At 47.1% G+C, this 144,179-nt stretch overlaps 4 protein-coding genes and 2 pseudogenes across 6 annotated transcripts; 4 read left to right on the forward strand and 2 right to left on the reverse strand.

Annotated features, from left to right (window-relative positions):
• The first annotated feature begins 40,468 nt into the window (after positions 1–40,468).
• LOC136451541 (myb-related protein Hv33-like) lies at positions 40,469–41,571 on the forward strand. Its single transcript, XM_066452229.1, has 2 exons — positions 40,469–40,744; positions 40,844–41,571. Exons 1-2 carry the CDS (start codon positions 40,582–40,584, stop codon positions 41,476–41,478), a joined length of 798 nt encoding a protein of 265 aa, XP_066308326.1. The 5' UTR covers positions 40,469–40,581; the 3' UTR covers positions 41,479–41,571.
• A 5,116-nt stretch (positions 41,572–46,687) lies between these two features.
• On the forward strand, positions 46,688–48,845 carry LOC136451542 (uncharacterized). Its single transcript, XM_066452230.1, has 4 exons — positions 46,688–47,520; positions 48,101–48,190; positions 48,270–48,337; positions 48,429–48,845. The coding sequence occupies exons 1-4, from the start codon at positions 46,840–46,842 to the stop codon at positions 48,574–48,576; spliced, it is 987 nt and encodes a 328-aa protein (XP_066308327.1). The 5' UTR covers positions 46,688–46,839; the 3' UTR covers positions 48,577–48,845.
• A 1,793-nt stretch (positions 48,846–50,638) lies between these two features.
• On the forward strand, positions 50,639–53,877 carry LOC136449523 (uncharacterized). 3 transcript variants are annotated; one of them, XR_010758049.1, is made up of 5 exons: positions 50,639–51,428; positions 51,866–51,939; positions 53,058–53,147; positions 53,285–53,352; positions 53,482–53,550. XR_010758049.1 is itself a non-coding variant. In XM_066449562.1 (5 exons), the coding sequence occupies exons 1-5, from the start codon at positions 50,730–50,732 to the stop codon at positions 53,800–53,802; spliced, it is 1,215 nt and encodes a 404-aa protein (XP_066305659.1). In that variant the 5' UTR covers positions 50,639–50,729; the 3' UTR covers positions 53,803–53,877. The 3 variants fall into 3 exon arrangements, 2 of the variants coding, with proteins under 2 accessions (XP_066305659.1, XP_066305660.1); XM_066449562.1 differs by having other exon boundaries at positions 50,639–51,391; positions 53,482–53,877; XM_066449563.1 differs by lacking the exon at positions 51,866–51,939 and having other exon boundaries at positions 53,482–53,766.
• Positions 53,878–55,945: 2,068 nt separating this feature from the next.
• On the forward strand, positions 55,946–59,369 carry LOC136451543 (uncharacterized; annotated as a pseudogene).
• Positions 59,370–61,718: 2,349 nt separating this feature from the next.
• On the reverse strand, positions 61,719–65,905 carry LOC136449521 (rhamnogalacturonan I rhamnosyltransferase 1-like). The gene is made up of 8 exons (XM_066449561.1): positions 65,224–65,905; positions 64,594–64,661; positions 64,396–64,484; positions 63,560–63,722; positions 63,177–63,466; positions 62,884–63,088; positions 62,647–62,804; positions 61,719–62,454 (listed from the first exon to the last, which is right to left on the reverse strand). Exons 1-8 carry the CDS (start codon positions 65,477–65,479, stop codon positions 62,208–62,210), a joined length of 1,476 nt encoding a protein of 491 aa, XP_066305658.1. The 5' UTR covers positions 65,480–65,905; the 3' UTR covers positions 61,719–62,207.
• A 19,513-nt stretch (positions 65,906–85,418) lies between these two features.
• On the reverse strand, positions 85,419–94,773 carry LOC136449524 (uncharacterized; annotated as a pseudogene).
• Positions 94,774–144,179: the final 49,406 nt, after the last annotated feature.

Below are 144,179 nucleotides of genomic sequence, written 5' to 3' on the forward strand. Positions count from 1 at the left end.
GTCCAAACTTTCTCAAATGGAAAGTTGACCAAAACAACAATTATAGATCTTTTTGAGTTTAACAAACTTGGTATTCAAAACTTTTCAATTAGAAGTAATTTAGAGTTCATAATACTAGAGTCAAAGTGTTGTTTTTTCATTTGACCAAATTTGACTTGGTCAAACTTGCTCAAATGAGACACTAAATGACCTCAGATGAAAAAACTCTGAATACCAAGTTTGATCATCTCAGCAAGATCTACAATTGTTACATATCTCATTTTCCCATTTGAGAAATTTTTATCAAACACTAGTCACAACTTCTTGAATCTCATATAGACTTTCTAAAACTATGTCACTCACTTATGAAATTTGAACTACATTTTGTTCAAGCTTTTTCAAATGAAAAAATGGCCTATATAAGGATTGTAGATATTGATGAGCTTAACAAACTTGGTATTCAAAACTTTTCAATTTGAGACAATCTAGGGTCCCGAAAACTAGTTTGTAGGCGTCGAAATTTAAAAATCACAAATTTGAACCGTCCAAACTTTCTCAAATGGAAAGTTGACCAAAACAACAATTATAGATCTTTTTGAGTTTAATAAACTTGGTATTCAAAACTTTTCAATTTGAAGTCATTTAGAGTTCATAATACTAGAGTCAAAGTGTTGTTTTTTTATTTGACCAAATTTGACTTGGTCAAACTTGCTCAAATGAGACACTAAATGACCTCAGATGAAAAAACTCTGAATACCAAGTTTGATCATCTCAGCAAGATCTACAATTGTTACATAGCTCATTTTCCCATTTGAGAAATTTTTATCAAACACTAGTCACAACTTCTTGAATCTCATATAGACTTTCTAAAACTATGTCACACACTTTTATCTTGGATCTGTGCCATCTATGCGAACACCACTATTTTGATTGGTGCTCCTTTTATCTTGGGCAACTATGTAAAATGTATTCCCATTTATCTCGTACCCTTGGTACGTGAGGATATGCCACGATGGCTGCCTAGCCAACAAATACAGTTGCTCATCAATATTGTCATCGCCTTGATATTCTTTTCGCAACCAACCACTGAAACTTTCCATGTGCTGACGCCTAATCCAAGCTTCAGTCTTCCCTAGAAACTTGGATCGTAAGAACTCCTTATGTATCTCGATGTACGGATGCACCAATGACGAGTTCTGAAGAACTGTGTAGTGTGCTTTATTGAAATAATCGTCTTCCATGCCGATATATGTTTTCTTCCCTAAAGTTCCTTTACCACTGAGTCTCCCCTCGTGTCGTGATTCGGGAACGCCAATCGGGGCAAGGTTAGAAATAAAGTCAACACAGAACTCAATGACCTCCTCTGTTCCATAGCCCTGGGCGATGCTTCCTTCAGGCTTAGAATGGACTTTCACATATTTCTTCAAGACTCCCATAAACCTCTTGAAGGGGAACATGTTATGTAAGAACACAGGTCCAAGAATACTAATCTCCTTCACCAAATGAACTAGGATGTGTGTCATGATATTAAAGAAGGATGGAGGGAACACCAACTCAAAGCTGACAAGACATTGAACCACATCATTCTGTAGAGTAGCTAGTTCCACCGGATTGATTACCTTCTGAGAAATTGCATTGAGGAATGCACATAGCTTCACGGTGGCTAGATGTACATGTGGAGGTAGAATTCCTCTTAAAGCAACTGGAAGCAATTGTGTCATAAGCATGTGGCAGTCGTGGGACTTTAAGTTGAGGAATTTCTTATCTGGCACATTTATTATACCCTTTATATTGGAGGAGAATCCCAATGGGACCTTGATGCTGAGTGTCTCAGCATATTGTCTACCTTACGGTCTTCTTTATACCACCGCAACAACTTTGCATGGTCTTTATTTCTGAACAAACGTTTTAAGCGTGGTATTATAGGAGCATACCACATAACCTTGGCAGTGATTTTCTTTCTAGGACGTTGTTCACCCTTGACGTCACCAGGATCATCGTACCTGATCTTATACCGCGATGCTTTACATACCGAGCATTCATCTAAATTCTCGTATTTATTACCATGGTAGAGGATGCAGTCATTAGGACATGCATGTATCTTCTGGATTTTTAATCCCAAAGGGCAGACAACCTTTTTTGCTTCGTACGTAGTGGTGGGCAATTCATTTGGCTTCAGAAGCATCTTCTTTATGAGGTTCAATAAATTTCCAAATGCCTTGTCGGATACACCATTCTTTGCCTTCCACTGTAGCAATTCCAGTGTTGTACCTAGCTTTTTTTGCCCCTCTTTGGTCGTCGGGTATAGCAACTTCCTATGATCCTCAAGCATGCGCTCGAACTTAACTTTCTCTTTTTCACTTTCCCATTCTTATTGTGCATCACGAATGGCATCGCCAAGAGCATCACCGAGATCATCTTCTACCGCTACCACTTCTTCATCTCCCCCCATTGTAGTATCATCAAAGGCACCATACTGAGCAATAATGTCATCAATGTCTAAATCTTCTCCTTCACCTTCTTCCATCATGACCCCGCTTTCTCCATGCTTAGTCCAACATATATAGTTTGACATAAAACCTGACTTAAGCAAATGTGAATGAAGACTCATTGAGCTTAAATATTCCTTTAAATTCTTACATAGGGCATATGGACAGCACATGAAACCATCCCGCTTATTTGCCTCGGTCCACACCTAAGAAATAAGTGCAAGCCCTCAATAAAGTCTTGGGAGCGGCGATCGGCATTGTATATCCAATGGCGTGACATAATCTGTATTACACGATAAATTATGAAAACCTTGAACATAATTAAGTATTTTATTACACAACATAAATGACACACACACGGTTGATTAATTAACTAAGCCTGGCTACAATGTAAGCAATCCCAACTATCACTAAACAAACTAAAACTACAATGCACTTCAGTAACATAATTATTTCAGTGATCGTACGCAACTAAAACAGACAAATCATTCTTCTGTTGAATATCAATAAGCTTCTCCTGCTGGCTCACTGCCTCATCAGCAGCAGCCGCTACCTCAAGCGCACCCAAATTCTGCACGTATGTAGCATAATCTTCCTCCCAGTACCAACCATCGCATCCATTGCCTTCCCACTGAAATTAAAGCCAAAAAATATTTAGTCAAAAATATTCAAGAAAAGCAGGTCAATTAGCCATAATTATAAAATACGTAAGAAACTCACATCGCGATCCGGGCACTTGTAGAAAACACGACCCTTGTTGGGTCCCTGTCTCTTGACTCGGTACTCCATCACAATCTTCTGCTTACACTTGCCGCATATAATGAGAGGGAGTTCTGGCCTCAGTCGTTTCGCAACCGAACGAAAGGCCGAGGATCTGATACCAGTTGTCATCTACTTTCTATACTTATTTTTGCAAACTAGTGTAAATTTCATATTTTCTAAAATGATATATTTAAACAAAACTAGTACGGATTTCACATGTTTAATAAATAACCATCCGTACTAGTTGACCTTGCTTACGTGATCATCTCGGCCAGCATTTCTCCACCGGACGGCACCGTACTTGGTCAAGGAAGAGCTCCGATTCTACGAGAAAGGGAACACGGTCTTCCACGACCGTTGCCGCTCTCCCTTGTAGAATCAAAGCTCCTCCTTGACGTCCGTTACCGCTCGGCAGAGAACATGTTGGCCGAGCTGAACACGGTCCGCAAGTTCAACTAGTACAGATTTTCTATAATTTTCTAACTATTTACTAAGTTTTTCATTTCATGGAAAATTTAATTCTAAAAAAAAGGCATGATTTCTAAGTAGTTCATTTCATGGAAAAAATAATTCTAAGTGACCTGCTCGATATCGGTGAGCTCACGGACGTTTAGGTTGCCGAGGATAGTAACATTTGTAGATGACATTTATAGGTCTGAAGTTATCAAATATCCATCAAATTATAGCTCAAAAACATGTTTCAATAAATAACCATCCGTACTAGTTGACCTTGCTTACGTGATCAACTCGGCGAGCATTTCTCCACCGGACGGCACCGTACTTGGCCAAGGAAGAGCTCCGATTCTACGAGAAAGGGAACACGATCTTCCACGACCGTTGCCGCTCTCCCTCGTAGAATCAAAGCTCCTCCTTAACGTCCGTTACCGCTCGGCAGAGAACATGCTCGCTGACCTGAACACGGTCCGCAAGTTCAACTAGTATGGATTTTCTACAATTTTCTAACTATTTTCTAAGTTTTTCATTTCATGGAAAATTTAATTCTAAAAAATAAAAGGCATGATTTCTAAGTATTTCATTTCATGGAAAAAATAATTCTAAGTGACCTGCTCGATATCGGTGAGCTCGTGGGCGTTTAGGTTGCCGAGGATAGTAACATTTGTAGATGACATTTGTAGGTCTGAAGTTATCAAATATCCATCAAATTATAGCTCAAAAACATGTTTCAATAAATAACCATCCGTACTAGTTGACCTTGCTTACGTGATCATCTCAGCGAGCATTTCTTCCACCGGACGGCACCGTACTTGGCCAAGGAAGAGCTCCGATTCTACGAGAAAGGGAACACGGTCTTCCACGACCGTTGCCGCTCTCCCTCGTAGAATCAAAGCTCCTCCTTGACGTCCGTTACCGCTCGGCATAGAACATGCTTGCCGAGCTGAACACGGTCTGCAAGTTCAACTAGTACGGATTTTCTACAATTTTCTAACTTTTTCATTTTATGGAAAAATTAATTCTAAGATCACGTAAGCCACCGGGGACGAGGATGGCGCGTGCTCCAGCGAGGACGAGCGAGGCGTGATTTTGATGAACTAATTTAACTTTTGTTTATCCAAACATATATGCAAATCATCATGTCATTTTGAACTAAAAATGACATATAAAATCATAATAAAGTCCAACATATAAAGTTACACATGCATCTACATCACAAAATGAGATAAGCTACTGATAAAACATAAGAGGATTAAGTTTGTTACCTCCAAAATCGAAGAGCAACACCAATGGAGGGGGAGAGAGCAAGAACAACAGCAAGCTAAAGAACAGAGGCAGTGAGTTTGAATGGAATGGCTCGGGCTCGGGGAGGAAGAAATGAGCTGAATTATAGGCCGGGATAATTAGTCCCGGTTAGGGGTCCAAACCGGGACTAAAGATTAATCTTTATTCCCGGGGCATCACCCAAACCGGGACTTAAAGCTTTAGTCCCGATTGGTAATACCAGCCGGGACTAAAGATCCCTGCCCCGCGGACGACCGTTGGGCAGGGACCTTTAGTCACGGTTGGTATTACCAACCGGAACTAAAGGGTCCTTTAGTCCCGGGGGCAAAAAAATGCTGAGACTAATGCTAAATTGGGACATTGTTTTAAAGTTTGTTCTCTAGTAGTGGAGACGAGGGACTGAAATAAACCACTATTAATATCGTCACACGAATGAATAGACTTATTCCGGCATACATTTAGTTTGTGTTCGGTTCTATCTTTAAAACCGGATGTGACATTGTGGACACGGGCGAGAGGGCTGGCAAGGATACTCTCTATCGATACGGGCATGCATGGCATATATGGGAGAAAACTACATTTAATTTTACAAGGCTGCTGCACCACCCCGAAGGAATAGGGTCCTAAGAAAACATCATGAAAATACTAGCAACAAGATCTTAAAAGGCACCGCATCTCTGTAGAGGCGCACAAAATGACTGAAGCAAGGTCCGGTAAATCATCTCTTACGGTAAGTCCATGATATATATAACTAGTGTGAAATGGCGCATGCATGCATAAATATGTCCATTATTAGCTCTATGAGTCAATTGCTAGCTGGGTTGTTAGCTCTTCTTTTTCAGGGGTACTGTACGTATTATAGTTAATTCAAGACGCGCTGCGTCTATATGTGTGCTGGTCTGAGCTAGCTAGGAATTGGTGGAATGTGTCTTGTCTCTTGTGCAAAGCCTTTGGAAGCATATATTTATATTTATATTTATATTAGGGCATGTGTATATAGGTTCGTTATTACCTAACCTCTCCATCATGCACATCACATCTCATAAATCGTGACCTATGAAACCATGCATTGTGCATGCATGTAGACCGATAAGAAACGTCAGTGGCCTTACTGGCCTACACCCTTTTGGTCGTGATCATACCATCCACTTGAATTCCGGGAAAGCTACTCACAGGCGGCTTGATTGATTATATCAGATGTCAAACCTCCATTAGTTGTTCTTGTTGTTACATGACATGCTAGCTAGGACATTATCATGGTCACATATATTTCACCCTTCATAATTGTACTAGCTCGTAGTACATACTAATGAATAGTTAGTATTGATGATTTGTAATCGATATATAGTCGTAGTGCCATTTAATTTGCATGCAGAAATGGTGAATATCTTATGTGAATTAATCATATAAATATGTAACAATTGACTAGTCATGCATGCATGTGATGGTTAGAAATACTTTATACTACTACTAGCTAACAATTACAAAACCTGCTGATCAACTTAATTGACTCAGTTATAACAAGTTCTGAAAGACTTCAGAAGCAGGCAATGACATGGCGGCGGCGGCCGGCGAGATGTAGATGCATGGGCCATCCATCGACCACGTACGAGAGCATGTATTATAAAAAAAAAAACATGCTTTGATTGGTATGCTCTACCACATTTTCGCGTGCCAATGTACCATGTGGGAGTTAAAAAAGAAGGCCTGCTGGGCTGCTGGATGCTCTGTTCCAACAACAGGCATGCTGCATGCGTTTGCATCCATGGCACTTTCTGCTTGGGATTTCTTTAGCAGTCTCGATTATTATTCGACTTAAGCATATATACAGGATAACAGGAACAGCATCTATTGACGTTTAATTTGTATATATGCCTATATATACAATGAGCTCTTACCTAAATAAAAAATATATATACAATGAGCTCAGAGTTTATTACGTGCATATGATGAGCAGCAGGTTGATGCAATGTTGACAAGCAGATCACTGCGTGTAATAACGCGTTTGGCCCAAGCATAACCTAATAATGTTGCTGCCTCTGCTAGATAGCTACGTGAAGAAGATAAGCTTAATTACCTGCAATTCTGCATGCAGGTTCTTAGCACACACATCAATACATCATGCATGTGCCTTGGTTCGCATTGTCATTTTGGCACGTAGCTAGTAGTCAAAACCGCCAATATCAGTCAATGCAAATGCAATATTCATGAAGCAGGCCGGTGAGGCTTGTGATCTCAATTGCCATTTGTAATTTTCTAGTAGTAATCAGTTAGTGACATTCCAGATCAAGTTGATCCGTTAGTTTACCCACTACCATGGATTATTAGATCAAGTTAACTATCATATTCCAACACCGCAAGATCGTATCCATCACATCGACCGATTAATGGAAGAAAAAGCTGCCATCATTGCAAGGAATCTGGCGAGTCTCTTGGTATATATGCGTTGAAGCTTTTCCATGGACGACGGTTTACCCATGGTACGTGTAATAGTGCTAAAAAACAAAATGCCCTCCACCCTAGAATATATATGCAGAAGCTGCGCGTCATATGAGGGAGAAAAAACACAGTTTCTCAGCTGCAATCATTATTTCCTTATCACAAAGCAAACTAATTACTCCCTCCGTCCCAAATTATAAACCATTCCAACTTTCTTGGAAAGTCAAAACATCTCAAGTTTAACCAAATTTATATAATAAGATAATAGTAACATTATGATACCAACTAAGTATCAGTAGATTCTTCATTAATTACATTTTTATAGTATATCTATTTGATGTCATAAATCTTTATAATTTTGGTCAAACTTAAAATGTTTTGACTCCCCGAAATTCTTGGAATGACTTATAATTTGGAATGGAGGGAGTATAATAAAACGTTGCAGCACTAACTTAAATATTGAACAACAGCACTGAGTTACAATAATTTGGAATGGAAGGCTGTCAAAAATGGTTTCTAGGTTTAGTTTAAAAAGCTGACACTACACCATCGACTATAAAGATGTGGATTCTCTATTGTCGGCCTTCCAACCTCCCCTGGAAATGCATTTTCAAGGACAACTGATTAAAGCAATTGTCCATGCAAATTCATTTCGGGGGACAAATTGCTTAAAAGAACCGCTCCTGAAAATACATCTCCAGTGCCATGCTTTGGTTACAATGATCTGCCACTGGAAACACTTTACAACTGATGGAATTTCCCGTCATATTTGAATTTACATTTATGTAGATCTAGATCTATAAAAGCATCACATTCATGGACAATCTCCTATAATCCTATAAAAGCAAGAAATCTTGACAGAATAATTAGAGAATCTTGGGTGGGAGCCTACTCTATACAAGTAAGTTGGGCTAAAAATTTGGCCTAGATTGAAAATAGAAACTTAACAATCATGACCTCTCTATAGATGGAGAAACCCTAATTAAGCAAAAAAAAGTATGAGTGAACTTCAAAAGGACATTAGGATTTAATGACATTATTATCTTTGCATGCACAGTCGTGAACAAGGTCAAGATGTGTACTACTGATATAAAGCTTGACCATTACCTTCTAAAATTATATAGTAACAAAAAAGAAAAATGTTTATTCATATGAAAAAATCACTTATTACTAACTTGCAACATATAGACATGGAGATAAATTCATTACAGTATACATTCTGATGTAGCGAGCGATTATTGGAGATCTAATGATGACTTTAACAAGATAGATTCGGCTTGACTCTTGACAAGCCATCTAATGGTATGAGTCTATGAGACACTATATTAGCAACTTTATATTATATACTATGTGGGATCTGCCAATCAACCTCACTCTCTGATTATATTAAATTAGGACATCATAATCAAACAACATGCTGGCGGCTCTGTCCATATATGCATGGCATTGGAGCCGACCATGCGCACTATTTTTAATTTCCATATGAATGCAAATCTTTGGATAAATTTTCTTAGCTTTGTTTTTAAAATAAAAATGTTTGGTAAGTACTTGTGCGCTATACTGCATTTCACATGATGATGTGCCATGTTGGAGTTAAAATAATTAAACACACTAGTTCAAGCACACTACAAGGACAATAGGGCATGGATATATGTAGTGTGTTTCAAACTGGATCTAATAATGAATCCATAAAAGTTTTGGTTTCATAAGGTTCACAAACTATGTGGTTGAAGTTGACACCACAAAATATTGGAGAGAGCGCTCTTTACTATTTTATTTCTTGAGTCGATAGTGTCTACTTTATTTTTTAATCTCCTCCAATAATTTTACCAAATTACTAATGGTTAATTGGAGCCATACCATTACATCTTTCGCGGAATGGAAAACTACCATTACTATTCATCATATTAGAACAGTGCCATTGCTATTCGTAGTTCATTTGAGATACGCCACTTTGTACATTCTGAACACCGTTGGATCCACGTGCAGGCATTTGTATTTTCATGTGGCCCAAAAAGCCCCTGCTGCTGCCCCTCACTACTACAATAATCTTAATTGAGGCAGGGCGTTTTGTGTTTTCGGATGCGGGTGTCGAAAGGTCTGCGTTAATGCAGACCTACGGAGGCGGGCGCTTTGCCCACTTTGGTTAATCAATCGGAAAATAACAATAAAAAAAGAAAAACCCGTCGATGAGCCCATCGAGCCCATCCACGGGCCTGCTGAGCCCATCCACACGTTGCCGCAGCCGCAGCCGCTTGCCGGATCCGAGCACCTGCCATCTGGATCTGAGCACCTGATCGCCAGGGTCGTTGGTGGAGCCACCGGGACCGCTGCTCCTCGCCATAGCGCCGCCGGAGGTGCTGCTTCTCGGCCAGATCCGCTGCACCGCCACCACGAAGGAGAGGGAGAGAGAGCTCCTCGGCCAGATCCGTCGCCGGAGGAGCTCGAGAGAGAGGGAGGAGCCGCTGGGGAGCTGCCACCGGACGGTGCTGCCGCTCGCGCTCAGGCGCCGCCACCGCCGCAGCAGCTCGGGCTCATGAGCCGCCGCCGCCGCCGCCGTGAGCTGACGAAGGCCCCACTGCGGGCTAACAGGTGGCCGGAGCTAATGGGTGGCTGGAGCTGTCGAATGCAGCGGATGTGGTGGCCGGGGGCAGCAAGTACTTATCATTACAACTTTCGCGGATTGGAAAACTACCACTGCTATTCGTCAAAAAGAAAAACACAACTACTACATATCATTGGCCACATGAAAAGAAACAATGCATATTGGGAAAGTTGTAAGTTCTGCGGCGCATAAATGATGCCCCATTGGTGACTTATTAGTCCGAATCATTGTGTGCCTGCCACAGTATTGTATTGCTAAAACTATAGGCAATTCCATTCCCAAATAACTCAACCCTTGGGGATAAGACATCCCTCGAGGCATTGACGGAAAGGTAGAAGATTTCCTTCCATTAGGGTCGAGAAAAAGCTAGGAGACCACGTATTTCCCTGAAAATAGCCTAGGAAGTGGTCTTTTTTTTTTGGTGAAGAACGGGAGTCGAACTCCTGACCTGTAGGTTGCGCTTCCTGCATCCCTACCACTTCACTACGTGTATGTTCTCTCCATTGCCAATAATTATTTGACCGATTCCCTGGATCAAATTTGTCTCATGCATGCGATGAGCCGATGGCCTCTGACCTGCTACTAAAGATATCTGTACCTTTAAGCCGATGTTACTTGCAGACATGCGATAGATGTTACTTACTTTGGTCTCAGATCTTGTTCGTCACCTGAAACAATGCAAGGAGCAGAGTGCCAAGACTAACAAAGTAACAATACACGTTACAGTTGGACGACCAAGGAAAACCTAATGCATCATGAAGCATATATATTAAACTTTTTGGCGTAGTACTGGTTCATACTCCATAGTGCACGTTCCTCTGATGCAACGAAACCCTCGGCTAGTTATGTGTGTCTCTTAGCCTATCCATGCTTTCCTCAAAGGACGAATATTTTCTAACCAGCTAACAGAATTCATATCGTGCTGATCCGTTATTACCTACTCATGCATCCATCATTAGATTCAACTAACTAATTGTCCATTATCATCTTCCTCCTCTAAGAAAAATGCATTATTATCATATCCCCAAACTGCAACTTGCGTCCTTTAATACAGCTCGCATAATTAATACCCCTCAAAAAAGTGTTGTGACAATAAGATCAACAGGAAAGAAAAAGCTGGTGTATCTGTTGGTACATGACCAACCTTTCCTTGTGAAGTTGTGATAATTCCTAGAAGTGCTCGAATGTACATCTATCCAAGATTCCAAGTAGCTTCAGAGCGAAGCATAAATGCATAATTCATGCAAACCGTATACCTTATAATGTGGGTATGTTTCTAGAGTCGACATTTCATTTCCAACAACAAAAGGAGTGAAAAAGGATGATTTTCTATACAATATATGTTGGAAAAAAGCATTTATTATTAATTCATTTTGAAGGAGAGTGTGAATGCGAGCTCAGTTATAATAATGGCCCAAGGCAACCAATCAACCTAAGAAAAATTATAGAATAACAAACTAAATGATTATATTGACAACACATAGACAACAAGTAAACAAAAAGAGAACAACTTGAATTAAAATCCAGCTACCAGCACAACTTTGCAGCCCCAACAACACCGATACGTACTGACCACTTGTCCGATGATCATCGTCCTCAACTATTTTTGTGCAGGAAATGATCTCATCAGCATTTGGTAGACATTGCAGCCAGGGTTTTCAATTTCGGTATTGCAAAAATTTCGGCCATCACCGAAACTACCGAATTTCGCGAAATTCGGCCGAAATTTCGGCGAAATTTTTTAGAGACTAGCACATGAAGTATGCTTTTTCTAAAAAAAACATTTAAATCTAAACAAATATTAGTATGATTTATGACTACACATCTATTGAATACAAAAATATGCAATATAAATAATAAAAATTGAGTCTAAAGTTATATAACACATGTATTAGTGTATTATAAAATTTCGGATTTTTCTTTCAGCCACCACCGAAATTACCGAATTTCGCGAAATTTCGCCGAAATTTCGCCGAAATTTTGAACCCTGATTGTAGCAGATATTTAATTTAGCAATAATCAAACAACCCCACACAGTAGCACGCAGCAGCATGAGACAAATAAAAGGACGCATATGTCAGTCATTCGCTGTCGAGCTAGTGGCCATGTTGAGCATCTAATACACTTACTAATCTCTGTGTGCCAATAATGGTTTAGTATTGCTGCCGTCAGTGATCAATGGCTAATTTTATATACATAACAAACCATATCATGCACTTCAGCCCAGGCTACAGAATTGCAGATTGTTAATTCATATGCATACGTCACAGCTGCATAATTTGTTCAGGCAAGTTGCATTTTGCATTATTAATAAGCAATTTTGTTTGTTTTCATCATGGTTGCCAGTTATAGGGTATAGCTTCACTCTTGTACATTGGAGTAGTATATATTAGTATACATATCTAACTCATGCACCTAATTGATAAACAAAGGGCTGTACAATAATATAAAGTAGTAGTTGTTATTATATATGTTAGGTTAGTTGTGGATACAAACAGAGGCCGCCATAAGTTTGTCGTATATGCAACCCTATCTCCACACATGCATAAAATTAACAACTTAACAATTGAGGAACAAAGGTCAAGAGAATACAGCTGGCTAGCGACAGAGTGATTATTGGAGTTCCTAATATTGGTAAATCTGGGCATAGTTAATATATCCTTCTTGAATGGGACGTCTAACCTAGAATAATACAATTTGCAACTCTGTCTTGTGCCTAGAATAATACAATTTGCATCTCTTACCCAAGAGTCGAAGCAGGATCACTCAACAATATTTACCTTTGTTGGTCATGCATGCATGCATTGCATATATAATCCCCCCACTTGTGCTAGATTTATGCATATAGATTTTTCTATTCTGTTAAATACTAAGTACTACATCTGATTCCAAACGTAGATCCTTTAGGACATTGACACAATATCCATGACACTTTGACTTGCAATTTAAAAAAAAACATTTTGATTAGTGAAAATGCATATGCTGTTCAAATGTTAAGGCACGGTATTTTAGTTATGTCGTAAGTCAAAATTCACCAGCTTTGATCAAGTTTCTAGAAAAATACACTAACATATGCAGCATTGAATTACTTTCATCAAATCTACCATGTCTTAACGCATTACATATGGTAACTTGTGCATGCCTTTGTTCAATTGACATTGAAAGAACGTACCAAATACACTAACATATGAAGAACGTACCAAATCACTGACATTGAAAGATAAGTTTTGTACATGCTTACTATAATACATTCATAGCTCATGTTGATACTTAGCGGGCTGGAGGAGTGTAACTTCTCGTACCTCATCAAGTTTCAAGGGTGTCTTGTCTTGCTTCCTCTGACTTCTCCTCTTCATAGGCCTTAGCTCGTGGAGAACTGTAGTCGAGGCTAGTCGAAGGAATGGCGTCAGCACCAAAGACCAGAAAGAACGGGTAAAGTCGGTCAATCGGTTAGGGGTCGTCTGAATCTCTAGCTAACCAAAGGCTTCATGTCAAACCTTATGAGATAGGAGAAAGTTTCTGCCAAGTCATCGATGAGCTGGTGTCGGCACAAAATTTCGTCCCGTGCCGAGGACACACGAGCAAGCTGGAAGGGTCCGCTCGATGGAGCTGGAGATCCGCCTAGCTTCAGCGCAGGGATGGTCGATCCTGCGCACTCCTCCCGAGACGTGCCAGTCAATTTGACCCTGCAATTGACAAGGAAAGAAAACTAATCAGTAATTTAAGGCGGAACATATCGGCGTTGCCAGATAGTCCCGAATGTGCGGCTCAGAGAGCTGATATGGAAGGAAATCGACTAAATAGTCGATTCCAGCATACTCATAAAGATAAATCAATTAAAGCTCATGGAATTATGGAAGGTAAATCGGTTATCGCTCAGGATATATCTCATTATCTAAACAAACATTAGTCAATGGCAAGAGGATGTCAACAATGATTAATTTATGCTAAGCCGATGACTACAAGTAACTGAATCCCTTTTGTATGAATGAAACAGCTCATCATCATTTAACCATTTAATAAAGATAAATCTAATGAACATATTAGATCTCGTCTATCGCTATGACCAGTTGAGCATGAGGCAGAATCATATAGGCAGTAGAAACAACAATAGATTCGACGACTCTAACTTATTACTAATATCATTGGGGCATGAGGCAGAATCATGCAGGTCGTAATACAATAATAAGATCATGGGGCTAACGCATCTTTTAACCTATCTTTACTTCAACGATCTCGTGACGTGAACTATTCGTGAAAGCACTCGATATCGGTTAAAACAGCCGATTCAGGCATAGCGCACAGTTAAGGTCATGCCCTATTATGAACAAATCTACCTAGTAACTATCCTCACTCCATGGTGCTAACAGTGGGGTGTGAGGTAGAATCACACAGACTATGATAATGGGCCATGAAATGGTTTTCGTTAGCCAACAGATCTATTCAAGACCAAACATGCCTTAACCGCACAATATGCGCGATCAAGATTGACATAAAATGACTGATAAGACATAACTCATCGTTTAAGATGTAGATTAGATTAACAAACGATGGGTTAAACAGGATATAAGGCCGATCTAGATCAATCCCAATCGGGCGAAGTGATATTGCTGTAATTAAATAAATAATGGAAGCAATAAGCAATATCGGTAACTTAATGAATCTATCCAAAGGAATGCCACCCTTAGATAGAGCCGATAACTTGACCTTAATCTAGTTCGAGCAGTGGAGGTCGACCGGATCGATGCAGCCTTACTTGAACTAGACAAGAGTCGATAACTAGCTTATACCAGAGTCGCAGTGGAGGTCGACCGGATTGATGTAGCCGAACGAACAGAAGTATAAGCCATGACAGTACTTACAGACAAGCAGTGGAGGTCGACCAGATTGATGCAACCATACTTGCTGAAGAACTCATCGAGATCTACTCTACTCCTACTCCTAAGGGGTGGCCGGAGCCAAAAAAGTAAGTAACTTGTATTTGATTGATTGTATGTGTTTTACAATAGCTGGGGTTTTATATTTATACCCAGAGCCTAAACATGAATCCTACTTGAGCATGACTCATTACAATCTTTAGCATAGAAGAAAACATTCCTAATTTAAGATAACTTGGACCTTAATCTTTTCCTTTTTGTAGAGTCCGATATGTACTTTCCTGACGCCAACCGCAGCTCATCATCGCTATCTGCTGACGTCATCCAAAGAGATCCAACTCCAGAGTCGTATCCGAATCAGCTGATATCGATCCTTATGCAATTGATTTTTTGATTGGCACAATTTTGGAAGTTTCGAGTTCCCGTGCTTTTCTCTCCAAATTTTGGTGTAAATAGCTGGTAAACTTTTTTGGACTTTAAAATGACCTCATCCATGTAAGCTTCAACATTGCTCCTGATCTGGGGATGGAGACACCACCACATGCATCTTTGATAGGTGGCACCAATGTTATTTGTCCCAAAGGGCATCGTGACATAGTAGAATGAGCCGAAGGGGGTGACCACTACTACAAAAATGGTTATCCCCAATGATGCTTTCACCACCAGATTTATTAAAATTGGCGGTGATGCTTATCACCGTTGGTTTGAAGTACGAGCTAGCAGTGATGGGCTTATCACCGCCGATTCGTATTACCAACCAGTAGTGAAAAATGGGTCTCATTATCACCATCTGTTTGTGTTACCAATCGGCGGTCCTAGTCCATCATCACTGGCGGTTGGTGTCACCTGCCGCTGGCTTGATGAGAGCTACAACTTTGTAGTTGACAACTTTTTCATTAGAAGTCATCTATGGTCTCAAATGTCTATTCAAAGTCCTAAAATTTTATAAATGACCTTGGATGGAGAGACGATCCAAACCAAAGTTGTAGATTTCTATGAGAACTACAACTTTGTAGTTGATGAATTTTTCATTTGACATCAGTTGTGAACCGAATATTATGTTTCAAGTTCGCATAATTTGAAATAAAAAATTTTCAAACGACCTTGGATAGCAAAATGACAACCACCAAAGCTATAGTACTGATATCTACAACTTTTTAGTTGAAACATTTTTCATTTGAGTTCGTTTTGGATCTCAAAAATTCATTTCAAAATCCTAAAAAGTGAATACAAGGGGGGTTGGATATGCCATTTATACACAAGTGATGTTGGGGTGGAGTGGTTAGAAGAACTACGCATGAGGCCATAGGCCTCAAGTTTGAATCCTGCTAGCACGGGTGTGCCTATTTTCATGCGAAAAATCACATGACTTGCAACCGTGAAGCTGACTAGTTAGGGCTTGTCGGGATTAAATTTTTTTTGCTATTTTTTGCCCGGTTTTAGGATTTCTCAAAACCCCCATCACCGCCGTTGATAACACAATTTCCAACTAGCCACTGGTCATCACCTATTATATCACCGCCGAGGGCCAAAACCAGTGATGGTGATGGTCGTTCTAAACCAGCGGTGATAGCATTTCTATAGTAGTCAATGAAGGAATTCGAGAACAGATCGAACTCTTTCATTTGAATTAGGTGATTGCCAAAGTAGGCATCAAGGAATCATAGAGTTTTGCATCCTGATTGGAACCTATCACTGAGCTATGCGAGGTAAGGGGTAAGGGTCTTTGGGACACACCTAATTACGGCCGTATAATCAACACACATTCTTCATTGCCCATTTTTCTTTTCTACATGGTCTGGGTTTGCAAGGCAGTCCGGATGTAGTGCTTGTTTGATGAAGCCTGTTGGTAGGAGTTTAGCCACCTCCTGTCCTATGAATCTATGATCCTACGCCTTTTCTTCTTGAATTGGCGCTGAAGTTGTTTGATTGGCTTAGAGCCGAGTTTGATCTTTGGAGAGTGCTCGATGACCATCCTCAGGACACCAGGCATGTCAAATGGCTTCCATACGAAGATGTCTTTATTCTAGTAGAGGAAGTCAATGACCATGCTTTCCTATTTATAGGAGAGTGAGGTGCTGATGCACGTGGTCTTTGTTGAGTGCTTGGGGTTGTGCTCGATCATCTTGTGTCTTATGTGGCCTTGAATGTTGTGGGTCCCCTCTGTATCTCCAGGGTTCCTTTGTTGGTTCCCTGTTTGATGAGAGCAAGTTCCTTGAAGGCGACAAGGGCATCGGCAAGTTTGCAACTTTCTTTGTCGCCCAGCCCCCGGCCGTGAGTCCCTACTCATCGCCGGCCCCGACCCACACACGCGCCACTATCCGAGCACTCGTGCCCCCACCTTCAACTTGGTCGCATCTTCATTTATGACAAAGGCAACGACGGTGACGAAGCAGGGGATGGCTTGATATTGAGTCCGCGCCATGTGAACTCTCGCTATTTTCAGTGATGGCATAGTCAATTTCGTCGAAGCACTTGTCATCCGTGTGGTAGATGCCTCCGCCACCACCTTTAGTCGGGGAGGGGCGAGAAGAGCGGGTGGTCGAGGGTGATCTCTGGCTGGCGGCTACGAGTGACGTTCAGTGGTGTGCCATGGCCACCGATGGCGGCCTTGCTAGCCCTTCCTTATCCTCCTCGTCATCGCCACCGAATAGGGAGGGATGCAAGTGGGCTACGGGCTCAATGAGGGGTAGGAGCTCAGTGGGTGCGGTGGAGCAGCTTCCTCATCTTCACCATTGGTGGTGCGGTGGCTGGTGACCACGGCGATGCAGTTTGCTAGCGTTCATTATGCCAGAGGGAGAGCCTAAAGGAGGAAGAAAGAAGATGAGGGATATTTTGGGCAATACGAGAATACATTACTCTACAAATGTGCCCAACGACATCCGGAGCGTACAAAGTGATAAATCTCAATTATGTACAACTAGCAAACATGTTCGTACGTTGCAATGGGAGAACAAGTTGTTGTGTTGACAGTGGCACGAGTGTGGCTGCAAAAGTTAAACCGTATGTGGGAACAACGTCCATGGCAGCGTGCGTGCCCAGTGTCGCCCTGCACGGCCAGGCAACCTAGGATGGCGGTGCGCCAGCCATGAGAAGACATGGGCTAGCACTGCGCAACGCCACGATGGGGTGGTATGGTGCTTGTGTGGGCATGGCTCTAGTGGTGGCTGAGTGCAATCTATAATTGTTACCGAAATAGAATTCACTACTACACAAAATTTAACCGAGGCGGACATTTTTTATTTACCGAGGCGGGCATCACAATCGCGTCGGCCCAAAGGTCACCATTAATCAGTTTTTTACTAAGGCGGTTTACTGCCCGCCTCGGTAAATCAAATAAAAAACAGAAAAAAGAAAACCCGTGGATAAGCCCGCCGAGCCCATCAACGGGCCCGCCGAGCCCATCAACGGGCCCGCCGAGCCCATCCACGTGTCGCCGTCGCCGCATCCGGTCACCGGTGCCTGGACCGCGCTCACCACCGCTGGGATCCGGCCGCATGCCGCCGGATCAGGCCTCCCGCCGTCGGATCGAGCTGCTCGTCGCCGCATCTGCCACATCTGGAGGTGGAGGGGAAGGAGAGCGGCCCACCTGTGGAAATCCGGCCGCCCACCAATGCTGCCCGTAGGTAGAGGACAACCATGCCGCCAGGAGGGGAGGGGAGGGCTGGGCCGCCGCCGCGCCGTGCCCATGAGGCCAGGCCTCCACCGCGACGTGCCTCCGCACCAGCGACGTTGTGCCCGCGATGCCACACGACAGAGGAAGGCCGGCCCTCGACCACCGCCACCGAGAGAAGTGAGGGAGAGAAGAGAGTGAGAGAGGAGAGGGCGCGACTGCGCCGGGAGTGGAGGGAGACGCAACTGCTGGGATGGGGAGAGGGATGGGGCTGGACGAGTGGCCTAGGGTTTCCTTGGTATATATACTCCTAGTTAGAAACCTGGCTCATACGGGCTTCACCAACAGTTAGTGGGCTCGGCCATATTAGTGAGGCGGGCCATGTTAAGAGGCCTGCCTACAAAATGGCCTGATTTTCCTAGGCAGGCCTCGTTAATAGATTTTAGCAGACGGTTATCCGTAAATCGATTTTTGTGAGGCGGTTGATTGTGACCGTCTTGATTAATAAAAATGACCGCCTCAGTTAATCCCAGGCATTAACCGAGGCGGCTCAAATGCCCGCCCACCTCCGAGCCCTTTTGCCAAACGCCTCGGTTAAGTTTTATTATAGTAATGATTCAGACAATTTTTAATTAATGTTGGGCAAGCTAGCCTACCGAGTACGTATGCAGCTCGGGATTACAGAGCGCTGGCGGCAGTTTGCATGATGTGGCTATCAAAAAGAGCAGTTGTAGAATTCCTACCTAGTAATTCTGCATGTACGTATATGCATTGAAACGAAACGGATTTAATTAACGTGGGCAAAGTAGAGGCAGTATCACATTAGCGTGGTTCCAGATTAACTATCTGCCTTGCTCAAGCTAAAAACAGGGTTCTGGGTTTTAAAATTTTTCGTGAGACAAGTGCACACTACCGGAGGAGTTAAACAGTTGTTTTAATCCATTTTCGTGGGCTGTGTTTGCTTTAATCAATTTTCGTGAGCTGAGTTGTGGACTGAATGCGTGGAGCAGCTTTGGTCCGAATTTGTCATAGGAAAGGGAGGCAGAGGCTGTGTCGACGGACAAAATAACGGTTCAATACAATATAGATAGAACCCGGACCGGAACGGGCTGGAACGGAAAAAAATAGAATAGGGATACGGAAGGAAGAGGCAGAAAAAAAATAGACAGGGAACGTAAACTATAACCGAGTCGATATCTTAGCGAAAGATTTTGCGCAAAAAATTTTGCCTTTTTATTATTAGGTATAGATTATAATGGCATATCTCAAAATAGATAAATAGTAATAGTATTTTTTTTTTGATCCGCGGAAGTTGTAATGGCATACGGATCCAAATAACCATTTAAAAAATATACGACTGCGCTCATAGCTCTTTGACAAAGTTCTACATTATTGTGCACTGCGGTGAAGACTCTAAAACACATATTAGTGCTCTTTGCAAGGGGAAAACTGTTTTTACAAAATAAAGAAAATAAATTTGTTATTAAAAAAACAAAAATAGGACTCACTACCGGATACAGGAGATTTGTCGAGTGCCAGGGGCACTCGGCGAAGTCCCAAAAACACTCGGCAAAGGGTTTGCCGAGTGTTACACTCGGCAAATGACACTCGGCAAACTTGTTAACGGCAAACGCTAGTTTGCCAAGTGTTTTCTATCGGGCATTCGGCAAAGAAGTTGCCGAGTGCCCAAAAAACACTCGGCAAACTTTTTTCAAAAAAAATAAAAAAAAGACACGCTGACACCACGCCCGCACCACCAGCACCGCCGCCGCAACCACCATCCACGTCGCCGCCGCAACGCCGCACCACCACCATCCACGCCGCCGCCACCACGCCGGGGAAGAAGGGAGGGCCCCACCACGCCGCACCACCACCACGCCGCGCCACCACACCCAGGCCGCCGCAACAGCCACACCCGCCACCACCACCACGCCCGTCGCCGCCGGATCTGGAGAGGGAGGGCCGGGAGGGGGGCGGCGCCGCCGGATCCGGGAGAGGGAGGAGGGGAGGGCGGGGCGGCGCCGGAGAGGGAGGAGGAGGGGGGCACGCCGGATCCGGGAGAGGGAGGAGGAGGGGGCGCCAAATCCGGGAGAGGGAGGAGAGGAAGGGGGCGTCGGATCTAGGGGAGGGAGGTGGGCAGGGCCGCGCCGGATCCGGGAGAGGGAGGAGGAGGGGGCGTGCCGGAGAGGGAGGAGGGCGGGGCCGCGCCGGATCCAGGAGAGGGAGGAGGAGGGGGCGCGCCAGAGAGGGAGGAGGGGAGGGCGGGGCCGCACCAGCGCTGGAGAGGGAGGAGGGGAGGGAGGGGAGGGGGCGCGCGGGGGGAGGGGGTGTGTAGGAGAGGGGAGCGGGGCAGGGGAAGGCGGGGCAGGGGAAGGAGGGGGTGTGCGGGAGGGGGTGCATGGGGCAGGGGAAGGAGGTGGTGTGCGAGGTGTGGGAGAGGGGAGCGAGGGCCAGGAGAAATTTATTTGCGTCGGGTGGGGGCTTTGCCGAGTGTCAGATCCATGGGGCACTCGGCAAATAATTTGTGTGCCGAGTGTTTTAATAAAAACACTCGGCAAATCACATGTATGCCGAGTGTTTTAATTTTACCGAGTGTTTTTCAAAAAGCAGTCGGCAAATAGCTGTTTATCGAGTGCCCAAGATAATGCACTCGGAAAAAATAAAAACACTCGGTAAACTTAAGGATTCCGGTAGTGACTCATGGAGTCACTAACAAATGAGCTAAAACAAGAGCTACCATGGACAGCTTAAGTTAAGATTTCAACTAAACATACACTTCAAAAACACACATAGGTGTCATGTAATGGATGGATGGATGGATGGATGGAGGCCATTTGTAAACACGGATGGAAATGCATATAGAATAATTGGTAGCGATGTCTATATTTATGACAATATGGGATGAATATTATAGAGTATCCATATAGGCATCACCATACATGCATAGCGCACAAATAAAGGGAAGCAAATTAAATAGAAGCAATTTTAACCTTATGTGTTTCAGATCGATATATCCATGAATTTCTGATTATATTATATCGTGCAGGAGTAGAGTTAAGTTGATCAAGAGCTAGTATCACAAGTAGCATGCTCGCTGTAAATTCGTCCACCCACTACAGCACCTAATAAGCTCCACCAGTACATCTACTGATATACATAGATGATATGAGTACACAAAGTGACATATTCATGCATACGTACATACATAAAAGCACTTGCCCACACTGTAACAATGGATGGTGACCTCCACCAAAAGTAAGTAATCTTTCTCATTAGAGTATACGTAGTAGTATAAGACTGACTCATGAATAGCACAATGTCAGCCACCGTAGTAACACGGCCCAAGAGCAAGATGGAGCACCCGGGAACCGGCCAGAGGAAGAAGGCCCAGGAAGCCCAACCTGCGAGTATTCGGCGTGCAATGGGCTTGAACTCTTTGGCGCTTGCATGCGTGACGAGGCTGAGCCTCTGTAAAGACTATATCAGCCGGCGTGAGGAAGAGAGAATCATCAGACATTTGTAAACACTGAACCGGATTTCCTAAACTAAGAACTCTTCCGCGCTATCTCTTGTTCCTTCTTCTTCTTCCTCCGATTTCTTCTTCCCAATTCTTCCCATCTCCTACTGCTATCGCTCACAAGTGGTATCAGAGACACCGATTCTCAGCACCCAGTCGGTTGTTCGGCGCACTTTCTCCATCGATTGCTCGCACTTCACCGGATTTGGTTGGTCTAACCTTGAATCGGAGCTGTGAGCTGCAGTTTCCTTTGGGGATTCCGTAATTCCAGTCCCGGAGTCGCAATTTGTGGTGTGTTCTGCCGATCTGGATCCTGCCCTCATTCCCACCCACGAGCACTACACCCGTCTTCAACGCCTCCGGGGTGTCATGGGTCCTGACCAGAAGGCCCTGCTGGCCGAGCTCGATAAGCGTTTCGCCGCCCAGGAGAAGCGATTCGATGGTCTGGAGCAGAAGCTCGATTCAACTGCGGCGTCTTCTTCCACCCGTCTAGATGCCTTGGAGTCTACAGCCAAGGTGTTCGACGAATGGCGCCCGGGGGTCGACGGCGTCATCGATGACCTTTGCCTCGAAGTCAACAAGCTCTCAACTCTGAAGCTGGAAGTGGGGAAGATCTCCAAGTACATGGAACGCTCTATGGTGGACGGCCCATCCGCGACTCCCGGGGTGATCGCGACAGCGCCCGCCACCAAGTCTGCCTCGGCTCCTGCGTCGCCCTGCGCCTCGCTCCGCGACGCCAAGCCCGTCGTCACTCTGCACTTCAGATCCGCTGGCTTTAGTGACTTTCTGGCTGCCCCGCGCCCATCTATGGGATCCGTAGCCCCTCGGTCCAGCGGGCACCACGTCGACGTCATGAACCGGGAAGGTGCATTCGGAGTGGTTACCACTCTGATTCCACCTCCCAGGCAAGGGTACGTTTCCTTGCCCTCCTTTTTCACCGCATCCGTTACCAAGTCCTCCTCCCCGCCCATCACCACCACGCCCACCTCAGCCACACCTAGGAGGTTATTACGAGTCCAGCTATCAGGGGGGTTCTGGGGGCGGCCATACCGGCAAGCTTCCCAAGTTTGATTTCCCTAGGTTCGAGGGGGGTCATCCTAAGCTGTGGATCAAGCAAGCTATTCACTACTTTGAACTCTATCATGTTGAGTCTGTGGTTTGGGTGCAGGCTGCCACTATGCACTTTCATGGTGCAGCCAAACATTGGCTATCTTCTGTTGAGGATCAGCTTGCGACAATCACGTGGTCTGAATTCTGTTCCCAATTGCTTTTGCGCTTTGCCAGGGATGAGCACAAGCTCCTGCTACGTCGCTTGTTCTAGATTTAGCAAACCGGCCCTGTCAATGAATACATCGATTAGTTTGTTGCTCTAGTAGATGATCTGATAGCCTATACCAAACACCCAGACCCACTCTACTATACTCAACGTTTTCTTGATGGCTTACGTGATGAAATCAAAGCTGTTCTTATGGTTCAACGTCCATCTACTTTGGATACTACTTGTGTTCTTGCTCAATTACAGGAAGAGGCGCTGGGACTCAACAAGAAGCATATTCAGCGTTTTGATATATCCCCTGCATATAAGCTGGCGTGGCCTAGTGCCGTGGCGCTGCCTCCACCGCCACTGAAGCTTGCTGATGGCGAGAGTAAGCGGCTGCCCCAAGCTCTGCCAACCTCGGTGGAAGACAAGTTCAAAGCCTTATGAGCCTGTCACCAGTGCCCAGGGCCTGTGCGTCCGGTGTGGCACAAAGTGGAGCCGTGAACACAAATGTTCAGACATGGTGCAATTGCATTTGGTGCAAGAATTGATGGATATATTTTTGGAGTCTGATGTAGCTGAGTGCTCTGATGATTCATCACCTGACGATCAGATCATGATGCACCTCTCGGTGGCAGCGGTAGTGGGCTCAGCTTCCCCTAAGACATTTAGCTTGTCTGGACACATCCAAGGTCACCCTTTGTCTATTTTGGTGGATTCCGGTTCATCTCATACCTTCTTGAATTCTACATTGGCTCAGTCGCTCACCAGCATCAAGGAACTTCTGTCCCCAGTTCAAGTGCAAGTAGCTAATGGGGCCATTTTACAATGCACATCCTTTTTGCCCAGTGCTCATTGGTTAGTGCAGGGTTGCTCCTTTTCAACTGATCTTAAGTTGTTGCCTCTTTCATCTTATGATATGATCCTTGGTCTTGATTGACTGGCCACTTTTAGCTCGATGCAAGTACACTGGGCTAAAAAATGGATATCCATTCCTTACGAGGGAGCTACTGCTATATTGATTGGGGACACTGCAGATCTTCCGGTCGGCTCTGTCATTCAACTCTGTTTGGTACATCCTCCTGGGTCTTCACAGTCGGTCTCATTGATGCATCCGGCTGTCTCAGCATTGTTGGATGAATATGCCCATCTATTTGAGCTAGTTTCAGGGTTGCCTCCCAGTCGGCATTGTGACCACTCCATTCCATTGATCTCAGGGGCACACCCAGTCTTTGTGTGGCCTTACCACTGTGCACCTCTTCTAAAAATAGAAATTGAGCGACAAGTTAATGAAATGCTTCAGCAGGGAATCATTTAGAAGAGTACCAGTTCTTTTGCCTCTCTGGTTATCTTAGTGAAGAAAAAGGATCAGTCCTGGAGGTTTTGTGTTGATTACCGTCAACTGAATGCAATTACAGTCAAAGGCAAATATCATGTTCCTATCATCGAAGAATTGCTGGATGAGTCGTCCGGGGTAGCTTATTTCACAACATTGGATTTACAGTCCGGCTTTCACCAAATCCGCATGAAATCGGGTGACGAATTCAAAACCGCCTTCCAAACACACTTTGGTCAATTTGAATTTAGGGTTATGTCCTTCAGACTCACAGGAGCCCCGGGTACCTTCCAAGATGCCATGAATACAACACTTGCTCCCTGTCTCAAGAAGTTCGTCTTGGTCTTCTTTGACGATATCCTGGTCTATAGCAGAACATGGGAGGAGCACCTCATGCATTTACGAACTATGTTTGAGTTGTTGTCTAAGGATCAATGGAAGCTGAAAATGTCCAAATGCTCCTTTGCCCAGACCAAGCTTTCTTATCTCGGCCATGTCATCAGTTAGGCCGGTGTGGGTACTGATCCTTCCAAGCTGGAGTCTATTGCCTCTTGGCCAACTCCCGGTTTAGTCAAAGAACTCCGTTCCTTTCTGGGGCTTGCCGGTTATTACCGGCGCTTTGTTCACCACTTTGGCATCATTTCAAAACCACTGACCAATCTCCTGAAGAAGCATGCATTGTTCATTTGGACTCCTGATCATGACTCTGCCTTTCAGACATTGAAAACTACCCTCTATCACACTCTAGTGCTGGCTCTTCCCAATTTCGCCAAGCCTTTCTCAATTGAAACTGATGCATCAGAGTCTAGTGTTGGTGCGATTCTCATGCAGGACGGTCACCCCCTGGCCTTCCTCAGTAAAGCATTGGGCTCCAAGTCATGTGGCTTATCAACATATGAAAAAGAATTCATGGCGATCTTGCTTGATGTTCAACTATGGCGTCCTTACTTACAGTTTCAGGAGTTTGTGATTCTTACCGATCAGAAAAGCCTGACACAGCTCACTGATCAGAGGTTGCATACTCACTAGCAACAAAGGGTTTTCTCCAAACTGCTGGGCCTGCAATACCGCATTGTCTACCGCTTAGGTTCTGATAACTGGGCAGCTGATGCATTGTCTCGCCACCCCTCCCCTCTAGCTGTGTGTGCGGCAGTCACCTCTTTGGTACCCTCCTAGATCTATGTAGTGCTTGCCAGTTATCGAGAGGACTCTTTCGCTACTACCTTGCTGACCAAGTTGTCGGTTGACTCAGTGGCTACACCACATTATTCCCTTCAGTTTGGCTTGCTCCGGTATAAGGGCCGAGTCTGGATTGGCAATGACCCGGCATTCCAACAGCAGCTTATCTCCCAATTTCACTCTAGCTCCTAGGGCGGCCATTCTGGCATACCAGTCACATATAGGCGGATCAAGCAATGCTTTGCATGGAGAGGTATGGAAACTATAGTCAAGCATTTTATGTAGTCCTGTGACGTCTGTCAGCAGTCCAAGTATGACAGATCCAAATCTCCAGGCCTCTTGCAGCCCTTGCCGGTTCCTGATTCGGCGTGGCAAGTGATATTGATGGATTTCATCGAGGGCCTTCCATTGTCCCAAACCTTCAACTGTGTGCTGGTCATAGTCGATCTCCTAACCAAGTATGGCCATTTCATTCCCCTCCGTCACCCTTTTACGGCTGTCACAGTTGCTAAGTCATTCTTTCAGCATGTTTATCGATTACATGGCCTTCCCAGCTCTATCATTTCGGATCGTGACTGCATATTTACAAGTCACTTCTGGTCTAAGTTGTTTGTTGATGAAATATGGTCGGCAATCTACCTAGGGGTATGCCCAAGGTAGTAGATTATCGGTAGACAGATGTGCAAGCTACAAACAAGATGGTGACGTAAGACAGACATGAGGTTTTATCTAGGTTTGGCTACCGTGAAGGCGTAATACCTACGTCCTGCGTCTGATTGTATTGCTGTATGTCAATGAGAGATGTTTTTTAGAGGGGTCCCTTACCCGCCTTATATAGTCTAGGGAGCAGGGTTACAGATCTGGAAACTAATCCTAACCTGTTACAATTGCCATAGGTGGCCAGATAAGGATTCCTATTCTAACCGACCAGGATCTTGCTTGATCTCTAGGTCTGCCTTGATTCCTTGCGCGGGACTCTGAGCAGATTGGCCAGGGCCACGCGTCGTCTTCTAGTGGGCCAGACCCCCTGGTCCAGGCCAGCCCAAGCCTAGCCGTAAGGGTATAGGGGTTAATACCCCCACAGCTAGTCCCCGAGCACCATGTATTATGTGCGACACGCCGTTTGATCTTCTTCAGCTAATGCGATCTGTCTTCATGTCATCTCCAACTGGCTAAAACATTGACCAAGCAAATGTGCCAGTATTCTGGTCAGCATAGAGAGCAGTAGACCACGATTATAGCCGAAGATTCCGGTTGTCCAAAGAATGCATGGTGCTCTAAAGAAAAAAGAAAAATATTTCTTTCCTGATTAAGTGTGCCCACTTGTATTTCTAAAAAGAAATGTAAGTGACCCTTGTACAATAGTAGTTATGGCCAACAGTCAGAGCGTAGGGGTTGATAAAATAAGCACATTCACCACAAGGTGAAGTGTGCCCACTTAGTCCCCAAGCCTGGTAGTAGGTGACGCAGGCACGTGGTGCCAGGGTCTAAAAAGAATTCCCACTAAAGTTGAGAATCTAATCGTCGTACAAGCGATACGAGAAGCACCGGTAGGTGCATCGTACCGATGTAGTCCCCAAGCTTGCTGGAAGGCGAGGTATCAGCCTTGTAGCAAGGTCTAAGTGAGAAAAAATAAATGCCTCTCAACTGTATGTGAGTACAAATCACATGTAGCCGAGGAGAGCGGTCTCCGAGCAATGTTTGGAGAGTGGTCGGGGCAGTCCCCGAGCACGAGAGTGGTCAGTACAGTCCCCGAGCATGATGGTGGTCTGGACAGTCCCCGAGCATGATGGTGGTCTAGACAGTCCTCGAGCACTAATGGTGGTCTAGATAGTCCCCGTGCACAAGAAGTGTGGCAAAAAACCATATGCCACTTGTACTATTATTTTATGCATTTATTCATTTACTTGCTCTATCAAGTCCAATCTAACATGTCTGGTCAAAAAAGTAGATGGGTATAGCACGTCATACTGTCTTTTTGTCTTGTCAAGCAAACAGTTGCGTGGCACCTATAAGTAGGTGCGTCAGCATGGGCCCTCCCACACTGGTAATGAAGAGGCGCAATATATTGGCGTAGATCTCGAAGATGTGAAAACAACCGTATGTGGCACGTGCGCACGTCTCCCAAGAATCCCATGCAGATGAAATGGCATAACTCTTGGGTTAAATACAGTATAGGATAGGTAAGTTACTTTTTACTGAACCCCATTGCCATTCGCAGCCACAGCTTTCTTCTTCCTCTCGCCAACCCTAATACATCCGAAATCGCCACCAATCAATCCTCCACCATTTCCTCATTCACCAGCAAGGCCAGATTCATGGCGAAAAGTGATGCACAGAAGAAAGCAGGCATCATGGCGAAGGAATGGTGGAAATCGAGAAGCAATGAGCAGACCATTGAAGACCTCATCACCATGGGGGTACTCCATAACAAGGAGCTCGTAGGATGGCATGCGCCGGAGGGCGAGGGGTACCTCGATCCACAACTAGGTGAGATCATGGTGTTCGTAAATGGGGATTTGGGGTTCCGGTACATCCTTTTCTTCAGGGGCTCTATCTTTACTATAAGATTGGGATTTGCAATCTGCATCCCAACTCGATCCTTCTTGTCGCCACTTTCATACATCTTTGCGAAGCATATGGCGGCTTCCAGCCCCATTTCGATTTTTTCCGCCATCTTTTCTGTCTGCAGAAGAAAGGAAGCGGCAGTTCGAAGATAGCTAGCGGTGTGTACCTCAACCTCCATGATGGCATGAAAGCCCAGTACCTACACTTCCCATGGAACACGTCGCTTGACGACTGGTATAAGAAATGGTTCTACATCCACGAAGAGCCAAACACGATCACACTGTGCGACGTGGGGTACATTCCGAAGAAGAGGACAAGCTGGTCAAAGAAGCCCGAGCACCTAGAATAGATTCCAGAAATATTTAGAATGATCCAGTGGAAAAAACTGGATGGTCTGAGCAGTGGTCGGGAGCTTCATCAGTCAATGGATTCCAGCCCTGCCAGAGGAGAGTACATGCTGGCTATGAATATCAAGGTAGCGTGGACCCGACAAGGACGAGGCAGGGGGCGCTTGACAAAATCAAAGTCAAAGTCAGAATTGGAGAGCTATTTAACTTAGCTGATCCAAATTATGCCAAATTGAGCAACATCGAGCAAGCTTTCAAGCTTGCCCGACCTCCCCCAAAGGTAACTCATCTTGCCCTGTACCCGTAGTTTTATATTGTGGTAGGATAAGTGGAAACTTACTATGTTCACCTATTTTTGTTACCCAGGTTAATGGTCGAGATAGACCGATAGTGTTTGTGTCGCCACCCCCTGGAGTGGAGTGGCCACAAGGAGCTGGTCCCACCACCTAGACCAGCATCGAGATCGAAGACGAGGACGTCGATTGGGCAGTGCTTGGAGCTAGAGAGGAGGCAGCGGCCCTAGCCACTGGTAAGCGACCGACTGCCCCCAAACAGTCAAAAAAGAGATCAGCAACCACCTTGCTCACCGGGGGGCGCTAAGTATCAATGAGCCCGAGGGGGCCCGAAGGAGAAACTGGCCAGCAAGCGTCGGTAGGTGATTTTTGCCTGGTCGGATGATGACGTAGAGGAGGGAGAGGATGTAGACACCTTTCAACTTGTCCCTCAAAAGAGGAGGAAGCAACTAGAGTCGAGGAGGGAGAGGATGTAGACACCTATGGGACCCACATTGCTGATGGCAGTGAAGGATGCGGCTGGGTCAACCTCGGGAGTACCTGGGTAAGGAACGCGACCGGCGATAGGAGCGACAACTTGACCGAGCACGCCACCGACCACTACAGTGCAAAGGGCAAGCGGTAGAGGGGTCAAGCACCAAGGCCTAGCGAACAGTGCTGGATGTAGAGGGAGACCAGGCGTCACCCGCACAGCATGTGGAGCAAGTACGGCCGAAGAGACGTGCCTTGTCCACATCATTCCGCGCATCCAACATGTAAGTATTTGTAACCTTGATGTAAGTTAGCAGTTTGCATTGAATATGGTTGCCTTCTGAACTTTTCTTGGATATACTAGTTCGGCGTCCACAGAAAGTCTAGGCCAGCTAGCCGAAAGTACCAGTGGCTCCGCCAATAAGTTTAGAGCAAACTACCCTAGCAGCCAGTCACTAAGGAAGCCATAGCAGAAGATCCATCGGGGCCTCAGCAAGGGAGCAGTCAGACAACAGTCCCCGAGCAGGTGGTCGAGGGACTAACTAAACCGGGCATGAGTGTTCCGAATGCTAGACCTGCTGAGGGCAACACCTCAGCGTCGAGGGTGACTGGAGCAGACCAAGGAGCAACAACCGGAGGTGAGAGCACAACCCACATTCACCAACGCTAAAACCCATGGGAAGGCTTTGGTGATCACAGACGCTGCTGACGCCGGACCAACACCAGGGCCCGAAGAAGAGCCCGAGGAGGACGAGGTGGAGGAGGTCCTGGGCCATCCGCAAGACAAGCGACAACATGTTTATGTGTCGCTGTTGGCTGGAACGACCAATGGGTTGTCCATGAGGAAATCCCAGAGGTCGAAGAAACCAAGAAAGTTGAACAGGTGGTGAAACGGCTTATGATGGAGGTGCAGGTAAGCTTTGCTTCACCACCTGATCTTGCTGTCTAGTCAAGCTGTCTTACTTAGCTATCTGCACATAGGACTTAATGAAGACCGCAAGGTACCACAAGAAATGCTTCGACCAGATCGAGGGGATCACTGCAAGCAACAAGGAGCTGACGGCGGAGGTGGAACGCTTGCGCCACCGACTTGAAGCCGCCAACCATGAAAAGACGGTGCAAGAGTCCCAGAATCAGAACCTGGTCATCCAGCTCAGTAATAAAGAGCGGGAAAGAACAAGTAAGTAGCCATTTTATCATACTGACTACTGACAAGTGCTATTGCATTGTTGGTAGTAACAGCTGTAGTGCAGGCTTAGAAGCTGAAGTGATCCATCTCTGAGAGGAGAATAGTCGTGCGGTCATGGAGTGTGATCGCCTGAACGAGGACAATAGAAAACTGGCGCAAGACCAGTCACAGCTCTAGGACCACATGACTAAGATGACAGAGGAGCTGAAAGGTAAGCTGTTCAAACTCCTTTGCTCACTTTTGTTGCATGCCTTATTTTGTCATGGTATGATGTTTTAATAGCTTGTGTGGTTTGTAGTTTTAAAAGTCAATGCAAAGAAGCATCTGGAGGCCATGATAAAAGACCGTGATGGCTAGGAAGGCGCAATGCCAAGAGATCACCAAGGACTGTGACACCTAGAAAAGCCAGTGCCAGGAGGTGGCAAAGGGCATTTTGCTGGTCCTTAACCTCATCGATCCAGCGCTAGTAGAAGATGTGCCAAGGACGCCATAGCCGGGATTGATCGAGAGATGCCAAAAGGCATGGGGATGGTTCTAGGAGTTCATGAAGGAGGCAGGAGAGTACGCAGGCGCACATGTGATGAGCATGGTACGTGCTCACTACCCCCTAATCGATCTCAAGCGCCTAGAGGCTGGATACCCAAAGGAGGTAGATCCAGACAAGGCCGAGGAGCTACGGATGACCCAGCTAGACTTGTTGGCGAAAATAATTGGCGACATTAACCTGTGTGGAGATGCAACACCATATGTACAAGGAACACCATCAATAAGCCAGTCGAGAGCGCTTTTATTTTCAAGCCAACCGGTGAAGCCTGCGGTCTCGACCAGCCAGGCGTCGGCGGGGCCATCTTCTTCAGCTCGACCAATGCAAGAGTCCCCGAGACTCGAGCATGATGTCAGGCCTAGCGAGCAGTAGGTGTCACATGCCCCGACTAGCCATTAGTGTAGTCTATAGCTGTAGAAGAAGATGTAGTTGTGTTATTGTAAACTTGGACCTTTTCAGGCAAGCTTGTGATAACATAACTATATAACAACATGAGCTTGTTTGTTTTGTAGAAAACATGTTTAAGCTCGGACGTCATACCGATGTAACTAAGTTAGAACATGTTGGCGTTCTATTTAGTTTACCAGTTTAGTTGACACATCATCCTGAAAGGTTTGTATGGCCCTGGTTTGTCTTATGGTCGGAGTGTTTGTGCACACGTAGAAACACACAAGTCAAACCAGAGAGAACCTACCGATCACCCATAGCGTAGAGAGCGGATCCCATGCACGCGTTGGGAGAAACCAGAGATAGGGTCTGCTCCAAAAACCCGAGAAGGAATGGTGGTCGGTTTTAACTGGTAGAGTTAGAATAACAATAGACTTCGAAATGACACATTAGAGTGGTCGGAGAAATCATAATAGCTTTATTGAAATAACTCGAAAGTACAAGAGGGGTACATATCTTGGTAGTTAAGCATAGAAACGCCTAAGCTTATCAATGTGCCATGAATTTGGTATGTCTGTACCAGTCTAGTTGAGTGAACCTATAAGATGTTGGATGTGTAACCTCCTTGATCATGCAAGGGCCCTTCCCATGGGGTTGCGAGTTTGTGGACGCTAGCCTGATTCGTCTTCCATTTCAGGACCAGGTGCCCAACCATGAAGAAATGCTCCTCGATGTTCTTGTAGTACCTGCGCAACACAGCAATGGTATTTGGCTGTACGTATACAAGAATCAAGCTGCTTCTCTTCTACACTATTCACTTCTAGCTCCCATACTTCATTGGCCATGTCTTCATTGAAGTTCTCAACCCGTGCTGATCTGAAGGCTATATCTGCCGGGAGCACTGCCTCAGCGCCATAAATCATAAAGTATGGTGATACACTGGTATTGTAACTAGGCTGGGTTCTGAGACCCCAGACCATGGCTGGTAACTCTTTGAGCCATCTTTCGGGAGCTTTGTCATTTTCTCTGTACATCCTCTTCTTAAGTGCGTCCAGGATCATACCATTTGCCCGATCGACCTGTCCATTAGCTCTAGGGTGTGCCACCGAGACTGTATTTGACTACTATGCTCCTTTCATCGCAAAAGTCCCAAAAAGCGTTCTCGGTGAACTGAGTGCCCAGATCAGTGATGATGCTGTTGGGTATGCCAAAGCGATGGAAGACCTGGTCGAGGAATGCGATAGCCTTTTCTGAAGATGCCTTGACCAGGGGCATGTACTCTATAATCACTTAGAGAATTTGTCAGTCAGCACAAAGACGCATGTAAATTTCCTAGGGGCCGGTTTAAAAGGCCCGATCATATCCAGTCCCTAGCATGCGAAGGACCAGGAGGCTAGTATAGTCTGAATCTCATGTGCTGGTACGTGGATTCTCTTGGCAAAGAACTGACAACCTTCACAATGGCAGACTAGCTTCTCTGCATCAGCTACGGCTGACGGCCAATAGAACCCTGCTCAGAAAGCCTTGCCAACCAGCGTTCTCGAGGCCGCGTGGTTGCCGCAGGAGCCAGAGTGAATTTTGTCTAGGAGATGTTCACCATCCTCCTAGGTTATACACTTCATCAACATTTCCTCCTTCGCGTTCTTGCACCACAATTTGCCATCGATGAGCAGATACTGCTTACTGCGACGCATTAGGCGTTCGTTTTCTGTCCGATCGGTGTAACCGCTACCATCTGTCAGGTACTTGATGAAAGGTACTCTCCAGTCAGTCTCCTTAATGGTTGGAGATGGTGTGGTGGTGTTTGATGCCAGAACCATAGCCACCAATAGCTGGTCTAGAGGCTTGTCGACTGCGGGATCTTCTTCTTTGATGGAGGGCATGAGCAGGTCTTGAACAAATACGCCATGTGGGACTTTAGCTCGGGATGATCCTAACTTTGACAGCACATCTGCTGCTTGATTTTTGTCCTGGACCACATGTGGGTACTCGATGCCATAGAACTTGTCTTCCAGCTTTCTAATCGCTTTGCAGTATGCGTCCATCTTTTCGCTGGTCATATCCCAGACCTTGTTGAGTTGGTTGATGACCAGAGCTGAGTCTCCATAGACATAGAAATGCTTGACATCGAGCTTGACCACAATGCGTAGACCGTGTAGGCATGCTTCATACTCAGCGGCGTTATTAGACGCCGGGAAATAAATCCTGAGGACATATCGGAGCTGCTCCCTGGACAGTGATATGAAAAGGACTCCTACTCCTGCACCGTCGATGTTGAGAGAGCCATTGAAGTAATCATCCAATACTCGACGGGCCCCTGAGAGGCAGGTGTCCTTAAGTCTGTCCACTCGACGATGAAATCGACAAGTGCCTGAGACTTGATTGTAGTATGGCTTGCAAATTCCAAGGAGAAAGGGCATAACTCCATTGCCCATTTGACGATGTGCCCATTTGCATCCTTATTGCGAATGATGTCTCCTAGAGGGTACTCAGTCATGACCACCACACGATATCCATCGAAGTAGTGTTTCAACTTTCGGGATGTGATTAGTATGGCATAGATTAGTTTCTGAATCTATGGGTACCTGGTCTTGGACTCATTGAGCACCTCACTAATGAAATAGATTGGTCGCTGTACCTTGTAGACATGGCCGAGCTCATCGCGCTCGACCACCATGGCGGTGGAGACCACTCGATTAGTTGCCGTGATGTAAAGCAGGAGGGTTTCATCTTCTCTGGGAGCAGTGAGGACCGGAGGTGATGTAAGGAATTGTTTCAGCTATGTAAAGGCAGCATCTGCTTCCTTCGACCATTCAAACTTCTCAGATGCTTTGAGCAGCTGGAAAAACAGTAGTCCTTTCTCGCCTAGTCTTGATATGAAATGACTGAGGGCAGCCATGCATCCGGTAAGCTTCTGAACATCCTTCACCTTTTTAGGCGGCTTCATGTCCAAGACAGCTTTTACTTTCTCTGGGTTAGGGCATATGCCATCGTGACTGACGATGTTGCCAAGCAGTATACCAGATGGAACACCAAAGATGCACTTCTTTGGGTTTAACTTCCATTGGAATGTGTTAAGGGCTGCAAAGGTGCGTTCTAGGTTGTCGACAAGGGTATATGCTTCCTTGGTTTTGACAACTACATCATCAACATAAGCCTCGACGAGGTCGTCTTTTATCTCATCTTTGAGGCAGGCCTGTATGGCGCGTTGGTAGGTAGCCCTGGTGTTCTTGATCTCGAATGACATGGTCGTGTAGTAGTAGGCGCCGAAAGGCGTGATGAAGGATGTCTTGATCTGGTCGTTCTTTTTTAGAGCGATCTGGTGATAACCAGAGTAGCAATCGAGAAAGGAAAGTAGCTCGCAACTGGTAGTTGAATCTATGACCTCGTCTATGCGAGGTAAGCCGAAGGGGTCTTTAGGGCAGTGTTTGTTGAGATTAGTGTAATCAACGCACATTCTCCATTCCTTATTCTTTTTGCGTACAAGAACCGGGTTGGCTAACCACTCCGGATGATACACTTCTTTGATAAATCCGGCTGCTAAAAGCTGTGTAACTTCTACCCTAATAGCCTCCTTTTTGTCGTGAGCGAACCGTCGTAGCTTCTGCTTGATGGGTTTGGCCTTGCCATCGACATTTAAGGAGTGCTTGATCAAGTTCCGAGGTACACCAGGCATGTCAGTGGGTTTCCATGCGAACACACTCACGTTGCTTCTTAGGAACCTGACGAGCATGTCTTCCTATTTAGGATCTAGGTTGGCCCCGATAAGGGCTGTTTTGCTAGGATCGCTGTCGGCCAGCTAGATCTCTTTGTGCTCTTTGGACTTGATGTTCTTGCGTGGGGCCTCAAGCTCTAGGATCTCCAGGTGATCGGCTGGGGTCTTCTTAGCATCGAACGTGGTCTCGGCCATGTGAATAGAGAGGTCGTGAGCCTCTGCTATTTTGAAGCTGTCATCCTCGTAGGTGTAAGCTGCGTACACGTTGCCTCTGAGAGTTAGAACCCCCTTCTCAATAGGCATCTTGAGCACCAAATACCTGTAGTGAGGTATGGCCATGAACTTGGTGAGCGTTGGTCGACTAAGGATAGCATGGTAGGTGCCTTCGAAGTTGGTGACCACGAAGTTGACGTAGTCAGTGTGGAAGTGGTCTAGGGTACCAAATTGCATAGAAAGCATGATCTGCCCGAGAGGTGTAGAGCTCTGTCCAGGGGAGAACACCCCAGAACTGTGCCTCGTATGGCTTGAGATCAGCCTGGGTTATCTTCAGGGCTGTCAAACTATTTTTGAACAGTATATCGATGGAACTGCCACCGTCAACCAGCACTCTATCGAACTGAACCTTGTTGATACAAGGATCAAGAACGAGGGGAAAACGCCCTGGCTCAGGTATAGCAGCTCATTGGTCCTTTCTGCTGAAGGAGATCTCGCGGTGAGACCAAGGAGGGAGCCGCGGATCAGCGATGAGGTTGTCGGCGTTGGCCACGTTCAAGCAAGCGCGGGTGAGCAGCTTGCGTTCTCGTTTGGTCTCGATGGACACTTTGCCCCCAATGATGGTGTGGACACGATCGATTGGCTTGACGTACTTGTGACGGGGATCTGTGTCTTCATCATCGTTGTCCTTGTTACGTTGTTCCCCTGCGTCGTTAGGCTTGTCGGATGTATCCAGAACCTGTTGACGCGTGTAGATAGATTTAAGAACATGGCAATTCTCCATGGTATGGTTTGACTTGGGATAGAGCTGGCAGGGTCCTTTCAATGCTTTGGCGTAGTCTTCTTCGTAGTTGCGACGTCCGCCACCTTTTTTAACGGTGTTTACTTCGCCGTCATCTTCCCGAGCACGCTTGCCCCTGTAATCGTCACGGCGATTACGCCGCTGATTACACTGGTCGCGGTGGTCGTGGGAATCGGTGCGCTGGTTGCGGCGATCAAAATTATCGTTCTGACCACGGTTGCCGCGATAGTCGTCGTGGTGTGGGGGTGGTCGAGGCATGGAACCCTTGCTGCTTCTTCGATGATTATCTTTTTAGCATCATCGACATCCGCATATTTTTTAGCAGTGGCTAGGAGCGCTGTGACCAATTCAGGTCTTTTGTGGAGGAGCTTGTCCCTTAGGGCATCGTGGAAGCGGAGACCAGTGATGAAAGCTTCAATTGCCTCATTGTCGAAGATTGACGGGACCTTGATACGCATCTCTGAGAAGCGTCGGACGTACTCGCACAGTGGCTCATCTTTGCGATCTTGAATCCGCTGCAGATCATATTTGTTGCCGGGTTATTCGCAAGTAGCAATGAAGTTGTCGATGAATGCTTGCTTGAGCTCTTGCCAAGAATCAAAGTAGTTCGCCGGTAAACTGACCAGCCATTGGTGGCCTGCATGGCCGACGGTGAGTGGGAAGTAATTAGACATGACGTGCTCGTCAGCCATGGCTGATCTGCACGTGGTTTCGTAGAGCATGACCCATAACTCAGGGTTCTCCTTGCCGTCGCACTTCTGAAGTTTTTCTAGCTTGAAGTTCATATGATTTGGCGAAGGTGTGGAATAAACTGCTTCAAACCCGGAGGGTAGTGGGTAGTATCATATTCCATATGGCGATAGCTTTCGTAGGATGCACGATCGTTGGCTCTTTGGTTGATGCGATCGCGCAGATCGTGTTCTCTGAGGGAATGGCGGAGATCGTTATTGCCATCACGGTGATCCTGATTGCCATCCTGGTTGACCCTGCGACCATGGTTACCACGGCGATTGTTGTGGTTGTCTCGTCGATTATCGTCCTGGTTGTTGCGGCGGTTGTCATCCCGACCACCATCGTGACCACCGTTTCAGCCTTGATGATTGTCCGATGGGTCGTTATTGCATGAGCCACGTTGGTTGGGTGACTGTGGGAGACTTGAGTACTAGCGACTGCGGGTTGATTCGACTGAGACGGACGAAGCCCGGGCTTGGTTTGCGATCTCTGTGGTCTGGGCCATAGCAGCCGTTAGGTAGGCTTGTACATCATCATGAATTGCCTGAGTTTCTAGGGTATTGGGTAGTCATTGCATTGTTGCCATAGCAACAGCTACGTTGGCGCTTGGAGTCCTAAAGACCTTCTTTTTCCCCTACCCTATCAAAGGCATTGTTGAGGTCATGTGGCTGGAACCTTATGCGTCATGCCTCCTCTTCTGCCTCAGCTTCGGCTTGTCGATGGTTAAACCGGTCAATATTGCGTGCTTCGCATGCTAGTCTTTCTTGTTCTGTTTCGCCAACTGCCGGTGGTTCGTCATTACTGACGACATTGATCAAGTCTCCTCGCCTTGGTGGGAAGGATGGGAATCGTGGAAACCCCGAGGCGTGGTCTGGGATATCCAGATCGTATTCAACGCCTTCATTATCATGATGCTGGAGCTCGGTGTGGACAGAGCCATTAGATGCGATGCCGGACGAGGAGCTTGAGCCGCCCTCTAGAACTGTGTGGACCGATCCTTCTTGATACTCCTCAATCCAGGACCGTGTTGATGAAGTTGCGTAGGCCGTAGGGCTGAGCCTGGTAGTTCTCCATCGAGGCTTCGCACTCGGAGAGCCGGAGACCCATCGCGGGGGCTGGTCGACAACAAATGGAGCGCTCTTTCAGGAGTAGACGTGACCACGAGATCCGTACCGAGTCGTGCAGGATGACTGGCCCGAGCTGGTCGGGTAGATCTGTTGTGGGTAGTGGTTACCTGCTCATTAGGTTGATTTTGAATGAAACTTACCAGAGCTAGGGTTTCAGCAAGCTTGGTGCCGACCCGATCGATGGAGTTGAGCAGGTCGGTGTTGTCGATCTGCCTCCCTTTGTAGCGAGGAAGCGGACGACAGGTTGTCGGCATGGCTGAAGACGATGCTAGTGTGGCCGGAGCCAGATCCACCGTGGTCGGAGCCATAGCCGATGCAGGTGAAGCAGTGGTCGACGCAGATTGAATCCGCTGCCTCCTCCTGCGGTCATGGAGATGAAGTCGTCGGAAGCCAGTGGTCCAGGTGATCTAGCCGATGGTGAACGTGAGGCCGCTTCGGCGTAGCCATGGAAACAGGGATGATGACCATCTTGTTCGTCTGGAGAGCAGTACGCACACCCCCTACCTGGCGCGCCACTGTCGATGAAATATGGTCGGCAATCTACCTAGGGGTATGCCCAAGGTAGTAGATTGTCGGTAGACAGATGTGCAAGCTACAAACAAGATGGTGACGCAAGACAGACACGAGGTTTTATCCAGGTTCGGCGCCAGTGAAGGCGTAATACCTACATCCTGCGTCTGATTGTATTGCTATATGTCAATGAGAGATGTTTTTTAGAGGGGTCCCCTGCCCGCCTTATATAGTCTGGGGAGCGGGATTACAGATCTGGAAACTAATCCTAACCAGTTATAATTGCCATAGGTGGCCGGATAAGGATTCCTATTCTAACCGACCAGGATCTTGCTTGATCTCCAGGTCTGCCTTGATTCCTTGCGCGGGACTCCGAGCAGATTGGCCGGGCCACGCGTCATCTTCTAGTGGGCCAGACCCCCTGGTCCGGGCCGGCCCAAGCCTAGCCATAAGGGTATAGGGGTTAATACCCCCACACTGTTCAAGCTAGGCGGATGTGTCCCTCTGCCGCAACACCGCCTACCACCCCCAATCTGATGGTCAGACAGAGCGGCTTAACCAGTGCCTAGAAACCTATTTGAGGTGCCTTGTCCATGCTTGCCCCCAACAAATGGAGTCAGTGGTTGCGATCTGCAGAATTTTGGTATAATTCTTGTTTCCATTCGGCCATCGGGCGCTCACCCTTTGAGGCGCTATATGGATATCCTCCGCTGTTTCCTGGCTGTTGACACTTCTGCTGTCTCTCATCCAGAAGTCATTGTTTGGGCTTCAGACCGACAGTGGATGGACCAGCTTCTCCAACATCACCTCAACCGGGCCAAGCAACGGATGAAGAAACAGTCTGCTCAACATAGATCAGAGCGCAGTTTTGCAGTGGGTGATCTCGTCTACCTCAAGTTGCAGCCGTATGTCCAAACTTCCCTGGCACCTCGCTCCCATCAGAAACTTGCTTTCCGCTTCTTCGGACCATTCTAGATTCTGGCTCGTGTCGGTTCAGTAGCTTATAAGATGGAATTGCCTGCTCACTCGGCAATTCATCTGGTTTTTCATGTTTCACAACAGAAGAAGGCTGTTGGTGCCCATCATCAGGTAATCCCCACCTTACCGTCTGACTTTGCCATCCACTTGGCTCCAGAACAGGTTCTGCAGACTCGTATGGTCGCCCATGGTTCTTCTACTATACCTCAAGTCCTTGTCAAATGGAACAATCTGCCGTCGGCATTGGCTACTTGGGAAGACTTTGAAGCTGTTCGCCAAGAGTATCCACGCGCCACTGCTTGGGGGCAAGCAGTGTTCCAAGGGGGAGGGGATGTCAGCCACCGTAGTAACACGGCCCAAGAGCAAGATGGAGCACCCAGGAACCGGCCCAGAGGAAGAATGCCTAGGAAGCCCAACCCGTGAGTATTCGGCGAGCAATGGGCTTGAACTCTTCGGCGCTTGCATGTGTGACGAGGCTGAGCCTCTGTAAAGACTATATCAGTCGGCGTGAGGAAGAGAGAATCATCAGACATTTGTAAACACTGAACCGGATTTCCTAAACTAAGAACTCTTCCGCGCTATCTCTTGTTCCTTCTTCCTCCAATTTCTTCTTCCCCGGTTCTTCCCATCTCCTACTGCTATCGCTCACACACAACCAATAGGATCCATGGTTTGGTATCTGCTGTACACTTGCACTTGGTCGCATGCATCCTATACTACTAGCTACCTCCCCCAGGCAGGGAGAATATGTACAGAGAAGCATATGCCTCCTGTCTGTGCATTTATGTTTATATATATACTGCAGTCCGAGGCAGTGCAGTCACACACACACACGACTACTAGCAGGCAGCACGCAGCATCAACTAGCCAATCTCTATACTTGCCTACAGCAGCAGTAACCAGACAGAGTAGCAATGGTGCGGAAGCCGATCCACGCTGACGCCGGCGCTAATGGTCCAGAGGCGAACAAGGAGAAGGAGAGGAAGGGGTTGTGGTCACCGGAGGAGGACGAGCGGCTCTTCGCCCAGATCACCTACCACGGCGTCTCCACCTGGAGCTCCGTCGCGCAGCTAGCAGGCAAGATTCAATTCTTGGGAACTAGATTTCATTTCAGTTATTGGACAATACATACAGTACAATTAAGTAATCTGTTCTTGAATGCTGATGAATGCGCAGGGCTGCGGAGGAGCGGCAAGAGCTGCAGGCTGCGGTGGATGAACTACCTGCGCCCAGACCTCAAGAAGGAGCCCATCTCCAAGCGCGAGGAGGAGACCATCATCTCCTTGCAGCAGTCGCTTGGCAACAGGTGGTCGACGATCGCGTCGAGGATGCCGGGCAGGACGGACAACGAGATCAAAAACTACTGGAACTCCCGCATCAGGAAGCGCCTCAATGCTACCGCCAAGGACAGCACCGCTGAGCCCGCGCCGGCGGCCGCGAGAGGGAAGGAAGATTCGGCCAATGCTACGCCGCAGGCGGCTCAGCCTACGCCTGTCCATATCACGGCGCGGTTCCCTGTGTTCGGGTGCCAGATGCTCGACGGAGCCGGCGGCGGCATGTTATCTACCGGCAGCGGCAGTGGCGAGAGTCCCCAGTCGTCGACCACTACTAGTACGCAGCAGAACGCGGGTGACCAGAGCGAGCCGAGCGTCGGCGGCGACGGTGGCTGTGGCGACAGCAACATGCTCCATTTCCTCTCGTTCGATGATCTGGATTATTATCCCGGGGATCTGCTCGTGGATGTTCCTGGGGCCATGGACGGGTGGGAGAGCCAACTGTACTCTGCGAATTGGATGAGCTCGCTCTGTTGATCACTGCCAATAATTGCATATAGCACAACCATATATAGTCTTGTTCCCGCCGATCATAGGCTGTATGAATTATCTATGTGAAATTTTCGCTGTTTTTTTTTCGGACAAGGAATGCTTGATGACGTGTGGGCTGTGTGATGTTACTCCAAAAGAAAGATGACTAGGCTAGCCAATTGTCAGCGTGGAAAAAAAAATTGACCAATCAATTGTCTTTTTTTTCTCAAATACACAAAAGATTTGTGCATCAATTTATCTATATAAGCAGCCGCATGCAGGGCAAGATCCGTCCCAAAAAACACAACTTTAACATATACTGAGTACCAAGTAGAACCAATTCGAGTTCGATCAAATTTATAAAAAAAATAATTAATTCAGTCAAACGATATCAAAATACCTATTTGTGTTTTAAATACTGATACTTTTTTAGAATTTAGTCAAACTTATTCAAAGTATATTTTGATAGCATATACCTATTTGTGTTTTAAATACTGATACTTTTTTAGAATTTAGTCAAACTTTAGAACGTTTGAATTGTATTCTTTTTAGTATTGAGGTGTTACAGTTTTTTTATGACGAGCTTTTGGTGGATATGTAGATTGCTAGTTTTTTTACCACAGATGTAGATTGCTTGTTAATTAACTAGCAATCGTCTGACAACCGACGAACATTGTTCCGCTTACCTTGAGTCACACTCTAGAATTAATTTAATTTCTGGTTGAACTATACAGTCTACACGCAAATCAGCAAACACATATATATTGGAAAGCATTGGGACTTAATTAGAGTTGAACAAAAATGAGACAAACCTAGAATGTAGTTACGGCTGTTAGAGCTCCAAGAGATGATGTATATTTGTCTAGAGTAAAATTTTAGGGTTTTTTTTTTTTTGCAAAAACAGGGTCCAACAGGTTTTGTATGCAGTAATCCAAATAAGAAGCCATCTATCTCGGATTTCTTGCTATCCACGGGAGTCCTATTCTTGCGAGTCGTGAGAAAGAAGCAGTCCGCGAGCGCTAGGAACCAGGATCAGTTGAGATTTGGATGGCAGGTATATTGTCCGTGAGAAAGAAGCAAAATAGCTAGACCGTTGTAGACTCCTCTCTTTTTCTTTTCTATTTTACACAAAATGGCTAAACTAAGGAATTTGGCTATTAGTTTTAGACGAGCTCTTGCAGTTGCTCTTAGCATACTACTAGCACTAGGCATGCAGCATGAATATGAGGCAGACAGAGACACCGAGTTAAACATGCGAGTCCAGCAGACCAGCAGGATCCAGCAGCCAACTAGCGGCCATGGAATCGTCGTCGATCGTCGGCGCGACCACGGATGGTGCATGACTGATGGCAGCTGCAGGAAAAGAACTAGTAAAGCTAAGCTAGCGCACAACGGCGCATGCAGCACGAGAGAGATTAAATTAATTATCAGCGTGCGACTGCAGACAGCAAGGTTAATGTCTTGTGTTTATCCGTATATGCCCATGCCCATGCCCTAGCCTTAGCTTGCTTTACAGCAGATCATCAGCGCATGTCGGATCGGATCCGTCTTCGGTCCAGCCTAGCTAGCTAAGCCATAGCCGCCTTCCTGCAGGTGCAGCGCTCGTAGCTAAGCCATGGCGGTAGCAGACAGATCAGTCATCCAGGTGGTCATTAACATTTAAAAACCCAATAAGTCTCTCATCAGTCATCAGGTCCATGCGAAGATCCATCCACCACCCCCTGCTGGAGCTGGACTGGACTGTCGTCGTTGGACTATTGAATTGGATAGAAGCACACACGCAGCACACTCGACTCGTCCAGTTACACTGCATTTTGGATGAACGCGCGCGTGGCTAATAACAACGGCGACTGATGAGCGATGACCAAGAGTATTGACAACGACGCGTACGATGGCCCGGACCCCTGGTCGATCAAAAGGGATAAAATGATGATGACTGGGTGCTAGTAGTAGAGTAGTAGGGCTCACCTGACAGTAACTGTTATATAGCTACATAGCTGACACGGATCAAAGTGCACTAGCTACATAGCTGCTGACACAGGCCCGGCCCTGGGGGGGGGTGCGAGCTGTGCACTGGCACAGGCCCTCGAAGCCAAGGGGCCTAATCCTAGGTATGTACACACTATAAGCTATAGCTGGTATACTCTGGTTCAATAGAAAATCATATATGTGGCCAAAAAATACTGGAGCGTGTGTCGATTTCCCTTCCGCCGCGGCCGCTCTCTTCGTCGCTTCATAGCTGCGTCTTCGCGTCCGGTGTCATTCTTGCGCGTTGTCGTAAATGAAGGGCCCATCTTTCTGGCCAAGCTCCAGGCCCATAAATTGACAGGACCGGGCCTGCTGACACCTGACAGTAACTGTTATATAGCTCACGTTGTATTCGTGCTCAATTCATCCATCACACGTCGCGTAATTCTCCCCTGATGAAGATGAATCTCTAATCTATGGTTTCTTGTCCTTTCCACGGCTAATTAAACTCGCCATTAGGAACGTAGCGGGTATGGAAATCACGTGCATATAAAGGTCACTGTCTGTTGTCTATCTGCACTGCCCCTCATCAGTCATCACATATCTGCAGACTGCAGTAGAAGCAGCTCGTCGTACCCTAGTAGTACTATTAATTAGTTGCGCGTCGTTATTAACTGGGTGGTGTCTGGGCTCACATTCTTGGCGGAGTCAGTTGGGCTCCAATGGGCCTGTTCGTAGCTAGGCCTAACCAGAAACCGGATCATCGGGCCGGCCTGCCCGAGGAATAGGATCAGCGTATGGGCCGAAATTGGCCATTTTAGCTCTCTCTTTTCCCAAACATCTTTTCTTTTTTTGAGGGAACCCAATCATCTTTTCTTTACCTTTTCTGATAGCTCCTTGCCTGTAGACGATTCATTGATTGTAGCAGCTGATCGCCTGTCAACGAACGAGTGCGGTCCGCTTGATGCAGGTTCCGATTCCGCGTATACAGCTCTACTAGTTAACCAAGTTGTTTGTTAGATTAGAAACCAACAAATCATCAGACGTTCGTGACTAGTTTTCTTTTAGGGTAATGCTCCCTCCAGGACGTCCCTGTTGGTGGGACATAATGCCTTGTTATCCGCTCTTATATATGTTCCTCTTCAGGCATCGTAATTTCTTCAAAAAAAAATCACCATAGCGCCGCGAGTCCGTGACTGCGCTCCGCCGCACCTCCCGCCCGCCTTCCTTGTGTTACAACGGGACATACACCTTATGGCATAAGGTCATGCTGCTCGAAGATTTATTCCGATCCATCTCTTGACACATGCGGCCATCCGCCTGCTGTCAAATCCGTTACTTTAATTTTAATTTAAAGTGCAAAAGATGTACATATTTTCTGAAATGAGAAAACATATATACAAATGAAACCCGCATTGGAAAGTTGATTTTCACAATTTAAATGCTCTATCTAATCTAGGGGCGCCAACAATATCTATCTTGAGCATTGTACTGATAAAGAAAGAGTTGTTTGGGTCCACGTGAAGATAAACAAAAGAGCAGCACGTTATATTATTAAAAAAAATACAGCAATGTTCCTTTCTCCACTTGTATCATCACCTTCGCATCTCCAGCTCTCCTTTCCCAACACCGCTCCCTGCACTTCTGCTTTCCTTTTCGACCGTCGCTCACAGCACCTCCCATGTGCTTCGTCGCCAAATTAACCCTCTACTACCCAAATCGGAATCTCCCTCTACCAAATCGAGTTTCCGATGTTAAGATCAAGCTACCCTATAGATGGATTGATTCCCCTCTTCCAAATCATATTCCATAGGAAAGCATCCTCTAGATCAGTCGCAAGTTCGCAACTCCTGTGGAGATCAAGGAGGAGGCCCAGTTTTAGGTAAAGAGGTAAAGCCCCTATGGAATTTGGATCCACCGGCATTGAGCTTTCCCCGATGTCCTCCTTTGCAGCTTCACTTGTTCCACCTCCGCCGCGCCGCTCCTAGCTGCCAGTGCGCGGTCGTCCTCGGTGCCCCAGCATGCTTCCGAGTCGCACAACGCCAACTTCCCGATGAGGTTCCCGCCATGTTAGATCATGTGGCATCTCTAAGTTTTGGTGCCTGACATTAAAGATGATTGGAGGGTCATGCTCCTTTGGTTGCCGTTGGCGTTACTAAGTTCCAACGTGTTGGAATTACATAGTCGTCAACGTGGTTTAGAATTGAAGATTGTTATTAGGGAGCTCTGGATATCTAGCGTATGTTTCTTTACATCCAGAGGCTTGCATGTAAATAGGGATATAATTGTGCTACCTTATTAGTAGAATCCATTTCCCTTCAACAAAAACAAAAAATCCATCAAACAACCTTTATGACTTTCCCTTCTTACCATTACTTTGTCAATATAGTTTTTTGCGTAATTTTATAAGAAACTTATTATAATAGGTTTTCTACATGACCGTTGCAGCTCAATTCTTGTTCGTAACTGTCAGAGGAAAACTTTATCGTAACAATTTCTTTAACATAGATTTTTAACTAAACTTTTATAATTTATATAATAAGTTTTACGGATAATGTATCTTATGCATAAGATTTTTTGTTGTTCAATGTCTTTCAAGGAAATTATGTATAACTTATCCAGCATAATTTTTTCATATTTTTATTTAGAAACTTCTCCCTCTGAGAAGAAAAATGGGTAGATCATCCGCAAAAAAAAATGGGAGATCAATATAGAAAAAAGAAGGAAAAATAAAATAAGATGAGAAAAAAGAGTAAGAAAATCAAATGGACCTGACGGATGGGATACCACGACCACCGAACCGTTTGACCGCTAATTTAGATTTAGCGGTGCGATCCTACCATTCGCCAACCGGGTGGTGGTGGTAGGTGACGATGGCGACCATATATAGGATTAGAAGTGGGTGACACTCCACTCCATTCCACCTTCACTTAACTCCCAATTTAAATTTGCCTCACCATGTAATTGACGTCCTAACGAACTGTCAAGCAAAAGCAAACCCTTCTATAAAACCATGGCTAGCAGTAGCAGAGCATCCCCTGGGCCCACAACGAGACCTGCTACAAGCTTTATGGCACTTTCCATAACTCTTGATGCTGATGTTGGGCCGCTGACAGGTGGACACGGTCGCTGTAGTACAATTTGGATATAGGAAAATTTTCAGTGGGGTTCCTTTAATCATCACATCACCAGAAAAAGAAATACCAACAAGAAGATGAAGCACCTGCCAAAGAAAAGCTGAGGAGAATACAAGGTTTGCTCTGCTCCGGCTAGTAGACCAAAGTTAACAAGTCCAGCTGATCGAGACTCGAGACTCGAGACTCGAGAGGCTTGCAGAGTAGAGAAGAGAAGACTCTGCCGTCAACAGTGATCGAGGCAGCCAGGCAGGTCCAGAGAGCTATGGGGTTCGACATGGTGTCCCTCCTCGACGCCTTCTTCCGCCGCGCGTTCACCTCCGCCGGCCTCCGCCCCGGCTCCGCCGCCGTCGACGCCGACACCACCATCCACTTCTGGGCGCACCCCTCCCTCCTCCTCCAGCCGTCAGACCAGCAGCAGCCGCGGCCGGTGGTGGTGCTGATCCACGGGTTCGGCCCGGACCCGACGTGGCAGTGGGCGGCACAGGCGGGCCCGCTGTCGCGCCACTTCGACCTGCTGGTGCCGGCGCTGCTCTTCTTCGGCGCGTCCGCCACGCGCGCGCCCGCGCGGTCCGACGCCTTCCAGGCCGCCGCGCTCGCGGCGCTCCTCACGGGCGGCCACGTCCCGGGGCTCGGCGCCAGCAGGACCGTGCACCTGGTGGGCGCCAACTACGGCGGCCTCGTGGCGTACCACCTCGCCCGGGAGCTGGAGCAGCAGCAAGGCCAGCAGGGCGGCGGCGTCCGCGTCGGGAAGGTGACGCTGTGCGACGCGGACGCGTGCTGGGGCTCCGAGGACGACCGCGCGCTGGCGGCCAGGAGCGGCGCGGCGGACGTGGCGGAGCTGCTGGCGCCCGGCGACACCCGGGCCGTGCGACGGAGGTGGATGATGAGCGCCTACCGCCCGTTCAAGCACATCCCCGGGTGCTTCCTCCGCGACCTCTTCCGGGTACGTTATTTTTTAAAAGGAAACCCTCTTCCGGGCATGTATGCGTACTCCATCACGAATTTGGCCCATCAAAGAGTGAAGGCCATCACAAATTAATGGTCGTGGCCGAGGTTTGGTGGGCTGAGGCCCAGGCTACATTATATATATCTGAAGTATTTCGTCCGACAGCTCAAGCTCAACCATCTCGCGTAAAGCATCACTGTCATCATGTCATGCATGCACTCTTTTTTCAGTTTTTAGTTACTACCATCCCTAATAAATTTAGGAGCAGTTCGTTTTAGTTGTTCTAGGTTGAGCGCATTGTTAACTTCGTTCGAGTTTACAGAAAATATATTATCATTGCGCAAAAAAAATGTGACACATACATGATAAGTTTAATAAAATTAACGATGACATAAACATGTGGTGCATTTTATATAATTTAGGTTAAAATTAGAGAAATTTAGCTTATAGCAAAACTGAACTACCTACATTTTACGATTAAGGATGTATTATACTAGTATTAGGTTTCACATAGCATCAAAAGTAAACTCTCTTTTGTTGAAATGCCACCAAATGATATACATATCTGTGTATGTAGAAACACTTTGCAGACAACAGGGAGGAGAAGATGGCGCTAATCAAAGGGATCACCGCCAGGGAAGGCTTCGAGCTGACTCCTCTACCTCAGGTAGATCGATCTCGCTAAATTTCCTCGTGCTCCGAAACAAGAAAAGTACTCATACATGTACACATCTCAATGACTGCAGGAGGTGCTGATCATCTGGGGCGAGTTCGACCAGATTTACCCGGTCGAGAAAGCACACAAGATGAGAGAGTAAGTTTTATGCTGTTCCTACTTCTGATTTCAGTCCAACTAATCTTCAGTAATCGCATGGCTTAATTAACCCGTGTGTAAGTATATGCAGGAAGCTCGGGGAGAAGGCGACGGTGAAGGTGATCCCGGCCACGGGACACCTGCCGCAGCAACAGGACATCAAGCGCTTCAACCGCGTCCTCCTCGACTTCCTGCTGCAGCCTTCTTCCACCTCCAATGGCAGCGCTGCCGCCAAGTAGCTCGGGTTCTTGCTTCTCCACTTCCCCTGTCCTATCCCACGTGGCACGAGCTTGCTGTTGCGTTCTCTGGAGCTAGCTGGGTTTTATTCCGCCTCTTCGTTTTCTATCCAGCTGATTTGGAAATGGAGGCAATGCACATTGTTGTAATTAGCAATATGTGAAATAAATGATGAGGCATTGCTTTCTTTAAAGTCTGGTGTTTTGGATTCATGTCACAAATTTTTTTTTTAACGAACAGGAATGAAATTGTGCCATTTATTGATAAAAAAGTTAGTTTTACCGCCTGTTTAAACGGGCACGTGTTTTGGCCCTGTGCAATCCAGGCCGCCGCTCATGTCACAGATATGATGGAGTTAGAGCAACTCTAACAGAGACACCCAAATCAGGGTCGACACCCAAATCAGGGTCTCTACTTCTAATTTAGATGCTCTACATTTGTTGACCCAACATTTTGCTTTCACTCTAGGAGCACCACCCAAGTAAAGGCTCACAAATTCATATCAGCAGAAAATGACACAGGGGACCCTCTCGTCATTGGATCAAACCTTTGTTCCCCTCATCCTCAACACAAAGGCCAGGACACGCGGGAAGGAATGCAGGTGGTGCGCACTAGACGAGCCCACACGGCGGAGCAGCAGCCTGGGGAGGAGGTCGCCCGCAGATTCGCCCGCCGGCAGCCTGGGGGTTGGGGAGGAGCATACAGTGACATCTGGCGGTTTCCTCGGGGGTTGGGGAGAAGCGATGGAAGTTGGGGATGATCGGCGCCATGGTTCAGGATCTAGAGATCCATCGAAGAGCACCGAGGAGTCGGGCGTTGGCAGTGCGGGGGAGAGAAAATCGTCGTACCTATAGGATGGTGGTATGAAGCTGAGCCCATAGGAATGGGTGTAGAGGGAGGATTTGGGTGGCTAACTAAATTTGGGAGCTCTAGTAGGGGTCCTGCCGGAGCTGTGTTTTTTGTCTGGGCACCCAATTTAGCTATGAGGGTTCAAGTAGGGGCCTGTAGAGTTGCTCATACAGATTCACCTTAGCTAGAAAAAAATTATGAGGGCGCGTTTGATATTCGGCTACCTCGCGCCACCGCCACACTAAGGGCCACTCTGCCATAGCTATTCATTTTTGGCAGCCACAAATTTTCGCAGAGTGAATTTCTGCTACAGGTGTGGCGTCGAATATCACTGCCACAAAAGTATGGCAGCCGCCTCGGTGGGTGTGGCCGAGTGCAACCATAAATCCAAACACCCTTTGAGTTTTTTTGGGGACAATGATCCACCCAGTCACCCACCCACCCATAAGCCCGCGCACACGTAGGCTACATTAGACTTCCATGCTGAAAAATATGCGAATTCTAGTTTCTAAAAATTAGTTAGTTAGTTTAAAAAGAGTGCGATATTTATAACGTCAAATATCTGACGAATACTGATTTAGTATCATAGATCCTTCAGTATTTGTTTGAATAAAAGTTAGCAAAGTCACAATGATTTGACTTCATACACTGTATTAGAGTACCTTCACCAACCACGCAGTAGTAGGTGGTGACCCAAGGACCACAGTGGGTGTGACACACCACTCCACCTCACTTCACTTTCCACAACCCAACAACTGACCGACACATTCTAGAAACCCATGCCGCTAGAGCATCCATCGGGCCCACGACGAGACCTTCTAGAAGCTTTTATGTCACTTTTACATGGTTCTTGGTGCTGCAAATCGTAGACATTGTACATATGTTTGGCCGATGACAGGTGGGACACCAGGCCCGCAGCCCGCTATAGTGAAAGTTGGATCGGCCGGGTTCCTTTAATCATGACCAGAAAAATGATTTGATCACCAACAAAAAAATAAATGGACCACCTGCAACGCAAAAGAATGGTTGCGATATAGCCGGCTGCTAACTGCAACGATTTTTATAGCCTATTTCTCGATCCATCTATATAATAGTTAGTTTTTCAATAATAATATATAATTCACTTATCTCTCTAGTAGAGTTTCTCGATACTTATGTCAAAATTAAAGTTACTTCTCTTCTCTCCTCTCCTCTCCTCTCCTCTCTCCTGCATTCACTCTGCATGCGTACTGTTATTATACTTGCTCTTAGAGAGAAGACGACTGTGCCGTGACCAGAAACCGAGGCAGGTGAGGTCCAGGGAGCAATGGGCTTCGGCGTGGTGTCCCTGCTCGACGCGGTGTTCCGCCGCATGTTCACCTCGGCGGGCCTCCGCCCAGGCTCCGCCACGGTGGACGCCGACGACGACACCACCATTCACTACTGGGCCCACCCCTCCCTCCTCCAGCCACCCTCCGACTCCGACTCCGAGCAGCGGCCTCCGGTGGTGGTGCTGATCCACGGGTTCGGCCCGGACCCGACGTGGCAGTGGGCGTCGCAGGCGGGACCCTTGTCGCGCCACTTCCACCTGGTGGTGCCGACGCTGCTCTTCTTCGGCGCGTCCGCCACGCGCGCCCCCGCGCGGTCCGACGCCTTCCAGGCTGCCGTGCTCGCCGCGCTCCTCTCGGGCCAGCACCTCCCCGGCCTCGGCGCCGGCCGGACCGTGCACGTTGTGGGCACCAGCTACGGCGGCCTCGTGGCGTACCACCTCGCCCGGGAGCTAGAGAAGCAGCAAGGCGAAGGAGGCGGCGGCGGCGGCGTCCGCGTCGGCAAGGTGGCGCTGTGCGACTCGGACGCGTGCAAGGGCGCCGACGACGACCGCACGCTGGCGGCAAGGAGCGGCGTGGCGGACGTGGCGGAGCTGCTGGCGCCCGCCGACACCCGGGTGCTGCGCCGGCTCATGGCGATCTGCGCCCACCGCCCGATCAAGTACGTCCCCGAGTGCCTCCTCCGCGACATGCTCCGGGTACGTACTCAGTTACAGGTGGCCGTCCCGTCAACAAATTCGCGTCTCGTAGACCGATAGAGCCCACAAAAAATACTATTAGCCTTGTTGGGTTCGGGGGCCAGGCTAATATAATAAAGTTATAAACTAGTTGTTGGTGTTTTTGACCGCGTCTGTCTCGGATAGTATGCTCGGAGGATAAAGGGTTTATACTCCCTACGTCCAGTTTGTTTATTGCTGCTTATATTACCGGCACTTAGGTTTGCAGTAGGGGTTACAAACGAGCGAAACAGGGAAAGAATTTCAAGTCTCTGGTGAAAGGAGTGAATGGGTGCTGAGAGCTCGATTGCTGCTCAGCCGTGTGTACATGTAGTGCTCTTGTGTTTTTATCTTGTGGTTCGGTTCTGTGCGGATCTGGATTGATCCCCTTTATGGGGTGCCCTGCTTTTCTTTTATAGACCAAGAGAAAACACGGGTTACAGCGGAGGAAAAGGAGAAAAACGAGAGAGAAGAAGACTTTCAGGGTCACCAGGTTCTTCTTCTCCTTCATGCAGGTCCCGTCGATCATGTAGACGTCAACAGGGACGGCTTTACGTCGCGGCCCTGTCCGTCACTGTCGCCATACGCAAGCGTCATCCGCCGGTCATGGCGTTCCATTCCGTCCCGGCGGACATCGTGGTGAATTGACACGCCTGTCAGCGTTCGTACGATGGTTAGGCAGAACGGCACCGGCACGCCCGACACTGTTCTTGATATGAATCCTCGGATATGGCCCGTCATGGCCTCGGGTTATATCAAGTCGTGTCAGTTTCTTCCATGGTGTCAGAGTTTGGACCCAGACCCATACGCTTGGACTTAGAGTGGTTGACGGCGGTATGGGTCACCATCGGGCGAGACGGAGCCCGCGGCCTCGGCGGAGCCCATGGCCTTGGGCGAGACCCCGCGGCCTTGGGTCGGGCGAGGTGGAGCCCGCGGCCCCGGGGTCGGGCGACACGGAGTCTGCGGCCTTGTGGTCGGACGAGACGGAGTCTCTGGCCTTGGGTGAGACCCCCCGCGGTCTCAAGGTCGGGCGAGACGGAGCCCGCACCCAAGGGGTCAGGCGAGACCCTATAATACGTCTTGCTCCATCCGGGGAAGTTAGTGGAGGGCGCTAACTTTCTTGCTTTGGCTATCCCTAATGTCAATAGCCGACACTAATACTAATGTTGTTACTTGATTCTCAAATAAAAAGAAAAACTAATGTTTGTTACTTACTCATTAGTTTTCTACTAGCTAAACTGCCCCCAACTTTGGTAATAGTAATATAAGAAGCAAAAGCAAAGATTTGGCGGCGAATCCACATCCGCAACAACCACCGACAGCTCAGATGCTCAATCATGCCTTCTCGCGTTCGCGTAAAGAATTCCAGTAGTTCGCCAGAATGACGCAAGCACGGCGTCATGTAGACTAGTGCTGGTAACTAATTTCCGAGAGGAGAAAAATAGTAGTATTGGATTACTATATCCCTTAGTTTTCAGATAGCAAGAAAGACTCTTTTACTGAAATGCGTCAAACAATCCAATGACGCTGTCTGCGTATAAATAGTATTTTTTATATAATGAAAAACTTCCGGATTCAAACCACTGCGCATATGTATATACATATATGCAGAAATACTTCGCGGACAAGAGGGAGGAGAAGATAGCGCTCATCAAAGGGATCACCACCGGAGAAGGCTTCGAGCTTGCTCCGCTGCCTCAGGTACTGTCAAATGAAACCACTCACCACTGAACATCAGAACATGCACACCGATCCAGGGGCGGATCCACCAACTACATATGTATTATGAACACAAGGGCATCATCATACAAATGGATCGATCTCAAAATTAACTGCAGGAGGTGCTCATCATCTGGGGAGAGTTCGACCAGATCTTCCCAGTCGACAAGGCACACAAGGTGAAAGAGTAAGTTGCTGCTACTTACAGCTGAATTTCAGTCGTCCATTTCTTCAGCAACCAGTCAGTCAGTACTAAGTACTCTCGCCGCTTCTGAACGTTTGGGTCACAACTGAACTGGCATGTATGAATGTGCAGGAAGCTCGGGGAGAAGGCGACGGTGAAGGTGATCCCCAAGACTGGGCACTTGCCGCAGCAGGAAGACCCCAAGCTCTTCAATCGAATCCTCCTCGACTTCCTGCTGCACCCTTCTGCTTCTACATCCAACGGCAGCGTCGGCGCCAAATAGCTCGGCTTCTTCTTGTTATTATCCATTATATATCCTGCAGCTGCGCATGTTTTCGGCGTTCTTCTTTGCGGAGTGGAGATGCGGCCTTTTATTTTATTTCATTTTATTTCTCTTTTTGGCTTCTCCAAGCAGGTTTTAAATACAGAGGCAATGCAGATTGTTGTATCTAGCGAGGTGTAAGGATAAAGGGTGCAACCATATTTTTTGTACCAAAAATATTTTCCCCCATTTTGCAAGCGGATGAATGCTCTGGATTTATATCATATCACAATAGCTCCACTTTTTTTTGAGGGGAACAACATAGCTGCACTTAAGAAGGGTTCACGTACCAACACTATTGGGCCTTTTAGGGCTTGTTTGACCCGATGGGCTAGAGACTCGGCCTAGCCGAAAGACCTTGTAATGTTTTACAGACATTGCCATTTTTTTTTCATTTTGGTAAAGACATCATGGTAACTTTGTTCATAAGGAAGAACTTTTTTACGAGTTATTACGCCATCCGCTAGAGATTCCTCACGCAAACGATCAACTGAAGGACTGTGCACGACATAGGCAGGTCAGGTCAGGTATAAAAAAAAAAGACATAGGCAGGTCCACAGGTGGGTCAGGTCGTAGTTACTCTCTCTTTCTGGAAATACAAGGTCTAGTTTTTATTATATACATATATATAATACTAATAATACTATGGTTGTTTTGCGAATGGGACAGTGGTCTAGTGGTAGGCCTGTCCAGTGGGACGCTTTGAACCCTAGTGATCGCATATTTTTCTGAATTTTTTTCAGAAATTTCAGGGTACACGCACGCGTCCGCGTTCGGTGGTACTACGCGTTTCCGTGCACTGGATGCGACGTCGCTTCCCGAATCTCTTCTTTGCGTGTGTGAGTGTGGAGTGTGTGGGTTGTATGCAGTTCAAAGTTATACCCAATAAAAAAATACTATGACTAGTTTTTATTGGACTTCTAGAGAGCTGCTTTTGCTTCCAAAAAGCTAAAAGACAACGAAGGAATAGAAACCAGAAACTGCTTTCTCAGAAATAGTTGTTTTTGCATATAGTACAATTTTGAAAAGCACATTGAATCCTGCTTTTTGACTTTTGGCTTTCTGCTTTAAATGGTGAAAATAGAGAGTTGTTTCAAGGACGACAGAGGATAAGGGGTAGATTTTATACGGCTGATAACTTTTCCGCTGCTCACAACACACAATTTTGGGACAGGCCACAACTCACAACATCTTTTTTTAGAAGTCATAGCTCAAACAAACACACTCTACGTAGATACATACTTAAAGTAATGTATCTAGAAACATCAGCATGTCTTATAGTTTGGAACGAAGGAAGTACCTCTTTTGACTGTGGTAGATATTAATATTCTTCTCTATGAATTTGATGAAATTTAACATATTTGACTTAGAATAAACTTGAACATGTTCACCTATTTCTTGAGGCCCGAATGACCACATTGCTATTAACAAGAGAATATGCATGGTCTGTCAGTGTGGAATGTGGTACGGAATGAGCTTTGTAATCTGACGACTGAAGTCGATTCTTGCTCCGTTCGCTACAAAGAATCTATTTTTAGAGACCTTGATTAGAGACGGGTGGAATAACTGACTCTAAAAATCAGTTTTTGTCATGACTATTATAGTAGGGCTTAAAACCTAGGATCACGAACTAACGTCCGTTGAGGTTATCCTTTCTCTCCACCAAAATACAGACTGGGTCAATACTTTTAGTGGTTGGCGACAATAGCAAGACATTTGTGATGGCTTTGTTAATCTCGACATCTGTCTTCTTAGTCTTAATTTTCAAAACTGCTCATAAAAGTATGGTGTGTGTACGCGTTCGTAGGTGTAAGTATACGTACATGTATGAGTGCGAACGTAATGTGATTTGGAGAGAGAAAAAAACACGCACCTGCCACATAACAGAAAATGGCGGACCAAAGAAGAAAACAGAGTGGCATTTCCTTCAGCAACGAACATACTTTGGTTTGAACATAGCGACGTTAGGTGAACAAACGAAGCATTCGACTTTAGGTGAACAAACGGAGCAATCATCTTTTCGGTTTGAACTTTAGGATGCTTACAACGATCCATGAATCCATCGAGTTTCTATTCTACTTTGACAACATTGCGCACACACAAAGCGGAACTGAAGTAAACAATGCAGTTGCATACTTAGGTGATCACCGTTCACACCTGTATTTTTGCTGAAAATGTAGCATGCTGCATGTATCATTCAAACTTGTCAAACCAGACTTGTCAGACTAGAGTCCTAGAAAACCATAAAAACACCAACTACTACTTACCTGCTCCAACTAATACTGCACCAGAACAAGGAAATTGTTCTGTAATTTGTACTATATAATACATATCACGCGCGTATCAGTCTCACAACGATCATCGCAACTAACAATGGGGTTCGGCGTGGTGTCCCTGCTCGACGCGGTGTTCCGGCGCGCGTTCACCTCCGCCGGCCTCCGCCCAGGCTCCGCCGTCGTCGACGCCGACGCCGACACCACCGTCCACTTCTGGGCCCACCGCTCGCTCCTGCTGCCACCACCGACTCCGAATTCGACGACGACCGCGGAGAAGAAGCGGCCGGTGGTGGTCCTCGTCCACGGCTTCGGGCCGGGCCCCACGTGGCAGTGGGCGGCGCAGGTGGGCCCGCTCTCCCGCCACTTCGACCTGGTGGTCCCCACCCTGCTCTTCTTCGGCGCGTCCCGCACGCGTTCCCCGGCGCGCTCCGAGGCCTCCCAGGCCGCCGCCGTCGCCGCGCTCCTCGCCGGGCATGGGCACCAGCACCTCCCGGGCCTCGGGGTCGGCCGCCCGGTGCACGTGGTGGGCGCCAGCTACGGCGGGATCGTCGCCTACCACCTGGCCCAGCGCGCTGCAGCACCAGCAGCGCGGCGGCCTCGGCGCCGGCGTGGCGCTGGGGAAGGTGGTGCTCTGCGACTCCGACGTGACCAAGGGCCCCGAGGACGACCGCGCCCTGGCGGTGAGGGGCGGCGTGGAGGAGGTGACGGAGCTGATGGTGCCCGCGGACACCAAGATGATGCGGCGGCTGACGGCGCTCTCCTTCAACCGCCCGCCCATGTACCTGCCCGAGTGCATCGCCCGTGACCTCCTCCGGGTACGTAAGCACGCACGTCCACCATATACCCACCGTTACAGAAATTGATTGAAGGCCGGTGCCGGTGCCAAAGTCGTTTTTGGTCCAGATATTGAGGCATATGTACTGTTAATAACTCAATTAAGGTGATTAATAGCCTAACATCCAACAACCGTGTTTCTTCGGGGAAAAAGGCCTCATTTTCTTCTTAAAATACTTATTCTTCATCCCTCCATAGCAAATAATACTATTGCTCTGCTGCTTCACAGTTACGATAAAATTAAATGTGCCCCTAAAGGGGCATGCTCCCACCACATCCACCGTACAATACCCATGGGGATGTGTGCACATTGTCTCTCTCCCAATGTGCACATATCCACATACGCATTGTGTAGTGGATGTGGTGGGAGCATGTGCGCTTAGGGGCAAAAAAAAAAAAAAAAACGCCTCCGTTACTACCACGTATAGACTCATGATGATTTGAGAGTACTAGGGTAAAGCCTGCCTATATAAAAAATAATCGGTCTCTTTTGCACTTTACTCCACTTGCTGCATTTTCTAGCCTTAATAAAGAGCTAAATGTATAAGCGATTACTAAACTTGTCACGGGATGTCGTCACTTATATCCATAATTTTTTAAAATATGTTTTTAGATTGCTAAACTTGTTAAGCAATACACTTAAAATGTATTGACTTATGGTGGCCACATCAAATAAAATACGAACATGGTTAGTATGGACCTACGATGCACCATATAGCAAGTTTAGTGATCCAAATATGTATTTTCAAGGTTCGTGGATCTAAGTGATGCACCATATATACAAGTTTAGGGTTGGCTCGTACATCTAACTCATACATCAATTACTCTCATTGGTCATTGCTAATTTTGTAGAGAAGAACAAAAGATCAAGTTTATTTTTCCACATAGCTGAAATGAAGCAAACTATTGTATACTCTGCAAATAACATTGCATTTCTACATACAGAAGTCCTTGGAGGGGCAGAGACAGGAGAAGATTGAGCTCATCAAAGGGATGACCACCGCGGAAGGCTCCCAGCTTACTCCTCTGCCTCAGGTATGATCTACAATTCTACATTAATCCTTAATGCAACACCATAAGCACAAGAGTTCACACATAACTTCCATAACAACATAGCAACGTTAAGTGGATACCCAATCATTAATTATTAGAAGAGAAAGTGGATAACCAAAACTTGGTTCCAGAATGTAGGTCCATTTAGTTCCATCCGAAGTCAAAGTGAAATTTCTCCAACTTAAAATCACTGTTTAAAGAAAAATACAACAAAATCTGCAACGTCAAATTAGTTTTAATAAATTCATCATGAAATGTGTTTTGATGTTTCAAAGTCAGAGAAGATTAACTTAAGCACAAGAGTTCACACATAACTTCCATAACAACATAGCAACGTTAAGTGGATACCCAATCATTAATTATTAGAAAAGAAAGTGGATAACCAAAACTTGGTTCCAGAATGTAGGTCCATTTAGTTCCATCCGAAGTCAAAGTGAAATTTCTCCAACTTAAAATCACGTTTAAAGAAAAATACAACAAAATCTGCAACGTCAAATTAGTTTATAAAGTCATCATGAAATGTGTTTTGATGTTTCAAAGTCAGAGAAGATTAACATAGTACTCCCCTCATTCCAAATTGTGAGTTGTTCCGACTTTTTTTTAGGTACATTGCTTTGGTTACGCATCTAGATATATATTATGTCTAAGTACATAATAAAAGTTATATATCTAGAAAACAAAAATGACTTACAATTTGAAATAAAAAGAGTGCAAAACTAAAACAACCAACGGTTATATGCCACTATTTTAGTTCATTACATAATACATACATAGAAGTTAAACATGGTTCTAGGCCAAAGCAACAAAGAATCTAGTCGCATCACTAACTACTCAGGGCAATTAGACACTTTGCTTATACAATTAAACATTAAGCAGGAGATGTTGATCATCTGGGGAGAGTTCGACCAGATCTTCCCTCTGGAGAAAGCATACAAAGTGAAAGAGTAAGTTTCTCAATTTCTATTCTACTTTGAGTAGTAATATTTTTTCCCCAGTAATGCATGGGCTAGTGCTCCACCTTTAGAACTTGTTCTTCATTCAAACTTTTTGAGTGACTTCACGGCTGGCTGACTAAGTGAGATGATGAAATGAATAGTAAGATTAATTAACTAGAATGCACACTTGCAGGAAGCTCGGGGAGAAGGCTACGGTGAAGGTGATCCCCAACTCAGGGCACCTGCCGTCGCAGGAGGAACCCAAGCTCTTCAACCGCGTCCTCCTAGAGTTCTTGCTGCAGCCATCCATCCCCAACGGCAGCGCCACCACTGTAGCTGAGAAATAGAATAGATTTGGAGTTTTGGTTCGATGTTGTGTCATGCATGGCCTGCTCAGCACGATGGGGTCATGGAGTGCTTTATCTGTCTTGTGTTAAGTTGCATTTGCAAAGCTATCTATACGAATATTAAGGGGATCTCGGTTACAATACTGTATCATGGGTCCATAGCTCAGTGGTAGAGCATTTGCTTGTATTATTTTTTTCATCAAACAAAAATCGTGTCATTTACCTTTTTTTCTTGTTTTGGTATAAAAAAGCTATTTTGTCCTCACTCATATACAACTGCTAGTGCTAGGTGGAAGTCAAATACGAAAAGAAATGAATCGCGACATCCTCACAAGACGGGTGTTTGATCTAGCGACCAAAGAGGTATCGGATGTTATATTGGGTGTTCGGATATTAATATGAATTTATTAAGCCTAATTAATCTATCATTAGCGTATGTTTACTGTAGCACCACGATGTCAAATCATGGATTAATTAGTCTTAATAGATTCGTCTCGCAAATTAGTCTCAATCTGTGTAATTAGTTTTGTAATTAATCTATATTTAATACTCTAAATTAGTGTCCAACATCCGATATAACATGGACTAAACTTTAGGAGGTGGGATCATTATAACTCAGGTCTATAAACAAGACTATCCTCTGTGATCATAGCTATCCTATGTGACAGAACTTTTTCTGTCACATCGGATGTTTTGGTATTAATTTGACGTATTGAATATAGACTAATTACAAAACTAATTGCATAAGTCGTGACTAGTTCATGAGATGAATCTATTAAGTCTAATTAGTCCATGATTAGCGAATATGATGTTACAGTAAACATATGTTAATCATGGAATAATTAGGCTTAATAAATTCATCTCGCGAATTAGTCACGGCTTATGCAATTAGTTTTATAATTATCTCGTATTTAGTCCTTCTAATTGATATCCAAAATTTGATGTGTCAGAGACTAAACTTCTCTCGATCTTACATGTACACACTTATGTGCTGTCACAGCATACATCCGCAACAGATGGAAAGAAAAAAAAAGATGCCAAATGAATAGTCAAATCATCATGTGCAAGACTATGAATCAACCGCATGATTTGCACGAAACATTTTAAAGAAGAAGAACAACAACAACAACGTGGAACATTTAGTTACATAGAAAAATATCATTACCATAGTTTTTTTAGACGGAGGTTCGAGGGGAGGCGGCCGTGACACGGCGGCGGTGGCGGGTTGAGGGCGGTGCGGCAGGGGACAACAGGATGGGCGGGGTTGGCGGCGGGGGTGTCGCGGTGAGGTCGTGTGATTAGTGTGGGCGGGTTCAAGAGGTGGGGGCAGGTTGTGACCGCACGCGGCGAGGCGGCTCGCCGCCGGCCACCGATAGTGGGAGTGGGGGCGGGGGCAGGGGTGGGGCGAGGACGAGGACGCCGGACTCACCGGTGCCCTTGGGTTAGGGGAAGGCGGGTCTTTGGGCGGCACGGCTGGCGGCGAGGCAGCCGCGACCGGGGGCGGCGGGTGGAGAAAGAAGTTGGGAGAGCGCGACAGGTGAGATGGGTCGCGCGTTTTCCAAACGCAAACGCGCGACCCATCGCGCGATATTGTCGTCCTTATTGCAAGGACTCAACGGCTGGTCAATCCTCCTCTCAAAGACTCACCTATTATGCTTGTTTTGTGATCCTCTGCAAAGCTGCTCATATTAGGAGCCAGTGGCATGTCAGTACTAAAAACAATCATGTCATTGTGTGTTGGAGCATGCTAAGATTAATTTACCTACAATGTTAACCAACATATAACTAAATGCTGATGTGTAAGATTAGCTTATAAACATAGAAAGATATGATCACAACACTTCAATTGTAAATTTATGAGAAAAATTTGCACCTACCAAACTATAGAGATCCAGTAAGCTTGCATCCTAGTTTATTTTTACATTTCTAATTAACATGAAACTGAATTTCTAAACAAAATAAAATAGAATTTCCTGGTGTACTTTATATGGCCATGTCATCTTGTTCAGCAACCACAGCTGCAATAAATAAAACCGCTTCGGCCACGCAAACACTGTGCGAGAAACAAACAGAGCATAGTTCATGAAGAAACAAAACTATGACAACAACAGAGACAATCTTTAGGATCTTGATTGAAGCAATAATAGTTCCATGGAATGGATGACATGATCTCGTAGCAGCAGAGAGGCGATCTCCCAGCAAAGCATTGGCTCTGTATTCATGCTTCAATCATAGGTGAATAACTTGCACGGACACCGCCACGCCCACCGTTGCAGACCTTGCACGGACAAAAAGGAAATTGGTAGTATTGCTCATCAAAAGACTCGTAGCATTATTTACGATTGCGACGAGGAATCATTGTCACGCTCAAGCCAAACGCCAAACGAGAGCAGTAAAAGATTGCAAATTTGCAAAGCATATTCCTTTCCGGTGCTACGTACAGAACTGCCAAATGATCAATGCCATTTGGTTGAGACGGGGCGTGCAAGCCAAGTCGGAATCAGCCGGCCCGTATCTACAGAGCAACGGCAACAACCACGTCGACAGTTTCTACACAGCATAAGCGTTAAAATCCATGGATGAGATGTTAGAACCAAAGCAATTGCTCAATCGCCACAATTTGATCCCTCAAGGGTAATGTTTTGTCAGAAATTTCTGTTATCACTGTGAATCTTGAATGATAATGACTTACTAGTACAAGGAACTTCCAAGAAAAATGAACTCCTACTTTCACATGAACAGAGAGAGATACTGCCCACTAGAAGAAACTGGAGCAGTAAAAGGGCGAGTGGGGAACAATGGAATGAAAAAACTGACAGGTAAACAAAAGGGTTACAACAACTATGACAGATGGTTGAGAAGGAGAAGACTGGATGCACGGGCGGCATCTCTTCTTTCTGAACCCAGAGGTTTTCTGCTTTATTCTGTGAGGAAACCTGGCTGTGGGCATTTGATCTGTGAACCTGCATGTACTTGTGGTAAATGCTTACTAAGCAGAGAGGGCCTTTTGGTCAGCTGTACAGAAGTGATTGGTCTCGATGAACACACACAGTGTGCTATAGGGTTGAGGCACCATTATTAGGAAGCATTGTCAGGAAATGTCTCTTAGTCCTCCGTTGGAGCCAAGGCATTCTTGAGGATTAGCATAGAAATAGTCCTCTTCCTTAGGCTGGCCAAGGATGACCTTTCTTTCTGTAGGTTGCCCCATGCGGCTCTTGTGTGCCTCCTTCACTGCATCTGAGAATTCGTCCCAAGATAGAGCACCTCCTTGGAAAAGGTCCAAGAGCTCAACAAGCTTCTTTCTGTCCAAAACAATGGTCTTGCGAAAACCCATATACCTGAAATAGATCAGCAATGATGTTTACAGCCATAGCAGCGGTAGATTTGAACTTGTGAAGGCAGAGACAGTTTTTTCTCACAGAGAATTCAAAATTAGCATACCATATACTTCTATTGACTAGTAGTAATGAACAATGTGCAATATGATAAATAGACAGGTAAAGTTCTGATCAGAATCCAAAGATGCAGACCTGCGGTGACCTTCAACAACCCTTGCCATATTTCCATCATAGCTGGGAATGAAAATATCGCTTGCTAGAGAAACCATGTAATCCAGTGCTGCCATCTGGGTTGAATGGTTCTGGAATGGTCGCAATTCATCAGGAGATAAAATTTTCTCCTTCCTTACCTAATACAGAATAGAACTGAGCAAGTAAGCATCCAAGTAAAAGATCTCCAGAATGTTTAAATGATAGAAAGGTGCTCACTAGTTTAGGGTACGCATCCTTGAGCACCGCCAAGCGCCTTTCACCACCATAGATTTCACCAGAAGCAATGTATATCAGCGTATCCTTTGTGAACCCTAGAGCTTTAAGCACTAGAGTAATTTCCTCTGGTGTGAGGGGGCAAAGTCCCTGAAGCCTCTTCACTTCAGAATCGATCTCTTTTTCTTTCCACCATGGATAAGCATATCTATAGTACAAACGTGATTAGTTTATACCCAGTGAAGCATCAAAGTAGCACAAAGAGTAAGTAGTGTGTAACGGTGAAAAACACAAACCTCATTCTAGTGAGCTCCTCAGTTTCTTTACTAGAGCAGCCATGTGTGCAGCCTGAAAAGGAGAGCATGTCCATCTCATAGCGCAAGTGAAGCACAACAAATTGTCCACTTCTCTGGAGGGTGGACATAAGCTTTCTGCCAAGGGCTTCGATCTGTGGGGTGAATCTCAAAGCCTCAAAGTTTACACGGCAACGCAGCATCTGGAGCTGAATAGGAAGGCCATTGTTTGCAAGGCGAGCGTCCGATTTCTCAAAATGGATTACTTTGTGCTTCCTTGCAAGAGGTAATATCTGCAAAATTTGTGATTTCAGATCACTTGCCATCACTCTCTCGATGCTGCTAAATGTAGCCTACACTCTGTGGTATGAAAAATCGAAGATTACCCGCTTTAGGTAGTATGTTTCATTCGACCAACTGACAGGAGGCATCGAGTACAGTCTCTTCTTAGTTCTTAACTGGAGTTTTAAAGGCAGCTCTTTAACTATCATCAGCTCATCTCTCAAGGAATTAATGAAGTGGTCCACGTCGAAAATATCTCCAAAATCACTGCAAACTCAAAACAACAAATTAATTCGCAAGGAGCAGAAAACAGAAGAACTACCTCTGATTTAGTAGCATTTCGACGCACACAAATCCTAGTTTGTTCTGAAATACTCCCTCCATTCTCTTTTATAAGACGCGCACACAAATCAAGAGTCGAACTTTAAATCTTTGACCAATAATTTAGCTAACAATTTTAATTATTACACTATAAACTTGATATGGTTAGATTGGTAATTAAAAGTAGTATCCAATTATCATAAATTTATAGATATAAATAATATAATATAAAATAAATAAATGGTCAAAAGTGTAGTTTGGGAGACCATGTCATGTCCAGCCACGCCTTATAAAAGAGAATGGAGGTACTCCCACTGTCCTAATATATAAGGCGTAACCACTTTTTATATATGTCCCATAATATAAGGTGTGCTCTCTCTAAAGGCACATAGATCGATGTAGTAGTACTAGTGTTAAGAGAGAGGAATTAAATGCGTTCCTTGGTCTTTGAACCGGAAGTGGTTGCGCCTTATCTACTGGGACGGAGGGAGTAGTACATAAGAGGAATGCACTTCATAACACACAAGATCATATGTCATGTTTAATTGGTTTCCTGAAGCAAAAGCTAAACAGCCCAATGGACATGACAAAAAAACATTTACCCGGTGGGAAATCGTACCTTGGGTCAGCCCAAAACGACCTTTTATCCAGTTCAGGGACCACAAGTGTTAGATTCAGATGGCGCGCTATAGTCACCATATCACATATCTGCAGCATACCATTTCATATAAACTTCTGATAGAATGAAGAACGAACAGCAGCGCTGGTTCGCAGCATGAAACCAGGTGACAAACCAGCACGAAATTGAGGTACGAACCCCGGCTCGCATTTGATTGAGTCCGCCATTGCATGTCACCAGTAGGTAGCCATTGCTTTTGTAAATTCCTGTAGAAAGTAACAGCAAAACCCAATCAGCTCTAGTGCCAATGTGAACAGGACGGCTGAGACAACAAGATATGCCAATTGGCGTCTTAGTGACGTGTGACTAGAAGGAATCAGCCTGATCGCCACATGTCTTAAGGAACAGAACTATACTCAATCTTTACGAATAATTCCCCAGATCATTACATGGTATGAATAACAGAGGATCTTGGGTCATTCTAAGCATCGGGATAAGCTCTAAATATAGCATACGCAAGATAGGGATTAAGGCCTGAAGCCACATTTTGGCCAAGTTCACAACGATGTCTCCTTTTGACCTACCAAAGTATTCCTTTGCCATATGAAGCAAGGAATCGCGAATTCAGTAATTTGAGCCCCGAGATCCCCAACGGGCGAAAAAAATCACCCCGAAACAGCTAATTTAGTAATTTGAGCCCACGATGGAGCCGGATCGTCCCGGGAATGCGGCCACGCAACCGCCTCATTCGACTCGGTCTCCGCCCAAATCGTGGGGGTCCCGAGCTTCCCCTAGATCAGCGCAACGAAGGAAGGCGAGGCCACTCACTCTTGGGCACGAGCGCCGGCGGCGACAGCCTCGCCGCGAGGCCGTCCTCGCCGGCGAGCGCGGCGAGCCCGGCCGCGGCGGCGCCGCCGCCTTTCCCGCCGCCGCCGCAGTCGGCGACGACCCACGGGCGGAACAGCCCGGCGATGGAGGCGACCTGCACGACCGCGGTCCACACGACGGCGCTAGCCACCGCCCGCATGGCCCACCGCCACGCCCGCCTCCGCCGCCCCCCGCCGCCGCCGCCGACGGCCACCATCCCTGGCGGCCGCGGCCTCCACCTACCTACCTCCCAATTAGTACCGCTCCCTAGCTGCAGCGGCGGCGGCAGCAGGAGGAGGAGGAGGAAGAGGAAGAGGGGGGAGGCGATGGAAAGGGGAGGGAGAGCGGCCGAGGCCGAGCAGAGACAGTGGGAAGGGTCGGTCAGGGAGGGGAAGCGGCGGTGTTTATGCGAAGGGGGCCGCCCCGATCAGCGAAGCTTTGGGGTGATGAGTGCGTAGTTTAATGCGGAATCGGCATCGGGCGTCGCGGTGGGGCTGGACTGGACTCGCTGCTGCTGCAGGTGCAGGAGGAGGAAGAAGAAGAAACCGAGGAGTAATGAGACGGAAGGGATGCCGGAGCCGCCTGCGTGTGTGCCGTGTGCGTGCGTGCGGCGGTAGGCACGACGTGGGCATTTGGCGCAACCACGGTGGGTGGTAAGTCGAGAGTCGCAAGCTTCGCCCTCAAACACGGCGATTAATAAAATTAATAATCAGCTAATTTATCAGCTCTGCCATTACTGAGGAGTGAAAGGTACTCCTGGCATCCATAATGCCTTTGCTCATCGGTCTTGGGATCGCGATGTATACGTACAAACGGTGGGTTTATTTTTTATTTATTTCGATATGTATAGTATACACGCGCTAACACACTGTGTATGTCTGGACGTTGCAACAGAACATGCAGCAGCCTGTGCCATCTATTCTAAGGCCCCGTTTAGATGCAAGCCAAAATCCAAAAATTTTCAAGATTCCTCGTCACATCAAATCTTACAGCACATACATGAAGCATTAAATATAGGTAAAAAGAATAACTAATTGCACAGTTTGCCTGTAATTGACGAGACGAATCTTTTAAACGTAAATAGTCCATAATTGGACAATTTTTGCCAAATACAAACGAAAGTGCTACAGTATCCAAAAGCCAAAAAAAATTCACATCTAAACGGGCCTAATATGTTTCGAAAATCAAAACTTGTACCACGACTAGACAATGTTCTAATTCTAACTCCTATAAAGCATAAGCCATGAGTTCGAGTCACTGGTTAGACAATAAACCAATTTAGACCTTTATCTTTAATTCTATCATCATGTACTATTACTCTTAGTAAAACTCCTATATTCGAGGAACCGGAAGGACCGACACACTTAAGAGAGTGATGGAGGACGAAAATTTGGGAAGAGAAATTTCACTCTTTGCTATTAGATATAGATAGTTATAGATATAGTAATTAAAAAAAGAAGATATAGATATATTACTCCGTCCGTCGAAAGAAAACATATAGGAGTGTTTGGCTGATATCATTCACAGTCGCTGCTCAGTTGCAGAGGCACAAAAAAAAACTGTTGATACAGTACATAGTTGTAGCCAAAGCATTGCCTACTCTTTTTTGTTTAACCAAATATATATAAAAGAATTCTGATATTTTATATTGTGTAATGAGTATCATTAGATCAACGGTGGATTTTATTTCGTAATAAATATATTTAGAGGCACAAATGTTAACATTATTTTTTATAGGTCTAGTGTATGGAATGCAAGATGTACATTCTTTTTGGACAGATGGAGTACGCTGTTACTGTTTATACAACTAGAATGTACAACTGGGTTCAAGCAGACAGGGACTGAGCTGACGCCAGAGTCGTGTGATAGTAACACTTGGCATCACAACTGGGCCCTGCAGCCTAACGGTATGGCTAGCTAGAGTGCAGCCATACGTCAAAGCTCAGTGCAGGAATTGGGTTGTTAGGCCGCGTTTAGATGACGATTTTTTTTTGTTTAGATGACGAATTTTTTTTGTTTTGGCTACTGTAGCACATTCGTTTGTACTTGGTAATTAGTGTCTAATTATGGACTAATTAAGTTCGAAAGTTTCGTCTCGTGATTTCTCACCAAACTGTGTAATTAGTTTTTTTCGTCTACATTTAGTACTCCATGCATGTGTCGCAAGATTCGATGTGACACTTTGGGGTGAAAAATTTTAGGAACTAAACAGGCCCTTACTTGTATGAATAATAATGAATTGTGGCGGCTTTGGATAGTGTACGATCATCCAAACCATACTTTTTTTTTGCGTGGAGAAGAGATAATGGACGGGGTCTTAAACTACCATAGCTTAAGATGAGTTGAATTACACTAAAATACATCAGTTGACGCCACTTATTAGATAGGAGTATGTAGCTAGGCTGTGTGCGCGTAGGGTCATGTGTCCTGATGATCATCATCAGAGTCAGCGCTTCAGGAGTAAACAAGTGCCAAAGTGTGCCTCGTGATGGAGAGAAGAGAGCTGGCATCCTCGAACATCCCCAGGCGCAGAAGCTTCGGAACTCTGCACGTCTACTTATATATGCGTCGCTTGTCCCGTAATCCTCCCTTCGATCTTGCCCCATCTTCTAGGGATGTGATGCGAGGTTGCATCTACAAGTCACTGTCCCAGTCAGTTTCTTAGCTGCAACTGATGACTTGCTCGCTGTTGCTGCCCTCAAAATTATGATAAAACGTTTGCCCGTGGACCGTGCCGGCGAGCTCTTGGCCTCACATCTGGGTGACTGGGTCTATACGTGATTTCGCAGGCAATAATACCCAGCACGCATCAGCAAATCTGGAAGAGCGGATGGTAGCGACGGGACGGGAAATTAACACGCAACCGCTGGGGGTGGACGTGCCTGCTGGGCGCGGGATGGGCTGCCCGTGAACGACACACCGGCCAGGCGGCTAAGATTGGTCAGGTCAAATGTTTTTTTCATGAAAATCTGCGGTAACAATGATCAGGGAACAGTGTGCTTTATCTTTTATATATAGGGACGTGTTTTTTTCTTTTCTTTTTTTTTAATATTTATTAGGCCCTCTTTTGGCTTGCCTTCTGTAGTGGCTTCTCCGCCGACTTAATTAAAATCTACCAAACGAGTATATACAAGAACGGCTTCTAAATAAAGGCTCTGTTCGTTTGGGCTGGTCTGGCTTATAAGCCATGGCTGAAAGTACTCTTGGCTGGTTTGGTGTAAAAGAAAAATAATGTTCGTTGGCTGATAAGCCATGATTTATAAGCCAAATACGATCAAACCAATAGACTGAAAAAAAAAATGAAGCCGAAGCCATCAAAGTACATACGAGAACAGCTTCTAATAAATAAACCAAAAAAAACAATGAAAACAAATATATTAAGCTTATGAAAACAGATATATTAAGTATAAATGACCGTCAAGGTTTCTTGAAAAAATTTTATTACATCTGTCCTCTATTCTCAGTTTCCAGTCATGAATGCTAATAAGCTTATGAAAACAGATATTAAATATAAATGTCAATGCAATGCATTTGGATTTAACAAGGTTTCTTGAATTTTTTTTGGGTGATATATAGGGAGAGGCTATTCAGTAGCCGGCTACAAAATAAGTTATTCTGTAGCTACCTCCATTTACTATAATTTTATATACTAATTTACCATAATGTCAATACATATTTACGATAGTTGGGTTACTATAACACATGGTGATATTTACCATAACGTTATATTAAACCACTTAGTAAGGAGTTACTATAATCTCGTAAATTAACATAGTAATTATCATAACTCAAAGTGGCTACAGAATAAGTTATTCTGTAGCCAGCTACAGGATAGTAGTTCTATATATATATATATATATATATATATATATATATATATATATATATATATATATATATATATATATATATATATATATATATATATATATATATATATATATAATGCTACTGCATTATACTTATTATTTGGGAGGCCAAAGCATTTAAGCGTGTACCATAGGTTGATTAAAATTTTAGGAACCATATATAGATATAGATTACAAATGGGCACTGAAATTTTACAGCCACAACTTAATTATTCTGAATCAAAATATGATACTAAGTGTCGGGTTTATAAATCCAGGGTCCCCAAAGGGTCCGCTTTTCAGCAAAAACTCGGCCCAGCAGACGGCATAGCAACAACACACGCCTCCCTGGCCGGCCCAGATACCTAATGATAGGCTGGGAGAACGATCTGGTTCCCGACTGAAAGGCCTGGCCAAGGTGCGGACATAGTCCGACTCCGACCTTCTTTTTCGACCGGGATACACCGGATCTCTGCTTGGAGCTCTTCCCCGACCGACACGGTCGAGGCCGACTGGGAACGATCGACCGGGGACGCCCGTTCGGTGAGGGCCTGAGGATCAGGCGGAGCAGATAAGGTAAGGCGCTCAAGTCAAACTGCAATACCGAGCACCGTACCCTGCCATACCCTGCACACCTATAGGACGGTGCCACTAGGCCATGCCAGAAAGGCACTATGCAACCTTCTAGGCATGTCAGAACCCAAACAGTATTGTAGACGCCGATATTTGCCATACCAGACGAACACGATAGAGCCTGCCACATGCATCTGACACGAACAATATTGTGGGTGCCGACGACCGTCTCGTACCCGACAGCGTGGGCAATAAGACTAGGTGGTGCACGTATACATTCTCTCTTTTTCTCTGACTTGTAAGAGCACATCCTCTTTGACTATAAAAGGGGATGAGCTCTCTCCTAAAAAGGGGCTGGCTATTCTGACTCTGGCTCTCTAGCTCTCCTAAAAAAAGAGAAGCTAGACGATTCAAGCACTCGAGGACCTGAGAACTCGAATAGCTCAATAGCTCTAGAACTCTAAAGCTACACAGAGCATACGATCCAATACTTAGCGCACGTTAGAGCCTCCATCACTCTCGGCCCTTCGGTTCAGAGTCTGACCGGGCCTTTAACACCCACCTTCTTATTACTACTCGTTTGTAACCCCACAGCAAACTTCGAGCACCTGGGCCCAGGAATAAAGTCACCAACCGACTAAAACTGGACGTAGAGCATGTTGTCTGAACTAGTATAAATCCCGTGTCATTGAGTGCTAGGCCACATCTGATCACAACGCACGACAAAACTACAAATATTTATTTGTTGGTCACTTTTCGCACCGATAGTTGGCGATGTCCGTAGAGAGGACGCCGTGCGTTCACGCTTTTTGTCATCGGATGGCCCACCTTTTCACCATCTTCGTCATGGTGGGCTCGAGCGATACGATTCGCTTCGGCTCACTAGAGTTTCCCACGCTCCCACCTGTTGGGATGTGGGTTCCTCCCGTCTTCGAGCCGCTCTAGACCTTCCTCTTCGGAAGTCTAGACTTCGTCGTCAACCAGCTCGGCGTACTCCACCTCTATGAGGAGGCACTTGTCCTGGCACCCACTGGAGGAGGAGCACCCTCTGCCAGCCCTGGGCCACTCGACGACCTTAACGTCGAGACACCCGCGCTTTGCCTCGAGCCCATGCTGGGCTCAAACTCCACGGTGAGTAACGTACATATTGTTCTTTACTCATTATTTAACACTTTTCGCTGACTCTCCCGAGGAACCCCATTGTCCCCACTGCGACCGCCGTGCGACCGGTTCCCCTACAACTTTGCGTCCCCCGTGGACGCATACGCGAGGGGGCTCCGAAGGATGCTAACGCTGCCCCCTCTCACTACCGAATTCATGGGGATGGCGAGCAACGCTCCCGCCTTCTTTCACGACCTCATAGATGATGAGGTCGAAAGCGACGGCTCCAGCATCGATGACATCGTGGCATCTAGACACCCTCTGTCCTGGGAGTGCACTATGGTGGATGCCCCAGGACAGCCACCAGTGGTGATGGAATCTCTACAGACTCACACCCCTCTAGAACCTCATGTGAAGGCCCTCGCGCATGCATAGGAGCATAGTGAGGAGTTACGACAAAGGCAGCAGAGTCAGCCGTCACTTGCTCTAGCGCACTCGGCACAACACGCTGCGCCACGTGCGCATAACCCAGTGAGCAGTGCTCAGGGTCACGCCCGCCAGGTCTAGTGTAACATCTAGGATGGGGGGAACAATCCCCCATAGTTTGCTTGGGCTGGCCAGAACATCGCTGCTACGGCGATGCTTCTGTGCGGCCTTCTCGAGCCTGCCGACCCCTAGGAATAGGCAATCCACCAAAACCTCTAGGCGCTGGTGGAAATCGCCACCGTTCAATAGGCGGAGAGCTCCACGTCATGACATCGGCTCGTGACCTCTTGCCCCACCGAGGAAATGGGGTCGCACCAGTCGAATCACTCCATCCACTCACCACTAGTTGCTGGGCGTGGGGCAGCAGGCCATAGCTGCACCATAGCCCAACCTGGCGCCCGCTTCACACCGACCACCTATGTTTGAATGGCTCGGGCCGAACTGTGATGCTCGCAGCGTCATCAACAAACGACGCCATGCCCAGCACGATGATGACATCCATCAAGTGGAGGCGAGAGCAGGCGGCACGGGCCTCGGCCTAACCATTGAGGAGTGCGGAGACAGGCATCCTAGGCATGGTGGTCGACCAAGCGACCAGAGCCCTAGACCGAATGGCCCGGAGCCACGGGCCTTTGGTCGTCACATCCAGAGAGCGTTGTTCCCACAGTGCTTCCGACCACCCACCAATATTGCCAGATACATCAAGGAAACGAACCCTAGTATATGGCTCGAAGACTTCCGGCTCACCTACCGAGCTGGAGGAGTGGATGATGACCACTTCATCATTTAGTATCTCCCCACCATGTGGGAGAGCATGTTCGGGCATGGCTCAAATTCCTCCCGCCCGACAGCATCCACGACTGGGTGGATCTCAAGAGGTTCTTCGTCGGAAATTTTTAGGGGACATATGTCTGTCCTAGGAATTCCTAGGACCTCAAGAGCTACCAGCAGGAGCCCAATGAGTCCCTATGGGATTACATCCCTAGGTTCTCAAAACGGTGCAACTCCCTTCCTGATGTCGTTGACACGGACATCATTAGTGTGTCCCTCTCTAGTACAACCTGTGAATCCCTGATCCACAAGCTCGGCTGTCTGAAGCCCTGTACCACCTGTGACCTGCTCGACATCGCCATGAATCACGCCTCCGACAAGGAGGCGGTCAGGGTGGTCTTCAGCAGCGGTCGGGACAAGGGCAAGGCCAAGCGCGAGGACCAAGGCGAGGGCCTCTCCACGTAAAGGGGCAAGAAGAACAAGAAGGATTAGTGCCGACCGACCAACCCAGCTTTGGTCACCACAGTTGATCGTGCGAGCAAGCAGCCCCAGCAGGGCTAGCCCAACCACTTCGACAAGTTCATGGAGAGTCCATGCACCAACCAAGCCTACCCCGTCAAGCACCTCTACAAGGACTGTGAGCTCCTCAAGCGCTTTCTGCGATAGGCCGGCAAGCCGAAGGAAGGAAAGGGAAAGGAGGAGGTGGTCAAGAAAGAAGGCACGGTGGACAAGGATAATGATGGCTTCCCCAACCCCAAGGAATGCCTCATGATCTTTGGGGAATCCGACGCCATCCACTCCAAGCGCCAGCACAAGGTACGCTACAGAGAGGAGTGTGCCACCGAGACGGTTGTCCCCTCTTTCCTTAGCTGGTTGGACTCCCCGATTACTTTTGATCAGAGAGACCATCCTTCCCATGTCACCTGACCGGGTTGCTACCCGCTCGTCGTCAACCCCATCATCTTAAAGAAGCACCTCACCAAGGTGCTGATGGACGGAGGCAGCGGCCTCAACATTTCTACGTCAACACTCTTGACGTCATGCACATCCCAGGTCGGAGCTCCACCTAGTGAGCTCTCCCTTCCACGGCATGATCCTAGGGACACAGGCATACCCACTCGGGTAAATCAACCTACCCATCACATTTGGTGACCGAGCCAACTTCCGCTCGGATGTCCTCACCTTAGATGTGGTGGACTTTCCAGGGTCCTACCATGCCATCTTGGGGCAGCCATGCTACGCCAAGTTCATGGCGATCCCCAACTACACCTACCTCAAGTTGAAGATGCCAGGACCGAACGACATCATCACCATGGGTAGCACCTTTTTGCACGCCTACACGTACGACCATGAGCATTATGAGCTCGCCATGGCCATCATCAACTCCGTTGAGCTCCCGGAGCTCGGGAATTCATCGACTCCAGTAGTCCTAGACTATAACGAGCTGACCTCCTCAAGTGCCTTCCACCCGACCAAGGAAACCAAGGCAGTGGGGATTATCCCCACCGACCCGACCAAGACGGTGCGGATCGGGACCAAGCTCTTGGCCAAATAAGAAAGCGAGCTCGCTGACTTTCTACGTGCCAATTGCGATGTCTTTGTGTGGAAACCTTCTGACATGCCAGACATACCAAGGGAGGTCGCCGAGCACGCATTACGCCTTGTCCTGAGCTCAAAGCCTGCCAAGTAGCGCTTACGTCACTTTGACGATGAGAGGTGCAGGGCCATAAGCAAGGAGATCGCCAAACTCCTAGCAGCCGAGTTCATCAAAGAGGTATACCATTTCGACTGGCTAGCTAATCCTGTTCTTGTGAAAAAGAAGGCCAGGAAATAGAGAATGTATGTTTATTATACTGGCCTCAGCAAGGCGTGTCCAAAGGACCATTTTCCTTTGCCACGCATAGACCAGATAGTCGACTCCACCTTAGGATGTGAAATCCTCTCATTTCTAGATGCCTACTCAGGCTACCACCAGATCACGATGAAAGAGTCCGACCAGCTCGTGACTTCCTTCATCACTGTATGGTTCGTACTGCTACATAACCATGCCTTTCGATCTGAAGAACGCTAGCACCACCTATCAATGGTGCATGCAGCGATGCTTCACCGACCAAATCGACCCAGCCGGCCAGCCTGACCAAGGCAAGCAGTCGAAACCAACAATCATCATCTATGTAGAGGACGTAGTGGTGAAAATGGCTTAAGCTAGCGACCTGATCACAAATTTGGCCGCAACATTCGCAAACCTCCGAAGGTTCAATATCAAATTGAATCCCAAAAAAGTGTTTTCGAAGTTCCAAAGGGGAAGCTCCAAGGATACATCGTGTCTGAGCGCAGCATCAAAGCCAACCCTAAAAAAATTAGGGCCATCTCCAACATGGGCCCTATACACAACATCAAGGGCATATAGAGGCTCACCGGCTGTTTGGCTGCCCTAAGCCGGTTCATCTCCCAACTAGGGGAACAGGGGGGCTCTCTACATACTTCTCAAAAAGACAGATGCATTCATCTAGACAGAGGAGGCACAGCAGGCTTTGGAAAGCCTCAAAGCATCACTGATGTCGGCCCCAGTCCTCGTCGCTCCCGAACAGGGAGAACCCCTCCTCCTCTACATCACGGCAAACAACTACATTGTGAGCGCCGCCCTCATCATCGAAAGGGAGGAGCTGGGACACCCCCTAAAGGTTCAATGATCGGTATACTTCATCGGTGAGGTACTCACCGACACCAAGGCTCGATACCCCTAGGTGCAGAAGCTTCTGTACGCCATGCTGATGGTGACCCGGAAGCTCCTGCACTACTTCACCGACCACGAGGTCATGGTCGTCACCTCGTACCCGCTGGGAGACATCATCCACAACCGCAATGCCATGGGTTGAATCTCCAAGTGGGCTCTCAAGCTCATGGGTCATGAAATCAGGTATGTCCCTCATACCGCTATCAAGTCTCAGGCTCTCGCTGACTTCATCGTCGAATGGACGGAAGTGCAGCTCCCGACCCTGGACGTCACCCACGAGTACTAGACAATATACTTTAATTGATCGGTTATGGCACCTAGTTCGGGGGCTAGAGTGGTTCTGATCTCCCCGGATGGGAGCAGGCTTCGCTATGTGATCCGTCTTCATTTTTTGGCCTCAAACAACGCTGCGGAGTATGAGGCCCTCATCAACGGACTGCACATCGTCGTTGAGCTCGGCGCTACGTGGTTGTACGTCCGCGGCGACTCAGAGTTGGTCGTCGACAAAGTCATAAAGGAGTCCTCCTGCAAGAGCCCTCTCATGGCAGCATACTACCAGGAGGTGCGTAAGCTCGAGGACAAGTTCCGAGGGATCGAACTGCATCATGTCCCCCAAAAGGACCATGATGCTATCGATTTCCTCACAAAATTGGCTACCAGGCGGGTTCCATCTCCAGATGGGGTCTTCATCAACGATCACCATGAGCCACCTGTCGACGTTCTGGAGGATCCGATCTAGACACACTCCAACACCAATTAGGCACTCAGGGGCTCCGACCTCCCGACATGCCCTGACCCCGACCAAGTGCTCAGGGGCTCAGACCTTGGTGCCTCCATGACAACGTCGTCCACCAACATCACCGTGGTGGCACTCGATCAGGCTTGACTGGAGAACACCACTACTCGCCTACCTCCTCGAGGAGGTTCTCCCACCAGAAAGGACTGAAGCACGATGAATCAATCGACGCATCAAGACGTTCGTCGTCATCGGTGACGAACTTTACAAGCTAAGTCCGTTGGGAGTACATATGAAGTGCATCCTGACCGACCAAGGGAAACAGCTCCTCCTCGAGGTCCATGCCGGAATCTACGAACATCACGCGGCATCGAGGTCGCTGGTTGGGAAAGCCTTTTGCCAAGATTTTTACTAGCCCACAGCTCTGCGAGATGTAGAGGAGGTTGTCCGCAGGTGTGAAGGATGCCAGTTCTATGCTCGGCAAACTCATCTGTCGACACAGGAGCTTTAGACCATCCCTATCACCTGGCCATTCGTGGTCTAGGGCCTCGACATGGTCGGACCCCTCAAAAAGGCCCCGGGTGGCTTCACTCATCTGCTCGTAGCGGTGGACAAATTCACCAAGTGGATAGAGGTGAAGCCCATCACCAATATCGGCTCAGAAGAGGCGGTCAAGTTCTGCCTCAATATCATCTATCGGTTTGGTGTTCCAAGCTGTATCATCACCGACCACGGAACAAACTTCACCGAGAAGAAGTTCTTAGACTTCTGTGACAGATACGCATCAAGATCGGTTGGGCCTCGGTCGGGCACCCGTGTACCAACGGTCAGGTCGAGCGGGCCAATGGTATGGTCCTCCAAGGACTCAAGCCCCACATCTTCGACCGACTCAAGAAGTATGTTGGGCGATGGGTTGTAGAAGTTCCAGTGATCCTCTGGAGCCTAAGAATGACGCCAAACCCGTCCACAGGGTTCACCCCTTTCTTCCTCGCATACGGAGCCGAAGCAGTGTTGCCCTCCGACCTCGATCACGACGCCCCAAGAGTAAATGCCTTCAACCAAGGCCGAGCCGCGGAGGCTCAGCAGGATGTGGTCGACCTACTCGAGGAGGCCTGTGAGACGACCGTCATCCGCTCCGCTCGTTACTAACAAACTCTCTGCAGGTACCATGAAAGAAAAATAAGGGGGAGGATCCTCAAGGTCGGTGACCTCGTACTTCGAAGGACCTAGTCAACCAAAAAGAAACATAAACTCTCTCCACCATGGAAAGGACTCTACACGATGACCGAGGTGATCCAGCTGAGCGTCTACCAGCTAAAGGACGACAACGGCAACATTCTCAACAACACATGGAACATTGAATAGCTACATCGTTTCTTCCCTTAAAACTCGGTGTTACCATTCTCTTTCCATTCTTATTTATTTTCATATTCGCAACAGACAAATAAAGAACTTCGCAGTTTTGGATTGCAAATGCACGCCTGCGCTATTAGTTCATTCATCTATACATTACCAATATTTAAATGCCTGTTCTCTACAGGAACAAATTCATCTAAGATGTCTCTTATCTACAGGAACAAGGCTGCAAGTGCACTGTCTCAATCACGCACATTTCCACAGGATAACAACTGGTGGTACATCGGGTGCGAAAAATGCAGCAAAAAAACAACTGATGATTCCACTCCATTCATCTGCAGCAAATGTGGTTGGAAATGACTAAGAACTAGGTACTGCTTTGCGTGTTTGAACTCTTATGCACATAGAGCTGAATAACCAATGTTACCACCTTTTAACTCTTATCTGTTGCTGCTTGTCAACATCTGCACAGATACAAGCTCTCTTTTACCGCAGCGGAGGACACAGCTGAAGCCCACTTCTTCTGCTATGATGAGGCACTGCAGTTATTATTTTTTCAGATAGCTAATCTTCAGAAACACGGTGTTTTATTGGGTTCATGATCAGACAGTGCATGCTGAAAAAACAGATCAATCCTATTTCAGCTTCAAGGCTGGCTGCGACAAGGTAATAATCTGAGCATCATTAATTTCATGGTTCGATGGTTTGCTAATCAGGATTTCAGCAGCCATATCATTATTTTTTCCTGCTGCCTTAAAAAACTACAATGATCTCTTACCACAAGCTATGTACCTCTTGTCCTCTTCCAGTGCCATATTCAAATTCCTAATTTTTAGCTGCATATCTGGATTTTTATCCAGTGCCATATTCAAATTCCTAATTTTTAGCTCCTATCAAGCGCTGTATCCTTCTCGTGATCACTGTTTACCACAAACGCTTAATTATTGTCACTCCCTCCTACAGGAAATACATGATATTTTCGACCACAGGCTTCAACTAGCAGTAGCTATACAACTTGATATTTGCTGCTTTTCATGATGGATGCCATTCAGTAACCAAATGTTGTTTTTAAATCTTTAGTTGGTTTTATACACTACTAGAGAATAGACTTTAGAACGATGTCCTAATTTAGCATTAGCCTCGGCATTTTTTTGCCCTCGGGACTAAATGACCCTTTAGTCCCGGTTGGTATAAGGTCCCTGCCCAACGGTCGTCCGCGGAGCAGGGATCTTTAGTCTCGGCTGGTATTACCAACCGGGACTAAAGGTTTACCTTCCTTTAGCCCCGGTTGGTAATACCAGCCAGGACTAAAGATTTTAGTCCCGGTTTGGGTGATGCCTCAGGAATAAATATTAATCTTTAGTCCCGGTTTTACCCCCTAACCGGGACTAATTATCCCGGCCAATACACCGGCTCATTTCTTCCTCCTCGAGCCCGAGCCATTCCATTCAAACTCACTGCCTCTGTTCTTCAGCTTGCTGTTGTTCTTGCTCTCTCCCCCTCCATTGGTATTGCTCTTCGATTTTGGAGGTAACAAACTTAATCCTCTTATATTTTATCAGTAGCTTATCTCATTTTGCGATGTAGATGCATATGTAACTTTATATGTTGGACTTTATTATAATTTTATATGTCATTTTTAGCTCAAAATCACATGATAATTTGCATATATGTTTGGATAAACAAAAGTTAAATTAGTTCATCAAAATCACGCCTCGCTCGTCCTCGCTGGAGCACGCGCCATCCTCGTCCCCGGTGGCTTACGTGATCTTAGAATTAATTTTTCCATGAAATAAAAAACTTAGAAAATAGTTAGAAAATTGTAGAAAATCCGTACTAGTTGAACTTGCGGACCGTGTTCAGCTCGGTGAGCATGTTCTCTGCCGAGCGGTAACGGACGTCAAGGAGGAGCTTTGATTCTACGAGGGAGAGCGGCAACGGTCGTAGAAGACCATGTTCCCTTTCTCGTAGAATCGGAGCTCTTCCTTAGCCAAGTACGGTGCCGTCCGGTGGAGAAATGCTCGCCGAGATGATCACGTAAGCAAGATCAACTAGTACGGATGGTTATTTATTGAAACATGTTTTTGAGCTATAATTTGATGGATATTTGATAATTTCAGACCTACAAATGTCATCTACAAATGTTACTATCCTCGGCAACCTAAACGCCCACGAGCTCGCCGATATCGAGCAGGTCACTTAGAATTATTTTTTCCATGAAATGAAATACTTAGAAATCATGTCTTTTATTTTTTAGAATTAAATTTTCCATGAAATGAAAAACTTAGAAAATAGTTAGAAAATTATAGAAAATCCGTACTAGTTGAACTTGTGGACCGTGTTCATTTCGGCGAGCATGTTCTCTGCCGAGCGGTAACGGACGTCAAGGAGGAGCTTTGATTCTACGAGGGAGAGCGACAACAGTCGTGGAAGACCGTATTGCCTTCCTCGTAGAATCGGAGCTCTTCCTTAGTCAAGTACGGTGCCGTCCGGTGGAGAAATGCTCGTCGAGATGATCACGTAAGTAAGGTCAACTAGTACGGATGGTTATTTATTGAAACATGTTTTTGAGCTATGTGATTTCTATGTCATTTTTAGCTCAAAATCACATGATGATTTACAATAGTAAAATCACTTGATAGTTTGGTATTTTACTATTATATATAGTACATATTTTATGGTTTAGTTAGATAAATAAATAATTTTAGTTTTGTTTAAATATATTATTTTAGAAAATATGAAATTTACACTAGTTTGCAAAAATAAGTATAGAAAGTAGATGACAACTGGTACCGGATCCTCGGCCTCTCGTTCGGTTGTGAAACGACTGAGGCCAGAATTCTCTCTCATTATCTGTGGCAAGTGTAAATAGAAGATTGTGATGGAGTACCGAGTCAAGAGACAGGGACCCAACAAGGATCGTGGTTTCTACAAGTGTCCAGATCGCGATGTGAGTTTCTTACGCATTTGATTATTATGGCTAATTGACCTGCTTTTCTTGAATATTTTTTACTAAATATTTTTTGGCTTTAATTTCAGTGGGAGGGCAATGGATGCGATGGTTGGTACTGGGAGGAAGATTATGCTACATACGTGCAGAATTCGGGTGCGCTTGAGGTAGCGGCTGCTGATGATGAGGCAGTGAGCCAGCAGGAGAAGCTTATTGATATTCAACAGAAGAATGATTTGTCTGTTCTAGCTGCGTACGGTCATGAAATAATTATATTACTGAAGTGCATTGTAGTTTTAGTTTGTTTAATGATAGTTGGGATTGCTTAGGTTGTAGCCAGGCTTAGTTAATTAATCAACCGTGTGTGTATCATCTATGTTGTGTAATATTATTTTCCATTAATTTTATATTGGCTTCAAAAATAATTGATCCACAACTTGTTTTTGTAGCAGGGTCTCCCCCCAGCCTAGCCCAATCATTCATTCCCCATCTCATCACAGCGTCGCGGGGAGCGAGATGACTTCATCCCTACGGTGATCTCCAACTCCTACACCGGCCCCATCGCCTCCACAACGATCTCTAACTCCTACACCGACTCCACCACCTCCACAACGATCTCCAACGCCTCCACGCCGGACTCCAACACCGGCCTCATCGCCTCCACGCCGGTCTCCAACACCGCCCCCACCCCCTCCACAGCGACGCACTACAAAGACGTCTAAGGTCCTGGCGGCAAAGACGACAAAAAAAGAGTTATTTCTCAAGAAATACTTCCTGAAAAGACTGATGAGTAAATAGCAGCTGAAGAAGACAAAAAAGTGAAAGATTTTTTTATAGATATCCAAAAGCAGAGACAAGCGAAGCTTAAGGAGAAGTCGTACTTTTACATACCACGAGATCAGCTGAGGCAGAAGGTCGAAGCTCACAAGAAAAAGATGCTTGAAGTTCGTAAGCCTCTGCCACTATCAGACTATGACCGCTCCCTCGTGAAGTCACATGATGCACATAAGAAAAGAAAAAGAGCATCAGGGAAGGATGTCCCACAGCTCAGACAACAGAAGCAACCAATGCAAAATCTTGTTGTTTCTAATGAATATGGTTCCAACATAGAAGTCTATCGACCAGACAACTCTAGAGAAGTGTCGGTTCAAGACCTTAATGCTTTTTTTGAACAAACTGGTTTAACCTTGGATCAAGTGACGGGCAAAGCTCCAATCCAGAACCTAGAAGTTGATACCTGGAAGACTTATAAATTTGGCAAAAGTCTGTACAACCCTGCGGCTCTGAATGAATTGGGTACGTAAATGTACTTACTCAACAAGTGGTACATGCAGGCGTGTGGCAGGGGTGAGCAGTGGATCTTTGTCAGATTTAGAGACCATCATTACTTCCGTGGTGATGACATCTTACATATTAGTTTCGAAGAATTGCATCAACTATACCACTTGGACGCTCTGGACAAATCAATCATTAGCTCCTTTTGTTTGTAAGTAATTCTTACTTTTATTTAATATGCGTACGTGTATATAATTATCCTCACATGTAACTTATATTTATATACAGATTCCAGATGTCAGAGCTCCAAAGAATACAAGACACCAGTGTTGGCTTCATTGATCCTTATATCGTATTCAAAACCGATATTATTTTCAAGGAGCACTGGGTATCTCAAGCACAGACGAATATCATGAAGTTCTTCGTGAAGCAGCACGACAAGACAACAATACTTTTTCCATACAACTTTGAGTAAGTGTTAATAATAATTATGTAGTCTACATATTTTATGTAATATCAATACAACTTATATGCATGTACGTGTGTGTATAAACCAATACAGGTTTCACTGGATACTCATTGTCATTGAGTTAAACTCAAGTCAGTTAGTAATCTTGGACTCATTGAGAAAAGAGCGAGCACTATACCAAGATATGATAGAAATTATCCAGGGGTAATTTCGATCTCTCGTGCACAACTATTATTGAATAGACTTTGCCATAATTTATTAACGATCGTACATTATTGGTCACACAGGGTTTGGAAAGAGTTTATTCGGCAACACCGCAAGGATTGCAAGGCACCACTTAATGTAGTTGAAATACCAGTAAGTTGTACTATATATACTTCCCCACGTGTTTAATTACTATATCGTACTTCAATTTACGTGTGAGATGATGAGAATAATCTTCTTCTCGTACAGTGGTGTTTGCGGCAGGAACCAAGTAATAACTTGTGTGGATACTATGTTTGTGAATTTATCACTGCACGCATAGGAAGAACTCTTGAAGATGTCCTCAGAGTATGTATATATTAAATTTTTATTTATTTTTAAATGAATATATATATATATATTAATACTTTTTCTTTTATTTCAAATGCAAGACTGAATGGTTGAAACGAAGAGTCATGCAAAAAGACCATATGAAAGCAGTTCAAGAGTTAATAACAAGATATCTTCTAGAAAAAGTGCTAAATCCCAACGGCGAGTTCTACTTTGATCCTAAGGAACTAATGATGTAAATTAAATGTTTATTGATATCGTTATTTTCGAGAACAAGATTATGAAAGTGTTGTATATATACATATATATATCTATAATATATATAGTTTCATACTTTATTCGAATATAATAATGCTTAAGATGAGAATTAGATGTAATTATATGCGTGCGTGTATTTATATTAGTAGCGTAGAATACGTACATAAAAATATATTATATATTAAACAAATATGTGTAACTGAACTGAAAACAAATTAAACAAAAAAAAGAAAAAGAAAAGGAACCTTTAGTCCCGGTTGGGGTTACCAACCGGGACTAAAGGGTGAGGCCACGTTTGCTCGGCTGGAGGGCCTTTAGTCCCGGTTGGTAATACCAACCGGGACTAAAGGTCCCTCTTTAGTCCCGGCTCGATGACCCGGAACTGAAGGTTCCACCTGGTACCACCTTCAGTCCCGGTATCGTTGTCCCGGCGCGGTAACCGGGACTAAAGGCCGTTACCGCCCGGGACAACAAGTCCATCTTGTAGTAGTGATATACAGAATTCTTCTTCCTTTGATCTATGCCACGCCTATAATTTTTTGATCCATACATTATTGGTCTTCATAATCCTATATCTATGCGCACATATGCATGGTTAATATGGAATTATAAAAAAAACATACATGCACATTTTTTTAATCATGGTCTACCATTGTAGCAGGTACGTAACGCACATTAGAGTTTCAAATATTATTAACCTTTTTCTATCAACGAACAAGAAGGGCAATTTAGACAGGAAGAGAACCTTTGCTCTGATTACTGCTTAGGGAGTCATTTGGATGATACATTGTTAATTAACGTGTACATTCATTCCATACAAACTTCTTTTGAGTTCCTGAATACGTGCAAAATCACATACACTTGAATCCGGTTGCATCACAAGCAAAATGTTATGCCTGCATAGATGGTTAACTGTTTTTTCTGGTTATATCACAAAACTGAACCTTTCTTACATCCCCAAATGCTGGTTCGAACATCTTATGTGTTCTAACAGAGGCTGAAAATTCCTTAAATACATTATATATAGGATTATGAGTAAAGACGAGGCCCCTTAATAGCTTATATGATCAGGTTTTATATTATGCAAGTTCACTCATGTGGGCCAGGCTGCTGATACTCCTACTATTTATCAATTTTGTATGGTCATGCACTCATGTGCGGCGGCTGAGAAAAGCGAGGGCTAACAGCAACGGCTATCAGTTTTGAGGCGAGTCCGGTGCAGCATTTCTGCATGCTTTATTAGTTTTCCATCGATACTGTATACAGACCTAATGCTCCACCAATGAAGCAAACATATTAGAACCCAACTCATTGCCATGCTTACGCATCGATCCTCATGGCACATCCCCTGAAGGTAACAGATGGTTCTTCTACATTTGGATCATGCACTGTCGTTAATTCATTGCTTGCTATACATTCAGTACCTTTGATTTATCCAAATTTACTTTCTTTTGTTATTTTCTGTGTACTATATATTTCAAGTAATATAGTATAAATATGTGGTCTATAAAAGGCATGGATATTTACGGTTCATATTTCCCCATAATTCTAAGTAACATTCTGATATGATGCTGTACATGCTCCTGTAGCTCAGAGGTTGTACCTACAACTGTTTGTAGACTCGAACCAAGAAGATATCTGCAACGAAGATATTCTCTAAGACAATGCCTTACAAAATGGATGAAAGCACTGCATTGATTGATTATGGTCAGGTCATTTTCCTCCCCCCCCCCCCCCCCCCCCCCCCCCCCGCGCACACACACACACACACAAAACAGTAGGGGACCCAATAGGATTGACGACTATTACCATTACTGAGTAGCATCCAGTTGGTACCTGAAAAAATTACTATTAGGATTCACAGATATTTCTATTTCTGAGTAACATCCCGTTGCTGTCTGAATCAATAGTTATTACATTTCCATATGCCCATATACAACACAGCTATCATGATAGCCTTCCTTTTGCTGTAATCTGTTGCCAGTGCTCATTCTTTTCTGATGCCCAATTAGCTATTTTTTTCCTATGCTGTATGCAAGTCTTAAACATCCGAGATTGAGGTCTGGGTGGGTCCTTTGCACCTGATTCCTCCAACATTTGGTTAGTCCATTCATGCCTTGTCTATGCTTATTTTTTGCTCTTGTGTGTGCTATTTCAGGTTACATGCCTTCTTTTTCTTGACCTGTTGGTTAAGACTCTTACGTTATTAAGAAGACAGGTTCGTTCCATGGTATACATTCTAATTGCATATTCAAAGGCAAATTACATTAGTCACAGACGAAACTGATTTTATACAAAAGTTCTTTTAAACAAATCTACCGCTTTTTATTACCCAGTCATATATACAAGTTTGACTAATATACACACACATATAACTGATTGAGGTAATAATCCTTTTTAAGAAGGAACATATCGGAGTCTAACAACAAAGGGTCTCACTTTGATCGACATCTGCTGGTTCCCACTTAGATTTACATGTGCTTAATTTCCCTCGTTAGCTTCTTCTATCCTTTTCTCCACTTATCCAGGACAGTCCTGATGAAGGTTAGCATGAACTGCTCTCAAAAGGGATATATAGAGTACATAGATGCTGAAGAAGAGGAGACTACCACGATCTCCATAATCATAAATGGAAGTGAGACATGCATATGTAGCTACCTGGACATATTCTGTGGCTCTTATGTATGAAACGGATTTTGTCTACCATTCTGGAGATTCTTCTATGTAAATCAGTTCACTTTTCTTCATTACAGTAGTTTGTTGTCACTACACAGGCAGAGATGAATAAAGGATCCAATACTTCTTCCTGATATATACTAAATCCGTCAACATTTCAGTTCCATCCCCGTATTACACGTTTGAACATTTACTCTTCAGTCATAGTTTGCCTATGCTATGTAAATGACCAGGTCTTCTGATCATAAAGCTTTGCCCTCGCGAGCGAAGGAGCGTGCCCTTCACTAGTTAAACAATCAAACAAACAGATGGCGCATGTTAATCATATACCTACCAGCAACGCAAACTCAGAACATGCAGAACCTGATTGCACTTCCACACTACGGTAGCACGTAACAGTCATCAAGATCAACAATAAGCCAAAGGCAAGAACAAGTCTGAGGTTTGTTACACGGACTCGCTGACGCACAATGCCACATGGTCAAATTCGTTATTGAACTTTTATGTTATATGTACCAATGGGTGTTCTCATTTGAAGAAGAGAAACGGCAAATAATGCTTGCAATTTGGATGGGACACCAACCGCTTCAGAAATCTGAACGTTGAAATCCTGTAGGTTGCGATCCAACAGCCAGCTCTCCTTATTCCGGCTGCCTATAACTTAGCCGGCGAGAAGATGATATGTACAATGGACCGGGCACAACCTTCGGTATTTACAAGGTGGGATGATCATCATGCAGGTCAAGCGGCTGCGGTCCTGAAAGATGGGCTGTCGGACTTCAGAAACCGGAAATATTCCTTCTGCAACATCTGCCCTCCATTCACTTGGTCAAAGCTGCACCTGTAGAAGCTGGAGATAGAAACTTGATTATTGAAACAAGTGATGCTTGGGAGATGGTGGCACTCGCTAGATAGGAACAGAATCTGCCAAATCAACCCTACAACTAACTGAAACTATTCCAAGAATCAATCTGCAAAATCAACTGTCCCAAGAATCAACATGAAACTGTTCTAGGCATGACTTTCCACTGGCTAATGTATTTTTCATAGCTATAAATAACAGGCTATTGCTGTGGCATTCTGAAATGCAACTACCACATGACTCAATAAATACACTTGTTCAATGAACATCGGTGGCCCAAAGGATCGATTCGATGAATAACAAGCGGCATGTTCGCTTGGTCGTAAACGATCGTAAATTTCCAACCAGAACAGTATTTTTCTCTCACACCAAACCAGCCAGCAGTAATAATCCACGATCATATACGGTCGTTTCAGCCCTAGCCAAACAGGCTGAAGGGCTCCAGTATGACCCCAGTGGCTCAAACAGGACATGCAATAATGAGGGTGACAAGGCCAATAATATCTTGATCCAAAGCAGAGAAGGCACCACAGTTTATATTTCATTTATGGTTCAGTTTGCAAGAACGAACTCAGGTGGGGGGGGGGGGGGGGGGGGGGGGGGGGGGCAATATTTGCTCACAACCAGCACTAAAAATGTAGATATTCCAAATTTGCTGAAAGTAAAACCTTGAAATTATAAAATTTAATTTGCTAAGGTAAGTACCTGCCATCCAGGCCAACCATCATCACAGTATTCTGGGCACCAAAGGCTACTATGTAACGAGTGACTTCTGGTAAATGGAACTGAGCAAATGACCACTCTGAACTGAAATACTTCGGCAGGATCCCTGAAGAAAAATCAGCAGAGAGAACTTAGTAACTTGCATTCCTTGAGAAACCCAGCCCAATACTCTCTAAATATTATAAAATGAGATGGAAGGATTTGGCTAACATGCAAATAATTCATTATGTTTAACAAGATGTATGGTTATATACGAGTTTAGCTGCTAGAAAATAGCTTGTAGCTTGTAGAACGGGCGTACCCAGTGCAGAGAGCTCCTGCTCTGTGCGGGGTCTGGGGAAGGGTGTCAGTGGCAAGCCTTACCCTCGCCTGTGCAATGCGAGGAGACCGCGACTCGAACCCGGGACCTTCCGGTCACAGGCGGTAAGACTCTACCGCTTGCACCAGGCCCGCCCTTCAGCTTGTAGCTTGTAGCTTGCTTAATTTTTTCATGCTAAAATAGCAGAATAGGAGGTTGCATGATTTTATGTTTTGCGTGAATCCTAAATACTTGCACACTACTCAGTTAATTGCTTAGTACTTGTACACTTCCAGGAGATAGAAAAATTTCGAGCCAGTGGTCTTCTGTTAGCTAACTTGGGAGTTCAGAATGGCTCTTTTACTGGATGAGTGGATCACCTCAAGCCATATGCTAGCAAACAAACTTTATGTTTCAATAATTGAGAAAGCAGGCAAGAGAGCGTATGCTCCCATGAGCGCATGCCTGCCAGTTCCATAATGTGACTAAACAATATCAGAGGGAAATGTTGAGGTCATTGCAATGATATCACAAACAATCAACATATGAACTGAACTCCATAAAACTGACCCCAATACCAGGAAGAAAACAATTGCATCTAGTCAGGTACTCAGGTCAGAAGTCTAGAAGATCATGAGAATGCATGGCGCCAATGGACAATGAAACCAAAATAAATCATCTAAGATCCTTGTGACTGGAAGTGAAGAAAATAGCCATCAATTAGGTTCAAAATAACTTACAGATAGACAATTCCATAGGTATCGCACTGATATACATCTCATCTAATTAACTTCACAACAATAGTAAGTTTAATGGCACGACTTCCAGTAGTGAGATGCAAAACAGATCAAACAAGAATGGGTGCAAACCGGAGTAGCATGTGTACCTCTCATAAAAGACAGTGATGAACTCGCATTGGATCCAGTGTTTGCCTGAATAAGAGGATCAATAGAACTGGAAGAGTTCTGGTGATCCATTCGTTCAAGAGCGCGTTGCTCATTGCTTGCATCCTCCCCAGCAACTCTGACTCTCAGGGAGAAAATATGAACAGTCCCTTTGTCGCTGGACACTGCCAACCACTGCACGTTGGGTGACAACGCAATGCTATATATTTCTGCTTTGTCAAGCCCTCTGCGTACCTACGTGTCATTTAGATTTTAGATCATTATGCATACATCCTAATATTTAATTATTTATGAATTATTATGACATCGTAACCGAAGAGGCAACAGAACAAAGAAGAAGACCATGCTTTTTATTCACAAAGGAGGGTGTCATGCAATGCAACAAAAGAAAAGGATCGCCATAGATACAATTCTGGAGAGCAATAGAAATTATGCTCACCTCTTGTAGGCGAGTGCCATCCATTGTGTTGAATATTCTGATCAAAGTGCCCTTCGTGCTTGCAGTTGCCAGTAGAAGACCATCCATTGTCAGTGACATGCAAGAGATGTGTGAATCATGAGCTGGGATTGTCTTCGCCATCTTCAGCCCGAAATGCTCCACGCGAACATGCCCCTGGTGCACCCCAGGGCAAGCCAACACTGAAGTATTGGAATGATGAGAGAGGCAGCAAAGTCCCTTGGGATTTGACAGGGTGTCAATCTGGTAGAGCAGCTTCAAATCGGTGAAGTTGTAGACGAATATCTTGCGCTCGAGGACAATCACAATGTAGTCCTTTGCCAATTTTACAGCCCGGACATCAGAGCGGAAGGCGAACTCTCCAATGCAACGGCTCTGGTGATCGTCCCAGATCATCACCTTGTTCGGCGGGTACTGCACATTGGAGCCACCACCAACAAGAGCAAGGATGTTGCAACGGAACAGCATCTCGACAATCCCGAACCCGCCGCTCTTAAGGTCCCTCCTGAAAGTCTCCTTGAAAGGCTCGCAGTTAAAGATCCTGAACCCGTTGCTGGTACCAGCAGCGAAGCATCCACAATCCTGGTTCCAGGCAACCGAGAACAGCCTGACCTCCTGGTCATCACCGCGGCCCGCTTCAGGATGGGCCGTAGGCGCTGGCAGCGGCCAGGCATGGGGCGACTCAAATGTTCCAAGCTTGCCCGAGGGGTGAAGACCCCGTGATGTGGAGACCTGGGAGCTCATTAGCCGCCAGTGAACACAAATCAATCGCCTTTGAACCACAAAGATTCAGCTATCACAAAGGGCAAAAGCGGTCGCCACTGACGAAATTCAGGGTGTCCTGCAGCAAGTAGAAAGCATCAATAGCAGCCAAAGAAGAGAAAACCTTGGATGAAGTGTAATCTGCTAAACAAGTAAAGAAGCATCAGGTTATGGATTGCCGGAGCTTATAGCTTATATAATGGAGTGGAGTGTTTGGTTTGGGGAAAGATCGCCGGAGCTTATATCTATAATGGAGTGTTTGGTTTGGGGAATCAACCAATTCTACCTAGGTGATGTATCATGACTCCATTCCCCAAATTTTGGAATGACCTCATTCCTCATACTAGTATTAATTATTAGCTTGTGAGGAATGAGGTGGTGATAGATCAACTCATTCTATTCCACAAACCAAACAAAAAACTAGAGAGTAACATGATGATGGACCACTTCGTTCCACAAACCAAACACCCTCTAATTGTTTTAGCACTCAATTTGTCAGTAGCACAGGAAAAGGCATACTGCATAGCACTCAATTTGTCAGTAGCGCAGGAAAAAGGCATAATACATAGCTGGAGGTTTGTAACCAAAGGCGAGGCGAGGCGTCATTACGGCCTTGCCCACTGGGGTTCAGGATGATGCCCCCAAAGAGGTTGGAAACGACAAGCTAACGCTAATAGACACGCCGCCGCACGGCAAACGAAAACCACCAGAAACCGGGTGGGGCAATTGGATTCGGAACGGACGGAGGGCACATCCATGATCCATCGGGGGAAGCTCCCTTCCTCACCAGCGAGCGGAAACGGAAATCATATCCCATCCCGGCTCGGACGGATCTCGCGACAAGGGAACAGAATTGCAGCCGCGGCGGATCTGGGCGGAACCGGGGTAATCGACCGCCGCGCTAGGAGCGCGCATCGCGATTGCCCCCAACAACGGAAGAATGGGACGCGAGCGTTACCTCTTGCGCCGCGACGCGGAAGGGCGGCGGGGACGGGTCCAGGCGAGGCGAGGCGAGCACGCGTGCGCGCCACGGAAGCAATGGAGTGGGGCAAGCGACGGGCGGGCGGGCGGACGGGGGAAGGGCAGAGTGGGAGGGGAGGGGGAGGTACGAAGGAGGAGGAGTCGGGGCTCGGGAAGCGCTCACCTCCGCCGGATGCGTGCGCCGCAATTAACCCCCGCTCCGTTCAGACCGTGCTAATCCCATCACTAGAGCGTCATTACGGGGTTCGCGGGACCTGTGATGTTGTCAACCGCGGGATGACGCTGTTTCGTTCACTGCAGCATAGGCGAAGCAATCCAGTAACGTCTGCAATGGCCGGCACCGGCACGGTACGGGGCGCGATCTGAATCTTGGGATGGCTAGGGGCTAGGGTCCCAGGTACTTGGTCCCCCGGTCCCCCCGGATATTATTGTTAGGCCTTAATTAGATTGGGGTTAGTAATCAGTATTTGACACTGTAGCACTTTTGTTTGTATTTGATAATTATTGTCAATCATGGTCTAACTAGACTTAAAAGATTCGTCTCGTAATTTATAATCAAACTGTGTAATTAGTTATTTTTTTTATCTATATATCAAAGATTTGATGCGATGGAAAAAGAGTGAAAAAACTTGCAATCTAAATAAGGCCTGAGTGCCACTGCCGCGTGCATGGCCATCGTCTGTCGCCGTCGAGAATGTCCTGAGTTCCCGAGGATTCGACGCTAGTTTACGGCATTACTCTACTCCCGAACATTATTTTACTTGCTCCTTTCATTCCTTACACGGGCCTCTGTCTCAGTGCAAACATTTTGAGTCTTTGCTGCGAAAATAGCTCACCGGAGCAGGGCAGCAGGCACGTTACGCAGCAACCGCTAACAGGAGTTGCCGAGCACCATTTGAGAGTGAAAATAGTATGGTGCCCGGCATGACGCATTCTAATGAAGTACTAGATCATTTCATTTCCCAGCTTGAAGAGCACAGCATAACACAAGGATCATATGGATTTCCCAGCTTGAAGAGCACAGCATAAACAATAAAGTATTTGGTGATTTTATTTTCCAGCTTGAAGTGAGCACAGCATTATCAAGGACCATAAGGATTTAACGACACATTCGAATCCGTTGTATATACTCACCATTTCTATTTATGTAGTAATTTGTACCGTATATATGGTCAGGTAAATCCTCAGGCGCTCAAGCATCCCGCGAGAGCCTATACAGGGGGATGGAAATATGCAGTCACAATACACAACCATGTACGCCTTCAGCTTCAGCTTGGTGTACACTCTCCCAGCACCACATCAGGGCCGCACTGCTCGCAGGCGCTGCCAGCAGCAACACACGCACACCCACACACCCCTAACATCTGCATAATAGAGTGGAGCGCTCCAACTTGCCGCTCTTTTGGCTCTCTTAGATTAGAATAGCTGGAAGAAGAGGCTTGTTGAACCGTCACTGAACGACCGGAGGTCTGCTGGCTTCACCAAGGCCCTGCACAGCGGGCACGTTCGCTCCCTCTCAAACCTGCCATGGTCCAAACAAGGCCAAGAAAGCTGAGATAGGTAATGAAATCACTGAAAGATGTGTGAAAATAGTGCAAAGGAAAGGTCGCATGGTATACAATGGGGGAATGGGTACGTGAATTACCATTCGGATACACAATCTTCACAAAAGATGTGTTTGCAGCGCAAAAGGATGGGAACATGCATCTTTTCTTGGCATATCGCACACGAATCTCCAGCAGCAACCACCTGAACAAAGAACACAAAGATGGGTGTTGAAAGATCGAATGCATATCTCAGAACTTTTCATCACTTTATGTTTCCAGACATGGAAGAAGTGAAGAACATATTAGCTACCTGCTCACTTGTTGCATATGAACCATAATGGAAGTCTTTATGAGATAATGCTCTCAATGCCGTCAAAAATGATTGAACCTGACAAAGGTACAATATGTGTCAGATTGGCTAGGTATCAGTTCAGCAATTAGATAAGTGAAATGTATAGCACCTTTTCCACAACTGATGTCAACTTGAAAGTGAGATACAAGCCAGTGGTTAGAGATGAAAATAGGCTTCCATACTCCTTGTTCAGGAAAAAAACGGTACCACACAGGTGTAGGCAATAATGCACGGTACAAAAGTAGAAAATATTCCACAATCGTCAACATTTGACCCTGAACAGCAGAAAAAATTGGTTATAGCTTCACCCGTCTACAGTTATGCAGAAGTAACCAAAACAAACCATGAGCTACCAAGGAAAATCACCAAAATGTATCACAGAAAATGTAGGATAACAAACGTAGATGGCTTACCTGCCTGCGATAGCTACGACCTCTACCGTTCTTATAGTACATCAGCAGCAAACATTTGATAACCATAGCAGTTTGGCGCACCATTGTATCTGCAGAAGATTAAGGGACACATGTGACCAAAGATTATACAAGAAAGCATCGCCATTACGACAGTAACACAGTATTGATGGTTGAACAAATATAAAACGAACGCGATGTTGAAATATATGTGACAGGTTACCCACTTACAACCTAGGAGCAACCTAACTATTTGTAGAAGGCAAGTACATATGCAAACGTCAAGTAAAGCCAAAGCGAACACCTAAGCCTAATTGACAAATTGGATATTCCAGCTCCAGATACTTAATTTGTTCAGGCAGTATATGACTTCAACTGATGCCAGCACTATCACTTTGCAACCATTCTAGAGACAAACCATGTTCGCTTGTCTTATGAGCCGTACTATTTCAGCGAACGAACAGTGTTTTTCTCTCACAACAAATCAGCGAACAGTACTTTCAGCCATGGCTTTTCAGCAAAGCGAATAGGGCCAAAATGTAAATATGTAAAAGCACCATACCATTCACCAAGATGATGAATATTGCATGCCAAAATGGTGGTATTTCTTTTGGAGGAAGCATCATGAGAGGTCTTATAAGGTCCCCATTCTTGTAACACCAATAAAATCCAGATACATGAACAACAAATAATATTGTAATCCCGACAAGAACCGGAATTTTTCTCTCCCTCTGCATGAAAGGGAAACAAAAAAAAATCAAATTAGTCAATATGGTACAAGGATAATTTGTAAGCACTATATTGTCAGTAACAGAGAAAAAATGCATAAAATTATTGAAAGCAACTAAGTTTGAAGATTTAAGGTATCAGAAATTCGCTATGGAAACAGGACTCCCAATCAATACCAGAATTAATCAATTACTGCAGCAATAGAAAGGTTAATCCTGTTTCTGTATACATACACACACATCATGCTTCACACTTGTTGAGTGTGGAACAAAGGTTAAATCATCCTAGAAATCCACCTAATTAATCCTTAGACAATAGCACACTCCAAACAAATGAAAGGACAGCATAGCCTTGGTGATTGCTTATACGCATGCACAGAATTATAATGCCTTCATGTGCAGGAAATCCATAAAATCTATCCATATGATGGTTATGTTACCAAATAGTTAAATGTTCACCATATTTGTTGACTAAAACATTTCCATGTTTAGAACACTTGAAAACATTCATTAGATGAGCAAAAACAACTCTAGACAAAGAACTGGCATTCAGTGAAACCAGAATTATTTAATGGCAATTAACACCCAGGAAAATAATGGCACATAGCAAAACGATTTTTTTTAATCTCATTGCTCTCGAGACACAAATCTAGAATTACACCAGAAGTTCAACAAAACAATCACCAACCTTCAGAGCAGTCTGCTTACGCAGGATATCATTGGACTTGAACATCACTGCAGCAATCCAAATGGTCACAAAGAAACCTGTGCAAAACAACCCAAAACAAATTTAGCCAACATTCCCCACACATCCACATTACTTCAATTCGCAAATAGTGTGATCCTATTTTCTAAGGATCAAGTTGTCATGTACATAATTTGCGCTCTGTTGACAAGTAAGTGAGAAGCACCTTGCAAATGTTGTCGGATGAAGACGACGAGCAGCAGCAGTGAGAAGGGCAGTATCTGCTCCACCCACCTGGCCACCTGCTGTATGTCGTACCGCTGGTACGACGACGAGGATTCCCTGCCGCCCTCCCCGCCGCCAACCGCAGGTGTCGGTTCCTCCGGTTGCGTCCTCGTTGCGTGTCCATCCGCTTCCTCCTCCTCGAGGATCGCCTCCTCGGCCCTCTCGGAGGACGTCCCCGCCTCGCCGGGCGCCACAATCCGGATCGACACCTCACCCGGACCAGCCCCGGTCCCCGGCTGTTGGGTTCCGCCACCGGGATCGGGACGGAGGATGCCGGAGTACTCAAGCAGCGCGGTGAGCGGCGCCTGGATGAAGCTGGACGCCGAGAAGTGCACGCCGTACCTCCTGGACGGCGCGGGCGGCTGGGGCGGCGGCGGCGGTGACGGGGCGCGCTGCGGATGGGGCTGCGGAGGCGGCGCCGCGTCCATCGGGGCCGGGCGGGACGGCGCGCGGGATGAGGGGAGCTTCCAGAGGAGGCCGAGCCCGCCGCGGCGGCGGCGGGGGAGGGCGGGCGGCGCCGCGTCGGGGGCCGAGGGGAAGGGCGGAGGGGACGACGTCGGGGCGGCGCGGAGGCCGCACGCGGCGAGGCGGAGGCGGTGGAGGGGCCCCGTGCTCGTCGCCGTCGTCGTCGCTGTCGCGGTCGCGGTGGGATGAATTTTTTCGGGAGGCTTTGAGGATATTTTGTGGCCTGTCCTTTTGATGATCCTCTCTTTCTTTTCCGGGCATGGGTTTTGTTTGTTTCTTTGCTTTTGCTTGCGTGCGCGGCTGGTTTGGTCGCGCGTGACTGTGTCCTCGTTCGTTAATCCTTTGTGAGGTGCGGTTTTAGGAGGCGTGTCGAAAGGATATTGTATAGGATGTTTGTATACTAATAAAAAAAATAAATTACATAATACGTCAGTACTCTACGAGATGAATTTTTAAGCCTAATTAATTTGTCATTAGCATATGTTTACTGTAGCAAACATTGCCAAATCATGGACTAATTAGGCTTAAAATATTCGTTTCAAACATTAGTCGCAAACTATGCAATTAGTTTCGTAATTAGTCTATATTTAATACTCCATACATGTGTCCAAATATTCGATGGGACAACGACTAAAATTTAGAAAAGGCAACCAAACACCCTTTAATTAGGTAACCCAATTTTTTAACTTATTTTCATTAATCCTTCTTTTTATTATTAGGTGGCCAATTTTTAACTTAATTTTCGGCATCAGCGCCGGATGCCGGATGGGAAGGGTAGAGGCATACTTCAGTGCTAAACAACATACCATGCTCTTTATTAATTATTTATTTATATATTTTATAGCATAGTTTAGAGCACATGATAAGTTATACTAGTGGCTTGATCGATCCGGTATCTCAAGCTACCGGTTTGCGTCAGTATTGCAATGTAAAATGTTTTGGATAAAAGAAATATATGGATTAGGTTAAATTTGTATAGCGAACCAAGAAAAAAAAAATCTCAGATCGTCTAAATAAGACATTCTCGCTTGTGTTTGGTCGTCTGAGGCTAGGTGAATCATTCTAAACTTTTAGAAGACATTAATCTTAGGCCTGTAAATATGCCTTGAAAAATTAGATCCGTGACAATATGTATTTATTACATTTATAAATACTTCATCCATCCTAAAATAAACCATTGAAAGTCAAATTATCTAAGTTTAACTAATTTTATAGAAAGGAAGAATAACGTCTATAACATCAAAGAAGCATATTATAAAAATATTATTTTATGATATATTTATATATATAATGGTGCTAATTTGGTGTCATAAATATTAATGATTTTTCTATAATTTTAGTCAAAAAATGGAGGGGTATATATTATAATAAAAGGTAGTGGTCAAACTTTGAAATATCTGACTTCAGATAACCGCAAATGTTAATTATATGTCTCGTTTGGTAGTGTCGGGTACCTTAGAACGGGGTACCCCGAGCGAACATTAAAGGGGTCGCTAAAGTCCCATAAAAAATAAAGCTAGAAGGTAAGCCGTGGGTCCCTCACCCGCCACGTCCGAGCCCACCAGGCCCTCCGCCTCGCCTCGAGCCTCACGCAGGAGGTCTCGACATCCTGACGCAATCTCCGCCTCACGCGAGGCTCCCCACGGGAGGCCTCGGCAGGGAACACGATCTCCGCCTCGCGCGAGGCTCTCCACGGAAGGCCTCGGCAGGGGGTGCATTCTCCGTATCGCGCGAGGCCTCTCGCAGAAGGCCTCGGCAAGGAGTCCGATCTCCATCTCGCGCGAGGCCTCATTCTCCGTGTCGCTCGAGGCCGGTTCGTCCACAGCCCATCGCCCCCCGCCTCGACCGACCCTCCCGACAGCGCGTCATGTCTCATTAATACTTCAACCACTCCCGCAATCTCAGTCGGACGATGGCTCGACGCCACGGAATGGCCAACGGGACCTGAGGTCGTATCAGCGCCATACCGGCTGGGACAGGGCACGGCGGGGATTATCAGCCACTGTGTTCTGATGTTGTGCCCACGATCAGCGCCCACACTACACTGTGTCCCGTGATCCCCGCCTCGAAAACAACATCGCACGGACAACTTGGCCTGGGTCATCACCGCCTCCAAGCCGGCGCACCAGATCAGCCGTCCACTCGGGCCTCGACACTGTGCACCAAGGTCTCGTCTATCTCGGGGTTTGTGCCCGCCGAGACCCCCCACTGCGGTGCAGCCTCAGCACCGACCAAGCCTCGGCCTCGCGCACAGTCCGTCCACAACGGCTTACACGTCCACCGCCGCACCAGCTCCGAGGCAGTCCCGGGGCCCCCACGACGCATAGGATCGGATGGGACTGGCACGCCGCCCTAGTACTCCAAGGACGGACCACTCCGACGACCACACTGCCACAGGAACAGGTCACAGGGCTCGGACATGCCGCCCCTGTTGGCACGACGCCGTATAGTTAGCACATGTACTGCCCTTGTCCTCCCTTCGACTATAAAATGAGAGGACTTGGGCCACTTAGAGGGGGACGGGAGGAGAATAACACCCTGTAACACACACACTTCCTAGCCGCCTAAGAGCAACGTCTCAAGCAGCCCACACGACACCTCGCCGAGACCTAAGACTAGCTCCCTCTCTTACCTAGCTTGTAACACCCTACTACAAGCACTTCGGTGCAAGGAATACAAGATCGATCTCTCAGACTGGACATAGGGCATCGATTGCTTAAACCAGTATAAACCTTGTGTCTCTTTGTATCACCATCCGGGATTAGGGGCACGCAATTCAAATTCACTAGTCAGTTGAGGACCCCCCGGTCCAAAACACCGACAGTTGGCGCGCCAGGTAGGGGCCTCTGCATGTCAGTTTCGTCACCCCAGCAGGTTCCGGATGGCAGACCCCGTATGACCATTGCGTCTCGGTACAGTGGTTTGGTTTGGGAGCCTAGAGTTCATGTCTCTAGGGCATAAGTACGACATGGTACTCCTCACTCCTCGAGCCCCACCAACCAACGATGAAGTCACGCACCGGCAGCCTAGGCGTAGGCGGCGCCCGGGCGGCCGCTCCCACCGCGCTCGCTAGGCACGACGCGAGCAAGACCACCTCGACGCTACGCGAATTCAAGATAGCACGCCACTCCCCGCCGATATCCTACGACCAGCTGTTAGCATAGGGTCCCTAGTTGGGGACCTATCTAGCCTCAGCTTAGACAAAGGAAAATTGCCGGTGGCACACGGCGATGCCCAGTCATCAAGCTCCGCTCCACCACTCCCTGAGGAGCCGATCCTAGCGGAGCAAAGTCTGGCAACGGCACCATCCTCATACCCTTTTGGGTTGAGAAATGCCGCCACCTCTTACGCCTATGCTTACACTGCCGCTCACGAGGATCCCTCAGAACATCACCAGCGCTTCGCTCTTGACCTGAGCACCCACGCCGACTCCTCGGAGGAGGACGAGGCATGGCCCGGAGTGGATTTCTCTAGACTCCATGACCCTAGGGCTATGCGCCAGTTCTTGGCCGCAAGCGACTACTACTTCGGCTACTCCGACTCCGACGATGAGGGTACCTACGACCCCACTCGCGAATGTCTTCACATCGGGCTCGGGATGCCGAGGGCGGGTGAAGAGGATGAGGGGGTAGGTAGCCGTTCCCCGCTTCGCCCAGGTATGGGCGCCGCCATACCTCCACACATTGTCCTACTGGCCGCACTAAACGAGATCCCCGCCCTTGCGCGACCTCAACGCCTAGACCTGGAACAACTCCATGAGCTCCAGGCTAAGGTCGAACAGGACCAACTTCTTCTACAGTAGCTTCAAGACTCTCTCGAATAGGAACAGCGAGGTCGCAGCGAAGGCGGAGGAGCCCGACGGAGGGCCCACGATGTGCATCACCGCATCCATGACGACGAAGGGAGTGAGCAACCCCCAGTCTTCAATCGCGCTAGCCAGAACATCGTGGCTGTGGCAATGCTGGTCCACGCAATGCCCAAGCCTTCTACCATGGAGGGGCGGCGGGTCCGCAGCAAGCTCCGGGATCTCCTAGAGACTGCCGCGGTTCAGCAGGCCGAGAGTTCCGCCTCCCGATGACACAGGGGCATCTCGAACCTACCCGTGACACCGCCTCAGCAGGACAGGTAAGCCCCAGCTTGTTCTGAGCCTGCTCAAGCGCCGATAGCCCATAGGGTCCCCATGCTTCTGGACCGCCTCGGTAATCAACGCGAGGCGTAGGGGGACCATAAGGTGGTCAGCAAGCGACGACGCCATGACAACGAGGGGCCCGCTCGGGGCTACCACCCACACCGAGGCAGTTGCTACAATAGTGAGGAGGACCATAGTCCTTCTCCTGAACCGCCAGGCCCTCGGGTCTTTAGCAGGGCCATCTGCGCTGCCCTTTTCCTGGCCCGATTTTGGCAACCAGCCAATCTCGCAAAATATAGCGGCGAGACCAACCTCAAACTCTAGCTTACCGATTACCGCCTAGCCTGCTAGCTAGGTGGCGCGGACAATGACCTGCTCATCATCCGCAACCTCCCCCTGCTCTTGTCAGACTCAGCACGAGCCTGGCTCGAGCACCTTCCTCCCTCACAAATCCACGACTAGCGCGACTTGGTTAGGATCTTTGTCGGAAACTTCCAAGGCACATACGTGCGCCCTGGGAACTCTTGGGACCTTAAAAGCTGTCGCTAGAAGCCGGACGAGTCTCTTCGAGACTTCATTCGACGCTTCTCCAAACAATGCACCGAGTTGCCCAGCGTCGGCGACTCAGAGATCGTCTAGGCTTTCCTCTCCGGCACCACCTGCCAAGACCTAGTTCGAGAGTTAGGTCAGAACGTACCACGCTCCGCTGCTACACTCCTCAACATTGCCACCAACTTCGCCTCAGGTGAGGAGGCTGTCGGAGCCATCTTCCCCGATAGCGACACCAAGAGAAAGCGGAGGGACGAGGCCCCCGAGGCCTCGGCCTCCCATCTCCCCAAGAGAAAGAAAAAGGGGTGCCTGGGGAAGCAAGAGGTCCTGGAGGCCGATCTGGTTAGGGCCACAGAATGCAAGAATCCCCGAGGCCCCAGAGGCCCTAGGCCTTTTAACGATATGCTCAAGAAACCCCGCCCTTACCACCAAGGCCCGGTCAAGCACACCCTCGAGGATTGCTCCATGCTGCGATGTTACTATGCCAGGCTTGGGCTCCCCGACGACGACACCAAGCAGAAGGGCACCGGCGACCAGGACGAGGACAAGGACGACGGGTTCCCCGAGGTACGCAACGCCTTCATGATCTTCGGTGGACCCTCGGTGTGCCTTACGGCGCGGTAGCGCAAGAGGGAACGCCGAGAAGTCTTCTCGATCAAGGTGGCCACCCCCTAGTACCTCGACTGGTCTCGGGAGGCAATCACCTTCGATCGAGATGACCACCCTGACCATGTTCTAAATCCCGGGCAGTACCCACTGGTTATCGACCCGATCATCGGCAACACCTGACTCTCCAAGGTGTTGATGGACGGAGGCAGCGGCCTCAACATCCTCTACGTCAATACCCTAGAGCTTTTAGAGATCGACCGGTCGAGGCTCCAAGGTGACATCGCCCCCTTCCACAGCATCGTGCCAGGGAAGCGCACGTAACCCATCGGGCGCATCGACCTTCCCATCTGCTTCGGCACCCCCTCCAACTACCGCAAGGAAGTCCTTACCTTTGAGGTAGTTAGGTTTGGGGGAGCCTACCACGCCATCCTAGGGTGGCCGTGCTACGCCAAGTTCATGGTAGTCCCCAACTATACCTACCTCAAGCTCAAGATGCCAGGCCCCAGCGGTATCATCGCGATTGAGTCCATGTACGAACATGCATACGACTACGACGTTGAGTGCATCGAGTACGTCGAGGCTCTTGCAGAGGCTGAGACCCTCATCGCCCACCTCGACCAACTCAGTGGCGAGGCGCCTGACTCCAAGCATCGCGCGGGGGCATTCGAGCCCGCGGAAGCCATCAAACTCGTCCTGGTCGACCCCGCCTGCCCCGACGACCGAGCACTGAGGATCAGCGCCACCCTCGACATCAAATAGGAAGCCGTGCTCATCGACTTTCTCCGTGCAAACGCCGACATATTCGCATGGAGTCCCTCGGACATGCCGGGCATACCGAGGGAGGTCGCCGAGCACGCCTTGGACATCTAGGCCGGATCCAGACTGGTGAGACAGCGCCTGTGCCGCTTCGACGAGGAAAAGCATAGGGCCATCGGTGAGGAGATATAGAAACTCTTGGTGGCCGGATTTATCAAAGAAGTGTCCCACCCAGAGTGGTTGGCTAACCCCGTGTTAGTCAAGAAGAAGAATGGGAAATGGAGGATGTGCGTAGACTACACCAGTTTGAACAAAGCCTGTCCAAAAGTCCCCTTTCCATTACCCCAGATCGATCAAATCGTTGATTCCACTGCAGGGTGCGAGACCCTATCTTTCCTTGATGCGTATTCTGGTTACCATCAAATCAAGATGAAAGAGTCAGACCAGCTCGTGACTTCTTTCATTACACCATTCGGCATGTACTGCTACGTGACTATGCCTTTCGGCCTCAGAAACGTAGGTGCCACGTACCAGCGATGCATGACCTAGGTCTTCGACGACAACATTGGGCGGACCGTCGAGGCCTACATCGACAACATCGTGGTCAAGACTAGAAAAGCCGAGGATCTCGTCGATGACTTGAGGATAACCTTCAAATGCCTTAGAGAGAAGGGCATTAAGCTCAATCCTGAGAAGTGTGTGTTCGGGGTCCCCCGAGGCATGCTCTTAGGGTTCATAGTCTTGGAACGTGGCATCAAAGCCAACCCAGAGAAAGTCTTGGCCATAACCAGCATGGGACCAATTAGAGACCTCAAGGGAGTACAGAGGGTCATGGGATGCCTTGTGGCCCTGAGCCGCTTCATCTCGTGCCTCAGCGAAAAAGGTTTACCTCTGTACCGACTCTTGAGAAAATCTGAGCGTTTTTCTTGGACCCCCAAGGCCGAAGAAGCCCTCGACAGGCTCAAAGCGTTGCTCGTGAATCCTCCTGTCCTGGTACCCTCGACTAGGAATGAGGCCCTCTTACTCTACGTCGCCGCAACGACCCAAGTGGTCAGTGCTGCCATAGTAGTAGAGAGGCAGGAAGAGGGGCATGCTCTGCCCACCCAATGACCTGTTTATTTCATCAGCGAGGTACTCTCCGAGACCAAAGCACGCTACCCCCACATCCAGAAGCTGGTCTATGCCATGGTCCTGGCCCGGCGCAAATTGCATCACTACTTCAAGTCACACCCAGTGACTGTGGTATCATCTTTCCCCCTGGGCGAGATAGTTCATAACTAGGAGGCCTCGGGCAGGATAGCCAAGTGGGCAGTCGAGCTCATGGGGGAAACCTTGACTTTTGTGCCTCGAAAAGCGATCAAGTCTCAGGTCTTAGCCGATTTCATGGCTGAGTGGACAGACACCCAACTGCCACCTGCTCAAATTCAGACGGAGTGCTGGACCCTATACTTCAACAGATCCCTGATGAAGACCAGGGCAGGCATGGGTCTACTCTTCATTTCGCCCCTCGGAGTACACATGCGCTACATGGTGCGGCTCCACTTTGCCACCTCCAACAACGTGGCCGAGTACGAGGCCCTCATCAATGGCTTGCAAGTCACCATCGAACTTGGGGCACGGCGCCTCGATGTCTAAGGTGACTCGAGGCTCATCATAGATCAAGTGATGAAGGAGTCAAATTGCCTCGACCCCAAAATGGAGGCTTACTGCAAGTTGGTACGACGCCTAGAAGACAAGTTCGATGGTCTCGAACTAAATCATGTTGCGTGGAAGTACAACGAGGTCGTCGACGAGCTAGCAAAGATGGCCTCGGCACGGGCACCGGTCCCCCCTAACGTCTTTGCTAGAGACCTCCACAGGCCTTCCATTAACTACACCTTGGTAACAGAGGAGGGCCCACCGGTGGAAACCACGGCGAAACTTGACGCCCCCACCACTGTCGAGACCCCCTCGACCAAGCTCGAGGTCATGGAAGTCAACACTGTGCCTCCGTAGACTGATCAGGACGTGGATTGGCGAATCCCATTCCTCGATTGGCTTGATCGGGGGGAACTTCCTGGCAACAAGACCGAAGCACGATGGCTTACGTGCCGGGCCAAGACCTACATCCTCTACAATGATGAACTGTACAGGCGAAGTCCCTCAGGTGTCCTCCAACGATGTATCACTGTCGAGGCGGGCTGAGCCCTGCTTTGGGACTTGCACGCAAGCACCTGCGGGCACCATGCGGCGCCATGGACGCTCGTGGGGAACGCTTTCCGCCAAGGGTTCTACTGGCCAACGGCGGTCGCCAACGCTACCAAGCTAGTACACTCCTGTGAGGGATGCTAGTACTATGCTCAGTAGACACATCTCCCGGCTCTGGCCCTGCAAACCATCCCCATCACGTGGTCGTTGGCCGTGTGGGGGCTCGACATGGTCGGGCCTCTACAGAAGGCCCCTGGGGGCTACACCCATCTACTGGTATCAATCGACAAGTTCTCCAAATGGATCGAGGCTCGTCCAATCAATCGAATCAATTCCGAGCAGGCGGTGTTGTTCTTCACTGACATTATCCACAGATTTGGGGTCCCCAACACCATCATCACCGACAATGGGACACAGTTCACCGGCAAAAAGTTCCTGATGTTTTGCGATGACCACCACATCCGTGTGGCCTAGTCGGCCGTAGGACACCCAAGGACCAATGACCAAGTAGAGCATGCCAACGGCATGATCCTATAAGGCCTCAAGCCAAGGATTCACAACCGGTTAAAAAAGTTTGGCAAGAAATGGCTTGCCGAACTCCCGTCGATCATCTAGAGCCTAAGGAACACTCCAAGCCGAGCCACGGGGTTCATGCCTTTCTTCCTAGTCTATGGGGCCGAGGCCATCCTCGCCACCGACTTGGAATATGGTTCCCCGAGGCTACAAGCCTATAACGAACAAAGTAACCACACCACCCGAGAGGACGCCCTTGATCAACTGGAGGAAGCCTGAGACATCGCGCTACTACACTCGGCCAAATACCAGCAGAGCCTACGGTGCTATCAGGCCCGACGTGTCCAAGGCCAAGACTTGAAGGTAGGCGACCTAGTGTTGAGGCTAGCACAGAGCAACAAAGGCCGCCACAAGCTAACCCCACCATGGGAAGGACCGTACATCATCGCCCAAGTACTGAAGCCTAGGACCTACAAGCTGGCCAACAAGAAGGGCAAAGTCTTCACCAACGCTTGGAACATAGAACAACTATATTGCTTTTATCCCTAAACTTCCAAGCATTGTATATGTCGTTTCTCGAAATACAATTAAAAGCGTTCTTTAGTTGGTCTAATTTTTCGAGAAACCCCTCGAGCCCATCGTAGGGCTCGGCAATATAGCAACACAACAAGGGAGACTCAGCTCTACCTCGGTAGAACCAAGCCTCCCTTGGGGGCTAGATGGGGGACTCCCCCTAGGTCCCACGCACCATTCTTCAGTTGTTTTTCACAAAAATTCCTACGCCAAGACTCTAGCAGGCTCTGATGAATCAGTTGTAAAAACCCCTTGAACTAAGGTCTGTTTCCTAAGTAAGAGGCCGATAGAGTCGCGAGACGGCCTATGCCCTCGGGCTATGGCACTCCCTCACTACCTCTCACCCAAGGGACGGCTTAGGCCCCAAGGGGGTGTTTTGCAAACGAAATCTGATCAGGAGCAACAGAGGGCAGAGGCTCAGAAATATAAGAAAAACAACTAAGAAACACAAATACTTCAGAAATAAAAGCCTCAATGGCCATGAGTGTTACGATACAAAAATAACTCCTACTATATTTTTACATAGCCCCCGGGGCCCAGATCAAGGCTCAGGGCCTTCAGCACCGGCAGATGGTAGGGGAGGAACCACCTCCTCTTCGAAGAGCGTCGCCAGCGCCGTGCCAGGGCCTTCCGCCGCCTCCATTAGCTTCATGACCGCCATGTCAGCCTCCTCCTCATCATCAGGCAGGACATACCCATCACTAATGGCCGAGAGGTCAACACCGACGTAGTGAGAAGAGATGACGGCCAGCGCATGCTTGACACCCGTGTGTAGCGCTCCTCGGAGCCGCTCGTGCATCTAGTTGCTCAGTGCGATCAAACGGCTCCCCAGGGAGCTGCCTGACTGAACCCCTTCAACCTCCAGGGCCTCACAGGTGGAAAGGGCAGCACGCTTTAGCGCCTCGTGCTCCCAGATCTCGGTCTCGAGCACCGTCTGCACCGCGCTGGAAGCCTCAATGGCCCGAGTAACCTCCGCCTCTAACTCTGCACCGCGGAAAATGGAATGAGGTCGAGCGAGGGAAAAAACAACCTAAGTTAGGGGTGGAAGCCCATGGAACTCACCCTTGGCCTTCTGCTCCCAGCGTCGGGTCTCGACCTGACAGGCCTCGGCTTTCTCCTTCCAACGCAGGGCCTCGGTCCGAGAAGCCTCGGCCTCGTCCTTCAAGCGCTGGGCCTCGACCCGAGAAGCCTCGGCCGCCCTGGAAGCTTCACTCCCCAGCTCTGTGTCACACAAGGGAGTTAGGGAGCGAACATAAGGAAAGGAAAGCAAAATGAGGGGACTAAAACTCACCCTCAACCGTCTCCCTCCAAATCACAGTCTCGGTTCGTGAGGCCTCAGCTGCAGCAAGGGCCTCATCCAAGGCACCTTTCGTCAGTTGGTGCAACCCCTGTTCCGCCCCTAGCTGCCCTGCAAGAGCCACGGTCGAGGCTGTAGCTTCAACGGCTAAGCCCCTGAAGGCATCCCGATCGCTGACTGCGCGGGTGAGCTCCTCCTCCAACTCCTTCACCCATGCTGCTAGAGGGGCGAGCTGCGTCTGGGCCATGGCCGCCTCAACCTTCGCGTTGGCACAACGAAGGTGGAGGTCCTCTACCTCTGTGCTCCGCGCCGACAAGAGCTCGTTGGCGTTGGCAAAAAGGCTCTTCTGCCGCTAAAGCTGGTCCCAGACGCCCCTCTCCCATCGAAGAAAGACCAACTTCCCAAGGGACCAGGTCTTGAGCTCCTGGGGAAGTAGAACAGGGGTCATTGATTGCAACAAAACCAGAAAAGGACAACGTCGAGCGAGAAAGGAAAACGTGAACCTGGGTGACTCCGGGCAGTTTGTCGGCCACCACGGACAGGGCCATCTGTAGCGACCACTCCGCTAGCTAGTGGTATTGCTCGAAGGTGCCCTAGCGCCCGCCCTCGGCTGCATCCTCAAGGGAGAATAGAGGCTCCCCCTTAGGGTTGTCCTGGCTTCGCCACAGTACTCGCGGGTGATCCCACCCATGAGGCTCGGGTCGCGCCCGCATGAGGGCCGAGCTTCCCTCGTCCAAGACCAGCATCGGTTGTTCCACGGCATCGGCATCCTCGGTGTCGACCACCTCCTGCACCTGGGAAGTATCGTCGGAGGAGAGCGGATAGACCTCCGCCTCCCAGGCGCTCTCTCGTGACAACGGTGGCCCCTAAACCAAGGGCGCCACCGAGGCCTCCACCGCCTTCATCTTCGACTCCTGGACCAACGGCCTCGTTGCCAGTACGACGGCCTCGATAGTCTTGGGGGCTCCAGCCTCCGCCATCGTGGCCTCGGAGGACGTAGAAACACCGACCGCGGCCACTGTGGTCTCGGTGGTCTTGGGTGCCCTGTCCTCCATCGCCTCAGCCTCGGAAACCTCAGGGGCCACAGCAACCAAGAGCATGCCGGCCCCATCCAACTCGTGAGCCTCACCCCCATGGGGCGGAAGCGTTCCCTCCCTCATCTATGCAGGGGTCACCTCGGCAGCCCCTCCTTGGGTAGCCGGCTCCTTCGGGTCGACCCTCGCCGACGTCGCGCCGCGTTGGATAGCGGCTTGGGCCTCCACCACCTAGTGGGCAAAGGAGCTGGGGCTCGCCTTAAGCGCCTTAAGGGGCACCAAGGGAAGCTCGTCCGTGGGCCACTTCCGACTAAGGAAAAATAACCTACAGGGTCAGCGCGAGACCAAAAAAGCGAATGGAAGGCACTATGACCCTGCCAAAAATACACTTACCTTGAATGGGGCGGCAACCGCTTCGCCACGGCAAACCTCATCCGCAACGGTGGAGGAGGCGACAGAGGCGTCGCCTCCGTATCCATCGGCGCTGGTCGGTCCTCAATGGACCCCGGCGTCCCTTCGGTCCTCTACGAGGGCGGTGGCGTCGTCTCCACCGCCACGTGCTCCACCACGGCCGCCGAGCCCACTAGGCTAACGGCGCATTTGCCCAATGCCCGCGCCTCGGGTGTATCGGCCTCGGCCCCAGAGCGGGTAACTGCCGGCCCTGGGTACGCTTCTCCTCCTCCTCCCGAGAGTGCTGGGCCGCTTGCCAATGCCCCGGGAACCACCTCCACTACGTTAGGAAGGTGGTCCAGGGGACCTCGCCCCACCTTGCCCCCATCATCCCCGTCCGAGGCCTCCGTCGACAGCGACATTGACGGGGATTCCTCCAACGAGAGACCATCCTTCCGTTGTTGACGGCGACGCTTATCCAGCTCCTCGCGCATGAGGATTTGCTTCATACGCTTCGCCGCCTTAGCGTCTTTCTGCTTTTTCTGCGCATCAGCGTGCGTGTGGTTGATCACCCGCCGCCTCGCGTCCTCAGGAATGGGCGGCAGAGAGGAGCGCATGTCCCTTATCCCCTACAGGAACGACGGACGCGCATGAGGAAACAAAGGGAAAGGGGAGATTGAGGAGGCTTGGAGGCTACGGCGGCACATGACTTACTAGTGAAAGGAACCCCCACGATGGCCGCATCACGATAGGGGTCAAGTTGCCGCCCCTCAGCTTCGCCTCTACCATCTCTCCCACTCGACGAAGAATTTCCTCATAGGAAAGGGCGGAGGAGGACATCCGGGTGCCCTCAATAGGTTCACCTGGCTTCATCTCGAATAGCTGCCACCGCTAAGCCATCAGTGGCAGCACCCTCCGGTGGTGGAAGGCAGCCATGACCATAGCCACGGTGAGATCGTGGCCCCATAGCCTCGCTAGCCCCTCCAGAAGCGGCTACAGCTTGGGCTGGTCGTCCTTCGGGACATCGTACTTCCATCTCTCTGGGCAACTCCCCACAATCCGCCCAGTGTAGGGGGGAAGTCCTCCATCATCGTTGCGAAGGTAGAACCAACTCGTGTACCACCGGCGATTGGAGGACGCGAGTTGGGCCAGGATGTAGAGGTGCAGGCGGTCCTAGCGTACTTGGAGAGTACAGCCGCCGGCCCTCGTCGCCTTCCTCTTACCCGACATACCCGTCGGCTTGGTAGTGTGCCTCGCCCGGAATAGGTGGAGCCACAACTCCCAATGGGGAGCAATCCCCAAATACCCCTCGTAGACAGCAACAAAGATAGCCGCCTGAGCGATGGAGTTGGGATTGAAGTTGTGGAGCTCCACGCTGTAGTAGTGCGGGAGCGCCCGCATTAACCGATCCGCCGGGACGCCGAGGCTGCGCTCGTGAAAGGAGACGAAGCTCACGACATAGCCGTCGTGAGGCCTCAGCTCTAGCTTGCCGTACGGAGCAATCCAATCCGGCCTGGTGGGGTCTATCACCGGGCGAAGGAGTCCACCGTCGACAAGCGACTGAAGCATCTCCTTGGTGACGTCCGACGGATCCCAGGGGTCTGCCTCGACAACGACGATGTCGCCGGCCATGGGTGCGATGGAGGAATCGGGTGTGGCGGTGAGTTTTTCTCTCTCCCACGCTCTCGCTTTTTTCTTGCTTTTCTCCCTAGGCTCGCTCTTCTCTCCTCTTCTTCTTGGCACCCGCTGCTCAAGCGATGGCTCGATGGAGGCAGTGCAAATGTAGGCAAGGTAAGACAAGGAGGGGCGAGACTCTTCGGGTATTTATGCAGAGGGGGAGGCAAAACGAACGGGTGACGAAATCAGGGAAGTCCCTCCCCCCGATCCGGCGCAGTTAACCACGAGCCGATTTCGCTGGCCCATGCGCCCACGTCTCCCTCGTTAAATGCGAGAGCAGTTACGTCCCATCCACCACGTCACGCTCGGCCACTATGGCAACAAGCATCATTTTGCCTCTCTAGGAAACCGCCTCAAAAGGCGCGCCACCTGTTGCCGAGCCAATAGGGGAGATATTCCCCATGGCCTATTCCTTTCATATGAAGAAACCAGGCTCTGAGCCTATTACGGTCCAGGGGTTCGAAGGCTGGGCCCCAAAAGGTTTTGACAGCCACTCCAGGATAACAGAGTCAGGGACGACCACGAGCGAGCCTATACGGGGCCAAGACCCAAGCAAGCGAAACGCTTGGGACACCCAAAGTCGTGTCCAAGACCGGCAGGAAGGTCTCCGAATGGGATCCCACCGTAGGAAGGCACCGAGGCCCAGCGAACAGCCTTGGCACCCACTAGAGAAATCCTCTAGTACTCTTGGAGTATGTCTCTAGACCGCTAGCCATCCCCTAGCGAATGGGGTTCAGGCCTCCACTCGGACTACCCGATAACAGCTCACCGGAAGTGCCACCGCTCGTGCCCATCGAGGGTAGCGAGGCACATTCCACCCCTCCTTCCGAGCAAAAAGGAAGCATGAGGGTCGCACAAAAAGTTAGGGAAACCCCCGACGGCCTTCTCGCTCTATGCAGAGGCTAGGGGGTTCTTCCCGCAACCTTGCCGAGACCCGGCGACCCCAGCTCGCACTCGAAGAGGCTCAGCAAAACAAACCCTCCTTCCGAGCGAAAAGGAAGCGTGAGGGTCGTACAAAAAGACAAGAGAGCTCCTAACGGCCCTCTTACCCTGTGCAGAGGCTAGGGGGCTCTTCCTGCAAATATGTTGAGACCCCACGACCCGAGCTCGCGCCCAAAGGGGCCTCGGCAAACAAACCCTCACGCGCGAGGGGCGTATAAAAAGGAGACTTTTCCCTGTGTGCCCTTATAAAAGATCGTAATCCCCTATGTGCCCCTGAAAAAATTCAGCGGTCTTCAGCGCCACTACTCCAACTTTTTCGTGTCATCCATGCCACTTCCGTCAGTTTGGGCTCTAACGCCGTTAACCTGCAGGTGTGAAAAGACGAAAATGCCCTTAAGTTCAAATATGTTATTAATTTTTTTTGAGCATCTTAACGACTTCAAATGAAAAAACTCAAAACTAGAAAGTTGTAGATCTCGTCGAGATCTATAATTTTTATATAAATTTTTTTTTCATTTAATTTCGTAAAAAAAATAATATGATTTTTCTCCGTATCGCGCGAGGCCTCTCGCAGAAGGCCTTGGCAAGGAGTCCGATCTCCATCTCACGCGAGGCCTCATTCTCCGTGTCGCTCGAGGCCGGTTCGTCCACAGCTCGTCGCCCCCCGCCTCGACCGACCCTCCCAACAGCGCGTCATGTCTCATTAATACTTCAACCACTCCCGCAATCTCAGCCGGACGATGGCTCGATGCCACGGAATGGCCGACGGGACCTGAGGTCGCATAAGCGCCATACCAACTGGGACAGGGCACGGCGGGGATTACCGGCCACTGTGTTCTGACGTTGTGCCCACGATCAGTGCCCACACTACACTGTGTCCCGCGATCCCCGCCTCGAAAACAACATCGCACGAACAACTTGGCCCGGGTCATCACCGCCTCCAAGCCGGCGCACCAGATCAGCTGCCCACTCGGGCCTCGGCACTGTGCACCAAGGTCTCGGCTATCTCGGGGTTTGTGCCCGCTGAGACCCCCCACTGCGGTGCAGCCTCGGCACTGACCAAGCCTCAGCCTCACGCACAGTCTGTCCACAGCGGCTTGTACGTCCGCCGCCGCACCAGCTCCGAGGCAGTCCCAGGGCCCCCACGACGCATAGGATCGGATGGGACTGGCACGCCGCCCCAGTACTCCAAGGACGGACCACTTCGACAACCACGCCGCCACAGGAACAGGTCATAGGGCTCGGACATGCCGCCCCTGTTGGCACGACGCCATATAGTTAGCATATGTACTGCCCTTGCCCTCCCTTCGACTATAAAAGGAGAGGACTTGGGCCACTTAGAGGGGGACGGGAGGAGAATAACACCTTGTAACACACACACACACTTCCCAGCCGCCTGAGAGCAACGTCTCAAGCAGCCCACACGACACCTCGTCGAGACCTAGGACTAGCTCCCTCTCTCACCTAGCTTGTAACCCCCTACTACAAGCACTTCGGTGCAAGGAATACAAGATCGATCTCTCAGACTAGACGTAGGGCATCGATTGCCTGAACCAGTATAAACCTTGTGTCTCTTTGCATCACCATCCGAGATTAGGGGCACGCAATTCAAATTCACTAGTTGGTTGAGGACCCCCCGGTCCAAAACACCGACAGGTAGTGTCCTGCAATTTTGGCTCCTTGTTACAATAGCAAAGGAGCCGAAGTTGAAGCTAAAAAAAATTGGTTTCATCGGCTCTTTATAGGAGGAGCGAGAGAGAAACAACTCCTATTACAAATAGATGCTATGGTAGTATGTTAGGAAAAAAACGAAGCTAGAAGAGATATGTCAAATAGGATCTAGGAGTATGTGAGAGCGGGGGTACCAAGTCTCGTACTATGTCTACAACGCATAGGTATGTGCATAAATATTAACATTATTAGTTTATTACATTGTGGTGCTTCTTAAAAGCTGAAATTTATAAACCTATGATCATTATGCATTGCTACATCAATAGTATTCCCTACAAATTATGAAATGTAAAGCAATGTAGGTTAACAACTCGGACTAAAGGTCCTCAAACATTTAGTCACGGTTGGGACTAAATATAGTCTTGGTTGGTGTCACCAACCCGGACTAAATGTTTCTCACTCGGGACTAAAGGTCTCCCATGGGTTAATTCAAAAGGGGAGCGTCCAAAACTTTGTCACATGTGGTGTGTAGTTGAGTTAGTAAGGGACCTACACGTGAGGCAGTAGGTCTTGGGTTCGAATCTCATGCACCACAAGAGAAGTCTCTTAGGATTTAAACTATTTTTTTAGTTTTAAGGATGGGCTTTAGTCCCGATTCCGTGACCCATGATTAAATGTCACACTAAAGCCAGTTTCCAACCACGATTGATGCCCACCTATGCACTAGTGAGCATGTGATGTGTCGACCGTAGCCATGCAAAAGGGGGACTACTCCATTTATTTCAAAAAAAAAGTTGTTTTAGTTTTTGTCTTAGAAGTCAAATTAGATTATTTTCGTTTAAAAAAAGTTTATTGTTTGATAAATTTATAAAATAATATTTTAACAATTAACTAATCAAATGAATGTATTTTATAATATATTTCATGATGTATTGATGAGTCTTATTTGATGTTACGGATGCTTATGTATTTTTTCCATATATAATCTTGATTGATCTATACCTATATTATATATATCTTATATGATCCTAAAATCAGCTAGCGTACAAGCAGTCCACCTCACAAAGTTCACTATCACATGCATTTAATTATCATCATTAGTATGCCACGTCATCCACTGTCACTATATAATAGTTCATTCCTTCATATAAGTGATTTAATCTAATTTATTTAATTCTAATTTATCCACGATTCTCGTAGCAACACGTGAGGTACGTTTCTAGTTTAAGATAACGATAAAACAACTACAAAGTACCAATATTTTTACATGATCCCAACGACTAGCTAGCAAGGCAAAAGAGCGCTGGGCTCACTGTCCAAGCCAATGCATTGTCATCGTTGCTCGCTGGTAACCTCTGCTACGGTGCTCGGTACACGCACTCAGCAGCGTGCGCATGGAAAGCGCGCACGCACATGGGCAGTAGAAGCTACAGGAAACAGTGATCTAGAACAGTAGATCAAACGGTGTATAAAACCGGACGGGCCGTCGTAAACGATCGTGAATTATTTGCTGCTGGCTGGTTTGGTGTGAGAGAAAAATACTATTCTAACTTATAATCCATGATCATATACGATCGTATAAGCCTAGACGAACCCGCCGCCTGTTATGCGTTATTAAAAAATAAAGGTGTAGAAGTAAATTCTGGCTAACTTAACAAGCGGTCAAACGTTTGGACCAGATGATCCTAGCAATGGTAGTGGTAGGCCCCCTGTGTACCTGAAACGACTGAGCGTATCCAACTAACTGTAAGCCTGATTTGACAGACGAATGGTAAGACACGGTCTCTTTGTATATTGTTTATACGGTTACGTTAACAACTTAACATGCTACTCTGTACTACGGGAAGTAGTCTAGATCGAAGCACTAGCTTATTCGCTTAATCCAGTTTATCTATCTTTTTTTTCTTAATAACGGCCCGCCGAACCATCAAACAGCGAACACACAAAAACACACACACACACACTATATATATATATATATATATATATATATATATATATATATATATATATATATATATATATATATATATATATATATATATATATATATATATATATATATATATATATATAACACGGAATTAGGCCCCAAGCCTCTTGCGCCATCTTTGTAAATCTTTGATGGATGCTCTCTACAATTATATATTACGTGTGTCATCGACAGTTATTCGCTTGTTCTCCTTTAAGAATCCAACTTTTTTTTTTTTCATGACCATCCAATTATACGGGTTTGTTTTATATATTAGGTGTGTCATCGACAGTTATTCGTCTGTTCGCTTGCTCGTAAACGATCGTAAATTTCTAACCGAAAATAGTGTTTTTCTCTCACACTAAACTAGCCAACAATAAATAATCCACGATCATTTACGGCCTCCCAAACCTGCCGAATGTCTGTAATATATTAGTGGCCTCCAGCCGGTGAAAGATTTTAATATCCACGTCAGTGTAACATCACATCACCTTTTCTCATTTGAGAATTGAAGGGGGTTAGGTATCGTTCACGCACCCTCAAAGTCGCCTTAAACTGGAGTTTCCTTTGAAATTTTAGCGCGACGAAGATTCAGGCCTCTCTATTAATCCCTTCGAAAGAGTGCCTGATGAAGCAAGCATGAGGTCGACGTCAGTGAGGAGGCCTCTGCGTTGGGGCCGAATTTTTTATTTTTCAATCTTTTTTTTAAAAAAAATATTCACATTTAGAACATTGATGATTTTAATTTTATTTTTGATCTTGTAATTATGACGCCGAGCCAACGCTGTGAGTCATGACGCCGATGTTAGATGCGCTGAGAGCAAACTGCTCAAGAGCTGATGTGGCACGTGCGTCAGGCCGAACATGTTGACGTCGAGCTCGGCTCTGACAACTGGCGCTACTTTTTAGGCTTCCCACCCATCAACACCAACTGTGCTATGGCTTGTTTAGTTGGCGAAAATTTTGATAAAATGCAATGGTAGTATTTTTGTTGTTATTTAGTAATTAGTATCAAATCATAGTTTAATTAGGCTTAAAAGATTTGTCTCGTGAATTTCGTCTAAACAGTATAATTAATTTTATTTTTTATTTATATTTAATACTTTATACATGCGTCAAAAAATTCAATATGATGGAAAATCTTAAAATTTTTTGCAAAATAAAGTGAAACTAAACACTACCCTGATATGGTGACCTTGGATGGTTACCTGACCTCCATCAGCCTTTCCATCCATCAACGTCAACAGCTATTGTGCCCAGTCAAAGTGCTTCTTAAAAAAACATGAAAAGTTACTGCTACTAGACTGCTACTGTCCACACCTAACTGGCTCGAAATTAGCCCTGGTTTAGTTCGCGAAAAGTTGAAATTTTGGTTACTGTAGAACTTTCGTTTTTATTTGGCAATTAGTATTCAATCATGGACTAATTAGGCTCAAAACGTTCGTCTCGCAATTTCCAACCAAACTGTGCAATTAGTTTTGTTTTTCGTCTACATTTAATGCTCTATGCATATATCGCAAGATTCGATGTGATGGATACTATAGCACTTTTTGAGAAAACTTTTCGCGAACTAACAAGGGCTTATTGCAATGAATTGACCGTACGTGCCACTTCTACAGTATACTTAGTACTTGGAAGCAGTATGATAAGTTTAGAATTGATTAATACAATTTATCAATCTCCAAATTCATCAAAATAATATTTCTAAATAATAATCTAAATAATACAAACACAAACACAAACACAAACACAAACACAGTGTCTAGTTCACATTATAGTTTTATTATACATTCTTTTGCACCCTGTTCCTTATTTTTGCGCATGGGGTTTTTTCCTGGTTTTTGTTGTCTTCTATATCAGTGCTATCTTTGGAACATAGGAATTTCATAGAAATTATATAGAAAATTTATAGAAGAATGGGAAACAAATCATGTTCCAAAGAGGCATAAAAATATGAATGATTCAATATTTATTTTTTAACATCAATATAAATATGGATTATAATGGGTGTTCGTAAGGCTGGACGAAAAATTCGAAGCTCGTTAGCTCGCTCAGCTCGTGGCTGGCTTGACTTGGCTCGGCTCGTTAAGATAACGAGCCGAGCCGAGCTAAGATTTTAGCTCGTTAGCTATAGCGAGCCAACTCGAGCCAGCTCGCGAACCACTCGCGAGCTAAACGAGCCAAGCTTCCAGGAAAAAAAGTATCAATTAAGGCAGTTAGATGCATGAATACTATATCATTTTATTATACTTGTATATATATTAGCGCATATTAATTTTTTTATTCGATTTAAGGTTGTTAGATTCATTTCTTTTGTATTATTATTATTCTCAAACTTTAGATAAATGCAAATATTATATTTTGTGTATTTTTTATACCTGGCTCGCGAGCTTAACGAGCCAGCTCGAGCTTTTAACGAGCCGAGCCGAGCTGGCTTTCTGGCTCGTTAGGATAACGAGTCGAGCCGAGCTAGCTCGTTATCTTAACGAGCCAGAACGAGCCGAGCCGAAACGAGCCGAGCCGGCTTGTTATCCAGCCTTAGGTGTTCGGCTGCTGCATCTGCAGTACAGAGAGAGAAAAAGCACAACCACAGCATCAACTGCTGCTTAGGATTGTTTGGTGGAGCTTCTTCACCAGCTTACTAAACGTTTACTAAAACGGCTTCGGCTCCACTGGTAGAGCCTTTCGACATTGAAACTCCGTGCTAATTTAATTTTTTAAATAGACATGCATGAATTAATTTTCTATTATTTTTATTTATCTCATTCTAGATCCTTATTTTAAAAAATGTAAAATATTCGACATTGAAACTTTGTACTAATTTAACCTCGTACGTAGCTAGCAACAAATTTATTAGTACTGATTTAGTTAATGCATGAGTTACGTAAATGTGTGGTTATCTCTCACCATTTAGAGGGTGTTTGTATTTTTAGTCGCTCCTAAAATTTATGTCACATCAAATATTTAGATATTAATAATGAGCATTAAATATAGATTAATTATAAAACCAATTACATAGATGGAGGCTAATTTGTGAGACAATTTTTTAAGCCTAATTAATATGTCATTAGCATATGTTACTGTAGCAACATGTTGTCAAATCATTGAGTAATTAGGCTTAAAAAAATCGTCTCGTAAATTAGTCACAAGTTGTGTAATTATTTTTATAATTAATTTATATTTAATACTCCACGTATGTGTCTAGATATTTAATGTGATAAGAATTTCACGAGGACCGCAGGAAGCAAACACACCCTTAGTTAATGCCGGCGTCACACCTTTTACCCTGCAGCCATGCCTGGTCTCTCTCCTCTAGTTCTAGTCAGAATAATATTTTTCTCTCACGCAAATCAGCCAGCAGTATTTCTTTACGAACCAGTAACGATACGATCCACCCAACCGAACAGGCTGAGTACCGGTAGCAGCTCATAGACTCAGACATCGGGTCACGTAAGCATCCAAGGCCACCATACTAATACAGTTGATGTTGATGAGTGCGAAGACAAAAAAAAAAAGTAGCACCGGTTGTCAGAGATCCACGCCAATATCCACGGCGACAAGCTCTACGCACCAAAACTTGGTTCCACGTCAGCTCATGATCAGGCAGGTTGGCTGCCAGCGCATCCAACGTCGACACCATGACTCATGACGTCGAGACGTGTTACCACGGCGTCGTGCACATAGTCCAAAAACGAAATTAAAACTGGTCAAGGATCTAAATGTGAATATTTTTCAAGAAAAAGGCTAAAAATAAAAAAAATCGGGTGTTTGGGGTTGGTACTTGGTATCGTAACGTAAACATCCCAGTCCTGCAACAAACGGGACAGGTCACCGCGCTTATTTGTCCACAGCTACCCTCGCGCTGAGGCATCGAAGAAGCCACGCTGCCGCCGACGCCGACGCCGTCGGCGCGCGCGCGTGCCCGCCACCGACTGCTTCCCTTCCTGAGCAACCAACCGATCACGCAGCAACTCCGGATGCTCCCTTGCCACCAAGCTAGGCCTAGGCCGTAGCAGCTCATGCTTGCAATCAAGCTCCCGCACTTGTTTAGTTCCAAAAATTTTTTTCTAAAAAATACTACAGTAGCCATCACATCAAATCTTGCGATATGTGCATGGAGTATTAAATATAGACGAAAATAAAAACTAATTACATAGTTTGATTGGAAATTGCGAGACGAACGTTTTAAACCTAATTAGTCCATAATTAAACACTAATTGCTAAATAAAAATGAAAGTGCTACAGTAACCCAAATTCCAACCAGCCAACTAAACACACGCTCAACCCAATAGGCAATGGCCCTAGCTGCAAGCTAATGCAGCCTGAGCCTGGCGACGCACAGCGCGCGGTCGGAGGCGCCGGCGCGATGCGGAAGAACGGCGGCGGAGCCGTGATCACGGCGCTCGCGTCCTTCTCCTTCGTCATCACGGCTTCCGCAACAGAAACCAGAAAGGCAGGCGTTTCATGCTGCCTTGCTGGGTTCGGCAGCTTCGGCACGACCACGGAGGGCCACGGCCCACGGGGATCGTGGAAGAGTTTGGCGGTGGCGCGTGTGCTGCTGATATGGCATGTGTGTGTCCAAGCTCTTGCCAACAACGACCAACCAACCAGAAGCATTTATATATTCAGCCGGTGTAAAGCAAGCAGAACAGACAGGCAAACTGGCAAAGCGATATCCATATCCTTTCCTCATAATTATGTAATAATAACTCCCTCAGCCCGCTATATGCAATTGTTGGATGGAAAAGTTATCTTAAAAAAAGAACGGAAATGCTTACTTGAGAGCGCGCACGCTCATTACGTTCCGCCCGCTGGACCTGGATCAGATGCAGTTACAACTTAGCACCTGATCCAACCATCTAGCACAGACTCAACGTCCATGATCAACCGGACATGACCTTTCTATCTGATAGCTGAGCAACTGATGACTAAGTGAAGCTACTGCTCTTAGCAATCTGATGGGATGTTATGGATATTAAAAAATCGTACATAATAAACAAAATGAAAGAACACGTCTTATTTCAACAATAATCTGTATTTTTCATACTATAATATAGTTTGCTCTAAATTGAGAGGTTAATGTTGTCTAAAGTAGAATGAATTTGTATTCATTTTAACGCAAAGTGCATGTAGTAGTACTCCTGTTAAAATAAGATATAAGTCCTCTAGCTTTCTAGTATTAACTTTGACCAAGTCCATAGAAATACATCAACATTTACACACATCAAATTAGTTTTCACTAATGCATCATGATACATGTCATTATATCTAGTATTCTAGAGATTAATACAATTTTTCTATAAACTTGGCTATCAGTGAAGTTTGACTTATAAATAAAATGAAAATATTTAGTACATTATTGGAACAGTGGTACTAATAATTATTAATTAATACAACAGAATTAAAAGAAGCTCTCACGTTCACTAAAAGGACCTAGAAATTACGAGGTTAATCGGGAAAAAGAGAAAAACGCCCACAATTGTATTTTACGATGATCTAACAACCAAAATAAATACAGTATCAGAAAAAAGAAAAAATATACACCATTGGATTTTATGAGTTCATGGAAATAGATAGAGTAAAGGTGCATCGTCGACAGGAAACAATAATAATAGTTAAATAAACTAAAATATTTAAAAATGATATTGAAATTTAAAAATTCCAAATAGTGCAATAAGCAAACTAGCGCTATTTGCGTGGTCCAACTTGCTAGTTAGTAAGTATCATACAAGAGCTATATATTAAATTGATAGCCATTCGACGTAATGACTGCACTCTGGCTCCAGTATTCAACAAGGCTTTGTTCATCTAGAGCATCCATTGTATCGAGGAAAATTATTGGAGAAGAAGACGATGAAAGAATCTGAATAGAATATTATGTATTTTTTATTTCAGTTTTTTCATGTATAATTGGGGATGTACTATGCCGAGTCTTAATATAATCTCACTTCCCTTTGAAAAAAAGTCAAGAAAGGAAACATCAGGAAAAATTTATGGTAAAAATATAATATACAAATAATACTTTCCTAGGTTTTCCTCTACGGTGAAAAAGAATTTTTGCTATGTTTTAGTTGGTTAGGAAAAAATCACACTAACCCTAAGCTGCTGTTTGCATTTTTCTGCACTTTTCTCCCGAAGTGGCTGCGGGCAGCAAAAATAAAAAAGAAAACAAAGGGAAAGGAAGACTCTCATCCAAAGCATTGGTTGCCCCTTGAACGGCTCAGATGTACTATTGCTTAAGTTACAGTAGAAGTTGCAACTGCACCGGATCTTGGTCCCCGCCCGCACACCCCATCATCAGGCACCAACGCGGTCTTTCCACTACTACGTAAAATCTTTTGCACAACGTTTCACTTTGGGGCTCCGAGACGGTTGGCCTGGTTGTCCGTCTCGGTTATTCGATGTACTAGTGGTAAATATAACCGCCTCAGTTAATATCGATTAACCGAGACGTTTGCCTTAAAACAACCGCCTCGGTTAATATCGATTATCCGAGACAGTTGTTTTAAGGCAACTGCCTTGGTTAATCTATTTTTGGAGGCGGGCACGCTATAAGGCCCGCCTTCAAAAATAGTGGCCCAACTCCTAGCCCAAGCAAAGGTCCATATCCATCTTCTACTGGGCTCATATATAATATAGGCTTAGGGTTATCTTCTCACTTACTCCCCACAAACTCCTCCCACACAGGCAGCGGCGCCCTTCCCCACAGGTCGCCCCCCTCCCGACTCCCCCATAGGCCGCGCCCCCCTCCCGGCTCCCCCAATAGACGGTGGCGCCCCTCCCTCTAGCTCCCCCTCCCCACAAGCGGCGGCGCTCCTCCCTCTCCGTCTCTCCCTCACAGGCAGCGACGCCCCTCCCTCTCCAGCCACGACCGGATCCAGCGTGGAGGCGAGGAGGAGGGCGGTGTGGAGCGAGCAGCGGGCGGATCCGATTTGGAGGCGAGCAGTGGGCGGACCACAGGCAACAGCTCCCCTCCCTCTCCTTTCTCTCTCCCCCACAGGTGAGAGGGTGGTCCCCTACTCTAGCCACGCTCGGATCTGGCGTGGAGGCGAGGAGGAGGGCGACGTGGAGCCAAGCAACCGACAGATCCCACGTGAAGACAAGGAGGAGGCTGGCGTAGAGGCGAGCAGTGGACGGATTCGGCGTGGAGGAGTGGACGAGAGGAGGACAGCGGCGTACTACGTTGCCGACCAGATCTAGCTAGTGGGCTCAGGAACGGGCTCGCTGGCGGGCTCGGTTTTTTTATCGATTAATCATGGCAGGCGTTGTAAGGTGACCGCCTCTGATAATCGATTAACCGAGGCGGTTTTTGCAACTTCCTCGGTTAAGGCCATGATTAACCGTGATCTTTCGTCTGAGGCGGTTACAAAAACTACCTCGGTTAACCCTTTTTGTCTGCCACAGTTGAGATTCCTATAGTAGTGTTCCTCTCCCTAGCCTCTCTCTCTCTCTACTCCTCCATCCTCCCCACCGCACACCCTCTCTCTCTCCGATGACATCCTCATCAGCGTCCGATGAGCACCTTACCAACGCCCTCCTCCCTGTGCCCGCATCCATCGCCTCCCCGAGCTAGCGCCCGAGCCCCACCACCTCCCACATGCGCGCCCATGGTAGATGCGGCGGCGGTGGACTCTCCTCCTCCTTCTCTTCCTCCTCTCTCTCTCCTCTCTCCTCCTTGATCTGATTTCTTGGGTTTTGGTGAGCTCTCCCCAATCTTCCTCAACTCCGATGGGTTATAGAATGACCGGCCAGGGGAGGTAGGTAGGCCACATAGTGGGGATGTGTCGGGTATCGATATTAGGGATACCTAAAGCAAGAAAGTTAGCATCCACACTGACTTTCCTAGATGGAGCAAGACGTATTAATAGGTCTCGCCCAACCCTAAGGCCACGGGCTATGTCTCGTCCGACCCCAAGGCCGTGGGCTCTATCTCGCCCGACCCCTTGGGTTCATGCTCCATCTTGCCTGCACCCAAGGGTGCGGGCTCCATCTCGCTCGACCCCTTGAGTGCAGGCTCCATCTCGCCCAACCCCAAGGATACGGGTTCTGTCTCGTCTAACGGGGACCCATACTGTCGCCAACCACTCCAGCTCCAAGCGTATGAGCTTGGGTCAAAACTTTAACACTAGGGAAGAGACTAACACGCCTTGATGTAACCTATGGCCATGACAGGCCATACCTGGGGATTCACATCAAGAACAGTGTCGGGTGGGCCGGTGCTGTTCTGCCTAACCCTCGTACGAATGCTGACAAGCGCATCAGTTCATCACGATGTCCGTTGGGATAGAATGGAACACCATGACCGACAGATGACGCCTGCACATGGCGCTAGTGATGAACAGGGCCATGACATGGAGCCATCCCTGTTGACATCTATAGGATCGATGGGAGCCACATGAAGGAGAAGAAGGACCCGATGATCCTGGAAGCCTTCTTCTCTCTCTCATTCTTCTCCTTTTCCTATACTATAATCTGCGCTTTCCCTTCACCTATAAAAGGGGAAGCAGGGCGCCCCATGAAAGGGGACTGGACCATGAGATAAAAAAACACAAGAGCACGGCACGAGCACATGGTTGAGCAGCAATTGATCTCTTAGCACCTGTTCACTCCTTCCACCAGAGACTTGGGATCCTTTCCCTCTCTCGCCTGTTTGTAACCCCTACTACAACCAAGTACCGGTAACATGAGCAACAGTGAACTAGATGTAGGGATGTTCCGCCCAAACTAGTATAAACCCTTGTGTCCTCCAAGCACACCATCCGAGCCAGACGTGCAAATACAAATTCACTCATCGGTGGTCCGAAAACACCAATAGTTGGCACACTAGGTAGGGGCTTTTTGCGCATCTTGGCGTCCGCATCAGGCCTTGGATGGCTAGTCACAGTGTCAGCTAGGTCCCGGGCGTGCACGTGCACTTTGGGAACCTAGGCATCATCATTTCGATGGAGGGAGAGTTGGCGCAAGTTCCCACCGTCGACCAACCTCTCCACTCTGTTGGCCTCGACATGATCACCGAGGCGCTTGAGGAGCTATAGTTGCACGCACCGAAGGCCCACGCCCTAGGAGCCACCAGCTCCTCGGCTTCGATTACGGGAGGCTAGAGCGCTAGCTCGGTGCCTTCCTGGGAGCCCGACCGTCCTAAGAGGACCTGGGCCACCTCACCTTCTCATTCGCCAACGTCATGACGTAGCTTGTCGGAGGAGAGTTGCTCTCCCTAGAATACCTTATCCGGAGTGTCCCGACAGCGCTCCCATTCGGTCTATGTAACACTATAGAGACCATTGGCCACCTTGTGGCGCAATGCACACCCTCATCACCTATGAACGATGAGTTTGTGGGGATGACCTAATATGTCATGAAATCTTTCCATGCCCTCTAACTCTGACTCTAGTAGGGGGAGCCATCACCCCTCGTGTGAATGTTTCATGGTAGGTACCCCTGAGGGATACATCAAAAGCATCCACGAGGGAGGGGCTACCCCAGCAGATGACCTCAATGACAAAGTTGAGGGGGACATAGGGGCCTTGCCTCGCCTATGGGTAGAGAAGCTGAGGGCGCGGCACCAATAGCTCGAAGAAGCATGACTCTAGCTCGAGCAGGAACGCACGGAGCTCGAGCAAGAGATCGAGCGCCATGGAGACGGTGGGTGTGCACGTGCTGTGGCCCACAACATGAACCAAAGGATCATCAAGGATGATGAAGCCCTCCCACACTTCACCCGGGCAAGCCAGAACATCACTGCCGCAACGGCCTTATGCTAGATTTGCACACTACTCGAGAGTACGGCGACGTAGCAGGCCAAAAGCTCGTTGTCCTGATGATACAAGCTCGATGCTAGCCAGCGCAAGCCCCGATGCATGAGCATCTTGGCCTCTACCATGACACGCGTGACACCCTGGATGCCCACAGGTGTGCCCATGGCAATGAGAGGGAGGAGGCTAGCCACGGCTACCACCCTTGTTGTGGCGGACGCTATGACAGCAATGAGGAATGAAGCCCAAGCCCCAACTTGCTAGGACCTTAGGCCTTTGGCTAACACATCCTCAACACCGTCTTTCCACCACGGTACTGACCACCGACCAACATCTCGAAATACTCTAGGGAAACGAATCCTGGACTGTGGCTCGATGATTATTGGCTTGCTTGCCAAGCCGGTGGAGCAAATAGTGATGATTTCATTATCCGCAACCTTCCATTGTTCCTAGCCAATTCGGTGCGAACGTGATTGGAACACCTTCCGCTCAACTGAATCCAAAGTTGGGTGGACCTAAAAGATATCTTCATGGGAAACTTCCAGGGCACATACGCGCACTCTGGGAACCCATGGGGTCTCAAAAACTACCGACAGAAGTCCAGGAAAACTCTTTGTGGGTACATCTGGTGCTTCTCCTGGTAGTGCAAGGAGCTACCCAACATCATAGGACCTTTCCTATCTAGACAACCTATGAGTCTCTGGTTCACAAGCTAGGACATAAGGGCCCGTGAACCACCAAGGAGCTCCTCAACATCGCCACCAGCCATGCCTCGGGAGAGGAGATGGTCGGGGCAATTTTTGACCGCCCCAAGGGCAAGGAAAAGCGGTATGAGGGCGCCGGCGAAGGCACCTCCAACCACCCCAACAAGAAGAAGAATAAGCAGCAGCGTAAGGGCTCGCTCGTGGCCACTGCTGACCACAAGGGGGGTGGAAGCCCGCCGAGGGTACCCCAGACCACTTCGAGAAGCTACTCAAAGGGCCATGCCCAAACCATGCTTTCCCCATCAAGCACCTATACAAGGACTGCGTCCTCATGAAGCAGTTCTTGTCCGGAGGCTCCAACAAGGGGGTGCATAGGAAGGAGCCCAAGCTGGTCATAGACAACGCCGAGGGGAAGGATGGTGGATTTTTGGTGCTAGATGGCTACCTCATGGTCTTTGGAGGGTCAGCAGCCTATGACTCTAGGCGCCACCAGAAGCTTACACGCCGCGAGGTCTATACGGTCGAGCCGACCATGCCTTCCTTCCACCGATGGTCAGAGTCCACCATAACCTTTGATCGGACCGACCACCCAGAAAATGCTCTGCAACCGAGGAGATATCCACTCGTGGTTGACCCGATCATCGGCACGAAGCGGCTCACCAAGGTGTGGATGGAGGCAGTGGCCTCAACATCATGTACGCTAAAATGCTCGACACCATGGGCATCGACCGATTGTGCATCCGACCGACTAGGGTGCCTTTCCATGGCATCGTACCTAGAAAGCTGAAAGGTTCTAATGGCTAGAGGGGGTGAATAGCCTATTAAAAAAATTCTACAACAACACTTAGCAAAATGGTTAAACAAATATGAGGCGAAGCGAGTGTTGCGCTAGCCTACTAAAAATGCAAACCACCTACCATAATTCTAGTTTCTATAGTCTCTATCCACACAATGACTATGTCACTACACTAAGTATGCTCTCAAAGGCTAACTAAAGAGCCATGCTAACCAAACTAATAAGCTCTCATGACTGGCTACACTAAAGAGCTTGACAACTAGTTTACGGTAATGTAAAGAGAGAGAGAGAGAGCAAGATGGTTATACTGCCGAGTCGAGGAATGAACCAATCAATCACAAGAATGAATACCAATCACCTTGAAATCAAATGATGACACAATGATTTTTTACTGAGGTTCACTTGCTTGCCAATAAGCTAGTCCTTGTTGTGGCGATTCACTCACTTAGAGGTTCATGCGCTAATTGGCATCACACGTCAAACCCTCAATTAGGTGCCGCACAACAAACACAAGATGAGGATCACACAAGCCATGAGCAATCCACTAGAGTGCCTTTTGGCTCTCCGCTGGGGAAAGGTTAAGAACCCCTCACAATCACCATGATCAGAGTCGAAGACAATCACCAACCTCCGCTTGATGATCCTCACTGCTCCAAGCCATCTAGGTGGTAGCAACCACCAAGAGTAATAAGCAAATCCCATAGCGAAACACGAACACCAAGTGCCTCTATATGCAAACACTCAAGCAATGCACTTGGATTCACTCCCAATCTCACAAAGATAATGAATCAATGATGTAGATGAGTGAGAGGGCTTTGGCTAAGCTCACAAGGTTGCTATATCAATGCAAATGGCCAAGAGAGGGAGCTAGAGCCAGCCAAATGCCTTATATAAGCGTCCCCTCGAAATAGAGCCATTAGGCTCTCACTACAACCTAACTCGAGGCGATCGGATGCGCCGGTCAGATCAATTGGATGCACCAGCCCTAGTGTTCGATCACTAATCGTCGTCCACGTGTCCCCCATGTTCAACGACATCTTCATGATCTCAACGGTCAAGTGACTCGGCACAACCCCTAAGTCATGACCGGATGCACAAGCAAGCTGACTGGACGCACCACGCCCGCATCAGGTCCTCATGTGCCTATGCACCAACACCCAATGACCAGATGCACCGATGGAATGACTAGATGCTCCAATAATGTGGAGTCCAGTCACTTCTAGAGAGCATCTAGAGCCACATTTTCTCGATCGGATGCGTCCGATGTACCTCGATCGGACCGAGCTCAGCGTCCGGTGCAATACCCTAGGTTATGCTGCCTCGGCTTCTTCTGACCGGACTCACCACTGTCGCGTCTGGTCACATTTTGACCTAGCGTCCGATCACTTCAACAACAGAGCCCGAGCACGCCAACTTCATCTAAAATTGATTGGACGCTGCTCCCCCGAGTCTAGTCACTACATGACCTACGTCCGGTCACTGTTTCATAGTGACAATCACCTCTTTTACTTCACTAACTTCTCCACCCTTGTTCAAATGTGCCAAACACTAAGTGTATCACCTTGTGCACATATGTTAGCATATTTTCACAAACATTTTCAAGGGTGTTGGCTCTCCACTAGATCCTAAATGCATATGCAATGAGTTAGAGCATCTAGTGGCACTTTGATAACCACATTTTGATATGAGTTTCACCCCTCTTAATAGTATGACTATCGATCCTAAATGTGATCACACTCACTAAGTGTCTCGATCACCAAAACAAAAAAGCTCCTATCAAGTTTCACCTTTGCCTTGAGCTTTTTGTTTTTCTCTTTCTTCTTCTCCAAGTCCAAGCATTTGATCAACACCATGGCATCACCATCATCATGATCCTCACCGTTGCTTCACCACTTAGAATAATGCTACCTATCTCATGATCACTTAGATGAACTAGGTTAGCACTTAAGGTTTCATCAATTCACCAAAAGCAAACTAGAGCATTCAATCTCTCCCTTTTTGGTAATTGATGACAACCCTTATACAAAGATATAAAATAAAATTCAATTGAATCCATGTTGCTTGCCCAAGCATATTTACCATGTATAAAAGGATATGGACAAGTTTCATGAACTCCAAATGGTAGCAATTGCTCCCCCTACATATGTTCTAAGAGTTTGGATTGTAGCTTGCACATATGCTTAGATAGGAAATATAGGAGACAATGTCTACCAAATGATGCTAAGGTATAAAAGATGGACCTTTGAAGCATGATACCAATCGGAGTGCACCAATATACCATCCTTAGCACCATGGTTAGCTCAATACCACTTGGAAATATTTGGAAATGAAAGTTATCTAGTTTTTCATTTCATCATTCAAACCTACAACTAGCATACACCACACAAGCATGGATATTGAAATTTAAAACTTATGCCATGCAAGCAAATATATGAAATGCACATTCAAATGCAACCACCAAGTTTATGAGCTTGCTCCCCCTACTTCTGTGCTCAAAATTTTAATTGATCCCTTTCTTTATCATATCTCTCTCCCTATATCAAATTCTCCCCCCTATCACTTATATCTTTATTTCTCTCCCCCTTTGTTGTCTTTTCACTATCTTTGTACACTATTTCTCCCTTTTTGTCATCAATGACCACAAAGGTTCAAAATATAGATAAGTTGAGATTATCAATGTCAATCAATGGGGTGAGGACCATTTTCCCAAATTTGGTTTAATCTAGAACATTTGCCAAAGGTATTTAACTTGGTTTGATCCAAGGACAAGCTTCTTTACACCTCTAAATAAGGGTTATCTTGTACCATATTGAGTTAAACACTTATAGCTCATTTTCTAGATCAAACACTAGGTTTACAAGCCCACAAACATGTCATATGCTACCACTAGACCAAATTAAGCATAGAAGCAATAGTGGTACCATACAAACATCAAAATCATTTGATTTTCATGAATGAGCCTATTAAATGTGAAAGATGACTAGATACACTACACATGTCCTTAGTAAGGATGTATGCCATGCTAATCAACTTTTATCTTGAATTGCTCGAAGGAGAGGCATGTCATATAAGTGGAGGGGGTGCATCAATACATATTTGAGAAATCCAATATGTTCAACTCATTCCTTAGCTTGCAAAACCTTTTCTCATCCAATGGCTTGGTAAATATATCGGCAAGTTAATCTTCGGTGCCTACACTCTCAATGCAAATGCCTCCTTTTTGTTGGTGATCTCTTATGAATGGTGGTGGACATCAATGTGATTTGTTCTTGCATGTTGAACCGGATTGTTGATTTACTTGATTGCACTCTCATTGTCACATAGCAATGGCACTTTCTTGAACTTGATTCCAAAGTCACTCAAAGTGGCTTTCATCCAAAGTATTTGTGCATAACAACTACCGGTAGATATGTATTCAGCATCGACGGTTGATAATGCAACATTATTTTTCTTCTTTGATGACCATGAAACTAATGATCTTCCCAACAATTGACATGTGCCCGAGGTGCTCTTCCTTTCAACCTTGCATTCCATATAATCCGAGTCGGAGTAACCAACTAGCTCAAACTTTGCTCCTTTAGGATACCACAAACTAATATTTTGTGTATGCTTCAAGTACCTTAATATTCTCTTTGTAACCTTCAAATAACTCTCTTTGTGAGGCTTGAAATCTTGCACACATGCATACACTAAACATGACATCTGGCCTTGATGCGATCACATAGAGTAGGCTTCCAATCATAGACCGATATAATTTTTGATCCACCATATTGCCACTTGCATCACTATCCAAATTGACATTTGTCCCCATTGGTGTGCTAATGGCTTTGCCATCTCTCATGCCAAACTTCTTGAGTATATCTTTGATGTACTTGCCTTAACTCACGAATGTACCATTCTTCAATTGCTTGATTTGAAGACCAAGAAAGTAACTTAACTCTCCAATCATGGATATTTCAAACTCATTAGCCATCATCTTTCTAAATTCTTCATAAAAATCTTGATTGGTTGATCCAAATATGATATCATTAACATAGATTTGCAACATAAATAAGTCTTTGCCAATCGTCTTGGTGAAAAGAGTGGTGTCAACCTTGCCCATCATGAACCCTTTAGAGAGTAGAAAGTCCCTCAATCTCTCATACCATGCTCTAGGTGCTTACTTCAAGCCATACAATGCCTTCTTCAACTTGTATACATGGTCGAGATTCTTGTCATCTTCAAAACTAGGAAATTGCTCAATATATTCTTCTTCATTGATGTAACCATTGAGAAATGCATTCTTGACATCCATTTGATAGAGCTTGATGTTGTGGGCACAAGCATAGGCTAATAAGATTCTAATTGCTTCCAATCTAGCAACCGGGGCATATGTTTCTCCAAAGTCAAGACTTTCAACTTGTGTATATCCTTGTGCTACCAATCTTGCTTTATTTCTTACTAATATCCCATCTTGATCTTGCTTGTTTCTAAAGACCTATTTGATTCCAATCACATTGTGTCCCTTTGGTCTATCTACTAATTCCCATACTTGATTTCTTATGAAGTTATTCAATTCTTCATGCATAGCATTCACCCAATCAACATCCTTCAATGCTTCATCTATCTTCTTTGGTTCAATGGATGACACAAATGAGAAATGCTCATAAAATGAAGCCAATCTTGATCTAGTTTACACACCTCTTAAAATATCACCAATAATAGTATCCAATGGATGATCCTTTGCAATATTGGTTGGTTGGAGTATTGAAACTTGATTACTTGCACTTGCTTGATCATTGGGTTGAGATGATGTACTAGTCACTTTATTTTGTTCATTGTCATAAGAGCCATTTGTACTAGCTTGATTTGTATCATCTTGCAAATTTGTGTTAGAGAGCACTTGCACTTGATCATCTTCATCATCATTCACTTGCCTAGGCCTCAATTCACCAACATTCATGTTCTTCATGGCATTTGAAAGTTGAATGCGTCTAACATCTTCTAAGTTCTCATTCTCATCTTGGGAACCCTTGGTTTCATCAAATTCAATATCATGAACTTTCTCAAGAGTACCACTATCTAAATTCCAAACTCTATATGCTTTACTAGTAGTTGAGTATCCAAGTAGAAATCCTTCATCACATTTCTTGTCAAATTTGCCCAACTAGTGCCTTTCTTCAAGATATAGCATTTGCAACCAAAGATCCAAAAATATGCAATGTTGGGCTTCTACCATTCAAGAGCTCATATGGTGTCTTCTCTTTCAATGGGTGACAATAGAGGCGGTTGCTACAATAGCAAGACATGTTGATAGCTTTGGCCCAAAAAGATTGACTCATATTGTACTCACTAAGCATAGACCTTGTCATATCAATTAGTGTTATATTCTTCCTCTCAATAAGGCCATTTGATTGTGGAGTGTACTTGGTCGAGAATTGATGTTTAATTCCAAATTCACCACATAACTCTTCAATTCTAGTGTTCTTGAACTCACTACCATTGTCACTTCTAACTCTCTTGATGGTTGTTTCAAACTCATTGTAAATGCCCTTGACAAATGATTTAAATATTGCAAACACATCACTTTTATCTACTAGGAAGAATACCCAAGTGTATCTAGTATAATCATCCACTATCACAAAGCCATATTTATTTCCACCGATGCTAGTGTATTGTGTTGGTCCAAACAAATCCATGTGCAACAACTCAAATGTTTTACTAGTGCTCATCATGTTTTTCTTAGGATGGATGTTTCCAACTTGTTTGCTAGCTTGACAAGAGCTACAAAGCTTATCTTTTTCAAACACAATATCTTTCAAGCCTCTAACCAAGTCATACTTAACCATTCTATTCAATTATTTTATTCCAACATGACCAAGTCTTCTATGCCATAACCAACCCATGCTAGACTTAGTGAACAAACATATAGATAATTGAGCTTCACTAGCATTGAAATCAACTAAGTATAAATTCTCATATCTAAAGCCTTTGAAGATCAAGTTAGAGCCATCTACACTTATGATCTCTACATCATCTACCCCAAATATGCATTTGAATCTAAGATCACACAATTGAGCCATGGATAGTGAATTAAAGTTCAAGCTCTCTACTAGCAATACATTGGATATGCTCATGTCATTGGATATTGCAATCTTACCAAGCCCTTTGACCTTGCCATTGCCATTGTCACTAAATGTGATACTATCATAACAATCAATGCCATTGGTACTGATTGAGTTGAACATTCTTGCATCACCGGTCATGTGTTGAGTGCACCCACTATCAAGAACCCAATGCCTTCCTCTGACTTTGTAATTGACCTACAAAAGAAGATCAATTCTTTTTAGGTACCCAAACTTGCTTGGGTCCTTGAAGGTTAGTGACCAAGTTCTTTGGCACCCAAATGGCTTTCTTCTTTAAGCCCATCTATGGTGTACCAATGAACTTAGCTTTCACACCATTTATACCCTTAGTAAGCACATAGAAAGAATTAATCTTAATTGAGGATACATTAGCATTTTTGCTCTTGTTCTTGCACTCATGCTCTTTATGACCAACTTGTTTGCAACTAGTGCAAAACCGACCATTGTTCTTCATAAAGCTAATCTTGTGAGGAGCAAAGGTTGCCTTGCCTTTCTTGGGGGTATAGCCCAATACCTCTTTTTAGAGAGAAGCTCTTTGGCTACCCAAGCACATAAGCAAGCGGTCCTCACCGCCATAGGCCTTAGCCAAGATGTGAGTGAGCTCATTAACCTCCTTCTTGAGGGTCTCATTCTCAACAATTAGTGAGGCATCATATGAGAAACCATCACTACTAGATAAGGTGAAAGTGGAAGTGCAACAAGAAGGGTTAGTGGGAGCAAAAATAATAGGCTTATAGAATGATTCATCAATTAAGTCACAAGTTAAGCCTACATTACATGTCTCAACATGCTTCTTCTTATTTTACTCATCAAGCAATGAGGAATGAGCTTTTTTAAGCTTCTTATGAGCCTTGCCAAGCTTCTCATGGGCTTCCTTTAGCCTCTCATGAGATGCATTGAGCTCATCAAAGGCTTGGTTAAGGGCTTTTAGTTCCTTATGCAAGCTTTTGCATTCCCTTCTCTTAATGTCAAAGTATTCTTTAGCATCATCTAGCATGTCAAGTAGTTCATCCTTAGTTGGTTCATCATCATCACTGTCACTTTCATTTTCATTTTCATTATCATATTCCTCATCACTTCCATCATCACAAGTTTGTACCTTAGTGGCCTTAGCCATGAAGCATGATGGAGTGTTGAAGAGAAAAGGCTTCTCATTAATAGCAATGCTTGCAAGAGCCTTCTTCTTGGTGGTCTTGTCATCATCACTATCATCATCATCACTTGAGGAAGCATCACTATCCCAAGTGACCACATATAAACCATCCTTCTTCTTCTTCTTGATGGTCATCTTGTCCTTCTTTTTGCTCTTGTTGTTGTCATCATCATTGTCGCTATTGTATGGGCATTGAGCAACAAGACGATCCTTGCTTCCACAATTGAAGCACCTTCTTGACTCTTCCTTGTTCTTGGATGATGACTTCTTTCTTCTAGCATAGTAGCCCATCTTCATCATGAACTTGCCAAATCTCTTGACAAAGAGAGCCATCTTCTCATCATCCATCTCATCAAAGCTCAAGTTTTCATCTTCACTTGATGATTCTTGCTTTGTCTTCCCCTTGGATGATGTGGCCTTGAATGTCACACTCTTCTTCTTGTCATCCTTCTTGTTATCTTTATTCTACCTCTTTTCTTCCTTCTCATCATTATTTCTATAAGCATCATCGGTCATGATATCTCCTAAGATTTGGTTTGGTGTCGTTGTGTCCAAACTGGTCCTCACTAGCAAGGTGACCAACATGCCAAATCTTATGGGTAAGCATCTTAAGAACTTATGAGAGAAGTCCTTGTCCTCCACCTTCTCACCAAGTGCTTTGAGATCATTAACAAGCACTTCCATCCGATGGAATATGTCTAACACACTCTCATCTTCTTTCATCTTGAAGCTAGCAAATTTCTCCTTGAGAATGTATGTCTTTGCACCCTTTATTGCCTTAGTGCCCTCGAATGATTCTTCTAACTTCTTCTAAGCCTCATGAGCTATCTCAATGTTCTTGATTTGCTCAAATGTTCTCTCATCAATTGCATCATGAATGGCACTTAGAGCAATATCATTGTTTTAGAGAAGCACTTCTTCGGTCGCAGTGGGATTTTTTGGATCGGCAATCTCAATTTTGGTTTCTACCACCTTCCACACCCTTCTATTGATTGACTTGATATGTGTGGTCATCTTTGACTTCCAATATGGATATTTTGTGCCATCAAATTGGGGTGGCTTCTTGCTGTCGTTGATTTGAGCCATTTTGACAACGAAAGTTGTTAAGCCTCAAATCACGGTGACCTCGGCTCTAATACCACTTGAAAGGTCCTAATGGCTAGAGGGGGAGTGAATAGACTATTAAAAATTTTCTACAACAACACTTAGCAAACTGGTTAGACAAATATGAGACGAAGCGAGTGTTGCGCTAGTCTACTAAAAATGCAAGCCACCTACCACAATTCTAGTTTCTATAGTCTCTATCCACACAATGACTATATCACTACACTAAGTGTGCTCTCAAAGGCTAACTAAAGAGCCATGCTAACCAAACTAACAAGCTCTCATGACTAGCTACACTAAAGAGCTTGACAACTAGTTTGCGGTAATATAAAGAGAGAGAGCAAGATGGTTATACCGCTGAGTCGAGGAATGAACCAATCAATCACAAGAATGAATACCAATGAAGACCAATGACCTCAGAATCAAATGATGACACAATGATTTTTTATCAAGATTCACTTGCTTGCTGGCAAGCTAGTCCTTGTTGTGGCAATTCACTCACTTGGAGGTTCACGCACTAATTGGTATCACACGCCAAACCCTCAATCGGGTGCCACACAACCAACACAAGATGATGATCACACAAGCCATGAGCAATCCACTAGAGCACCTTTTGGCTCTATACCGGGGAAAGGTCAAGAACCCCTCACAATCACCATGATCTGAGCTGAAGACAATCACCAACCTCCGTTCGACAATCACCAAACTGGAGCTTTCAAAAGTAGGCTGTACCACTTGGGCAGATCGATCTACCCATCACTTTCGGGAATTCGACCAATTATAGGATAGAGACCCTTACCTTCGAGGTGGTCAGTTTCCACAAGACCTACCATGCCATCCTAGGATGTCCATGCTACACGAAGTTCTTGGCTATCCTCAACTACACCTATCTGAAGTTAAAGATGCCAGGTCCATATGAGGTCATCACCATCGGCACCTCCTTTCAGCATGCCTACGAGTGTGAGGTCGAGTGTTGCAAACACGCCGCGATAATTGTCGCCTCCGAAGAGCTTGCAACCATCAGGGAGGAGGTTGTCAAAGAAGCGCCTGACCCCAAGCAGTCGGTCGAGTCCTTCGAGCCAGTAGAGGGCACCAAGGAGATCCTCATAGACCCCAGTAGCTCCAAGGGCAAAGTGGTACGCATCGGCACCACGCTTTCCTTCGAATATGAAAGCACACTCGCTAACTTCCTCCGCGCTAACAGAGACATCTTTGTGTGGAGAACCTTGGATATGCCAGGCATTCCAAGAGAAGTCACCAAGCATGCCTTGAAGATCAGGCCAGGCTTCAAGCCGGTGAAGCAGCGCCTACGTCGCTTCGATAAGGAAAAACATAGGGCCATCGATGAGGAGATTGCAAAGCTTTTGGTGGCTAGGTTCATCAAGGAAGTATACCACCCCGAGTGGTTAGCCAATCCCATTCTTGCACAAAAAAAGAGTGGGAAATAGAGAATGTGCGTTGACTATACGGGTCTCAACAAAGCATGTCCAAAGGATCCATTTTCTTTGCCACGCATAGACCAAGTAGTCGACTCGACCTCATTGTGCGAAACCCTTTGCTTCCTTGATGCATACTCCGGGTACCATCAAATCGCGATGAGAGAGTCTGACCAGCTCGCAACATCTTTCATCACCCTATTCGGATTGTTCTGCTATGTCACAATGCCATTTGGCCTAAAGAACGTGAGGGTTGCATACCAATGTTGCATGCTCAAGTGTTTTGGGGATCTCATCGGGTAGACTATTGAGGCCTACATGGATGACATCATGGTCAAGTCCAAATGGGCTGACTAGGTCATAGCTGACCTAGAGCAGACCTTCATGAAACTCTGAGCTAACGGCATCAAACTCAACCTTGAAAAGTGCATTTTTGGGGTTCCAAGGGGTATGCTGCTAGGTTTTATCGTCTCCAAGTGGGGCATCGAAGCCAACCTAGAGAAGATCTTGGCCATCACGAGGATGGGCCCAATTCAGAACATAAAGGGGGTACAGCGAGTTACAGGGTGCCTCACCATGCTTAGACGCTTTATCTCATGCCTTGGTGAACGAGTTCTCCCCCTCTATCGGCTTCTAAAGAAGGCCGACCGCTTTGAATGGATGCCCGAGGCCCCGGAGGCACTTGACAAGGTCAAGCAGCTCCTAACAAAGGCCCTGATCCTGGCCCCTCCGACTGATGGGGGACCGCTTCTGCTCTATATTATGGCCACCATGCAAGTACTCAGCACTGCTCTAGTGGTAGAGCAAGAAGAAGAGGGACACGCCCTCAAAGTGTAGCATCCTGTGTACTTCATTAGCGATGTCTTGTCTGATTCTAAGACTCGCTACCCCCAAATCTAGAAACTCCTATACGCCATCCTTATCGCTAAGAGGAAGTTGCGTTACTACTTAGAGTCACATCTAGTGATGGTCGTGACGTCCTTCCCTCTTGGTGAGGTCATCCAAAACTAGGATGCCATAGGAAGAATTACAAAGTGGACACTCGAGCTTATGGGTCAAGGCATTTCATATGCCCCCCAAACAGCCATCAAGTCCCAAGCGCTGGTTGATTTCATTGCAGAGTTGATCGAGATCCAAATGCCGCCAGTTGTCGTCGACCAAGAGTACTGGACGATGTACTTCGATGGATCACTGATGAAGAAAGGCGCCGATGCAGGGTTGGTCTTCATTTCGCACCTTGGGGTACACATGAGGTACATGATTCGCATCCATTTCCCTTTCTCCAATAATGTGGCCGAGTATGAGGCACTCATCAATGGCCAACACATCACCATCGAGTTGGGTATCTGAAAGGTCCTAATATGGCTAGAGGGGGGTGAATAGCCTATTTAAAAATCTACAAATCAACTAGAGCACTTTGATTAGTATGACAAATAGCGAAATACAAACTTACTCTAGCTCTACAAGGGTTGCAAGCCACCTATGCAACAATTCTAGTTGAAATGATTACTAGGCACACAACTTGTAATGTTACTACTCACTAAGAGATCTCAATCTTGCTACTCTAAAGAGCTTCACTAGATGAACTTAAAATAACAAAGCAAGCTCTCAATTCTAATTACACTAAAGAGCCTGCCACAACTAGTTTGCAAGAATATAAATGAATATGGTGATTATACCGCCGTGTAGAGGAGTGAACCAATCACAAGGTGAATATTAAATCAATCATCAGGAGAATACCAAATGTCAAGAGACAACCAATTTTCTCCCAAGGTTCAGGTGCTTGCCAACATGCTACGTCCCCGTTGTGTCGACCAACACTTGGTGGTTTGGCAGCTAAGAGGTGTTGCACAAATCTCGTCCACACAATTTGAACACCACAAGAACCTACCCACAAGTGATGTAACTCAGTGACATGAGCAATCCACTAGAGTTACCTTTTGATGCTCCGCCGGGGAAGGTACAAATCCCTCACAATCATCGGAGATGGCCATGAACAATCACTGACTCGTGCCAATCCTCCTCCGCTGCACCAAGCCATCTAGGTGGTGGCAACCACCAAGAGCAACAAGTGAATCCCACAGCAAAACACGAACACCAAGTGCCTCTAGATGCAATCACTCAAGCAATGCACTTGGATTCTCTCCCAATATCACAATGATGATGAAACAATGATGGAGATGAGTGGGAGGGCTTTGGCTAAGCTCACAAGGTTGCTATGTCAATGCAAATGTCCAAGAGAGTGAGCTTGAGCCGGCCATGGGGCTTAAATAGAAGCCCCCACAAAATAGAGCCATTGGGCTACTCACTACACTGAACACGGGCCGACCAGATGCTCCGGTCAGATTGATCAAATGCTGGACCTCAGTGTCCAGTCGTGCGATGCATGCCATGTGTCCCCTCTCTTCAAATACTGAGCACCCGATCCCAATGGTTAAGTGGTGACCGGACGCGCTGCTGCGAAGTGATCGAACGCTGGACCCCCAGCATCTGGTCGTTTCTAAGAAGCATCCATTCGTGGAAATCCACAACCAGACGTGTCTGGTCATGCTCAATCGGACTCACCCGGTGTCCGATCACTCAATGTTTCCTCTGTGCGCCTCACGTCAGCATACTCAGCACTGATCGAACGCACCCAGCTAGCATCCGGTCATAAGACCGAGACACGTGCTCACTGCTGCTACTGATCGAACTCTGAACCCAGCGTTCGGTCACTGCTTCACCAGCGTTCGGTCACTCTGTGAACCCCTGTCTTTTCAGTATAGGGCGCTGGTGGCACCGTCGAACTGTCCGCATTCTACGGGTGGACACTCCACCGATGAAGTTTCTAACCCTATCTCAAATGTGCCAACCACCAAGTGTATCACCTTGTGCACATGTGTTAGCATATTTTCATAAGCATTTTCAAGGGTGTTAGCACTCCACTAGATCCTAAATGCATATGCAATGAGTTAGAGCATCTAGTGGCACTTTGATAACCGCATTTCAATACGAGTTTCACCTATCTTAATAGTACGGCTATCTAACCTAAATGTGATCACACTCGCTAAGTGTCTTGATCACCGAAACAAAATGGCTCCTACTATTTATACCTTTGCCTTGAGCCTTTTGTTTTTCTCTTTCTTCTTTTTCAAGTTTAAGCATTTGATCATCACCATGCCATCACCATCATCATGATCTTCACCGTTGCTTCATCACTTGGAGTAGTGCTACCTATCTCATAATCACTTTGATAAACTAGGTTAGCACTTAGGGTTTCATCAATTACCCAAAACTAAACTAGAGCTTTCAATCTCCTCCTTTTTAGTAATTGATGACAACCCTTTCACAAAGATATGAGTTGAAATTTAATTGAATCCATGTTGCTTGCCCAAGCATATTTACCATGTGTAAAGGATATGGACAAGCTTCATGAATCCCAAATGGTAGCAATTACTCCCCCTACATATGTGCTAAGAGTTTGGATTGTAGCTTGCACATATGCTTAGATAGGAAATATAGGAGACAATTTCTACCATATGATGCTAAGGTATAAGAGATGGACCTTTGAAGTGTGATACCAATTGGAGTGCACCAATATACCATCCTTAGCACCATTAGTAATGTTGGGTACCATAAAAAGGGGTCCCCTAAGCAAGAACCGAAAAAATCGCTTAGACCTTGTTAATATCGAAGCCAAGAGACAACCACCGGCAAACCCCCACCTTATCCGAGGCTCAGCTAGACCACCCGACCCGCCTCGAACAGTATCCAGGCTCACCTGAAGTGGACATGACCTAGGATGAAACCGCAAGACCTTGGACGAGGTCCCGATTCTCCACCTCGCCCGAGACACCGCACCATAAGGCCTCGAATGAGGTACCGATTCTTTGATTCACCCGAAGCGGGCTCGCCCCAGAATGAAACCACAAGGCCTTGGATGATGTACCGATTCTTCACCTCGCCTGAGACCCCACGTCGTAAGGCCTTGGATGAGGTACCGATTCTCTGCCTCGCCTGAGACCCCGTGCCGTAAGGCCTCGGATGAGGTACCGATTCTCCACCCCGCCCGAGGCCCCACGCCGTAAGGCCTTGGATGAGGTACCGATTCTCCGCCTCGCCCAAGACCCCATGCCGTAAGGCCTCGGATGAGGTACCGATTCTTCGCCTTGCCCGAGACCCCACACCGTAAGGTCTTGGATGAGGTGCTGATTCTTCAACTCGCCCGAGGCTCCGCGCCCAAGGTCTCAGACGAGGTACCGATTCTCCGATTCGCCTGAGGCCCCATGCCACGAGGCCTCAGACGAGCACTCAGTTACCGACTCGCTCAAGGCTGGCTCGGCAACAACCCCATCACCACTGCCTTGACCAACTTCTCTGACAAGATGTCACATCCAACTAACGTGTTCAACCACTCCTGCAACGTTAGCCGCACGATGGCACGGTATAGCGGAGTGGCCGACGAGACGGGAGTCACATCGACACCATGCCGTCCAGGACAGGATGGGGCAGGGGTTACTGGCCGCTATGCTTGGCACTATGCCCATGGCTAACACCTGTGCTGCGCTGTGCTGCCTAACCCCTGCTCTAGGGACAACGTGGCGTGGAAAGTCAAGTCCGGGTCCCTATAGCCTAGGAATCGATGTACAAGACCAACTGCTCCCTCCAAGCCTCGGCTATCCACTTCTAGGCTCCTGTAGCCTCGGGACTCACGCCCGCCGAGCCCCCTACAATGGTCCAGCCTCTGCACCGACTGGGCCTCGGCTCTCTATGTTGTCAGCACACAGTGACCAGCACGCCTCCAACAGGAGAAGGCGCGCATGCCACCATAGGAGCTCCCACGTCGCACAGGATCAGGCGTGACCGACGCGTCGCTCTAGTCCACTGAGGACAAGGCTGCTCCACCAACCATACTGCCATAGTGATGAGCTACAAGGCTCGGACATAACACCTCTACTCACAAAATGCCACATAGCGAATCCATGTATCGCCCCCGTGCCTCCCTTTGACTATAAAAGGGAGTGACCGGGGCTGCTTCTAAGGAGGGGGGAGACACACGGGCAAGTAATGCACAACGCTTTGTAACACACATGCTTCCTCGCTGCATGAGATCAACATCTCAAGCAGCCCATGCCACTCTATGCAGAGACCTAGGACTAGCTCCCTCTCTCGCTCAACTTGTAAGCCCCTACTACAAGCACCTTGGTGCAAGGAATACAAGATCGCTCTCTTAGACTGGACATAGGGCACCTATTGCCTAAACCAGTATAAACCTTATGTCTCTTTGCATCACCATCTAGGATTAGGGGCACGTAGTACACTTTCACTAGTCGATTGAGGACCCACCAGGCCAAAACACCGACAGTTGGCGTGCCAGGTAGGGGAGATACTGCGTGTCAGCTTAATCATCCCAACAAGTTCCGGATGGCAGACCCTGTGCGACCACTGCGTCTCGGCACAGTGATCTGGTTCGGGAGCCTAGAGTTCATGTCTCTAGGATATGAGTACGATATGGTACTCCTCCCACCTAGAGCCCCATTGACCGACGACGACATCACACACCAGTAGCCCAAGCGCAGGCGACGCTCGGGCCACCGCTCTTGTCGCGCTCACTAGGCATGACGTGGGTGGGACCACCCTAACACTGCGTGAGCTCAGGGTGACACACCATGCTCCACCAGTATCCCATACCCGACTGTTGGTACAGAGTCCCTGGCTGGGGACCTGTCTAGCTTAAGCCTAGGCAAGGGAAATACACCAGTGGCATGCAGCAATGCCCCGTCATCAAGCTCTGCCCCACCACCTCCTAAGGAGTCAACTCCGGTGGAGCGGAGCCCGATGATGACGCCATCCCCATACCCCTTTGGGTTGGGCAATACCGTCGCCGCCTACACTTCTGCCTATGCTTCTGCTCACGTAGAGCCCCCAGGACGCCACCAACATTTTGCCCTCAACCTCATCGCCACAATCTTGACCCACACCCACATTGACCCTTCGGAGGAGGTCGAGGCGTGGGCTGAAGCGGACTTCTCTAGGCTTCGCGACCCTAAAGCCATGCATCGCTTCATGGCCATGAGCGACTACTGCTTCGGCTACTCTGACTCCGATGACAAAGGCACTTATGATCCCACTTGTGAGTTCTTCAACATCGAGCTCAGGATGCTGAGAGCGAGCGATGAGGACAAAGGGGTAGGCAATCGCTCCTTGTCCCATGAGGGGGCAGGTGATGCCACACCTCCACGCGTCGAGCCCCTGGTAGCGTGGAATGAGAACCCTGCCCCCGAGGAACTTCGACGCCTAGACCTGGAGTAACTCCATGAGCTTCAGGCCAAGATCAAACAAGACCGACTCCTTCTACAGTAGCTTCGAGACACTCTCGAGCAAGAGCAGTGGGGTCGCAGTGATGGCAGAGCAGCCCGGTGGAGGGCTCACGACGTCAACCACCGCATCAACAACGACGAAGGGGGCGAGCAACCCCCTATCTTCAATCACGCTATCCAGAACATCGTGGCAGCAGTGATGCTAATCTAGACAATGCTCGAGCCCTCTACCTCAGAGAGGCGATGGGCCCACGGTGAGCTTCGAGACCTCCTCGAGACCGTCGCGGTACAGTAGGCCAAAAGTTTCGCCTCTCGACGGTGCGGGGACGCCTCGGAACTACCCATGGCACCATTTTGGTAGGATAGAGATGCCTCAGTTCATCCCGAGCCTGCCCGGGCACCAAAAGCCAACAAGGCCCCCTCGTTGCACGACCGCCTCAGCGATCGACGTGAGGCGCAAGGCGACCACGATGTGGTCAGTAGGCGACGATGCCACGACAATGATGGGCCCGCCTGAGGCTACCACCCGCACCGAGGTGGTCGCTATGATAGTGGGGAGGACCACAGTCCTTCTCTAGGGCCACCTGGCCCTCGAGTCTTCAGCAAGGCCATCCACGGTGCCCACTTCCTGGCCTAGTTTTGGCAACCGGCCAACCTCTCAAAGTACAATAGCGAGACCAACCCTAAGCTATGGCTGGCTGATTACCGCCTAAATTGTTAGCTAGGCGGCGCGAACGATGACCTGCTCATCATCCACAACCTCCCCTTGTTCCTGTCAGACTCAGTGCGAGCCTAGCTCAAACACCTCCCTCCCTTGCAGATCAACAACTGGTGCAACTTGGTAAAGGTCTTCGTCGGGAATTTCTAGGGTACATACGTGCACCCTGAGAACTCCTAGGACCTCAAGAGTTGTCGCCAGATGCTGAATGAGTCTCTCTGAGACTTCATCGGATGCTTCTCCAAGCAATGCACCGAGTTGCCCCGCATCAGTGACTCAGAAGTTGTCCAGGCATTCCTCTTTAGCACCTCCTGCCGAGACCTGGTTTGAGAGTTAGGCTAAAACATACCGACCACAGTAGCCACGCTCCTCAACATCGCCACCAGCTTCACCTCGAGCAAAGAGGCTATCGGGGCCATCTTCCCCGACAACAACGCCAAGGGGAAGTAGAGGGATAAGGCCCCTAGGGCCTCAGCCCCATACCTCCCCAAGAAAAAGAAAAAGAGTCGCTAGGGGAAGCAGGAGGTCCTCGAGGCCGATCTAGTTGTGGCAGCAGATCTCAAGAATCCCCAAGGCCCCGCCAGAGGCCCCGGGCTCTTCGATGACATGCTTAAGAAGCCCTACCCTTACCACTAGGGCCTGGTGAAGCACACCCTCGAAGAGTGCACCACGCTCCGGCATTACTATGCCAAGCTCGGGCTCCCCAACGATGATGCCAAGAAGAAGGGCAAAATCCTAACCAACGCTTGGAACATAGAACAGCTATGTTGCTTCTACCCTTAAATTTCCAAGCATTATATACATTGTTTCTCGAAATACAATAAAGAAGCATTCTTTAGTTGTTCTAATTTTTTGAGAAACCCCCCGAGCCCATCGATGGGTGATCGGCATTACGATAACGCTATAAGCGAGACTCGGTTCTACCTCTATAGAGGTGCCCACGACGGGGCTCGAACAAGACTCAGCTCTACCTCTGTAGAACCGAGCCTCCCTTGGGGGCTAGAAGGGGGGACCCCCCTAAGTCCCAGACATCGTTTTTAGTCATTTTTTCGAAAAAAAATTCTACGCCAAACTCTCTCGCGTACTCTGACAAATCGATTGTAAAAAACCTAAGGACCAAAATTCTGTCTCAGGGCCAAAAGGCTGGCCGAGCCACGAGATGGCCTACGCCTCTGGGCTACGGCAACTCCCTCAGCACCTTTTGCCCAAAGGGCAGCTTAGGCTCCGAGGAAGTTTTTTGCAAGAGATATGTTCGCAGATGAGACAGAGGGCAGAGGCTCGGAAATACAATAAAAAACGATTAAAAAGCCTATACACATAAGTACTTTAAAAGGCCTCGACAGCCACAAGCGTCATGGTACAATGATGTAAGTCCTAATCTATTTATATGGCCCCTTTGGCCCAGGTCAAAGCTCAGGGTCGCCAGCATCAGCGGACGGCGTAGGAGGAACCACCTCCTCTTTGAACAACCTAGCCAGTGCCATGCCAGGGGCCTCAGCCGCCTCCACTAGCTTCATGACCTCCTCCTCAGCCTTCTCGTCATCATTAGCCATGATGTAACCATCGCTGATGGCCTCGAGGAGAATGCGACTACGACGGTAATGCATGCTCTCGCTTTCTCTCTCTCTCTCTCCTCTCCTCCCCCTTCTCCCTTCTTCTCCCCGACGCTCTCTTCCGCTGTTCTCGACAACCGCTCAAGGGTAGAAAGCGCGAGTGCAGGTAGAAAAGGTAAGGAGGGGCAGGGGCATGTCTCGTCACATATTTATGTGGGAGGAAAGAAGGCAAATGGGCGGGCGACGAAACCAGGGAAGTTTCCCTCAGATCTAGCATAGTTAATCTGGATCTGACCAAACCACCCACGCATCCACCTTCCTCTTATTAACCACGCGCACATAGTAACATCCCATCCATAGACATCGCATCGCATTCGACCATAGCATCAGCAGGCACCATTCCGTCTCCCTGAGGAATCGCCTCAAAAGACGCACCCACCATTGTTAGCCGATGGGAAGGGAATATCCCCCACCCGATTCCTTTTAGACTAAGGAACTAGGCACCGAGCCCGTTACGGTCTAGGGGTTTGAAGGCTGGGCCCCCGAGGGTCTCGACAGCCACCCCAGGACAAATAGAGTCAGGGATGACTATGGGCAAGCCCGTACATGGCCGAGGCCCAAGCAAGCAATTGCTTAGGATGCCCTAAGTCATGTCCGAGACTGGCAAGGAGGTCTCTGAATGGGATCCCACCATAGGGAGGCACTGAGCCCCTTGGGCCAATTGAACAGCCCTGGGACCCACTAGAGAAGCCCTCTAGTACTTTTGGAGTGTGTCTCTAGACCACTAGCCGACCCCCATCGAATAGGGCACGGGCCTCCACTCGGACTTACCCGGTAATAGCTCATCGGAGGTGTCACTGCTCGCGCCCACTGAGGGTAGCCTGGCATACTCCACCCCTCCTTCCGAACGAAAAGGATGCGTGAGGGCCGCACAAAAAAGACAGGGAAACTCCTGATCACCCTCTTGCTCCGAGTAGAGGCTCAGGGGCTCTTCCTACAACCAAGCCGAGACCCAGTGACCCAAACTCGCACCCGGGGGCTCAGCAAATGTGATAAACACCCCTCCTTCCGAACAAAAAGGATGTGCGAGGGCCACACAAAAAAGATAAGGAAACTCCTGATCGCCCTCTTGCTCCGAGCAAAGGCTCGAGGGCTCTTCCTGCAGCCAAGCCAAGGCCCAGCGACCCGAACTCACACTCGAGGGCTCAACAAACGTGATAAACACCCCTCCTTCCGAATGAAAAGGATGCGCAAGGGCTGCACAAAAAAGATAGGGAAACTCTTGATCACCCTCTTGCTCCGAGCAGAGGCTCGGGGGCTCTTCCTGCAACCAAGCCGAGCCCCAGCGACCCAAACTCGCACTCGGGGGCACGACAAACATGATAAAACCCCTCACTCAACATGAGAAAAGCCCCTGGAGGAATAAATGCACTCCTCTAGGGCCTCAGGGGCTACACTCGGCGGGTACGCTCACGCGCACCCATCGAGGCCTCGAGTATGAAACACCACCCCGCTAGGAGCTACCGCAAGCCAAGTCTCATCAAAACCTTAGGGAGAGCGTTCACACTCTCCCTGAGGCTTGGGGGCTACTGTCGGGTACCATAAAAAGGGGTCCCCTAAGCAAGAACTAAAAAAATCACTTAGACCTTGTAAATATTGAAGCCAAGAGACAACCACCGGCAAACACCCACCTTATCCGAGGCCCGGCTGGACCACTCGACCCACCTCGAATAGTATCTAGGCTCACC

Source organism: Miscanthus floridulus, chromosome 5 (assembly GCF_019320115.1).
Source record: "Miscanthus floridulus cultivar M001 chromosome 5, ASM1932011v1, whole genome shotgun sequence".
NCBI lineage: Eukaryota > Viridiplantae > Streptophyta > Magnoliopsida > Poales > Poaceae > Miscanthus > Miscanthus floridulus.

Bases quoted from the DNA above. Each gene is read 5' to 3' on its own strand.
- LOC136449523 (XM_066449562.1), top strand. From the start codon at position 50,730: ATGGGCTTCGGCGTGGTGTCCCTGCTCGACGCGGTGTTCCGCCGCATG. The intron at 51,940-53,057 runs GTTCTTCTTCTC...ACATATATGCAG, and splicing joins AAGACTTTCAGGGTCACCAG to AAATACTTCGCGGACAAGAG. The intron at 53,148-53,284 runs GTACTGTCAAAT...AATTAACTGCAG, and splicing joins AGCTTGCTCCGCTGCCTCAG to GAGGTGCTCATCATCTGGGG.
- LOC136451542 (XM_066452230.1), top strand. From the start codon at position 46,840: ATGGGGTTCGACATGGTGTCCCTCCTCGACGCCTTCTTCCGCCGCGCG. The intron at 47,521-48,100 runs GTACGTTATTTT...CTGTGTATGTAG, and splicing joins TCCTCCGCGACCTCTTCCGG to AAACACTTTGCAGACAACAG. The intron at 48,338-48,428 runs GTAAGTTTTATG...AAGTATATGCAG, and splicing joins AAAGCACACAAGATGAGAGA to GAAGCTCGGGGAGAAGGCGA.
- LOC136449521 (XM_066449561.1), bottom strand. From the start codon at position 65,479: ATGGTGGCCGTCGGCGGCGGCGGCGGGGGGCGGCGGAGGCGGGCGTGG. The intron at 64,662-65,223 runs GTGAGTGGCCTC...TACTTTCTACAG, and splicing joins GCCGGCGCTCGTGCCCAAGA to GAATTTACAAAAGCAATGGC. The intron at 64,485-64,593 runs GTTCGTACCTCA...GGTATGCTGCAG, and splicing joins TCAATCAAATGCGAGCCGGG to ATATGTGATATGGTGACTAT.
- LOC136451541 (XM_066452229.1), top strand. From the start codon at position 40,582: ATGGTGCGGAAGCCGATCCACGCTGACGCCGGCGCTAATGGTCCAGAG. The intron at 40,745-40,843 runs GCAAGATTCAAT...ATGAATGCGCAG, and splicing joins CTCCGTCGCGCAGCTAGCAG to GGCTGCGGAGGAGCGGCAAG.